Here is a 140,306-nt window from a genome sequence, read left to right as displayed (position 1 = left end):
TCACCTGGGACTTTCTCACGCTGCTTCCGCAGGTATAAAGTGATGGGGAATTAACACTCCTCCAACACATATGTAGATAGCAGCCCTCTATTAAATGGCAAACGGGAGTTGGTGTAAGAAGACGTCAGACCCCTCGGCTCGTGTTCTCCAGTGGCTCCCAGGATCCCCCCATTAGGAAGGAATGAACACGAGCTATCCACGGAGGTGGCTGGCTGCCTTCCTTTTTCTGTCTCACTTCCTCACCCCCTACACAGGTTTTCTGGGATCACCTCCCCAGTTTCACCATATTGGGGGTTTCACCATATCGGCCAGGCTGGTCTCAAACTTCTGACTCCAGTAAGCGACATATTCAGGTACACGAAGCCTTGTATCAGATCAGCTTTTGGGGACACCCTGGCTTAGGCAGTGCTCCCAAGCACTAGTTGTGATTATGGTCCTATGGGGGCCAGATGAGTCTCATGACCCCTGCTGGCCCATCCACATCTTGCTCCCAGTGTGTCCCACAAGCCTGGTCTTTCTATTCTCCACCCTGAGGAGGCGAGTATAAGGAATGACTTACCCTGAAGTAGCTGAGGCCTAGAGAAGGAAAGTCGGGGTCCCAAGGATTCCCGTGAGTCAGTGGAAGTGCCTACACTGAAGATAAGGGCTGGGTTGGCCGGGCGCGGTGGCTGATGCCTGTAATCCTAGCATTTTGGGAGGCTGGAAGCAGGCAGATTGCTTGAGCCCAGGAGTTTGAGACCAGCCTGGGCAACATAGCAAAACTCTATCTCTACAAAAAATACAATAATTAGCCTGGCATGGTAGCGTGAGCCTGTAGTCCCAGCCACTGGGGAGGCTGAGGTGGGAGGATCGCTTGAGTCCGGGAGGTCGAGGTTGTAGTGAGCCATGATCACACCACTGCACTCCAGCCTGGGAGACAGAGAAGGGTCTTTTCTCAATAAATAAATAAATAAAAGAGCTGGGTGAAGTAACGATTTACAATTGTCCTCTGTATCTGACAGGGCTGTGTTCCAAGACCCCCAGTGGAAACTGCAGATAGTACTAAACCCTATATATATTGTGTTTTTTTCTATACATGCATACCTATGATAAAGTTTAATTTATAAATTAGGCACAGTAAGATATTAACAACCATAAAAATAAAAGAGAACAATTATAACCATATCCTGTGATAAAAGTTACGTAAATGTGATCTTTCTCTTTCCCTCAACAACTCTTATTGTGCTGTACATATTCACCTGTGTTCAGGCCACTGTTGACCAGGGGTAACCAAAACTGCGGAAGGTGAAGCTGCAGGGAAGAGTGGATGACAGTGCTTTGTGCCTGGCTCTGTGTGCAAAGCACTTTCCGGTGCTTGTTCATCCTCATGGTCATTCCATAAGACAGGATGCTACCATTCCCATTTTACTGAGGCTCAGAGAGGTCAAGTGTCTTGCCCAAGGTTATACAGCTATTAAGTTGTGAGGTTCACATTTGAACCCAGGGCCCGAGCTCTAAGAAGGTGTTATACCTGGCCTTTCAGCCCTGCTTTGCAGCTGACCCCCCTCCTTTCCATTTAGACAGATGGGGACTCTGGTTTGACAGGGGAGGCTCGGCCTTGCTCTGCCTCCTGCTACCTTGGCCCCCAGCCCAGCTGGGAGGACACCATTCAGGCATATCTTTGGCTGGATTTTTGTTGTTGTTGTTTTTTTCTTTTAAACAGATTTATGTTTAGCGGGGAAGCCCACTCACAGGAGACTGGGGCTGGACCGGGAACAAGGATACTGCTGTGGCCTCCTCTGAGGTCCCACTGACTCAGGAACAAGGCAAGCCTCTTAGTCTGTTTCCTGGCTCGTAAACCAGCATTTATAGGGTACTGTTCTCCGATTTCCTTTCCTTCCTTCCTCTCTCTCTCTCTCTTTTTCTTTCTTTCCTTTCCTTTATTTATTTATTTATTTTTATTTTTTGAGATGGAGTCTTGCTCTGAAGCCCAGGTTGGAGTGCAGTGGCATGATCTTGGCTCACCGCCACCTCTGTCTTCTGGGTTCAAGCAATTCTCCTGCCTGAGCCTCCCGAGCAGCTGGGATTACAGGCACCCACTACCACCCCTGACTATTTGTGTGTGTGTGTGTGTGTGTAGTTTTAGTACGGCGGCGTTTCACCATATTGGCCAGGCTGGTCTCAAACTCCTGACCTCAAGTGATCCACCTGCCTCGACCTCCCAAAGTGCTAGGATTACAGACGTGAGCCATGGCGTCCGGCCTGTCCTCTGATTTTCAAGGGACTGGAAGGGACACTGCAGGGGCAGCTCCTGGCATGGCCCTGGGACCCCTGTGAGAAAGCAGACTTGTACTTGGGCAGACTAGTACAAGTTTGCTTGGACTCCGTTTGCTTGATTCAGCTGGGAGCAGGGGTAGGGTGGAGGTGAGGAGGAAAAAGATGGGAAGGAACTCACCTTTACTGAGTATCTAGCCGAGATCTGACACTGCATTAGGCACTGGGGAGTTGTCCCCTTAGGCAAGAGCCAGTCTCCAGTACCACAGAACCCCCGATCGATCAATTGCAGGGTGTGTGGGAGGGGGAAGAAACTGACAATTACAAATACAGTGCAGTATAACAGCAAAAATGTATCGAGCACTTATGTGCAGGGGTTTCACGTGTGTTATCTCATTCAATCCTAACACTGATCCCAGGCACAATCTACTGTCACTGCACCCATTTTACAGATGAAGCAGCTGAGGCAAGGAGAGGCTCAGTCACTTGTCTAAGAACACACAGTTAGAACTAGGAGGAGGCAGATTGGAACCCAAGCTGTTTGGTTCCAGAACTTGCAGTCTAAGTTGCCTGTTTTATGGCCTTATCAATAACAGGAGACATGGAGGCAGCACGGGGGACGGATCTTCTCTTTTAGGAGTGAGACTGGAGTGCACAGTGGTTTCCATACTGATGCCTAATTGAGGCTTTGAAGGATGAACAGAAGTTAGGCACAAAAGAGGCAGGGGAGGTTTTCAGCAGAAGGAACAGCCTGTGTAAAGGTGGAATCCTGAGCTAGCACAATAGGCTTGGGAAGTTGTAACTGGTAGTGGTATTACTTGGAGATGGGTTTGGGAGTTACAATTCAGGGTCGCTGGATCATCAAACATAAGCAAGGGAGAGGTGAGATGAGGCTGGAGACCAGGCTTAAGCCACACAGGGCCTCTCCTGTCCTGCTAAAGTGTGTGAAGTTTGTATAAGACACAGTTCCCTCCCCAGGGGCCTGTCCTGAGCTTGGGGAGATGAGCCACATTATTAGGAAATGATGAATCCACAGCTTCCTCCCATAGAGGGAGGGAGAAAGGGGAAGGGCTGCAGTCCCGGCTACTTGAGAGGATGAGGCGGGAGGATCTCTTGAGCCTAGGACTTCAAATCCAGCCTGGACAATATAACGAGATACCCATCTCTTAAAAAATAAAAATAAAAAAGAGAGAGAGAGTAGGAAGTGTTTGGGGGACATGCAGAATGCAGGAGGTGGAAATTGTGGAAAGCTCAGCAAAGCATATGTTATCTTTAGCCCTGTGTATCCCCCAATGCTTTCACAGCTGACTTGGGTTCAAATCCCTGCTTGCTGCTGACTAGCTGTGTGACCATGGGTAAGCCACTGAACCTCTCTGAGCTTTAGTTTCCTCCTGATCTATAAACTGGATGGAAATAAATGATGACAATCTCCCAGAGTTCCAGTGAGGAGTTCACTGGATCTTTGCCATATCACCAAGATCTTTGCCATATCAGCCAACCACCTCCACCAGGAGGTGGCAAACTCTTTCCATAAAGGATTAAATAATAAATAGTTTAGACTTTGCAGTCCATGGTCTGTTGCAACTACTCAACTGTGCCATTGTAGCAGGAAAGGAGCCTTACACAAGATGTAAATGAATGAACCTGGATGTGTGCCAATTAAACTTTATTGATGGATACTGAAATTTGAACTTCATATATTTGCCACTACCACAAAATATTATTATTTTTAGAGACAGGGTCTTGCAATGTCACCCAAGCTGAAGTGTGGTGGTGTGCTCATAACTCACTGTAACCTCAACCTCCTGGGCTCAAGCAATCCTCCCACCTCAGCCTCCCAAGTAGCTGGGACCACAGATGTACTCCACCATGCCCAACTAATTTTTTAATTGTTTGTAGCAATGGTGTCTTGCTACATTGCCAAGGCTGGTCTTGAACCCCAGGCCTCAAGCTATCCTCCTGCCTCAGCCTTCCAAAGTGCTGAGATTATAGGTTTGAGTCACCATGCCTGACTCCCACAAAATAGCATTCTTCCTTTGATCTTTGTTCCAGCCATTAAAAAATGTAAAATCCATTTTTTTTTTTTTTTTGAGGCGGAGTCTCACTCTGTCACCAGGCTGGAGTGCAGTGGCACGATCTTGGCTTACTGCAACCTCTACCTCCCGGGTTCAAGCAATTCTCCTGCCTCAGCCTCCCAAGTAGGTGGGACTACAGGCGACCACCACCACGCCAAGTAATTTTTGTATTTTTAGTAGAGACGGGGTTTCACCATGTTGGCCAGGATGGTCTTGATCTCTTGACCTTGTGATCCACCTGCCTTGGCCTCCCAAAGTGCTGAGATTACAGCCGTGAGCCACCGTGTCTGACCATAAAATTCATTCTTAGTTTGTGAATGGTGCAAAAACAGGTAGTCGGCCACATTTGACCCTTGGCTCATAGTTTGCTGACCCGTAACCTACACTATTATATATTTTTTTAGATTCACCTTTTACTTACTTAAATAATTCCTTTGAAAAGGAAATTTTTATCATACCAACATCACTTAACATAGATATAAGATGGCCATGTAACTATGATAGGCAGGCTGCGATGGCTCACGCCTGTAATCCCAGCACTCTGGGAGGCTGAAGCGGGCAGATCACCTGAGGTTGGGAGTTTGAGGTAAGCCTGGCCAACACAGTGAAACCCCGTCTCTACTAAAAATACAAAAATTAGCCGGGCATGGTGGCACACGCCTGTAATCCTAGCTACTCAGGAGGCCGAGGCAGAAGAATCACTTGAACCCGGGAGGCAGAGGTTTCAGGGAGCCGAGTTCGCACTACTGCACTCCAGCCTGGGCAACAGAGTGAGACTCCGACTCAAAAAAAAAAAAAAAAAAAGATAAATGCAAATTTACATTATTAAATTCTCGACAGGCCTCTCGTCTGAGCCTGGAGCCTGTTCTTTCTTTGTTGAAGAGGAATAGAGAGGTGTCAAGGACAGATGAAAACAAGACTGAGACTTTCTTCTTGTTGAAATCTGGGGAGAAAAATGGGAAAGGAATGAATGAGAGGTTATCTCTTTATGTACGCCAATGTTTATTCAATGCTTTGCCTTGTATGGCCTCAAATCATCCTGGGATCCACGGTGGTAGGCAGCACTGACGTGATGTCATCCAGTGCTTAGAGGTGAGCCTGGCTCTAATACTGGAGACCGCTGGTGGCTGCATGGCGCCCTGAGTTCTAATCAAGGTTGCTGAATATCTGGGGAGAAAATTGCTGTCTCTGATCAGCCTCTGGGGCATAAGTCAACCTCTGCTAAGGGTTTTGAGCTTCCGCACTGACAAGTTGATGGCCAGTGCAGAGAATTATTATTCTTAAGAAGACAGTAATCACAATTATGATGAATCCAGGTTGATGAGACATTAATGCCTGAAGGCCTTGGAGTGTTTTTGAAAAGCATCACTAAAATAATAATTGAAATCGCAACAAGGGAGAATCAAGAACATAAAAGCCGACTGAGATAGCCTCGCAACCCCGCCTGCCTTTTCTAGACACCAGCTTGCTGGGGGGCTTCACGAGGCTTGTGAAGAAGACGGGACAAAAGAGTCAGGCTGTTGGGAATTTTATGGTCCCAATGACAGGATGCCTTCTGGTGTTCCGGGCCTCAGTGGCCTCATCTGAGAAATGGGAATGATAATAGCATATGTGCATGGACCAGATGAGTTCTTCCGGTCCTGTTCCAATTCTGCCAGCTCTTACTCGATGAGATTCTTAACTCCTGGTACCCAGGTGATTGCAGCATGCCAGGTGCTCTCATTCTGGGAGGAAGTACCTAACTCAGGGGTAGTAAACGCACTGCCTGGGGCCCAGATCTGGTCCTTAGATATTTTTCATTTGACTTGTATAGTTAAATACTTATAAACAGCTTTTGGGATTTATTACATGTGATAACACAGACAGAAACAAGTACAGTACTTTATCAACTGGCTAAGTGAACTGTCACCTAGCAGACATTGGGGTAACCACCAACCAAGCACGGCTGGCCGCTCAGGATTCACCCCGGGCCTCCTTCAGTCACTTGACACTGTGCTGTTTTTCTTTTTCTTTTTCTTTTTTTTTTTTGAGACAGGGTCTTGCTCTATCGCCCAGGCTGGAGTGCAGTGGCATGATCATAGCTCACTTCAGCCTTCACCTCTCGGATTCAAGAGATCCTCCCACCTCAGCCTCCTGAGTAGCTAGAACTATGGGTGTACACCACCATGCCTGACTAATTTTTAAATTTGTTGTAGGGACAGGGTCTTGGCATGTTGCCCAGGCTGGTCAACTCCTGGACTCAAGCAATCATCCCACCTTGGCCTCCTGAAGTGCTGGGATTACAAGTACGAGCCACTGCACCCAGCCTGTACTTTCAAATATTATTATTATTTTTAGTTTGGCCATGTGCTGTCTTTTTAAGCTGACACTAAACTGTGGGTTTTGTTTTTTTTCACACCTATTCTACAATTCTCTGACACCAACTGAGTGTCCAGTAATTCAATTCAATTCTGACAGTAACTACTTGGAATGAGTGCAGACTGCACAAGTGAAGAGCTCAGTCCCACAAAACGGCCTGATTTCAGACACTGGTCCCAGGAGGTCACCCAGACTTCTGACCAATTGGCTGTAAATTGAGAGTTCTCATGACCCCTCCTCAGGCTCAATATTCCACTTGTATGACTTGCAGAATTTAGGAAAACACTTCATTTACGTTTGCTGGCTTGTTACAAAGGGTACAACTCCGGAACAGCCAGATGGAAGGTACTGGGGAAGGGATGCAGAGCTTCTATGTTCTTTCCAGGCCCCCTACCCTCCCACCCAGCACCTCCATGTGTTTACCAACCCAGATGCTCTCTGAACCCCATTGTTTAGGGGTTTTTATGGAGGTTCCATTATTTAGGCATGATTGATTAAAATCTATGGCCATGGGTGATTGAATTCCATCTCCAGCTCCTCTCCTCTTCCCAGAGATGGGTGGTGGTGCTGAAAGTTTCAACCCTCCAATCATGGCTTGGTCTTTTTGGTGACTAGCCCCCATCCTGAAGCTCTCTGGGAGTCCCCTCACTAGCAAACAAAGTACAGTAAATTCCAAGAAACTCAGAAACTCTGCTGAAAACTAGAAACCAAAGAAAAAGATCAAATATTTATTTTTTAATTCTATCACCGAGTGCCTTTAAGCAAAGGCATGCACACTCCAATTTGCCACAGACCCCACCATGCCCTATTATTGCCCACTGCCCTATTCATAGATTTGCGTTGTCTGCTCACCCTCTGTAGGCACTTGAAATTGTGATGCCTGCTTAATAGACACTATTTGCCTTAATAATAATTGAAACAGTCAGTATTAGTCCATTCTCACACTGCTGTAAAGAACTACCTGCTACCAGGTAATTTATAAAGAAAAGAGGTATAATTGACTCACAGTTCCACAGGCTGTACAGGAGGCATGGCTGGGGAGGCCTCAGGAAACTTACAATCAAGGCAGAAGGGCAAAGGGGAAGCAAGCACACCTTCACATGGCGGCAGGAGAGAGAGAGCAAAGCAGGGAGTGCTACACATTTTTAAACAAGCAGATCTCATGAGAACTCACAAGAACAGTGAGAACAGCAAGGTGGAAATCTGCCCCCATGATCTAATCACCTCCCACCACGTCCCTCCTGCAACACATGGGGATTACAATTTGACATGAGATTAAGGTGGGGACGCAGAGCCAAACTGTGTCGAATAACAAAGTAGCTATCAACTGTTGGGTATTTACAATATTCCAGGGGCTGTGCTGAGCACATCAGATATAGCATCTTGTTTAATCTTCACAGAAAGTCTTCTAAGCAAGGACTCTTACTTAAGGATTCCCTTGGTCCATTTGTCTATTTTTCAGATAAGGAAACCAAGGATCAGAGAATTGGGGTACATTTTCTAAGGGTAACACAGCAGGTAAGGCAGACAGCTGGATTGAGCCCAGGCTGTGAAGTGGGATGGGGTCATGTGGGGAGTGGGACCAGCTCTAACCTTTGCAGACCGGGTTTTTACTGTATGAGTGGCACAGGTTTGGTGGTCAGATGGGCCTGGCATCAACCTTCACGCCACCACCCTAGACACGTTACTTAGTCTTTTGAGACTCAGTTTCCCTATCTAAAACATGAGTACAGTGACAGCCACCTCACAGGGTCACAGTTAGGATTATATGTCTTAAGCACTGCGTAGAAGTTCCATAAATGATTCTTTGCTGTATCTGGTCTAAGCAGAGGGGTTGCTACAAAGTGTAGGGTCCCCAAGGGGTGTCCTAGCTCCACCAGCTGCAAGACCCAGTTCAAGGCTACCGCCTCCAGGAAGCCTCCCCAGGTTCTCAGAACCCATGCGGCCTGATTCTAGAACGCATACAGCTTCTATGTCACCAAACACTCCCCCTGAGCCAGGCATATTATCCAGGTGCTTTAAGCTCAGGATTATCTCTACTGCCTCTGGCCTGAAATAACTTGGATTTCTCCTTTAATCCTCACACCAACCCCATGAAGTAGGTATGAATGCCCCCAATTTAAAGGTGGGAAAACTGAGGCTTGGAGAGAGAATTGCCTCCTTTTTCCTCTCCTGCTGTTGAAACATGAAGCAAGGTTGGCCTTGAAAGCTGCTTTGTCCTCAACATATCCCCAGGGATTTTGGGAATGGTGAGGGCAGGAGAGACGGCATCAGCTTTGGAGACAGAAGTTTGAATCCCATCTCCACTACTACTAGTTTCATGGCTCTGGAAAAAGCCAGGAGCTTGCATTTCCTCCGGGGTACAAGGGTGGAAGTTACACTAACTTTGAAGGCTATCGTGAGCCCAAAATGAGATAAAGTTCTCAGAGCAGTAGGCACATAGTAGCTGCCTAATAAATATATGTTTCATTGCCCCCAAAGCCATGTCTTGTTCCTCCCTGGGTCCACTTACCAAATGTGAACAGGTATTCTTGTTATTTAGACACCTGGGGCTGGAAACTTCTTGAAGTCAAGGGCCACTCCCAAACATCTTTAGATTTCCCACTTGGTCTAGTACCTTTGATGCAGTCATATCCAACCAACGTGTTTTTTTTAAAAAGTGCAAATAGCTTTTCCATTTTTTTCTCCAATAAAAGTGTAAACTAGGGAAAGAATTTTACCTCCCTCCATCGTCTTGATGCGAGGATTACCTGTGAGAAAGCTGGTAAGGTGCCTATCATTGTGTCTGTCACAGAGCCTTCTAAGTATTGTCATCTTCATTAGTTCAAAAAACGCATAGGGCATTTCAAAAAGTAAAAAAAATCTGCTGACCTTGTAGGATGTCCTTACTGATTTTTTTCCACTATATAATTTTTTTTTTTTTTTTTTTTTTTTTTTGCGACGGGAGTCTCACTCTGTCGCCCAGGCTGGAGTGCAGTGGTGCGATCTCGCCTCACTGCAAGCTCCGCTTCCCGGGTTCACGTCATTCTCCTGCCTCAGCCTCCCGAGTAGCTGGAACTACAGGTGTCTGCCACCACGCCCGGCTGATTTTTTGTATTTTTGGTAGAAACGGGGTTTCACCGTGTTGGCCAGGATGGTCTTGATCTCCTGACCTCGTAATCTGCGCACCTCAGCCTCCCAAAGTGCTGGGATTACAGGCGTGAGCCCCCGCACCCAGCCTCCACTATATAAATTTAGACAACTCAGAGACATAAAACACACACACTTTTAAAAATGGTCGTTCTGTGTTTTACAGCATGCCTTCTTACTTTAAAGATAAGTGGAGGAGGAACTCTTTCTACACCAATAAATATAGATGTGTTTTATCCTGCTGGATGGCCCCAAGAATTAGATGGTATGGATGTGCCATGACTTATTTAGTTAATCTCCTGTTGATGGCACTTAGAGATTCCCATAATCTGTTCTGGGTAGGGCTGGAAAGTGCTGGACAGGTGTAGACCAAGGAAGCCTCCCACCGGCGGAAGCCTCTGCAGTTACAAATCAGCCGCCAGGGATGTCACAGTGACTTCTGACTGGCAAGTAATTTTGAAGTTGTGTTAAGGACAATGAGGGAGACATTCCTGTCGTGGGGCTGGGATGAGCTCAGCCGCATTCCTCCTTTTCATAGAGTTGGACGGGGCAGTCCTCCGGGAAGAAGGCCTTTTGAGTCAACCTTTCCTTTCAGTCACCTCCCAAGAGGTGTCTCCATTGCCGCGACATCTGTTTCAGCAGAAATAAGATGATGAAGCTTCAGGGGACCTGCCCTGCTTCCCTCAGAGGGTTTTCCTTGACACGTGAGAGAGTCATTTGTAAACCAGCAGTCAGAGATGAGGCAAGTGGGGATTTACCGGGCTCGCCTTCAGCAAGCCGATGGAGAAGACAGGACGGGGCCCCCGGGGCAAGGATGCCCTTGTCCTCCTTTACCCTGGGGTTTCTGGAACTCCCAGGGTCTCCCTGGCAACAACCCACTTATCCTGGTCCTGCACTCAGCTGTGGAGTCATCCGTTGCCCTGAGGCTGGTGTGGACATTGCAGTCTCTAGGCAGGACCTGGCTTACTATTTTGGACCTATGATGTTCAGGCCCTGGAATCTTCCCTTGGCCAGCGACCTTCTCCTCTCCAAGCCTCAGTGTCTCCACGTGTAAGATGGGAATGATGAGCCTTCCTGAAATTGACGAGGTTAGGATGGAATGAAATGATGCATGTGAAGTCTCCATCTGATGCCTTGCACTCGATCTGATGTCTAGGTGCTCCATAAACCACTGCCGTTAGAACTGATCTGAGCAAGGTGAGGTGAGGATGAATGAGACACGGTGTGTGGAGCAGTGAGAAGGTGCTCAGGGGTGTTGGTTCCTGAGGTCAGGGAGCCATCTCTTTGGGCAGAGATAGTAGATGCATCAATTCATACTGTTGGGCACTTTACAGTGCTTTTCCATGATGATAAGAATGAGGCAGGAGAGGCCGTCTCTGCTGAGAGAGGGCTGCAGGCTCTGGAGTGGCCTCAGAGAGCCACCCTGATGCAGCACTTGCCCTCTACCAGGCATCCTTCCAAGCACTTGGACAGCATTTCGTTTAGCCCTCACCAAAACCCTAAGGGGCAGAGGTGCCCTTCCTATTTTACAGATAGGGAAACTGAGGCTGGGAGAGGCCTCTGGAAGAAGCTGTCTTGTTAAGCATTTGGCTTTAAATTAATTAGGGGCCGGGCACTGTGGTTCACACCTGTAATCCCAGCACTTTGGGAGGCCAAGGCAGGTGGATCACTTGAGGTCAGGAGTACAAGACCAGCCTGGCCAACATGGCAAAATCCCATCTCTACTAAAAATACGAAATTTAGCTGGGCATAGTGGTGCACACCTGTAGTCCCAGCTACTTGGGAGGTGTGAGAATTGTTTGGACCAGGGAGGCGGAGGGTGCAGTGAGCCGAGATTATACCATTGCACTCCAGCCTGGGTGACAGAAAGAGTGAGACTGACTAAAAAAAAAAAAAACAACAAAAAATTAAATAATTAGGGTACATCAAAGACAGGGGTACTGTGTTCTCAGGGCAGGACTTCTGGCTGTAGGGAGAAGAGTCAGAAGGAGGGTGCTTGGGGCTGGGGCCACAGGGTCTGGTTTCTCCCTCTGGAAGGAACTGTGAGTTGGGCAGATAGTGTCCTTCCCTCCCTCAAGGAACCCTCCCTTCCTGAGATGGGGAAGACAGTAAACTGGTGGAAATGCTACAGAGAAATGAATGCTTACAATGGAGAAGAACAGGAGGCCCCGACCCTGGGTGATGGGATGTGAGGTAGCTTCTAGGAGGAAGTGCTGCCCTTACCCTCATCAGAAAGTCTAACATAAAAGGGACTGACTTTAATATTAAATGTTAGCTGGAAGATGGAGCAATCAAAACCCTCATGCGTTGCTAATGGGGAGGTAAAATTGTATGGCTACTTGAAAATCTGTTTGGCAGCATTTGCCAATGTTAAACACGCGCGTCCCCTGTGACACAGCAATCCTGCCCCTGGGGCGAGTCCCAAGAAGAACAAGTACTGTGTTCACCAAAAGACGTATGTGAGAAGGTTCCAGCTTGACTCCTAGTATCCCCAAACTAAGACACAGCCCAAATCTGCAGTAGAATGGATAAATAAATGGTGATGCTCACACCATCTACCTCTATGTAGCAAGGAAAAAGAGCAAAACAACACACAACTAAACGGATGAATCTCGTACACGTAGGGTTGAACAAAAGAGGCCAAAACTAGACCGTATGATTCCACTTAATGAAGTTCTAGAACAGCCTAGAAAGGAATCTGGGGAAAGAAAAGTCAGCACCTGATTACCTTTGGGAGGTATCAACTGAGAGGGAGCATGAGGGGACCTTCTGGTGTGTGGGAAATGACCCGGTGAGTTCATCAGGGGTACATATGTAGGAGTTCATAGAGCTCTACGATTAGTATTTGTGCACTTTACCTATATACGCATCTTTATGCAAAGTCAGAACAAGACAACAAAAGAGAAGCAGAAGGGGTCCCAAAGCTAAGACCTGGCCCATAAGTAAGGGCCGGCCAGTGATGAGGGGGATGGTGTCTTGGAGGAGAAGCCAGCAGGTGCAAAGACCCGGGGGCACGAGTGTGTGGTGTTGCTTCTCTGCCTGGCTCTGGGATTGCTGGTGGTGCTCCTGTCCCTCTCTTCTCTATGCTCCCTTCCACTCATTTTGAGGTTTCCACCGACACAGTGAACCAGGTTGGCAGACGTCATTTCAAGAACATGTTCCTCCAGTCCATGTTTAATGTTCTACCTTTGAGTTGTTGTGGGAGGAGCTACAGTCAGAGCAGGAGAGGGGCTGGCCTAGGAATTCAAAGCTGGATTCAAAGCTCAGCTATGCCATGAATGTGTGTTCTTGGAGAAGCCCTTTCTCCCCTGTGAGCCTCAGTTCCCCCATCAGTAAGCAGGTCTTCTTAACATATACAGTTTTAGTGAGAAAGTCGGCTGCAGGAGGTGTTCAACAGATGCCCATCATATGGGAATGAGGGAATAAGGTCTGAAGGCAAGTGACCCATGCCAGGCCCATGGCTTCCCCTAGAGTGATTAAGTGTGGCCCTGATAAGGCCTCTGCAAACCCCGGCATTGATCATCTGTCACAGAGAACTCAAACCACCACTCAAACAGTGCCTGGCACATACCAGGGATTCAAGGAGCATTGGGTTGGAATAGCTGGTGCCTAATACGTGCCAGGCATTGCTCCAAATGTGTCATACCTGTGGACTTCTTTTTTGATCCTCCCAGCAGACCTATGGATGTCTACCTTCCCATTCTACAGAGGGGAAACCAAGGCACAGAGCTTTTGAGTGACTTGCACAAAAGCACTCTGTTAATAATTGATGGAGCCTGGCCCTCGTCCCCTGCACCTAACCACACTACCACACGGCAAGAACAGATGGGGCCGCCCAAGCTGCCTCCACAGGGTGGCCTGGAGAAGGTGCCAAAGGCAACCAGGGCTCCCCCAGGGCTGCTGACCAGGATCAGTGCTGTCAGGGCAGCCAGGGGGACACTCCAATGCCCTGACTTTGGCAAAGTCCACACCCTTTTCGAGGAAGACAAACCCACTCATAATAATTGTTGAGGCAACAAGCAGCTTAAGCCGCTCATAAGCCCTGAGGTGCCTGTGAAGGCTGAGGCCCGGCAATGAGCCGCCACTGCCCAAACCAGCAAGAGTCACCCTTTTTGCCAACCTTTTTTTTTCTTAGCTGTTGTCATTGTTTTTTGGGAGGAGAGATGGGACATCTCAGGAATTTGCCTGTGCTGCTGAATTCTCGCCTGCAGCATCATGTGGACTCACAGCCACTCCCTATCCTCTGCACCGTCATGTTTTACTGTTCTCTTTAATTCCACCATGAAGAGACTTGATAGGAATGTTCTGGAAACTGCAGCCTGGGGGTGGGGACAGGGGATGCGGGGAGTGGGAAGCAGTTTATTCTCCATGGCAGCAGGACTGAACTTTGGTGCCAGAGGGCCACTGGGTGTGAGATGTTTGTTTTTTCCTGCCTCTTTATACATGTTATGGGCTTTCCACATTTGCTTAAGCAAAGTTAAAAAATGACAATGATAATAGTTCACATTTATTGAGCATTGCTGGCATTGATTGAACATTTATTGAACATACTGACTTTCCATGTATGAACTCACTTAACCTTACAATCACGGCTTTTTTTTTTTTTTTTTTTTTTGGAGACAGTCTCACTCTGTCATCCAGGCTGAAGTGCAGTGGCGAGATTACAGCTCACTGAAGGCTCTACCTCCCAGGCTCACATGAGCCTCCCACCTCAGCTTCCCAAGTAACTAGGACCACAGGCATGTGCCACCATGCTCAGCTTATTTTATTTTATTTTATTTTTTGAGAGGGAGTCTCGCTCTGTCGCCCAGACTGGAGTGCAGTGACCTGATCTCAGCTCACTGCAAGTTCTGCCTCCCGGGTTTATGCCATTCTCCTGCCTCAGCCTCCCAAGTAGCTGGGACTATAGGCGCCTGCCACCTCGCCCGGCTAGTTTTTTGTATTTTTAGTACAGACGGGGTTTCATCGTGTTAGCCAGGATAGTCTCGATCTCCTGACCTCGTGATCTGCCCGTCTCGGCCTCCCAAAGTGCTGGGATTACAGGCTTGAGCCACCGCACCTGGCCTCAGCTAATTTTTTTTAAAGTTTTTTTTTTTTTTTTTTTTTTTTTTAGAGATGGGGTCTCACTACGTTGCCCAGGCTAGACTCGAACTCCTGTGCTCAAGCGATCCTCCCACTTCAGCCTCCCAAAATCCTGGGATTACAGGTGTGAGTCACTGCACCAGGTCAGATATTATTATTATTATTATTATTATTATTATTATTTTGAGACGAGGTCTCACTCTCACCCAGGCTGGACTGGAGTATAGTGGTGCAATCTTGGCCTCTGGGGGTTCAAGTGATTCTCGTTCCTCAGCCTCCTGAGTAGCTGGGACTGCAGGCACATGCCACCATGCCCAGCTAATTTTTTTTTGCATTTTTAGTAGAGACGGTGTTAAGCCCTTGGCCAGGCTGGTCTCAAACTCCTGGTCTCAAGTGACCTGCTTGCTTTGGCCTCCCAAAGTGTTGGGATTACAGGTGTGAGCCACTGCACCTGGCCCCAGGTCAGATAGTCCTATAGTCTTATTTCCAGATGAAGAACTGAGTACAGAAAAGGAAAAATTAAAACTATTGAAATTTAAAAAGAGATCATTAATAAAGAGGAACAAACTATTGATACATGCTACCACATGGATGAACCTCAAAGACATGGTGCGCAATGAAAGTGGCTAGACACAAGAGATCACATCTTGTAGAATGTCATTTATCTGACATATGTAGAAAAGGCAACTCTATAGAGACAGATCCTAGATTAGGGGTTGTCTGGGGCAGGGGGTAGGAGTGGGGATGATGAAATATTCTAAAACTGGTTTATAGTGTTGTTTGCACAACTTGGTAAATTTACTAAAAACAATTGACATGTGTGAATTATATAATATGTAAAATAGTCCTCAATAAAGTTGTAAAATAAAGAAATGCAATTACATTCTGCAAATATAACATTTCCTAAGCAGCCATGATCCACTTTACAGGAATTTCTCCAGTAACTAACAGTTCATTCATTTGTTCACCTGAACTCATCTTCATTGAGCACCTATTATGTGCCAGGTTCCATGCCAGGATGTGGGTTCCAGGGTGAATCTGATCAACTGTTTCTGCTCTAATGGAGAATATGGGTTAGCAAGCGTTAGAAGGCTGGGCTAGAAGGGGTGGAGATGCAGACGAGAAATCCAGCAATGACAAGCGAGTATACTTGGGGCTGCCACAGGGTGGGCAGTGCTGGCAGAGCCTGGAGGAAGCACCTTCCACCCAGACCTGGCAGGTACTTGAAAAGGTTCTGAGAAGAGAAGGTTCCGAGAAGAGAAGTTTCTGAGAAGAGAAGGTTCCGTGCTTGAGGCTGGGACCTGAAGGATGAGGAGTCGTTAGCAGGTGAAATGGCTGGGGAGTGGGGCAGGAAGAATAAAAGTCATTTCTTCATTCATTTCTTAATTCTTTTATTCATTCATTCAGCAACCTTTCATTGAGAGCAGTTATGCCCATTTCCCTGATGAGGAAATAGAGCCTCAGAGAGGTAAAGTGACTTGCTAGAGCACAGATACAAACCTTAGCTAATCTCTTGTTTTAAAAGCCCACTTTTCCCCACTCTCTCCTCTTGCCTCCAAAAAGAATCTGGGCAGGTTAGACACACCGCTGTGACTTTGAGGGTCAGGGGGAGGTACCCTGCCAAAAAACGAAACCTAATTATCCTTGTTTAGTGAGAGGAGGTTGGCCTGACCCTCAGGGATGTTCCTTTGTCTGTGGGAACCCTCCCCCTGCTTTGAGGACCCATCTTTAGCCCCCTTTGGATCTTGAATCAGGGAGCCAGCCTGCCAGCATCCAGGGTTAAGGGGAGGAAACCACTGAATCCATTGTCTGGACCAGGGGGGACCTACCATTGGAAAGGGAATGGGACCAGAATTCTAGACCAGGCTTTGCTACCAATTATTCGGGTGACCTGGGTTAGTCCTTACCTCTCTGTGGTCCTCAGTTTTCTGGTCCCCAAAACAAGAGCATTGGGCTGGCTGCATCCTGAGCTACAAGACTTCTGGCCTCAGATGCCTCCAGATTGATATGGGCTGGAAGTAGGGTGACACATTCGTTCTGATTTGCTCATTCAGATTTACTTTCCAGGTTTTAGCATCAAGAGAAACCTTCTCAGTCCCTGATAAATTGGGATGGTTGGTCACCCTAGCTGGAGGACTGTTAGGTTAACCTCGCCTCGCATTTTACCCACCAAGTCAAGACACGCAGCATCTCGCCTTTACTCCTATGTGGCCACAGAACTATTTTCTAGCCATTTTGTTTGTACATATCGTGTTTCTAGGGCTCAGCTGAAAACCCTCTCAGGTCCAGCTACCACTTCCCTCAATTCCTTCAGATCCTCTGGGCTCTGCTTGACCATCTCCTTTCCCCCCTCCCTGCACCCCCTCCCATTCCTCAGGATGGTCTTTTTTGGTTGTCTCCATCAGCTCCCCTGGAACCCCTTTAGCTCCTTCCTCTGCATTTAATGCGGGATCTGTGCTGAAGCAGGTGCTCCACAAGTCATCATGGAAAGTCTGAATATCTCCAGGGCCCAGGGCAGGGCTGCCCCCACCCCCCAGGAGGGCTTCACACCCCAATTCCAGGGCAACTTTGTTGGCAGGACAGATCCTTCCTGGAAGAGGTTGCAGGGAGCCACTCCCCAGGTGTGACTTCTTAACCCTTTGTCTTCCATGGGACCACTCAGGCATTGGGTGGAGCCTGTGGACCCCTTCTCAGAATAATTTTTTACAAAGGCATTAGGATTACAACGAAAAATCATTTTACTAAAATAGATATCAAAGTATTAACAATTTGTCATATAGTGATATATGTTCTCCTTTACTAATACATTAAATAAGATTTAGTGGTGGATCTAATATGACTTTAATTTCACAGTTCTGGTAGCTTAGATGATATCTTGAGATGTTTACAGTAACTGTAGTGTGTTATGTAAATACCTGTGATTTCTACTAGTGACAAAATCACAGGGACATCTACTTGCTACCTACATTCATAATCAAAGGATATGTTAAAAACCATTGGACGGGCATGGTGGCTATAATCCCAGCACTTCAGGAGGTCGAGGTGGGTGGATCACCTGAGGACGGGAGTTCGAGACCAGCCTGACCACATGGAGAAACCCCCATCTCTACTAAAAATACAAAAAATTAGCCAGGCATGGTGGCACATGCCTGTAATTCCAGCTACTTGTGAGGCTGAGGCAGGAGAATCGCTTGAACCCCCGAGGTGGAGGTTGTGATGAGCCGAGATCACACCATTGCTCTCTAGCCTGGGCAACAAGAGCGAAACTCTGTCCCGAACAAACAAACAAACAAACAAAAAACCATTTAGAGATTAGTGAGGATAAAGATGAAACTTTTGTCCACCCCCGTGTCATGAATTCCCCAGAATTCTATCCTCAGTCTTCTTGGGGGTCCATGAACCTCTGCTTCAAGGCAAAGGGGTTTTGATTCTTTAGGTTAGATAAACAAGAACATCCTCAAGAGATGAGAGAATGAGGAGTAAAGGGCAGTGTCCAGATTGGGTTGGGTTAAGCAGAGAAAGGTTTCTAGATGGGTGAGTTTCAGAGCTGGGTGTTTAAGGTGAGTCCGTGTTGGCAGGAAGCAAGGAACTGCGGTTGAGGGAAGGAACTATGCGGAGGGTTTGCTTTTATGGCTAAATCAAAAACACAGCAGACTAACATCATAGCCACATCACTCCAGGGCAAGCCCGTGTCTCCTTTGTCACCAACAACACCAAGGCATTGTCCATGTAAGACAGTGTGCCTGTCCTCAAGCTTACATACAAAGAGACAAAACAAACACAAAAGTTAATAACAAGACAAAAATTAAATTGCAATTAAAAAAATTCAGTCGGAAGAATCTGAAACATGCCACATATCTGGTTAAGTGCATACAATACAAGCCACAGGCGTTCACAGGTGGGGGTCACCTCCCCTCTGAGGTTTTCGGTGAGGACCAAATGCGGGAATGGACACGAGGCCAGCTTTGTGGAAGGCCGGTTAGAGTATGCACTTTGGACCACTGCGGCTACTTAACGTCTCAGTGACCTTCTCTGTAAAATGGGGATAATAAATAAGTATGGTGCCTGACATATACTGATGTTTGCAACATGATTCAGGAGACACCAGAGACTGGAGAACTTGGCCTTTAACGTGGTAGGTGTGAAAACATTTGAATGAATGAATGAATGAATGAATGAATGGGTCCTCGGGTTGCCTTGGTCTGCCCCAGGCTGCCCGCTAAGCCCCATGTCTATGAAATGAATTCCCAGCTCTCGGGGTCAGCTTCATCTCAGCGTGTGGGTGTGGGTGGTGGGGAGGTGCTCAGCAGCTCAGCGGAGGCCAGGTCCAGGCCGAGTTTGTGGGTGTCATCCCGGGAGGGTCTTGCTCAGCCTCCCCAACCGCCATGCTGCTCGGCGCCTCAGTGGCGGGGGAACCGGCGGGCTTGGCGGTGCCCGGGTTGATCTCAGGAGGACGAGGCCGGCAGCTAGCGTCCGAGGAGCCCACCCCTGGGTCCGCAGCGTGGAGGACGTGCCGGCCTAGGCGCCGCCTTATCCCCGTAAGGTGGATCTAGGCCTCCCCAGGCTGGAGTGGGGGTGGGGTGCCAGTGCACCTTCGGATACTGTGATTCCCCCAGCCCTTCCAGCCGCGGTCGCCCACATCCGAAGGAATTTGGGGCCAGGGGCATTCGGGGCGGAGAGGACAGAGAAACGGAGCCCTCTCGGCAGGCGACGAGGGAGAGGAGCGCCCTAAAAAGCGGAAAGCGAGCGTTGCCGAGGCTGCTGGCCCCTTTAAGAGGCCCGGCTGGCTCTGCGGCGGTTCCAGCTAACTCGGTCCCCGGTGCAGCTCTGCGGTCCGGGTCCCCCAGCAGAGAATCGGCACCCGGCGGGGAGGCAGGACCAGACGCAGGAGAGGGCGTGGCCCCGCCGGGGAGCTGGGCGGAGTCGACGCTGCGGCGAAAGCGGGAGAACCCGGCGGTGGGCGGAGCCAAGTGTCTGTGGGTGGGGCCCGGCTCTGCGGGCCTCGTGGGGCGGAGCCTCTGGCTCGGGGAACGCCGCAGAGGGAGGAGGGGTGGGCGGGGCCGCGGTGAGGGCGGGGCCAGTGTCTGCAGTGGGCGGGGCCCGCCGCAGAGTGGGCAGTGCCGGCAGAGAGTCCTCTGCGTGCGGCTGCCGCGGCCCCTCCACAGCGTCTCTGACAGCCCGGGCGGTGCGACCCGCGACCCTTCTGGCCCCGCGCAGATACCGCGGCCTCTACCGCATCCAGAGGAGCGCCCGAGTGCCCTCTCTCGCCTCGGCGCCCGCATCCGGGGCCATCCGTCCCGCCGTCGCTGCGGAGGCCGCATCTGGCGCGCATCTGGAACCGCCCGGCCGGCCGCGCTGGAGCCCGCGCCCACCCTGGCCCGGCCGCGCCGGGAGCCCTGCCCGGAGCTGGAGCCGCACCTGGAGCCGCGGGCCCGGGGCCCTGAGCCGCGCAGCCGGCGCATGGTGAACTCGCTGCTGTTCGGGGAGATGGCCTTGGCCTTCGGCTGCCCGCCGGGCGGCGGCGGCGGGGGCTGCCCTGGCGGGGGCGGCGGCGGCGGCGGGGCCGGGCCGGGTCCGTCGCCGGTGACGGCGGCGCTGCGGGACGACCTGGGCTCCAACATCCACCTCCTGAAGGGGCTCAACGTGCGCTTCCGCTGCTTCCTGGCCAAGGTGCACGAGCTGGAGCGGCGCAACCGGCTGCTGGAGAAGCAGCTGGAGCAGCAGCAGAGCGAGCGCGAGCGGCGGCTGCGCTACAAGACCTTCTCCCGCGAGCAGGCCGTGCAGACCGGGCCCGAGCTGCTGCGGCCCCCAGCGCCCGGCGGCGGGCACGGCCTCGGCAGCGGCGCGGCGGCCGGCGTCAACGCCAATGCCGTGGCCCTGGGCGGCCTGCCCCCCGGCGGCGGCTCGCACCCGCAGCACTACGGCCGCCTGCCCGGGACCATCTGGAGCTACACGCAGGTGCGGCGCACGGGCGGCGGCGGCGTGGAGACCGTGCAGGGTCCCGGCGTGTCGTGGGTGCACCCCGACGGCGTGGGCGTGCAGATCGACACCATCACGCCGGAGATCCGCGCGCTCTACAACGTGCTGGCCAAGGTGAAGCGCGAGCGCGACGAGTACAAGCGGAGGTGAGTGGCCGCCCCTCCCCCGCCACCCTGGGAGGGGGCGCCCAGGTCCAGGCTGCCGCGGAATGCGTGTGCGGGACGGGGGCCGGGCGGGCAGCTGGTCCTGGCAGGTGGGCTGGAAGCTGTGTTTGCAGAGTGCCTTACACGTGCCAGGAAGGCCCAATTATCTAGATCCCAGGATGGGGGTGGGCGCTGGCTACCGTGGGGGCTACCTCGATGCCGTCACTGGTTAGGCACATTGTTTTCTAGGTGACATAATAACTATCTGTGTTTTATGTGATCTCATTTAATTCTCAGCACAATACAGCGTGTAAGGCAGACTTATCCTCATCTTATAGATGAGGAAACCGAGGTGCAGAAATGCTAAGTGACTTGCCTAAGGTGGCTTGGCGAAGGAGTTGTGAAACCAGGATTTCAACCAGAGATTTTAACCACTCCTGGCTAGTCTGTCTCCTAGCATAGATATTTTTCCCAAGGAAGTAGGAAGTAGGCTTCCCTCCCTCAACAGATGAAAAGAAAAACTCTAACCAACCCACTGCCTTTTTATTTCTTGAATTAAATGAGATCATGTGTTTGAAAATGGATGGATCTGCCCCTGCCCCCTGGGGCCAGTGTCTGCCGTCTTGCTCCAGCTCTGTAACGTCCAGCTTGCTGGGTTGGATAACCACAGCTATAGCAGACTGCTCACAAGCTTTTATAAAATGCCTCCTTTCATCCCTCTTCTCCCCACTCCCTGAGTTTCATGGTTTATTGAGCCCTAACAAACTCAGCCTTAAAAGCCCCCAGGAGAAGATAATGTTGGGTTGGAGACTGGACATTGAATGGACTGAGACCACCATCTCTGGCTAGAACTGGGGTCCAGACTCTGTAGGACTGGCCAGTGCATTCCTGCCCAGCTCAGATTCCCCAGCTGGGAAACTGTCATTGCTTCCTGCCTGCAGTCTGGCCAACAATACTGTCTGCTTGGCTTTCTGATGAGAGGAGAGGGGTCTCCTATCCTCCTCCTCTTCCCATAAGGGTAGAGGGGTCTGTCTTTGGCATCTCAGACCTGGCTGGGAGAGGGGCCCTCTGGCCCTGGCAGTCGCTGTTCCAGGCACGGGCAGCCTTCCACTCGGAGTTATTGGCTCTGAACTCCAGGGCTTGGAGGATGTACTGAGAAGGGCCCTTCCTTCCATCTCTAAAGGTCTGCCCAGGGAGCTGGGCATAGGTCTCCTTCCTTATTCTCCCGTTGGACAGGCTAGCAACTGGGTAGGATTCAAATGCCAGCCTTATACCTGCTGGTGAGATTATCAAACCACTTGAAATCCTGTTTGCTCATCCGAGAAATGGGAATAATAAAATCTGCCCACAGTTGCTCGAGGGGAGAGCAGGACGGTGATGCTCTTCGGAGGGTATAAAGTAATCAAGCTGATGTTATTAAAGATGATAGGCACTTTGTCAAGCCAGCGGAGAGCAGAAACGCTGAGAGTCCTCAAGCTCTCTCATGCAGCGCCTCGCTTCCTGGGGGTAGGTCTTACACTCCACTGGGAGATGGGCTTCTCTCCTGAGTTACCTCTTTCTCTGGAGGTACTTGAGAATGGCCCACCTGGTGCCCTCTCTCCTGCATTACCTCTTTCTCTGGAGGTACTTGAGAATGGCCCACCTGGCGCCTTGCCACATAGAGGCCACCTCTCCGCCCCTCATGGTCAATGTCACTGGGGCAGGCTAGGGAAACAGGCACTTGCTCTCGATGGTGAAACTGGGGAGGGATGGGCCGGGCCCTCCTGTCTGCCACTGTTGATCGTGTCGTCATGCCTCAGGCTTGTGTTGTGTTTGTTTTATTGTGTGTATGCTTTTTTGGACCTGGCTACTAAGGGGATGGAAAAACCGTGCCCAGTCTTGGAGGGAGATGGGTTGGCATTGAGCAATGCTCTATTCAAGTTGCACCCAGGGCGTGGGGTGTGATGTCAGCTTCTGGCGCTGGCCTGGAATGAGGCGGTGCTGCTGAGACAGGTGGAGTGCGGGCGTCTCTCTTCCCGCCCTTCTGGGATGCGCGCGCACCTCTTCTTCCATGTTGTTCCTGAAGTTGACTCAAGACTTATGTTGAATTTTTCCAAAGCAAGTATACTCCTTTCCTGGAGCCTCAGTTTCCCCATCTGTGAAGTGAGGTAGGTGGGCTAGAATTGTAGTCCTTGAAACCCCAGGCTTTCTTAGAGATGCTTTAGGGGTTCCTTGAATAGCTAATAAAAATGATCATTTAAAATAACATTAAGACATTAATACAGTGATAAAAATGTGCTCACTCACCTTTAAGTTCTTACTATGAACTCATTGGGTTCCACTAACACCGTAACTTGTTAATAGTATGTTTTGGGTACCTCCTAAGAATTTTCTTTGGGAAGGATGGCAGACATTTGATAAACATTTTTTAAAAACTTGAAAAACCACTGGGCTAGATGATCTCAAAGGGTCTTCCCAGCCTTGGCAATATAGAAATCTGAGTTTGAGCTCCCAGCCGGCTTCTGATCCCCTGGCCATAAGAGAAGTCACCATCTAAGGGATGAGACCCAGGTGTCTGCCTGTACTGCTGTGGCCACAAAGAGTTTTAAATCATCCCAGGATGTCTATCACAGAACTCCAAGCAGTGATGCCCAGAAGGAGCCTAACCCAGAAGGAAAAGGTTCCAGGGTTTCCCCTGGTCCACCTAGAGGAACCTGCAGCTCCAGAGACCCCCACTTGCTTCCCCAAAGGACAACTTGGGATGTGAAACTCAGCGATCTTCAAGCCGGAGGCTTGTTGAGTTCCACCTTCGTGGTTTCTGGCCACGTCCACGTACTGCCACCTGTGCTATTGCTTACATAAAATATTTTAACAACTTCATTGAGGTACAACTTACACATCACAAAAGCTGCCCATTTTAAGTGTACAAGTCAAATTCACAGAGTTGTGCAGTCATTACCACAATTCCGTTTTAGAGCATTGCATCACCCCCCAAAAAGATCCTTCATGTCCATTTACAGAAAATTCCCATTCCAAGACCAGCCCAGGTAATCACGGACCTGCTGTCTTTCTAGAAATTGGCCTTTTCCGGACATTTCATAGAAATAGAATCATACACTCTGTAGTCTTTGTGTTTGGCTTTTTTCAGTTAGAGAATGTTTTTTTGAAGTTCATCCATGTTGTAGCATGTATTCGTAGGCTGTTCCTTTTTATAGCAAAAAATATTCCTCTGTAGTGTAGCCCATATTTTGTTTATGAATCCACCCAGGCATTCAATATATTTTAAATTTAAAACGTCAACCATATACCACCTAGCATCATCTCATGTGCCATCAGTGGTCCACGAACCGTGATTTGGAAACACCAACCCAAACCAGAGACCCTGGCCTGGGGTGCCTGGGCCCTGGCCCCAGTCACCACTGCTTTGGTTTTCCCTTGGCCCAACCAGGTCTTTACCACGTGGGAAATGTGGTCGCTGAAGCCACAATGAGGACAAGGTTGTCAAGCGTTGATTTGGAAACCAAAACAAACATCTCTACTCTGTCACCACCCAGGGCCACTAAAATATCCTGTTCTGACTTTGCAAGCTGGGGGCTTTTCCCTGGAGATTCCCACTGAGTTTATCTGAACTCAACAGTGGAGAGTTCCCTGAGTTGGCATCCAGGAGACCTGGACTTTAGGTCCAGCTCTGCCACTAGGTGCTGTGTGACCTCTGGCCAACCGCTGCCCTCTCTGGGCCTCAGATCCTCCACCTTTACATGCAGGAGTTCCTGTAGGTGAGCTCTCTCAGCTCCCTACTTGAGGTCCGTGACTCCAGGAGGCCCGCGTCGTGGCTGATCTTTCTGCGTCTGGAGACCACAGCGTGTTCTCTGAAGCCTTTCTCTGTTCTGGGCTCCCCCTTCCCTCTCTTGTCTCTGCCCCAGATGACTAGGGTCCAGGCTCTAGGCATGGGCAGTACTGGTCATCCCATCCCCCAGCTTAACTGGTTCAACCGTGTCCCCTCTCTTCATTGGCTCCAAGGAAGGACGCGGGAAAGCTTTCAGGTTGTCAAGAAAAAGGTCCCTCCAGCCTGGCAGCTGCTGCAAAGTTGCTCTGGGCTGGTAGAGGAAGTTGCCCTGGGCTGGTGGAGGAAGTTGCCCGGCATGGTAGTGCTGGCCTAGCTGCCTGTCAGACAGGGCGACTCTTTTGGGGGCCTGGTGCCCCTGTCCAGAAGCCTGTCCAGCCATCCTGGCCCCCTCAGGCCCAGTGTGATTTGCAGCTGGCTGGCCTTGTTCCCTCCCGTGCGAGGGGCTGAGTGTATGCGCCCCCCAGTTGAAGTCAGCCTGGAGGCTAGGTTTCTTTTTTCCTGGTGCCTGGGGTGATTGGAGGGTGGTTTGGGAGCCTGGAGAGACCACTGTGATCATCCAGCCTGGTGGTTTTCAAGTGGGCTTTTTAGAGCCCTGGAGTCCATAGCAGGGCGCCTTGGGAGACTTCGGGGACAGTGGGAGGCTGAGCACCTGAGATTTGACCCATGTTGCCCACCGTAACTCCATGCTTCTCTGACTCCCAGATTGTCCAAAAAAGATTCCATTTTAAAAAGTGTTCTGCAGTTTTTGAAAAGAAAGAAACTGCTGATTCAGCTGAGTGCTTTCATTTTAAAGGTGGGGAAACCAAGGCCCAGAGGGGGCTGTCTGTCTGTGCCGAACTGGGCAGACCTTCCATCTGCTGTGCAGAGCTGGCCTCCCCACCTCGACGTGATGCCCGCATCATCTTCCTGCAGTCGAGGCTTTGTTAGGTTCTTTCCATCTTTTTGTGTGTCTGCTTTAAACATTTTTTTTAAAAAGCCACTTTCTGGGATGGGAGGGACTTTTGTCACAGCTATTTCTGACTGTGAGCCGGAAGGGGCTGGGCTGTCGGCCGGAATGAAGGACTCCAAAAAGGGATGGTGGGTGGGTCAGCTGGAGTGTCCCCTGCCCGTTCTCGTCACACCCCAGGGGGGCCCTCAAGCAGGTGGGTGCTGGCCCCTGAATGTCCCAAAGCTCGAATGCTGCCCTGGAATAGAAAGCTGAGGGCTTTGTTCCCTGCCACTCCCATTGACACTTTCGTTATTTCTGAAGCTGGCACCGATACGGATTCTTGATTTCTGATTTTCCAGTGAGGCAGCCTTTGATGGTGGAACAGGGTTTCACATCCTGGCTCTGCCACTGTCCGTGTGAACATGGGCAAGTGGCTTGGTCACTCCAAGCTGCCCGTGGAGCTCCCCGCTTTGTCCTCTGTAAAAGAGGGGTCATCTTGTTGCTCTCCCAGGGATTGAGAAGGAACAAATGAGGTCTGGTGTTAAGGTACCTGGGGCCTGGCAGGTTTTGGGCATGCCTACCCACTCCCCAGCCCAGCCCCCTTCCCCTGGCAAAGTCTGTTCCTTTAATTTACAAGGATTTCTCAGCATGGCCCTGACTGCCTAACAAGTCCATTTCAGGGCACGTTGCCGCTCTCTCTGTCCCACGGAGGCGCCAGAGGTGGTGTTGGGGGTGGAGGGAAAGGGCTGCTTCTTTGTCCAGCATCTAAGAAGCCTGTTTGACCTACTCTTAGCCGTTGATTTGTGCCTCCGGAAATCTCTCGCCATCCCCCAGCCCTTTCTCCCAACTTCCTTTAAGAGAAACACACAAACCCCTCCATCTAGCGCCTTGGGTCTCTTGAGAACTATATTACAGAATCCCTTGGCTGGGTTGGCATTCTCACTGGGGACAAATTTGGGAGCGATTCTCAGAGCCTCAAGCTAGAGGGAGGAGAATGAGGTCCCAGAAAAGAAAAGGAAGCAGGGAGACAGCTGACGCTGAAGATTCCTTCTCAGAGGAATGCGAGGCGGGGCTTTGCCTTGGCAAACGAGACCGGATGCGGGGCCCCTGGGTCCCCCTTCCCCCCACGTGTATGCACAGTCTCACACACATGCACACACACACACGCACACACACATGCAGATGCACACACCAGGCTCTCCGTTCAGTCCTGTAGCTCACGTCCCCACACATGACTATTTGAAGGACACAGAAGGGTAGACCTGGAATTTGAACACGCCCTTTGCTGCAACGAGATGCGTTGCCTTCCAGGAGAATTGATTTAAACTGTGCCATGTGTCAGTGACACCGGAGGCTGTGGGCTTTGCATTTGCAGTCCTGGCTTTTGATTGCATTGAGAGGTGAAAGCCGGCTGGCATTCCATTTATTTCCTATGTCGCGGATGGCTGAAGGCCTGGGACGGGAAGGAGGCAGCCCTGCCACGTCCCTGTACTCAGGATTAGGGATGTGTTGCTTTTTCCTGACTTTCTGCTGTCAGGCGGTCCTGAGCGCCCACTACCTTCCACATCACAGCCCTCCACACCCGGAGCTGTAACTACCTGGCATGTGTCTGCGCCTGCATCGACTGGAAGCTCTGTGGGGGCCGGCTCCAGCTCTGGCTTCGTCTCCCACTGGCAGAGCCCAGCCAGGACCTGGCCAAGGTCCATGCTGAGTAAATACTCATGCAGCAGGGAGGCCTCTGTGTCTGGCTGCTGTGAGCTAGTAGGCCTCCAGGAGGATGAGACAGAAGACAGACGACATAGACCACGTCCAGGGATTAGGCTGCTTGTGGAGGGGATGGCCTGCACTTGGAATCAGAAGGTCTGGGCCAAAGTTCAAAGTTTGAATGAACCCCCAAGCCTGGCAGTGCTGGGTGCTGGGGCCCCAGGGCAGCAGTTAAAAGCTGAGTGAGCTTGGGCTAGTCACTGCCTCTCGAGCCTCAGTTTCTTCATCTGTAAAACAGGGATGCTAAGCTCTGTGTCTGGAGGTTGTGGAAGAGGTAGATGGGCTCACCTAGCTACAGCACAGCACGTGTAAATGGTCAAGTTCGGAATGATTTCACAGGGCAGAGAGTGGGTGCCCTACAGAGGCTGAGCTGCGCTGGCCCTGTGGGGTGGGCAGAGGTTGAGAACCAAGCTGGAAACCGGGAGAGGGTGTCCCGTGCCCTTTGCTGGCAGCATCTGTGGGTTGCACAGCCCTTTGAGCATTGCCAGACTGTGAGGTGCTTAGAAAATTCCAGGCCAGATGGGAGGCTGCTAAAGGTTTGTGACGTTGCCGCCGCCTGCCCACCAGGGGAGTATCCTCCCACCCACACTGGGCACCGGGCGCTTGGCTTCCTGGGCAGGATGTGGTTTCTCATTCTAGATCTGGTACAAGAGAGGGTAGCTGTCACCCAACAGTAAACCTGGCAAATGGCAATGCCTGGTTCTCTCGAGGGTCCGTGGAGCCCAGGTTCTGCTCTGGGTTTGCCTGCAGTGTGGTCTGCTCTTCACTATGCCCACCTGGGAATGGGGACAGTGGGAAAGTGGGCTTGCCCAGCAACCCTGTGAAGACTGCATTCTCTCCATAACGTAGCACAATTCCGTGCATGCCATTTAATTGCTTGCCTCTCAGTTTGTTGCTCTCTAAAATGGGGGTGGGGTTTCTTACAAGTGCTGCTTCTCAGGGTGGAGGTAAAAATCAATTCAAACAGTGCAGTAGGAAAACATTTTGCAAAAGGGTTTGAAAATAAATCAATATGGCTTAATGCTCCTGTTTGTTGAGCACCTACTTTGTGCTAGGTGCAGTGATAATTATGAGAGCAGTCCCAAGAGGTGGGAAGTGATTATGCTCATTTTACAAGTAAGAGGTTCAGAGAGGTGAAGACATCTGTCCCAGATCTCGCCATGAGTCCATCTGCTTCTCTGGACCCCAAGGTCAGTGCTCCTCCCAGAAGGTGGCCTTGTCCCGTGTCCCTGGAGGTTGGCGAAGGCTGGCTCCGGGTGAGGAGGCAGGCAGGAGGCACGGGGTCTCCCCAGCACCTGTCACAATATTGCCACGGCGGGTGGCAGAACAGGAGGCGGCTGCTGCACTGGGAAGATTCCCTGCTGTCACTTTACAGTAATTATTTCTTGAGAAAGCAAATGAATCACTGGCAGTAGCAGGCAGATGAGGCTCCCGGGCCTGTCCAGGCCCCTGCTCTTTGGAGAAGGTCTCACTGGGGGCTGGCAGGGCTGGCAAGGGAAGAGTTGGGGAACAGGGAACACATATTATGACCCGTCTGGTGGTTTCCATGAGGTCTCATTTAAACCCGGTGGTGGCACTGCAGGATGGAAACCGAAGCTCAGAGAGGAGAAGTAACTTGAAAGTCAGGCTCAAGATCCAACCTTTATCCTGTGCTGTACCCAGAAAGGGCCATGCCCATTGCAAGCCACTTTCCTGCTGTGAGCCTCAGTTTTCACTTCTGTGAAATGTCGTCTAGCAAAGCTGGGGCAGGCTGTGGATCTCAGACTCTGAATTAATGCTCTATTTATCTTGCCCAGCCCCTGAGTGTCCTCAGGGCAGCACAGCCAGAGGTTCTCATCCACGGATCACCAGTAGCAGAGGGCCTTGGGCGCTCTGGTGGCTATTTGGGAGCTCACCTCCGCCCTGGGCTGGAGTCTCCCTAGCTTTTGCTTTCAGTCAGTGCTGTGAACTTTGCCAGGGAACAGGGAAGTTGTTACAATCATTTGGCGCCTCTTGTTGGGGAAGATGAGACTGCCGGGTGTGGATGTCTGAGGAGCCAAAGAGGTGGTGTTCTCAGAACAGTGGCTGAACACCCACCATGGGCTAGGCCCCTGCCCTCGATAACTCAGAATCTGGGGACATAGACAAATGTGTCATGCCATGTGGCAGCATCACGTGATAGCAGCATGTACCCAGTACCTTCTCCAACAGTGCTTGTGGATAGTAGGAGCACAATAAACATGTATTAGTTAATGAATTTCATTAAATATTTATACAGCATTTACTCTTTGCCAGGCTTCATTCAAAGCAGTTTGCAAACATTTAATTCATGGAAGCTCTAATAACCCTGTGAGTTGAGTACTGTCCTTAGCCCATTTTAGAGATGCTAAAACTGAGCCACAGAGACAGGGGAGGGAACTGGGCCAAGACACCTTGAAAGTGGCAAGCCCAGGCTGGGTGTGGTGGCTCACGCCTGTGATCCCGGCACTTTGGGAGGCTGAGGCAGGTGGATCATGAGGTCAGGAGTTCAAGACCAGCCTGGTCAAGATGGTGAAACCCCGTCTTTACAAAAAAATTTAAAAAATTAGCCAGGCGAGGTGGCAGGTGCCTGTAATCCCAGCTATTCAGGACCCTGAGGCGGGAGAATCACTGGAACTTGGAGGGTGGAGGTTGCAGTGAGCCAAGATCTCACCACTGCACTCCAGCCTGGGCGACAGAGTGAGACTCCACCTCAAAAAACGAAAAACAAAAAACAGAAAAACAACAACAAAAAAAGAAAGTGGCAAGCCCAGATCTGACCCCAGAAAGTCAGGCTCCAGTTCCAACCTTAAACCTGTGCAGTACCAGAAAGGCACGGCCCTTTCCTGCTTGAGCCTCAGTTTTCACTTCTATGAAATGGGAGTAATAAATCTGACCTCATGAGGCTGTTTGGAAGACCGTCTAAAATGGTACCTGTGAAGCACTTTGAAAACTGGCAAGTGGAGTGCCTGTAGGGACTAAATCCTTGGGAGTCCTGAGCTCTACCTGCTCTGCGGTTTCTTTTCCAACTTCCCGCGCAGCCTGAAGCTCTGTGAAGCTCCATGCAATGCCTTGTCCTCTCTTGCCTTTACATTCACACCTCCCCGGATCCTGGGATGGGATGTTGGACAGAAACCTGCTGTGTTAGACAGCTTAGGGGAGAAGGTTTATGTGGAACCCAAAAGCTGGGAAGAGAGGAACCTGCAGCATATATTTCTGCTGCCTGTCAGCTCTGAGACCGCGGGAGAGTCACTCTGCCTCTCTGAGCCTCTGTTTCTTATCTGGAAAGTGGGAATGGTCACGTTGCATGGAAGGCAAGGGCGATGATGGTGCTCTGATTCCGGCTGCCGTGGCAAAAATCACTAAATAAGGCTGGGGGTTCTGGGGAGAGGAGTTGGGCAGGAATCGAATGGCATTTGGGCCTTTGCCCTGGCAGGAGCCCCTCCACGTGGCCGTGCTGGGGGTGGGGCCTGTCTCTGAGATGCTTGCTCAGCGCTCTCTGGCCTGCGTGCTCCGACTCTGGGATGTGTGTTCACACAGACCCTGCTCATCTGCTGCTCGATGGAAAGAGGCCCCCGCAGTGGAGACAGCGCCTTCCGCCCTCTTAATTGGCCATCTTTATTACTTGGGTTATTTAAGACGGTTCTTGGCTCGCTGCCGCCTGTTTGCTGTCTTGGGGGAGGGGAAGAGCTACTGGTCTAAGTAGACCTTGTGAAATTCCCCGGCAGACAGACTCCTCTCTGTATAGGGTCAGCCCATCTTCCCAGGGCCCACTGGCACCCCCTTTTTGCTCCTGACCCACTGTGGTAATAGGCAGAAGGCCATCTTGGGGGGTGGTAGTGGAAGCTTTAGGAAAAGCTTGTTGCAAAGTCAGGACCAGAGAGTCTTGGAGGTCTGGGTGGGACACTGGTGAGACCCTGGGGTGCCCCAAACCCAGGGATTCTGGAAGGTACCCAAGCCAGTTTAGAGCCAGTCAAGGAAGGCTTCCTGGAGGTGACATCACCGAGGTTGTTTTTGGAAGGTTCAGTAAGAGTGGAAGAGAAGGAGAAAGGGTGCTCCAGATAGAGAGGACAGCTTGTACAAGAGCCTGGAGTTGAGCTGCTGTGCAGGACACAGTGTGGAGCTGCTCCTGGTTCCTGGGCTTGAGCCTGGCACTGCCAGAACTTGGCCTGTCCTATGCTTGCTTCTTCCCTGTCTTGTCCCCTCCTCCCTCCTCATGCTCTTCTTGGCTCTCATCTTCTGTCTTGCTCTCCTTTCCTCTCCCTCTTTCTTTCTTGTTTTGGGCACAAGCAATCCTCCTGCCTCGGCCTCCCAAGGAGCTAGGACTACAGGCACACACCACTACACCCAGCTAATTTTTTTTTTTTTTTTTTTTTTTTTTTTTTTTTGAGACGGAGTCTTGCTCTGTCTCCCGGGCTGGAGTTGCAGTGGCCGGATCTCAGCTCACTGCAAGCTCCGCCTCCCGGGTTCATGCCATTCTCCTGCCTCAGCCTCCCGAGTAGCTGGGACTACAGGCGCCGCCACCTCGCCCGGCTAGTTTTTTGTATTTTTTAGTAGAGACGGGGTTTCACCATGTTCACCAGGATGGTCTCGATCTCCTGACCTCGTGATCCACCCGTCTCAGCCTCCCAAAGTGCTGGGATTACAGGCTTGAGCCACCGCGCCCGGCCAGCTAATTTTTAAAAAAAAAAAAATTTTTGTTGAGATAAGGGTCTTGCTATGTTGCCAGGGCTGGTCTTGAACTCCTGGCCTCAAGTGATCCTTCTGCCTTGGCCTCCCAAAGTGCTGGGATTATAGATGTGAGCCACCATGCCTGGCCGAGTCTTGATATTACATTGCAGTTGGTTTCACACTTGCCTTTAAAGAAAATATTAGCATTTAAAACATTAGGACTTAAAATTTGCCGGGTGTGGTGGCACGCGCCTGTTATCCCAGCTACTTGGGAGGCAGAGGCAGGAGAATGTCTTGAACCTGCGAGGTGGAGGTTGCGGTGAGCCAAGATCTTGCCACTGCACTCCAGCCTGGGCGACACAATGAGACTCCATCTCAAAATAATAATAATAATATAAAATAAAACATCAGGACTCATCTGACTTGGAGACTGAAGGCTTGAACTCAGCAAGCTACTGCTGGCAGAGCCAGAATTAACCTGGTGCCAAGTTGAGGGACCTCCAACTTGTAAGTTATTCTTTTTCTGAGCCCTAAGGCATAATTCAGTTGTGGGGAATTAAAAAGAAATTGCTTCATTTGCTCTTGCTTCATGTTTCCTGTTGGCCCGTGATTTGGGCCTTCTCTTGGGTGGGAGCTCTGGCTCTGAGGTGACACTGCTTGGAGTTGTGTTACTGCTCTGAGCCTCAGTTCTCTCATCTGTAAAATGGGGATGACAGTCTTAGCTGATGAGGTTGCAAGGATTTGATGTTGCCTGCAGAGTGCTAAGTGTGCCGCTGGGCCCTCAGCTGTTACCGCTCCCTCCCTCCTGCCCTGGCCTGGCTCCCACCAGCCCCCAGGCCCCAATTTGTACATATAAAAACATGTGCAAATCCCAAAGTACTATTTGTCAGGCCACATCCCCAGACAAGGAGCTCTGGAAACATAATCTTTGCGGGGAATGAAGGATCAGCCTCTATGGTTCACCCAACTCCAACATTCTAGGCAAAGTTCTCAAGCCTTCCAGCTCCAGGGCTTACCCCGGAGATGAGGAGACAGGGCAGCCTTTCCTGGGCCAGGCTCACCAACACCCTGTGGGTCTCATCATTCCATCTCATCTCATACAAAAGGAAAACGGGCACAGTGAGAACTGCCTGCTCCCTCCCCCTTTGGCTGAAGACTGGCCTTTTGTGTTCTGAGCACTTCCTCTCCCCAGTAGAGCTGCCTGGGCAGTGAGGAGGAGGTCATGTCCCCTCTCTTCTCGAGCAGACTGTCAGCACAGGGTGACCGGGAAGGCAAGACCTGGCATTCAAGGCTGTGTCCAGCGCAGGGTGTCGCCTGGAGCCTGTGGCTCCTAGGAGGGCCTGATGGAATGTGGACATGAATGGGGAAGTCTTTCGCTGTCCCCACCTCCCTGGGGATCGTGGACTGTCTCAGCCTCCCCCTTGTGTGGATTTGGAAGCAACCTCAGGGGATCACATTGCTGGTCTGAGGTCTCACGATGAGGTAGGGCCAGGACCAAGATTCGAACCTGCCTCTTGCAGACTGTTACCGAAAGTACTCTCTGCCACACACGCGAGCTCATTCTGGCAGGCTGAGATACGGGAGTTGAAAGACAGGGGTTCAAACCCTGCCCTGCGCCCAGCAGCAGAACGGCAGCTGTTCCTCCTTCTGGGCCTCCGTAGGCGATGGGTGGATGGTTTCTGTGTTTTCATGGACTGCCTTGCGAGGCCTTGTGGGTGAAGGGCCCACTCTCAGACCTTGGCAGAGGAGTGACGTTGAAGGCTGGCTTGGCATTGTTTTTCCAGGGTTGACGTCAGGGCAGCTGGTTTAGGGTTTCATCTGTGAGACAAAGGCTGCTTTGTAGCTTCTGCCCGGTTTAAGCCCAAGCACATCACCGCCCAAGGTGGGAAACGAGGTGGAAGGGATTGCAGGGCCCAAACAGAGAAGCCTTGGAAGGCTTGGCTTATGCTCAGCCCCTCTAAGAAGGGAGCCAAGATCTCATAATTCTATAGCCATCTTGCTCACTTCCCAAGAGCACCCTGTCTACCCACTGCAGCGTTTGAAGCCTCACACATGTGTTCTCTGGAACATCGCACCACTCCAGCAAGGTGGCTGTGGGTATGTCCATTGTACAGATGAGAAAACTGAGTCGTGCCAGGTAAAATGACTTGTTCCTTGTCAAAGCTAGAAAGCGGCAGAGTGGGCACGTGACCTCAGGTCTCTGGCTTCCAAGATCACCACTGGGTTCCACCACTAGAGTCTCGTGTTGCACCCAGCTTTGGAAGGGGAATTCTAAAAGCCAAGATACCCTAGAATCAGACTGGAGCAGATAAACCTCATGGGTTTTGCGGGGGACCTGGAGCTTTCTCTTGTCAGGATTCAGAGTTGGGTCACTGCTTCGAGCACGTGTTGCGTATTTGTATCTGCATGTGTGGGTATTTGCACATGTACATACGAGTTAAAGAAGGGAATTGGATACTGGAGGGTCTGTATCACCGGCAGGTGATTCCAGGGAGGCCTTGTGGGCAGGTGTAAGGAGTCATCCCAGGGGACACCTAGGACCTTCTGCTCTTCTTTGCCAGGATTACCCTACTTGATCATTCATTCTTCCATCCATCTGTCCATCTGTCTGTCCATCCATCCAACCATCCATCCATCCATCCATCCATCCATCCATCCATCCATCCGTCTGTCCATCCATCTATCCTTTTCTGGGCCACTGTGCTCAGGTCCTACGCTTGGGCTTTGGGGATGATGCTGCCTGAACTAGGAGTTTGCGGAATCTGGGGAGCTTGCCAAGTGACTGTTAAATCAGGGCTGGAAGAGTCCTTAGAGATTGGTTAGATCTTTTCTCTCCCTTATGTCAGAGAGGGACAGTGACTTGCCCAAAGTTGCATGGCAGGTGGCGGAGCTAGGGCTCAAAGTCAGGTCTGTAGGTCCAGCCCCATGCTTCTGCTTCTCCGCTGTGTCAACAGACAGCTCTCACTCCTGGCCGGCAGCCGCCTTACCTAGCTCCTCCCTCCTCTGCTGTTCTGATGTGTTCTTGGCTTTTTGGGAGTTGCTGGCAGACTCTGTTCTGGGAGACTTCCAGAGGTGTCTACTGAACCAGCATGCAGGCCCTACACTGGGGCCAAGCTTGGCCATGCTCTGCCCTGAGATGACACCCTCCCGCGTCTGGAACAGCAGGTTGGCTGAGCCCCTGAGGGGAGAGACTTCAAGGCCCTGTTTACTTTACCCTACTGAACACTGGCTTGTTTTCCTCCAGGGGTCTCCAGAGGTCATCTGTTCCTTCCTCATCTTGGGGCTAGGACCATTGCAAATCCTGCCTGAAGATCCTACTGCCTAGGAAGCACATTCCAAAGCCCTTTCTGAGACAGGCCGTCCAGTGTCCTCATGGCCTTTTCCAGGGAAGTGCTTCCTGGTGTCTAACCATGATCCCTACTGCTGCCTTTCCCCCTTTGTTTAGCCTTTCACAGAGGAGGAAAGTGGTTGGACATCAATTCCCTGGTGGTTCTCAAGGCAACACCGTTATCTTGCTGTGTACCCTCTTCCCACCTACAATCTCCCTTTTCTCCATTTCCTGAGAGACTGTGCCTTGACTCAGATACAAGTTGAGACACAAACTTCATGCAGAAAAGATCTGGCGGTTCCCTGTAGGATCCCACAAGTTTCTGGGAGGGAGGCACATTCCTTTTTCAGGAGTCATGGAGCCCTCTGAGCCAGAAGTGGCCTGGATCCCAGGGATCACTCTGGTCCCATCTTTCCTGATGGGGAAACTGAGGCCCAGAGAGGTTGAGCAACACATCCACAGCCATTCAGCCAGCCTGTCTGCATTGGATGTCCTCCTTCATGCAATGCTGTTTCTGTGGTTTGGGCAGGGGGCTTGATAAAGGTGGCTGGTGGCCTCTTGGCCTGGTGGTCCCTGCCACAGACAGATGTCCTGGAAGCAGAACAGCCAGCCCCATGTGGCCCCAGAGGGCTCCCTGGCCTGGAATCAGTGCTCCTGCCTGCTGGTTCCCTGGGTTGGCAGATTCCTGGCGGTCCTGGGCTGCCCTCAGGGCCAAGCAGTGGCACCTCCTCCGCTCCCACCCACCTTGTGGCTTCCTTTCTCCCACAGTCTCCCAGACTCCCTTTTGGCCCTAGAGGTGCCAGGGAGGCCCCTCACCTCCAAGGGGAGAGGACAGAGGCCTGAGTGTCCAGCAGTGATTAAGTTGCCGGGGGGACACTGGCTCCTGTGGCTGGGGCAAGAAGGGGTTAAGCAGTGTTGTCTGCCAGGGCTGGACTCCCAGCTGGTGTCCCAGCCCCTGGGGCCAACCAGGCCATCTGGCCTGACAGATACCACACTGTGTCCCATCTGTCCCAAGGCAAAGTCACCAGGAGGAGACTGCCGACTGCCTTTGAGGGCCTGCAGGGGTGGGCGTGGACCCTGCTGTCTGTCCCTGGGGGGCCAGGCTAGTTGGGAAGGGGCTCCCCACTGGGCAGGCTGTCCTCTGGCCACGCTCCCTGCAGGGTCTCCCTAGCTGCGAGGTGGGGGAGTCTGAGTCCCTGATGTGGTCAGAGCTTCCTTGTGCAGAAGGTCTAGAGAGGTGCAGGGATGGACTCAAGGCCACACAGTAAGTCAGCACAGGCAGAGCTGGGCTTCCCCCAAGGCCCTGCTGGTGGCTATGCCCTGTGGCTCCAGCTCACAAGCTCATTCATCCAGTCAGTACTGGTTGAGGGCCTACTATGTGCTGGGCACTTGGTCACTCTGGATACCAGACAGTTCCCCAGTCCCAGCATGGGAGAGGGAACCCAGAGGCAAAGCTTCTAAGCGGAAGCATGGCGCAGCTTAGCCAAGCCCGGGGCCCTGGATGCTGTAGCAGCCCTCCCAGCAGCCTCCCTCCCAGCGTTCCCAGCAGCTAGAGGTGGGGCTTGCTCGCTAAGAGGAGCAAAATAATGTGAAGCACTGGTGTTTATGATCTTGTGGGGTCTTCACCATCCAGGGAGGTGTAGGTACTATTGTTATTCCCATTTTACAGATGAGGAAACTGAGGCTCAGAGAGGTAAAGTCGCTTTAGCAGATCACCAGTTGGGGAGTGGCTGAGTTGGACACCCATCCCAGCTCTGCCTGACATCAAAGCGTTTTGGGATAAGGGGCAGGGGGCGGCTGCAAATGGCCTCCCGCTTTGCCCCAGGCTGGCTCCTTCTTGCTGTGCTGGCCTGGACCATCTTCTTTTTGGCTTTTTGCTGAGTCCGGGCTGGGAATCCTGTGGCTGGAGGCCCAAATCTCAGGCAGAAGAGAGCCCCCCGCTGGGTTGGAGTTGAGAAGAGAGGCTGTGCTGGTGCCAGTTCTTTTGCATAGCTGGGGCTGCCTCCCCTGTGTGGGGTGCCCGGCAGTATCTGGGCAGCACTTGGGGGATTTCCCTTGGGGGACCCTCCATCCAACTGAGGGCTCCAAGGCTCTGGCCCCCCAGTGGGGGCTGGGCCAGGCCAATGGGAGCCTCCATAATGCTGTTATGATTATGTGACCCTGGATGAGTCACTGCGCCTCAGTTTCCCCATCAGCAGAATGGGGGTGAGAAGATGACAAGCTCCAATAAAGATGCCCTCCGAGGGGCTTGAGAGTCATGGAAGGGTCCCTGGGAGGCTTTGCTCCATTTCATTCCCCCTCCCATCTTAAGGGGACTGACTTCTCTCTCCAGCCCCATGGGTTGGTGGAACACTCATTCGTGTGTTGTGGGGTTGCCTGGTGCCCTGCCTCCGCACTCCCCACTGGTTCACATCAGGTGGAATGCCAGGGCCGGCCATGATGACAGGAGCCTGGGATTAAGTAATGAGTCCATCCCCCTGAGCTGTATTTAGTCACTAATTCTTTTGTGCGCGTGTTTGCAGTCTAATTACCTGTCTCAGCTACGCTGGAACCTGCCCCTTCCCGGCCAGTGAGGACGATGATGGCGCTGCACAGACAGGTGGCCGTTGCCCTGTCACCCATCCTTGGTTGCACAAGCCCAACGTGTCTTTTGTTGGCTGGGTCCTTGTCACTCTTCCCTCCTCCCTCCTGGAGATTGCTCTGGAATGTTCTCCTCCCCTTACCAGCCGCATGGCAGGCAGCTCCTAGTCTCTGGAGTTGCACTGAGCCAGTCACTGCCTGTGTGGGACCTTGGACATGTCACCTCCCACCTCTGAGCTTCAGACTTCTCATTTATGAATGACCTGGATGTCCCCGTCTGATGTCCTAGGATCCTGTGTTCTGTGCTTTTTTTTTTTTGGCCACATCTGGAGCCAGTTTGTGTTTGCCCATCCTCATTTAATCCAGGTGGGGTCATTCTCACCCATTTTACAGGTGAGGAGACTGAGCCCTAGGGAAATGACTTGGCTTAAGGCCGCAGAGCCTTGCTTTCAACCCAGGTGTGCTGACTCTCGCCTGGTGGGCTCTGCCTGGCTGCCAGCCCCTCATTTTTTTCAGGCTGCACATGATAAGGAAAATCTGGGCTCCCAGGCAGCTGGCTCCAGGGCGGCTGCGGGTGAGTAAGTATGCGGGAGATTACCCTGAGGTGCCCTACATTTACCTCCAGGGCAGCACAGTCACTTGGAATAAACAGTGGAGAGACCCAAAGTACATATTACGTTTCCAAAATAGCCTTGGGAGTTGCTGTTTTTCTCAAAGCTGTAAACATATCCCTGGGCCAGGGGGGCCTCTCACACTCTCCTGAGCACAGACCCCCTGGGCCTGCTGCTTCTTGACCTGAGTGCCCAGACCTGCTGCCCAGACCCCCTTCTGGCTTCCACTTAAGCAAGAGCTGGAGCCCTGGACACTGAGAGCCAGCAGACACTGGGGATGGGGATGGGGCGGAGGGTCCATGGGGGCTTGGCCAAGCCTAGGCAGAAAGACAATGTCCCGGGAATGGAGAGCCGTGGATACCAACTTTCCCATCATCTGCCCCATGCAAGGTAGGCCCAGGGTTCAAGGTGCAGAGAAGAGAGTAGCAGAGTTGGCCTGGACTGTGGAGGTTGTTTAGGGAAACTGAGGCTGGCAGGGAGGGGCTGGCAGGGAGGCCATGTCTAAGGCGACAGGGCTGCATTGGCCTAGATTGGATCTCCTAGAGAAGGCCCTGGAGATGACACTTACTGGGCCTTTTTAATCCGGTGAATATTTACGGGGCCTCCTTGTGCCAGGCTCTGTGCTGGGCACTGGAGTTGCATTTGTGACCCAGAGATGGGCCTGATCTTGAAAGAGATGAGGGCCGGCACAGTGGCTCACACCTGTAATGCCAGCACTTTGGGAGTCTGAGGCAAGAGGATCGCTTCAGCCCAGGAGTTTGAGAACAATCTGGGCAACATAGTGAGACCTTGTCTCTACAAAAAACCAGAAAAATTAGCCAGGTGTGGTGGCATGCACCTGTAATCCCAGCTACTTGGGAGGCTAAGGCAGGAGGATCCCTTGAGCCTAGGAGTTTGAGGCTGTGGAGAGCCTTTGTTGCGCCCCTGCACTCTAGTCTGGGCACACAGCGAGATCTTATCTTAAAAAAAAAAAAAAAAAAAAAAAAAAAAAGACAGAGGGAGAGAGAGAAAAGAAAGACAAGTTAGGTAGAGGAGACCAGCAGGGGATCAGATACCTCAGTACCAAGTGGCCCAGAGGCTTTGCAGTTCAGAAGAGTGGCACTTGACCCTGACCAAGGAGTCAGGGGTGGCCTCCTGGAGGGGGTTATAAGCTGGGTCATGAAGTCACATCAGGTAAGGGAGAGAGAGAGGAAAATGACAAAGGGGAAGGGGTGTAGAACCTGTTGGGCAGAGAATGCAGCACATGCCTTGGAGGTGTGATGGAGCTTGGCACAGAGGGGCTGGAGGTGTGGGGGGGATGCTCTTCAGCCTTACTCTACTGTAGCATGTGGCCTTGTTCTCCAGGACTTATCACCCACCAGGTGAGACCTCTGTCTACCCTTTTGGAGAAGAAGTGTCTGGCCCATTTCTCAGAGGAGCCTGATCTCCCAGCCCTCGCTCCTTGGGGAAGGTAGAGGGCCACTGGTAGACGAGGGCAATATTTTGACTAATGAGGAAACTAAGGCACAAAACATTGTTGCTGCAGGAGCTAGAGTAAGGACCCAGGACCCTGCCTTTCCTTGGCTCCCTGGGCAACTGGGACCCTGTGGTAGAGAATGCCGGAGAACGTTCTCTCCAGCTCGTCACACATGGCTCTTTAGAGGGGCACAAAAGCTCTTTCCACGTCTGCGCACTTGATCCGGAAACCCAATCTGGGTATCCCAGAGGGATACCTGGACATGTATGCAAATGTGAGGGTATGAAGGTGTTCACAGTCTTGTTTAGATTGCAAGGACTACTGCGGTGACAGCAGAGAACCCATCAAACCACTGGCCCTGCAGCCACCCGTTGTGTCACCTGCTCGGGAGGATGCTGCTGTATATTGTTAGGTGGAAAAAACACCTTTGAAAACCACATATGGTCGCATCCCATTGTCGTTAAAAAACAATCTCATAAGAAGAGAAAATCTCATAAGAAAAAGTTGGGAAGGATATACAGCCGATGTTAACCGTAATTGTCTCAGGGAGGGGGATTCGTTTGGGTGGGTTTTACATTGGTTTTATCTGTTTTTTTCTTTTCTATGTCTTGTGTAATCATTGTAAACACGCATGCAATTTAAAGCAAGGGTAACACGAGCGGGTATTTTTGTCTTTTAAAAATTTAAGTGGTTTTGATGTTTTGAGCAGGTATACATGACATCATTCAAACTTAAAAAGATACAGAAGGGGCCGGGCGCGGTGGCTCAAGCCTGTAATCCCAGCACTTTGGGAGGCCGAGACGGGCAGATCATGAGGTCAGGAGATCGAGACCATCCTGGCTAACACGGTGAAACCCCGTCTCTACTAAAAAAATACAAAAAATTAGCCGGGCGTGGCGGCAGGCGCCTGTAGTCCCAGCTACTCGGGAGGCTGAGGCAGGAGAATGGCGTAAACCCGGGAGGCGGAGTTTGCAGTGAGCTGAGAGCCGGTCACTGCACTTCAGCCTGGGCGACAGAGCGAGACTCCGTCTCAAAAAAAAAAAAAAAAAAAAGATACAGAAGGAGGGGAAATTCTGACACACACTACAACATGGATGAACTGATTTCATTATGCTAAATGAAATCAGCCGGGCCAGGCACGGTGGCTCATGCCTGTCATCCCAATACTTTGGGGGGGCCAAGGTGGAATTGCTTGAGCCCAGGAGTTTAAGACCCGCTAGACAGCATGGTGAAATCCCGTCTCTACAAAAAATAATTTTTTAAATGAATTGGGTGTGGTGGCTCATGCCTATAGTCCCAGCTACTCCAGAGGCTGAGGCAGGAGGATTGCTTGGGCCCAGGAGGTGGAGGTGCAGTGAGCTGTGATTATACCACTGCACTCCAGCCTGGGCAACAGAGTGAGACCCTGTCTCAAAAAAAAAAAAAAAAAAAGAAAAGAAAGAAAGAAAGAAGGAAAAAGAAAGAAGAGAAACAAACCATTCACAGAAGGACAAATACTATCTGATTCTATTTATACAAAGTACCCACAAGTCAAATCCACAGAGACAGAAAGTAGAAGGGTGGTTGCCAGGGGCTGTGGGGAGAGGGGTATGGGGTGCTACTGCTTAACAGGTACAGTTTCAGTTTTGCAAGATGGAAGAGTTCTGGAGATGGATGGAGGTGATGGTTGCACAGCAGTGTGAATGCACTTAATGCCACTTTAAAAATGGTTAAGATGGTGTGTTGTATGGTTTATTTATTTATTTATTTATTTTTGAGGCAGGGTCTTGCTCTGTCATTCAGGCTGGAGTGCAGTGGTGCAATCTTGGCTCGCTGCAGCCTTGAGGTCCTGGGCTCAAGCAATTCTCCCACCTCAGCCTCCTGAGTATCTGGGACTACAAGCGGTGCCACCACACCTGGCTACCTGGCTAAATTTTTTGTATTTTTTGTAGAGACGGGGTTTCACCATATTGCCCAGGCTGGTCTTGAACTCCTGGGCTCAAGTGATCCACCTGCCTCGGCCTCCCAAAGTGCTGGGATTACAGGCGTGAGCCACCGTGCCTGGCCTCTTATGTGTATTAAGAAAAGATACAGAGGGGACAGAGTGACAGTTCTACCCCATAATCCCCAGTCACCCACGTCCCCCATGAAGGGAACCGATGTTTTCAGTGTGATGGTGGATGCTTGGTTTCCTCCCTCCTGCCCCTGGGTACAAATGGGCAGTGGCAACTTGGATGGGGCCCTTCACTCATGGGTAGAGGAAGATGCCCCCTGGCCCAGGGCGAGCATTCCCTTCCATCCCCGCTTGCCTGGCACAGGGCAGCCAGTGCCCAGATCTTCCCACGCTTCTTGGGTTGAAGGGATTGAAGATCTGAGGCTGCAGGAGCCAGAGGTCCTGCCCCGGCGAGAGCTCCGGAACTCGCCTCCCCTCTCTCAGTGAGAAGAGAATTCTCTTAATCCACTTCTGTGTCCCCAGCACTTGGCTCCTGGGTGAGCACTTGGGAAATGTTTGTTGATTCTGTCCTGGGGGAAGAAGATGAAATGTAAGCTGGTAGCCAGCCTGAGTTGGGCTGTGGGAAATACTCCGGGCTGCCAGGCCTGGGTGTCTCCAGAAACACCCAATCCTTGCTCACGAAGGCTCTCTCAGTGCCAGATCTTGTGCCAGGCACTGGGATGTGGTGCCGAATTGGACACAAGGGAGACGGGACGTCCTCCTGTGTGTCTTGACAGCCCGTGTGTTGCCGGGCATTGGTAGCAGAGGAGGCTGGTTTGGCACCCAGGTACCCTTCCTCGTCCCTGGGGCCTTGGCCAGTCTACCCAGAGGAACTGCCCTCCAGCTGAGTTACCATTTTCCATGGCAGGGAGGGCAGCAGAAAGGCCGTGTTCCATGACTAATCATGGCCTCCATCTATGGAGCATTTACTGGGAGCAGGGCACTGTGCTAAGTGTGAAATGTGTGTTGACTCATCTACTACAACAACCTGGCAAGGCAGGTGCTCCCGTTAGCCCCTGCTCAAAGCTAGGGGACCTGGAGCACAGGCGGTTAAGTGCTTGGCCCAAAGGCACACAACTCAGAAGTGCAGACCCTCTTCCCCTCCTGGCATCCTAGTCTAGTGGGGTCAGGGGTGAGATCTCTGCATTCAGTGCCTGGGGGCCGGATGGCAAGCTGCAACCTCCCTGCAACCCCATGATTTCCATAGCGCAGTGGAGCCAGAAAGAAACGGAACATTTTCCAGACCACAGCAATAAGGGCGCTGCTCTCTCAGACCCTGGAGCTAGTGACAGGGAAGGCAGAGAAGGGACGAGAGCCTCCGTTTATTCGGAGCCTGTGTATACCCTCCTTTTCACAAACTGTAGCAGCCTCCAGAGGCGGCGGGATCTTTATGATGACCAAATGGGGAGGCTCAGGGATTGGAATCACTTGCCCAGGAGCGTGTGGCTGGTACCGTTGGGATTTGAACCTTGTTCCATCCAGCTCCAGAGCTTGGCACCTTTCTCGCTCACCACGTGCCGGCCGCAGCTCATCGCCTTGGCAGTGGAGGTGGTGGTGTGCCGAGGCCTTCCTGCACCTGGGTTCTCTGGCGCTGAGAAGTAAGTACATGGGCAAAGTGACTTTTTTTCTGGGTCAGTGACTGTGACCCCATGTGTACACATCTGTGCGTCTGACCCTGGCATTGTAATCCGGGGGCATTTTCGAAGTGATGTGCTAGGGGTGTGGGCAGGGAGTGGGGCTTATGGAGCCGACGAGACACTGTCAAACCATAGAGAGGCTTGGGAACCATATGGACCTGGATTTGACCTTGAACAAGTCATTTCACCTGAGTGTGTATAGTGGGAATGATAACATCCGACTCGCAGAACTGTGGTGAGAATTAGAGATTGTGGGAGTCAAATGATTAGCACCTAATCAGCATTTTACAATAAACGCAAGTTCTTCCCTTCTTGTAGAAGAGTGGAGTCTGATGAGAGAGACAGGGAAGTGAAAATTTACAGCCCCTGGGTGCCAGTACTGAAGGTGTGAGTTCAGGACTGGGAACATCAGAATGGGCATAGTGACTTATTCCGGGGAAGTCATGGAAAGCTCCCTGGAGGAGGTGATGAAGGGGTGCCCAAGCCTGGAAGAGGTTGGCAGTGGTGCTCCAGAAACTTCATGGTGGCCTGCAATTTACGATGCAGATTTTTCCTCCCTGTGAGATGCTGGTTGAGACAATTTCCTCCTTGGAGTGGCCTGGTTTTTTAGGGGTGGGGGGAGTGCCCACCTGGGTGTAGTTTCTGGACAGAAGCAGTGGGAGGAGGGCGCCGGCCAGCATGCTGCTTGGGATTGTGAGTGTCCACAGAGCTGCAGTGTCTCCAAAGGTGTTTTTTGTTTGTTTTTGAGACAGAGTCTCACTCTGTCACCCAGGATGGAGTGCAGTGGCCTGATCCTAGCTCACTGCAACCTCAAACTACTAGGCTCAAGGGATCCTCCAACCTCAGCCTCCCAAGTAGCTAGGGCTACAGGTGCGTGCCACCATGCCTGGCTAATTTTTAAAATTTTTTTGTAGGGATGGGATCTCAATATGTTGTTCAGGCTGGTGTTGAACTCCTGGCCTCAAATGATCCTCCTGCCTCGGCCTCCCAGAGTGTTGGGATTACAGCCATGAGCCCCCATGTTCAGCCTCTCCAAAGTTGTTTTTGATAAGCAATACCAAGTGGGAGTGATGCTGGGAATCTGAGCAAATATAGACGTAGGGGAATTGAACAGGCACCTCAGAAAACAACTGAAAGCTCAGATTGGCATTGGGGCAGGTGACCCGGGGGTTCCCTGGGCCCCATGTTGCCCAAAAAAGCCAACAGCTGGCCTGGGTGAACACCCTTAGATGCCTTGTGTGTGTTGGAAGGTGCCGTGAGACCAGCTGGGCTCTCCTGCCCTGGACCCACCTGCTGCCATCGTGGCCTTTGTTAGGACAGACCTCAAAGGGCTGGGCATGCCCGTTAGTTCCTGGGGTACGTCTGTGGGGTGTGGAGGGCAAAAACAGGGCTTTCAATGGGTTTTGCTGGCATGGGGATTCTGTGGCATTAGCATCTGGCTTCTTTCCTTCTGCCACGCCGTCCCCGTGTAGTGCCAGCCACCCAGCCAGGTGAAGGCAGCGTCTAGCACATTATTATGACCATCAACAACATGGCTGTGATGCAGACAGTGGCTCTGGGGTCAGATGGCCCTGGGTTCAAGTCTGACCCCTCACTTACAGTGTGGTCCTAGAGCATTCTCCCAGCCTCTCCCCACCTCTCTGAGCAGCTGTAATTGGGAGGTCACGAGGATGAGGATGATGACACCAATGGCATGCTCGTGGTGGACCAGGCACTGTTCTGGGCACTTTTCATATGCTATTCCATGGAATGTGGGCAAAACCCCTCGGAGCTGGGCGGTATTACCAAGGCCCAGAGAAAGTCATAGCTTGCTTAAGGTCACAGAGCTGCAAGATGGATAGCTGGGATTGGGTCCCAGGACCCTCTGTCTCCAGAGCCCCTGCTCCCCTCTCCACTACACACACTGGTTGGAACGCAAGGACTGGCATCCCAGCTGGCTTTTGAGCATTTGTGGTTTGTCAGGTGGCTTTGTGGTCAGTGTAGGGTGCTTGTCCAGGGATCATGGAAGTTGTTTTCTGGCTTGGATGGGTGGGCCCTTAGAATTCATCCAGCTTGACATCATTGCATTACTGACGGGAAACTGGTGCCAGAGGAGGGGAAGGGACTTGCCCCAGATCATGCAGCCAGCTGGGGCAGAGGCAGGACTAGCTTCAGGACTTCCTGCACAAGGCTGCTGCCTCGTTGCCTGAAGGGGTGTGTGACTGGGGGCTGGAGCCCAGTTAGGAGCTTGCCGTTCTCTCCCACTCACCTCTCTCAAGTCCTGATGGCTCACCGCAGACAGCCCAGAGGCCAGCTAACTTCCCTGCAAAGGGCCCCATTGGTCACCAGGAAACAAGTTGGGGGAATGTCAGGTGGGGGGAATGTGATGACCCCACGCAGCTCATTCCCTCTGCCTGGCGATGGGACTCACTTTCACCTCCTTGCTGGGAAAACTCCTTAGCAACTCGATTTCAGCGCCACCTCTCTCAGTTGCTCCTGGGTCCCCAGAGGGCCAGGACAGGATGGAGAAGTGTCCTTGCTTAGGGGGCCCAGACTTTCACCCACCCATTTGCCCCTCCCTCCCCCAGGCAGGTAGAGCCAAGGTGACACCGGTGAAGAGCATGGGCATCATCTCTCAAGGGCGCCTGTGTGCCTCACTTGAGCCTGCTCTCCTGATCTGTCCATGAGCCCTACGAGGTGGGATTGCTATCCCCATTTTACAGAGGTGGAGACTGAGGCTCCTAGCTTGAGGTAGGCAGGCCCTCAGGGGATCACACAGAGGCAGATGACTTTCTCAGCTCACCTGCCCTTCCTAGAGAGGTCTGCAGAAATGCCTACAACCTTGGACCCTCTAAGGCCTGCGGGGCTCGTGGCAAGCCCTCAGGAACTGTTTATGGAATGAATGAGTGAGGGGGCAAACAAATGATTGCATGCTCCCACACCACGCTGCTTCTTCTGGGAGAGGGCACCCAGCGGGTGCCTGCTGTTGAGTGCAGGCTGTCAGAGCCCTGATAGCACTCAGGATAACTCTGGATGGAGTTGGTGTCCCTGAGGCTGTCACCTCTTCTGGACTTCAAGGAAGGGCCCTATCCAGGGTGTGCAAATAGCACTGCAAATATCAAGTCCAGAGGGATTTTGGGAGATCCTATTACAGATGGGGAGACTGAGGCCCAGGACAGAGAAGGGACTTGCTCAGGGTCATGCAGCGAATTAGCAACACAGCCAGGACGTGAACCAGGACCTCCTGCTTCCCAGCCCAGTGCGCTCTCTTCCACAGGGAACTTCCCTGTGGATGTCAGACCCCTCTGCCTCTCCCCTGAGCAGCCTTGCACAGACCTGGCCTGCTGGGATCCCTGGAGGAGGCTGCTGTTTCTGGTCGAAAGCAGCTTTGTGTGTCTGTGTGGGTGGCAGTGTGCTGGGGCACACTTGATTAGCGGCTTCTCAAACCTGGCCCCCATCCCCAGCGTGCAGCCTGTGCTCCGTCCTGCCCGGGCCATTACTGCCCGCCTGTAATGGAATCGGCTGCCCTGGTTAAGTGTTCACATTAAATTAATACCTCCTCCGTGGAGACGATCAGTTGGCATTTAATTTGTCTTTCCTTCCGAGAGCAGCGGAGTACAGCTGGGCAGCCGGGCTCTGATGGGCACGTCTGCGAGGCAGCCTTTCCTGGGGATCAGGGGCTCCATGGAGATGGGAGCTGGGAGGCCACAAGAGGTGGTGACAGGTGTCGCGGGGGGGTGGGGCTTAGGGTAGGCAGGAGGGGGCCTCTTCCACACACAGGGGCTTGAGCTTATTGGCTATCCATTTTCGGGGGAGAAGACAGGCTTGCAGTGTGCCACGTGGGAGAGGAAGTCAGGAGGCGACGCGTCCACATGTGCATCAGTGCTGAGCTTCCCGGGAGGTGAGCCCTGTGTTAGCAGCAGTGGCGGGATTTCCACGTTGTATTCCCAGCGCTGCCCCACTCCCACTCCCTTATCGGATTTTTTTTCTGCCTTAAATATGAATTGTCTGTGGTTTTAGAGGGGGATGGTGTGCAAGGAGGAAGTTGACTCAGTTGTGGTTTTCAAGTTCTCTAGAAGGGCTCAGCAGAAGCAAGTGGGGGCTGTTGGGGGCGCGCAGCCCTGACCCCACCGGGGAGCCTGCTCTGGTCTTCCCAACCCATCCGCTTCTGCGAAACTGCATTTGAAGAAAGGGCTCCCGTGGTCTGCCACTGTGCCTGCAACCTCTTCCTCCAGCTCAGATATTATTTTAGAGAAGAACAGCCGGTTGGGGCCCCCAGGCTTGGCCCTGGCTTTGTTGTGAGGCCTGGGGCGAGGCACTGTCCATGCTGGGATGCCTCTGTGCATCTGCAGGTGGGCAAACACAGGAGCTGGGGCAGCTCAGAGCTGAGGGGCACTCAGCCAGGCAAAATCTCTCATGGTCTGAGCCGCCAGGCTCCAGCACGCCCCTGGCCACCTGCACCCAGCCCTGCTATAGTGGGGTGAGCTCCCTGAGGCCAGGGTGGAGCTGAGAGGGTGCCAGCCCTCCACCCCCTGGGAAGGAAGCTGCTCTCTGCCCCCACCTGCCCTCTGCCAGAGGCCAGGCCCACGCTTGGCCCAGAATGAAGTCTTCCACTGAGGGCTCCAGCCCAGCCTCACCTGAGTGAGTCGGCCGAGGTGTGCCGGCCACTCGCCTGCCCGCAAGGGGTGGGTTGTTTCTACACCTCCCTCCCAACTCTGGAGGTGGGAGGCGGCCACGCGCCGTGCGGTTCGCATGGAGCTGCTGAACACCCGTGGTCTGCTGGGTGCCAGGGGTGCTTTCACCCGCACCGTCCCCTTCCTGTAGTTCTCACAGCCACCTTCAAAAGCGGGTGGCTGGCTTCCCGACTCACACAGGGGACAACTGAGGCCCAGAGAAGGTAACTGACTTGCTCAAGATCACGCAACTGGGAAGCGATGGGGCAGAATTTGGACCCGTCTCTTGCTGCCCTGGAGTCTTGGGATGCTCACTCCAGGAGCCCCAGGTTCGTCCCTGGAGCCTTCATTGTGTTGCTGGACCCGCACCCACTTTCCTCCTGAGCGGGAGCCTCCAGCCTCTTTCCCTGACTGCACAGGAAGTGAAAAATCTGTGAGTCAGCCCCTCTGCTGGTGACTGCAGCTTGGGTTTCCGCCCCTCTGTAGGGCAGGCTTGTCGGTCCCTTTCCTGCAGGTCTGTGTGTCATCTTGAGCTGACAGGGGAGGGGGAGGCACTGGCCCTGAGTGGGGTGGGGGTGGGGACTGGCATCGAATCTGCCCACCCCCTTTTCCCAGTGGCCAGCGGAGACTTCTCGTCCCTCACGTGGTTCCAGTGGTGGCTCCTCAGGAATGCGAAGAGACCACATCTGGCTGGGGTGGTGCTGCCACCTCCCCCTCCTGGCCACCAGCCCCAGAGAGTGCTTGTTCTGCTAAGATGGTGGCCAAGGCCCCCGATCTCAGCTGCTGTGTGCTTTTGTGGAGTCATTTCCTCTCCCGGCACTCTTTGTCCTGACATCCCTGCCTCCCCTCCCTGGCCCAGGGCTGTGGGAAGTGGGAAAGGGAAGGTTTCTCCTTCTCCTGCCTGCTTCCTGCCCTGGCCATCCCTCCCCCTGGCCTGGCCTGGCCTCTCCCAGGAGAGGCTCTGGAGTCGAATGGATGAAGCTGAGTGCAGGGGCTGTGCTGGGAATTTGCCTCCCGTGAGCCCCCTGGGCTGGGATGGTTCAGGCTAAGGATGCTCTGGGGGAAAGGAGCTCTGGCTGGAGGCGAGGGCCATCAGGGCACTGAGGAGTAAGTGCAGCTTTGGATTCATTCAATCATCCATCCATCTATCCATGTATCCATCCATCCATCCATCCATCCATCCATCCATCCATCCATCCATCCATCCAACCAACCAATCCATTCGATAAATGTCTGACTCCTTAGCAAGTGCCCAGCCAGTTTTAGGTACAGGGATACAGCAGCAAGCACAGGAATGATCATAACCAGCTCTCTGGGCCTGCAGAAGGACTGGACCCCCACTTGAGACCTGGCTCCTGTGCCTGTTTTCCCACCTAGGCCAGGGACCTTGCCTCTTGCTTCCTCCTTGCCCCTATCTCTGTGCCTGAGACCTCCTGAGATGAGTACCAGCCCCCGGTGGTGGTGGGGAAGGTGGAAGTGGCGGTGACCGCACAGTGGAGCCATCACTGGCCCTGGCATTATAGGACTGGCTCCTTTGGGCGAGAGCTGTGTGCCGTGGGATCCCACGACCATGCCACTGGGGAAGAGGAGATCCTGGGGCCTCTGCTGCCTTCAGCTGTGGGGCAAACAGTGGACGTGGATGTGAGGCTTAGGGAAGAGGTGACATTTGAGACAAACCTGGGAGAATGGCTAGGGTTTTAGGAGGCTGCGGAGGAGAGAGGAAGAGGGGAAATGAGTTACCTGACCTCCGAGCCTCATCTGCAACATGGGGACGATCCCCAGGGGAGGGCTCAGCAGGATTTTATAGAGGGAGGTATGAGTACCTAACGTGGTGGACACCATCGAGAAGGTAGTCAATACACGTCTCTTCTCTCATCCAGCACTAGAAGAGAGAAGGATTTGGAAGTTTTATGCGCTGCCGGGTCAGGGTGGGCAGGGGCGGCTCTCAGTGATTCAAGCCATGTTGGCCATGGCTGGAGTTGTCCATAGGCCCTAGGTCTTCATTTTCCTACCTGTAAAGTGGGGACAGAGTAGCTTTCCAGCCCAGTGCATGTGCAGTATGATGGAGGGGATCTATGGAAAGGCCCTGCCCCTCAGAGAGCACTGGGATGTGTTTGTCACCTCATTGTCCTCCAGTGACAGGCCTGTCAATATCCTGGAGTCTTCAAAAGACCAGAAAGGACCCCTCCCCAGCCAACAGAACAGCTCCTGGACTGCTGAGGGAGGCTCGAGGAAACTGGTCCTTGTACCCTCAAAGTGATCTCTTTATGTTCACTCCAGCCTTCCTTCCCCTTTCAGCCTTAAAGGGCCTGGGCGTAGGATTCTGTCAGACCTGGATTCGAATCCAGGTGCTGCCATTTCCTAGGCAGTCTTTGGGCAAGTCGTTTGCTCAGCCGTGGGCTGGGGCTGAGAGTGGGGTTTGCACAGGCTAAAAGGAAATGATGTCCGCAAACCTCTGACTCAAAGTAGGTGCACCCGTCTCTTGGTGGCAGACAGCGCCTGGCCTGTCCCTTCCTGCTGCCCTCTTTGTTTCTGTTGGTTCCTCTGCCTGAAACACCCTCCCCACTGAAACCTTACTCTTGTGGGCAGACCCAGGGAAGAGGGAGGGTTGTGCTTGGGAAGCAGGTGTTGAAATCTCCGTGCCAGCAACTTGGTTGACCAGTTCTCAGTTACGCTGAGTGCTCCCTAGCTCTGGGTGGGTGGGGAGGGAACGCGGGTGTCTGGAGTGCCGTAAGAAGCACATCGCCCCCCTGGCCCTTCACGCCAGTCCTCAGAACGGTCCAAGGACAGAGCTTTTCTGCATTGTCAACACTGGAGCTGGCTGAGCCAGGTTTTCTCCACCACTGCCGGGAGGGATGTCAGGGCGGACGACAGGCTCTTCAGTCAAGCCAGCTGCTGTCCACATACGGGGTCTGTCCCCAACCTCCTGGGAGCAGGCCAGCCGGCTGCCAACCCAGTCTGGCTTTGGAAATAAAAAGCCCATGAAATCATTTGTGCAAGCTCATCCTGGGGGTGTGGTGTGTGCAGCTCAGGAAACATGATTGAGACGTGGTGGGGCGGAGGGGGTGGGGCAGAACTCGGGGCAGGAGGGGAGAGAAGAGGTGGAGGGGCTGGGTTGTGTGATCTTCAGAGCCTGGCCACTCAGTGCCATCTGTAGCCGAGCATCACTAGGGAGCTGTCTGCCCAAGCCCTTGCCTGCTGAACCAGGATCTGCATGGTAATAAGATGCCCGTGTGATTGGTGTGCACATTCTAGGCTGAGACTCGCTGCTTTAGAGACTGGACTAGCTTTGAGTCCCAGCTCCCTGCTTGCTAGCTGTGTGACCTTAGACAAGTTACTTTACCTCTTTGAACCTCAGCTCCATCATCTGCAAGATAGGCTTAGCTAGAAATTCTTTCCCCAGGAGGGTTAATAATTCACATTAAAGCCAGTGATGTGTGTCCAAGGCAGTGAGCCGGGTGTGTGGCACCCAGACCGTACCCCCCAGTTAATGGTTGCTGGTGCTGTTGCTGTTATTGTGTCTGGAGAGCCAAAGATCTGGGCTCCCACTGTCACCTTGGGTAGATTTGGGGCAAGTCTCATTCCCTCTCCGGTCCTCATTTTCTCCATCTGTACAAGGGGTCTATTGGCCCCTGCCTCGCCTTCCTCATGAGATGGTTGCTCAAAGGAGAATTGAGGGGTGCTGGGCTTCATTCCAAAGGGCCCCTCTGGGGAATGGGGAGTGTCAGGGAGGTGCCCCTGGGTGCCTGCATCCAAGGGAGGAGCCATGTCATTCTTTATTTTTTGTGCCCTTCTTTGCTACTCCTGTTCTTGCTGCAAGATGTGTTAGAGGGCTGGCTCTAGACGCCAGGCTGCAGCCAGAGCCACGCTGGGGCTCGCCTTTGCACCTGACATGCTCAGTGGCTTTGGAATTGAGTCGCCTTCCCCACTCTGAGCAGCGTGGCCAGGAGAGATGATTCAGCTCGGAACCTGTGCTCCAGCCTTCACCCCTGAGGGAGGCCCCAGATGTCCTGTGCTCCTGGGCAGGGGTGGAATGGCCTAGGAACTTTCCCCCCACTGTGATTCCTGTCCCCAAGGTGGGGCCTGCTCTTCTCGGTGAGAGATGGCCTGGGACTGGACTCCTAGCCTTGCTCCTGATATACTGGGTTATCTGGGCAAATGGCTTGACCATCTGGCCTCAGTTTCCCCATTTGTACAATGAGGGGAGGTTCAGTAAGATGGTCCCGGCTGGATTAGGCCCTTAGGTTCCCTTCCTGCCCCCTCTTAGCTTCATCTGTGCCCTCTAGCCCTGGCAGGAATCCCTTGCCCTCTAGGTCTGGACCCTGGAACCCACGCAGATCTCAGCCTAGCAGCTAACGCTAGGGCTGGGAAAGGCCGGAGGAAAGAGGGAGAGGGAGAGAGTGTGTGTCCTCCAGGAGCCCTGGCCGGGGCTGTCTCCTGTGGGAGAGAGGAGGAATTTTCCTCTGTGTGTGCAAACACTATCCGTTTTCTCTTGTTTCCAAAAGCCGGTGACGTAACCGGCTCTCCACCCCTCCCTCCCCTCTGGCCTATTTTTAGCTGGCCCCGACAGCATCCTAAAAGGGTTCCAGACTGCCCTGCTCCGAGGCCATGTAGGGAGGGTAGCAGTCGGGTGAGGAAGGAGAGAAGCTCCTCTGTCTGTCCCAGAATGGACAGACATCCCAATAGGGAAAGAACCTGCCCCCAACTGCCTCCAGGGAGGGAGGAACTCTGTTGGAGGAGCTGGGTTAGGGCCTTCAGGATTTGACAGTTCCTGGGTCTATGAGGAGCTCCGCAAGGGGATTCTGAGCAACCAGTCTGGAGCCTCCCCACCTGGGTTTCAGTCCTAGCTCCACACTATCTCACCCTGGCCTTGGGCTCAGCTTGTGCCTCTGGGCCTTGCTTTCTGCACCTGGGGATAATGATGGTACCTACGCCATGGGTGGTTATGAGGATTGAATTAACTTCATGTAGAACAGTGCCTGGTACAAAGTAAGTCTCAGGGAAGGTGGTTCTGGAATTGGTATTATCATCTAGCCCCAGGGAAGTGCTCCCACCCCTTCCTGCGGTTAAGGGCAGGGGGGTCCGCTGAACCCTCCTCTGCCTTCTCCCCTCCTGCTTTTCCTGATCAGCTTCGGGCAGTATGCATGTGAAAGTAGTGGTGTGTGGAAGCCCTTGGAACAACAGGGCCTGGCACATAGTAAACGCTAAATCAGTGGGAACTGTATTTATTGAGTTTTGTTTTAATGTAATAAAACAAACCTGGGTTTGAATTCCAGCCCCACCCACTGACTTGCTGTGTGTCTTTGGGCAAGACGTTTATTTAACCTCTCCGAGGCTCGGTTTCCACAACTGTAAAATGGAATGATAACACCGACATAGGAGCGTTCTGTGTTGGTTTAGGGAGGCTGTAGGGCATCGCAATGCTTAGCACAATGGGTGCAAAGAAGAGCCTGAGAGTGGAGCTGGCTGCAGCCTGGCTTCTAAGGACTGGTTTTGCTACTGCATCTTGCAGCAACAGCAGAAGCAGCAGCAAGCAGTGCTTGCACAGCACTTTACAGTTTGCATGCAGGCAGGTGGTGGTCCCTCCCACCTCTCTCTTCACGAAGTCCTGGGCTCATGCCTTAATGTGGCGCTTGTCACCACCAGCTGGCACTCTGGTTATACATCAGCCTGACTGTCCTCTCCCACCACCTCCCCGAGGCTGGGAGCTCCCAGAGGGCAGGGAGGGATGGATGCCCCAATGTACCTTCCTTGCCCAGCTCAAGATAGGCCCCGGGTGGGTGTTGGGGTTATGTCTGAGGGCTGGACTGGCACAGGGAGCTCACCTTCTGACCACCTGTTCCTCTTGGCTTTTGCAGATGGGAGGAGGAGCTCGCCAAGCGCATGAACCTTCAGACCATGGTGGACACGCTGCAGGAGGTAAGAGCCCTCAGACATCCCAACCAGGAGAGGCATGCCAGAGAGCCATGTGGCCAAGGGGCACAGAATTCATGCGGCAAAGCCAGGAAATTCTTGCACAGCCCCTACTCTGTTACCTCCTACTGCCTCAGTCTCTCCTTTATGGAGCCAAGAGATCTCTTCCACTTCCTCTGCTTGGAAGCTAGGAATGGACCGGCACAGTGTTGCACAAGAGCTCTGATGCAGGGGTTGAGAAGCCTGGGTCCCAGGGTGCAAGTCCCAGCTGCTGTATGAGCTGGGACCAGCGACCCTTCTCACCAGTCACTGTCTCCCCACCTGAGGCTTGGACTAGGTGGTCTGTAAGCCCCCAAGCAAGAAGGGTGCCCTCTGTTGGGGCTGAAGGCCTTGGAGAGGGCAGGTGGGCACGTCACAGGTGGGCTCCCAGCCTGAGCAGGCTCTCTGTGGTGGGCATTTGGAAACATTCCCCTTGCTGCTCTAGCTGGAATCTCTGCATTCTGGGCTCTGCAACTCCCCCGCCTGTGGTGTAACCTGAGCAGCAAACTTCATCTTCTCAGCCTCTATTTTCCTCTCTGTCAAATGGGAACAAAAGTAGCAACCCCATGAGAAGGCATGAAAAGTTCTTCCAAAAATGTCAAGAAATTGCGTTCTGATACCGAAAGCATTTATCGTCTAAGAAAGTTAGAGACAGATTAAGATGATTGCCAGTGGGTAGAAGGAAAAGTTTGAATGTCTCCCTTTCTTTTATAACGAAAGTGCTTTTTTCTTTATAAATTTAATGGGTTCATGGTCAAATATGTGGAAGCTATAGAAAAGCACAAAGAAAATACAAATGATCTCCAGTTCCACCCCTCCACAGTTGAAAAACTGGCGTGTGACCTTCCGATCTTGTCTGTGCAGACGCACACCCACGCTCTTTAGATGCATGTTAGGTCCACACACATGACATTGTCATTTTTGAAAGTAGAGATGGCCCAATATTGGCAATTTCACACGGATTGATCTCATATTTTTAATGTAATAGGATTGCTTGTTAATTAACCTGCTCTTTTAATACCTGCCATGGATTTTCCCACGTAATAGAGAATCCTTTGGAAAGTGTTTTAAGCAGTCAGCAGTGCTCAGTGGGAAGCCAGGCAGGATGAGGTCCTTGGTGCCCCTTCCCTGGCGTGCAGGTGCCCAGCTGGGGTGGACATCGGGTGCCTAGGGCTCTAGACTCAGGTGTCCAGACCCTCCTATCCCCAGAGGACCTGACCCCTCTGAAGCCTCCCCATCTCCATCCCCGCAGGCAGCACAGGAGGCTGATGCCATCCAGGAGGAGATGAACGAGAAGATCGAGCGGCTCAAGGCTGAGCTGGTGGTGTTTAAGGGGCTTATGAGTGACGTAAGTGCCGCCCGCCGCCCCGGGTGTCATGACCTCCCCCACACCCATCATGCAAAATGCTTCATTCCCTCCGAGGCTCTGGAGCTCGGCTTCTAGTTAGAATCCTGGCTGGCTGTGTTTGACCGTGAGGATGACGGATGCATTGGATGCATCGGAGACCAGGCACCCTCCTCCCGCCCCCTCCCCACTTCCGCTTCCCTTGGTCTGAGTAGAGATGCATTAATCTGCCGCTTAACCCATCCCGCCCTGCCCCGGGCTCCCCTGATGGTCTGTGTGTGTTTGCTCCCACTCCTTCCCAGCTCGCCTTGATGAGGGCAGGCCTTGGTGTCTGGGCGCAGCGGGGTGTCTGGCAGGTTGGGCCGGGTGCCGTCTGGTCTGTGCGGGCCTGAGAGACTCGCAGGCCCAGCGGCCTTCGGCAGGGTTGCTCCGTGAGGTCAGGAAAGGCCGGCGTGCGTGTCCTTTTGACAATCCGGGGCCCCTCTGGGTATCCGTGGGTAGGGGGGAGCTATTGGCCGCAAAGGGCTTCTTGCTGCTGGGGACCCAGGTCTCCTCCTTCCAACACTGGGCAGTACAGGGGGAGACCCCACCAGAAGGCAGAAGGGGCCAGAACGTGGGTGACTGAGCCTGGCGTGGCTCCTGCTGTGGAGGGGCGTGAAGCTGGGTGAGGTTGGTAGAAGCCTCCCAGGACCCTAGTTGGAGGCCACCGGGCTCCCTCTCACTTGTGTCCAAGGGGATCCACCCTGTGGTCCTCAGTGACTCCCACTGCTGGTCGTGGGAGGCATCCGAGAGAGAGAGCTGCCTGTGTCGGGGACAGGCGGGGTGTGCGGTTGGGAAAAGAAGGGCTCTCTTTCTCCAGCGGGAGTTTGGCTTTCTTTTTCCTTTGCGCTAACAAAGTAAACATGGATCCTGTGTCTGCTGGGAGGGTGCCTTCCAGCCCTTAGGGAGAGCAGCACACACGGTGTCACACTGGCCCCCGACTCCCAAGGCCCCGACCCCATCCCACCCTGAGCAGTGCCGCAGCCCTCCACTCCACGGAAAAGCCTAAGGCACCCTCGGACTCCAGAGGCCTCCCCGCACCACCCCTGCTGACACCTAGGGGTCTCCCCACCTCTGTGCCCAGCCCCCCAGGCTTGCTCCATCCCTCGCTCATGTAAACCCTGCTGTCCTCCCTGCAGCCCATGACAGACCTGGACACAAAGATCCAAGAAAAGGCCATGAAGGTGGACATGGACATCTGCCGCCGAATCGATATCACGGCCAAGCTGTGCGATGTCGCACAGCAGCGGAACTCGGAAGACGTGTCCAAGATCTTCCAGGTGACTAGGGCTGCCCTGCTCACCAGCCAACCCCCCGCTCTCCCGGAGCAGCCCTGGCCTCCAGCCCTGCCCAGCCAACCCCTGTTTCCCTCCACATCCCACTCACTCCCTCCCCTTCCCCGAGAGGTAGCACTACCGGACCCTGTGGCCTCCCCAGGTAAACGTAGAATCAGGCACCCATGGACTCATAGGCTCGTCTGACTGCTTCATCCTGTGGCTGGGGAGACTGAGGCCCGGAGGGTGATGTGCTGTGCTCAAGGAAGTGGCAGAAATCAGTCTCCTGCCCCTCCAGGGCTTGGTCCACCAGCCTACACTGTACCCACTGCCCCACTTCCTGCTCCTTCCTCTGGGTGCTCGGACTGGGCATCATCCCCACGGTTGGGGAACCCTGGCCAGGTTATGGGGAGAACTGGGGGAGCTGGCCTGAGCTCTGGTAGAGGGACCTCAGAGTTCAGAAGGGGAGCTGTTGGCCTTTGACTATGTTTCATTCCCCCCCAAAGAGGCTCTCGATACCCCCCCGACCTAACGTGCAAGTGTGGGTGCCCCCGAGAGACGGCGATCAGGTTAGCGCCAGTGAGGCTGTCTTCTGGAGAGGGCTTGGGGGGCCAGTCCAGCCGAATGAGGCACATGTCATTCTCCAAAGGCTGCTTCTTGAGTTTCGGGTTGTGGTTTGGCTTTTGCTTGAGCCCAGGGCAATACGGTGTGTTGTCGCTCTGTGTGTGTGACTCTGACGTCGCTGGGCCAGATCCGGGCCTCCCTGGGCCCTCTCTCCACCTCCATGCCTTCTTGCTGTCCCCCTGGCGGGAAGCAGGGGAGGCCAATGCAGCCTTTGTTTGCTTGTGGCTTGTCTGCTTGGAGTGGAAGCTTTTGGTGAACCTTGGGCCGCCTGTCCTTTGCCTTTGCATGTGAGCAGGAGGGCTCTGGGCAGCATGGGGCCGTATGGCCTTTGTCAGGGGTTCTCCGTCTCTCTGGCTGGCTCTGAGATATCCCAGGTGACTCTGTGTCCTGGTCTGGCCTGCTCCTCTCTCCAAACTGTGGGGTTGCTTCTGTGGTAAAAGGGCGAGCTGAGCCGGCGCACCCACCAGGCCGCCCAGGGCAGGGAAGAGTCCAGCCCGTCTGTGTCCCCCTGCATGTCTCCCACCTTACGCTTCCTGCTAACGCCGCCTGCTTCTTAGAGGACCTGCACCTTTCCTGGCACTGGCCGGCCCCAGTCACGCTCATCATCCTGTGAGATGCCGGCTCCCTTCCCAGTTCACCCCTCCCCTCCATCCTAGCCGAGCCCCTCAGTTACCTTGATTGCTTCCTTTCCGGTTCAGGTGGTCCCCAAAAAGAAAGAACGTAAGGTGGCTTCCGATGATGACATCTCCGAGCAGGACGGGGAGGTGAACCGGTTCTCGGACGACGAGGTCGGCTCCATGAACATCACCGATGAGATGAAGCGCATGTTTAACCAGCTGTGAGTATCCCCATGGCCCACACACTCTCCGTTTCCCCAGATTGCTTGGGCAGGGGCGGTGAACGGGGAGGCTTGGGCTGAGAGTAGCCTGCAGCACTGGAAGAATTTGGATTCATTTCCTTTTTTTTTTGAGACAGGGTCTCACTTTGTCACCCAGGCTGGAGGCTGGAGGGCGGCGGCATGATCACAGCTCACTGCAGCCTCAACCTCTTGGGTTTAGGGATCCTTTCATCTCAGCCTCCCTAATAGTTGGGACCACAGGCATGTGCCACCATGCCCAGCTAATTTTAAAATTTTTTTGTAGAGATAGGGTCTTACCGTGTTGCCCAGGCTGATCTCAAATTCCTGAGCTCAAGCGATGCTCCCGCCTCGGCCTCCCAAAGTGCTGGGCTTACAGGGGTAAACCACTGCACCCAGCCAAGATTCATTTCAACATTTGTAATATGGGAAATTTCATATGTTCAGCCTCTCTTGGAAGCTTGAAGAGGTCAGGCAGTGCTGAACCTGGGGCACAGTTTAACAGGGCTGGATGGCAGCTGCTGAATCTGGACAGGGGTATACTCTTCCATTCACCAGCATCCTTTATGTTCCCTGTCTGCCATTCTCCTGCCTTGCCTTTGAAAGCTTCCTCCAAAAAAGCGGTGGGAGAAGGGGTGTTCTTGCCCATGAGATACAGGGGCTAGGCTGTCCCCTCCCTGGTCATGTGTAAACATGTCTGTGTCTAAGGATATCATGAACCCAGAAGGGGCAATGGCAGATGTGGTCTTATTTGTAGGCTATTTTTCTTTTCTTTTCTTTCTTTCTTTCCTTTTTTTTTTTTTTTTTTTGAGACAGAGTCTCATTGTGTCACCCAGCAGACTGGAGTATAGTGGCGAGATCTTGGCTCACTGCAGCTTCTGCCTCCTGGGTTCCAGTATTTCTCTTGCCTCAACCTCCCAAGTAGCTGGGATCACAGGCATGCACCATGATGCCTGGCTAATTTTTGCATTTTTAGTAGAGGCAGGGTTTCACCATGTTGGCCAGGCTGGTCTCGAACTCCTGACCCCAAGTGATCTGCCTACTTCAGCCTCCCGAAGTGCTGGGATTACAGGCAAGAGCTACCTCACCTAGCGTGTGGGCCATTCTTGAGCAGACCTTAGCCAGACCCACCTGCACTAGTTTGCCCTTGGTGGGGTGGCTGTGTTGACCACACGGCTTGCAGAAATGGCTCCTGACGTTCACTTGGAGGGGGCCCCACAAATGTCACTTTGCTGACTCCAGACGCCCAACCTAGGAGATGGGGTATCCCTCCCCTTTTGTAGACAGGGAAACTGAGACTCTGAGAGGAGAAGGGATTTGGGCAACACTGCTCAGCTAGTATGTGGCTGAGCTGGGATTCAGAGCCAGGCCGCCTCCCACACTAGTGCACTCTCAGTAGGAAATGCTGCTGGGGTGGTGGCAGGGTCTGGGCTGGATATGGTCAGTGGTGGGCAAACCTGCTGGTGCCAGCTCTTAGAAGCTGCTATACCCACTCCAGGCTCAGTGATGTCACGTTAGTACCTTAAAATTTGCCATTGCAGGAAATCGGCAAATGCTACCAATCAGAGCTCTGGGAGGCTGTGCCGCCTCCCGAACCCCCCCAGAGAGGGCATGTTCCTTCTAGCAGATGCCTTTGACATCACTTGTTTCAAAAGCCAGGGTCATGGGCTCTCCTAACCTTCCTGCAGAACTCTGAGGCTGGCTCAGAATTCCATAGTCCGGAGCTCACTCTGCCCAGCCCCTCAGAGGGGCACACGTGGAGTTAGGACAGAGCCAGGCCCCCAACTCTTGGTCCAGTGCTTTGTCCCCCATGCCATGCTCGGAAGAGAATTCTCTCTTCTGTCCCTATTCTAGGCTGACTTTTAAGGTAGACAGGAGGCAGGGGCAGGGTTGGAACTGGGTGGGGACAGGAACTCTTTTGCCTGATACTTCCTGGACCTGCCATTCCTTTGAAACAGAACTGAGATGGGAGCTGTATTTTGGGGGTTTGCTATTTAAGGGTGATAAGGAGACCCCTAGATTCTTGATTCCTCTTTTGATACCCCCCATCTCATTTCTCATCTTTTGCTGCCTGCCAAGAGGGGCTTTTTTTTTTTTTTTTTTGAAACAGAGCCTTGCTGTGTCACCTAGGCTGGAGTGTGGTGGTGCGATCTCAGCTCACTGCAGCTTCCCCCTCCTGGGTTCAAGCAATTCTCCTGCCTCAGTCTCCGAAGTAGCTGAGACTATAGGCACACACCAACACACTCAGCTAATTTTTTTTTTTTTTTTTGTACTTTTTTAGTAGAGATGGGGGTTTTACCATGTTGCCCAGGCTAGTCTCAAACTCCTGGCCTCAAGTGATCCGCCCACCTTGACCTCCCAAAGTCCTGGAATTACAGGCATGAGCCATTGCACCCGGCCAATAGGGGCTTTTGGAAAGAACCAGTGGTTGGATCTAGGTTTTTTGAAACATTGCCCTGGGCATTTCTGAGCCTAAGACAGGATTGTATGCCCCAGAGACCCCAGGCTGGGTCTATGTGGTTAAATTAAAGGGCTTCTCTGAAGAAATTATTGTCCCTGCTTTTATAAAGTCCCCAGGGCATTGTTAAGCTGACCAGGAATGGGGTGAGCTACAAAAGGAGATAGATCAGAGTGGAAGCCAGGAGGCCCCATGGGCAAAGGCTCCGGTGTGTGGAAACAGCATTCAGATCCAAGTCAGGCGAGACTGGCTGCAGGAACGGGCGCCTCAGTGTTGATAGAGCTGAATTGGGTTCACTATGGAATTAGATTTAGCTGGTTGTGAAGTAACCTAAGTTAAAACAAACAATGAACCCTCTGATCACTTTGATCACCCCCCACCCCCGTTCTGCAGTTCTGTGTAGGTCACCCTGACCCCACCGCAGGCGGGGCCCTGGGCCTTTCCCGTGGACATCTCCACCAGCTGTGGGCAGGACCTAGCCAGGCTGCCCCTGGCCAGATCTGATGAAGTGTTTGAGTAATGCAGCCGTGTTTTGTTTTGATCCAAGTCGGTTGTTTGGGCTTCAGACCAAGAAGAAGAGGGGGAACGTGCAGCTGTCCCCCGGCAGGGCCAAGGCTCCTCCTCAGCCCCACCTTGCAGATTTGTGAAGTGGGGGTCTCTTCCGAGTTCCTTCTCTTGCCCGTCTTTCTGTCCTTTCCAGCTTCCTGTCCCTCGGCTGGGGTTTCCTTCAGATCCCAGACGCTGGAAAGGAAGTGAAGTCAGGAATCGAGTATGTGATGCAGTGAGGGCTGGACCCTGGCGGCTCCCGGCCATACGGCCCTCTCCAGCACCCGCCCCCCAGCTCAGGACCCTGGACTCGGGGAGCCACCTATGGACTCCTGTGGGAATGGCTTTTGGAGGGGAGCCAGTCCTGCCTGACTCCAGGGGGCGCTCGAGGCAGCTTTTTACCAGACAGCCTTCTTGGGACCTGCCCAGTCTCCAACCCAGTCCATTGGGAACACTCATTGCCCCGGAGGATCCAGGAAGGAGTTGAGGGAGGGCGGGCAATGGGGAGAGCCCTGGGAGGGCAGCCTGGAGACAGGGTCCACACTGTCATGTGCTACCGATGCACTGGGTCAAGTGATTTCACTCCTGCAGACTCAGCCTTCCCCTTGGAAAGAGGGGTATGTTGGATGAGCTGATCTTTAGGTCTCCTCCAGTTGGGGTAACCAATGCATTTTGGGAACCCCTTAGTCCCAGTCAAACCTGCATGGTTAGTCAACCTACTTCTGGTTCTGGCCAATAGGGAGGTCTTGACATCTCCCAGGCTTTGAATTCAAATCTCGTTTCCAGCATGTATTGTTCTAGAAGGCCACTCAATCCCTCTGAGCCTCTGTTTTCTCACCTGTGAAATGGGAATGATAGTTATGCTTACCTCATGGGATTGTTTTGAGGTGGAATTGTTTTGAGGGCGTTGCATTTTACTGCATGCTTAGTGGCTGGTCCAGTGCCCAGCACCTAACGGGTGCTTGGGGAGTGTCTTGATGGGGAGGAAAAAGCTATAGGAAACATTTGGCATTCTAGCCTGTTTCTGCTACATGCTAGCTGTGTGACTTTAGACAGTTGAGTTATCCTTTCTGAGCCACCATTTCTTCATCTGTAAAATAGGAATAATACCAACCTTCCCAAATTGCGGAGAAGATGGTATTATATTGAGCATCTCACTCAAACTAGGGGCTCAAGAAATAGCTGTTAAATGAATGAGGAAAATTGCAAGATTGGACTTGGAGGAAAATATCTTTAGTCCCAATTCATTAAAGCCTGACATTAAAAAAAAATACACATTTTTAATTATACAAACGATACATAAATACATTCTGCATTTTAAAAGAGTTAAACTCCTTTTGGATATGGCGAATGTCGCCTTTGGCTACTACCCCTGTCTTTTCTGAGGACAGCCTTGAAGGTGTGTACCTATTGGGCAGCTGCCCCTTTCTGTCCCCTGTGTGGGTCCCTGGAGCCTGGCTTCTGTTCAGTCATGCCCTCTGGTGTCACCCCCACAGGCGGGAGACCTTTGACTTTGACGATGACTGTGACAGCCTGACGTGGGAAGAGAATGAAGACACGCTGCTGCTCTGGGAAGATTTCACCAACTGCAATCCGACCATCGACCTGCAGGGCGAGGTGAGCCCGGCGCCTGGCTTCCCAAAGGCCAGGACTAGGGACCTGGGGGGCACCTCCTTTCAATGGTCCCTCATCCCTGTTATTTTCCTACAGCCCCCACCACCCAGCTAAACTATCCCCTTTGGGCCGGGCGCAGTGGCTCACGCCTGTAATCCCAGCACTTTGGGAGGCCGAGGCGGGCGGATCACCTGAGGTCGGGAGTTCGAGACCAGCCTGGCCAACGTGGCGACACCCCACCTCTACTAAAAATATAAAAATTAGCCAGGCCTGGTGGTGTGCACCTGTAATCCCAGCTACTCGGGAGGCTGAGGAAGGAGAATCACTTGAATTCAGGAAGCAGAGGTTGTAGTGAGCCGAGATTGTACTCTGCACTCCAGCCTGGGTGACAGAGCGAGACTCCGTCTCAAAAATAAATCAATAAATAAAATAAACTGTCCCCTTTGTTCTATTTCCCCAGCAAGAGGAAAACTTGGGCAACTTGATCCACGAGACCGAATCCTTCTTCAAGACGAGAGACAAGGAGTACCAGGAAACGATAGGTCAGATCGAGGTGAGGGCTCGGGACGTGGAGCCCACTTGTGAGGCTCTCCTGAGGTCCACGTGGTTGAGATCCTGGAGACCAAATGCCCATGTGTCATGAGCAGGGGCTGGTAGAGTGGGACAGGCATAGGATTGGGAGTCAGGAGGCCTCAGGGGCAACTAACATATTTCTTAGGGCCTCAGTTTCTTAATCTGTCAAATGGGGATGGTGATCCTTACCTGCCTCAGAGAATTAAAAAGAATATATGTAGCTGAGAAGACGATCCCATAATAACCACAGAGCTGACATTGGAGTGATAGTGAGTGACGCAAGGTGCTGAGTACACCCGGTATCCTTACCTCTACCCTATGCAGTAGGCACCATGCACTCCTTTTACAGAGGAGGAGATGAGGTTGGAAGAGACCAAGTGACTTGCCCAAGGCCTTGCAGCCAGGAAGCAGCATTGAAGTGCAATTCTCTCTGGCTCCAGAGGCTGTGCACATGATCACTTCTATAAATGACAGTCATTGCTATTGTGCAGGAGAAAGGGAAGCCCAGCTCCTTCCCTAGAGGAAGTATCACTTGATAGAGGACAAGAGTCAGAAACATGAAAAAGCCTTCAGGATTTTTGTAATCAGGTCTGGATAAAGGAACCCAGAGATGCCGAGTTCTCAGAACCGGGTGGGGCACATCAGAGCCGGGCTGCTGCTGGGGTTGCTAAGCAACCATTCCCCTTTGGCCAGAAGGAGTTCTAGAGGACGTGGAACCATGTGCAGAGAGCAGAGGGTGGGGGAGGTTGATGTCCAGAGGCCGAGTCCTGATGGTGTGGTGTCCAGTGGTGGACTCGATGGCACCATCCCTGAGGAATCCAGGAGGGGAGGTTGCTGAGGCTTCTGCCACGAGGATGACTTGCCCTCACCCTTCTTCCTCATTGGTTCCTCCCAGCTGGAGCTGGCCACAGCCAAGAGTGACATGAACCGACACCTGCATGAGTACATGGAGATGTGCAGCATGAAGCGAGGACTGGACGTGCAGATGGAGACCTGCCGCCGGCTCATCAAAGGCTCCGCAGACAGGTATCCGCCTGTCCTCCCAGGGGATTCAGCTATGGCATCCTTGGAGGGAAATTCCCAAGGCTGCAACTTGGCCATGTTTCATACTGCCAACCTATCTCTCTGTCTGTCTGTCCGTCCGTCCATCCATCCATCCATACATCCAGTGACTACTAGCATACCTATGTGCCAGATGCCTTACATATCTAACCTCGTGCAAGTCCCGCCACCACCCTGCCCCTTGTTGATTCAATAGATACTTGTCAAAGGCCTGCTCTGTGCAAGACGGTGGGGCCGGTGAGTACAGCCCTTGCCCTCGAGGAGCCGAAGCCCCATTTTCTGCTGAGCTGGGAGCAGAGGAGGTGGACGGGGCATTCTCCCGTTTGCTCACAGGAAGTGATTTCCCTTCCTTTGCCATCTGTTAGTCTGTTCTCATGGTGCTATAAAGAACTGCCTGAGGCTCAGCGTGGTGGCTCACACCTGTAATCCCAGCACTTTGGGAGGCTGAGGTGGGAGGATCACTTGAGCCTAGGAGTTCAAGGCTAGCTTGGGCAACATAGCAAGACCCCATCTCAAAAAAAAAAAAAAAAAAAAAGCCTGAGACTGGGTAATTTATAAAGGAAAAAGGTTTAATTGACTCAGTGTTCCACATGGCTGGGGAGGCCTCAGGAAACTTATAATCATGGCGGAAGGCGCCTCTTCACAGGGCAGCAGGGGAGAGAATGAGTGCCTAGCAAAGGGGAAACTCCCTTATAAAACCGTCAGATCTCATGAGAACTAACTCACTATCACGAGAACAGGATGGGGGAAACCGCCCCCATGATTCAATTATCTCTAACTGGTCCCTCTCATGACACGTGGGGATTATGGGAAGTACAATTCCAGATGAGATCTGGGTGGGAACACAGCCAAACCATATCATCTTCTTCCAACCCAGGTCCTGTCCCCAGGAGACTGACATGTGTCAGGCATGGCACACAAAGCAGAGCCTCTGCCTTCAAGGACACACAGCCTTGTTGGGGGACAGCCATGCTGAGAATAAGCTAATATGCAGAGAATGCCTGCCACACAGCACAAATACATTGTCGTTGTTTTCCTCGTTTTGCTGCATTACTGTATGAGAGGGAGGGACAGCCCTGTGGGGAGCAGATCTGTGTGCAGGGCCGTGGCCTTGCCTTTCAGACCTTTAACTCCTTAAACCCGCAGAACCCACTGTGGTTATCTCCATTATTCAGACAGAAGAGCAGACACTTAGGCAGGTTAAACAGTTTGCCTAAGCTCCCCCACCCCCAGCTCATCTGAGATAGAATCAGAACTGCAGCCCAGTGATGTTAACCGTATCCTGCATGGCCTCCTTTTGAGCGCTGAGTCATCCAGGGTTTACTGAGCACCTACTATGTGCCCAGACCTGGGTTAAGTGCTTGGAGGGCAACAGTCAAACTTGATCCATGGTCCAGCTCCCAAGGGGTTTTCTTCCTAGAGAAGCCAACACAGCCAGACCAAGTAGGGGGCGGTGCAGGGGGTTACCTCGTGAGCTTAAAGGATCTTAAGGATAGCTGAGTGAGGCAGGAGCTCAGGGCGAGGCTCCTCTAAGGGTAGATCTTATAGAAGTGGCAGTTCAGCCTTCCTACTCCTTGACCCTTGAGAGGCCCAGGGCTGCTCTCTGAATTTCCCCACTCTCTTGTGCTTCTCAGGAATTCACCGTCCCCCAGCTCCGTGGCCAGCAGCGACTCAGGAAGTACAGATGAGATCCAGGATGAGTTCGAGCGGGAGGCAGATGTGGAGCCCATGGTCAGCTGATGACTGACGCCCTGTCAGCCTGGTGGTCTTGGTGATGGGGCCCTGCCACCTCTCCTCATGGGGCCAGGAAGGCCCCTTGGAGTGGGGTTCGAAGCCGTACCACACAGACTTTCTCTGCCCTCCCTTCTCTGGAGGCCCCGAGGGACTGCTGCTTCCTTCCTTCCTTCCACACCGCCAACGGGTGCCCCGTTTCCATCCCCCACCCACCCAAGGAATGGTGCTGTCAATTTCTATTGTTCTCCACATTACAAATGCAGACTTCTGTGCGGACTTTGCAGTGTTAACTGTGCCTTCTCCCTTAAGCTGAGCCACTTTGAGCTCCAAAGAATTATTCCTAGCAGGTGTTTTTATACAGAACTTTAAGGTGAGGGCCGGGCCGGCTGGCCGTGGCGTAATGTGGTTTCTGCCGTCCGTCCCACCTGCTCCTCTGATTGGCCATGGGCTACGCCCTCCCTTCCTCCTGAGCCAGCCCAGACCAGCCTGGGGCTTGGGGTGCTCTGCCAACCCCCAGGAAGGAGCCGCTGGCCTCTGTGAGCTTTCTAGGCCTGGGTAGGGACCACACCAATTTTCTCACTCCCTGAAGGAGAGAAAGGTGGAAGGAAGGGAAGGAAGACACATTTTAATTTTTTGGGGGGATCGAGTGGCAAAGTTGAAGGGACAAGGCACTGTGAGGGGAAGGCGGAGCCTCACTGTGTTTAAACTACTATGCAAAAAACAAAACAAACAACAAAAGCAGCTTGCCTTATATCATTGTGGAAGGCAGGACCTCTCCTGGGCTCCTGGCTTCCCCCTGGAGCTGGGAGGGAGGCCGGGGTTAGGGTGATGTGTGTCGCAGCACTGACTGGGTAGCATGGGTTTGGCTGAGGTTGGTCAGGAGGCCGGGGTTGCCGCAAGGCACTGGCCTGCCTGACCGCTTGCTGTCTTCCGGGCCTCTGCGGGTTCAGGGCAGGGGCCAAGGGGGTCTTTTTGCCCTGATAACTTGATTTTCTTCCCTCCGTCGCCAGTCAACAATAGAGGGTTAGAGATCTGTAATTTCTCTGTGAGAAAGTCTGAAGGGGCCAGGCCCGGTCTCTGCTCCCTTCCACCCACCTTGGGTTAGGACTGTCCGGCAGTTGCCCGCTTTTGGCCACTGGCAGGAGAGAGGCCTGGTGGGCTGCTGGCAGGGCAGGAGCTGGAGTGAGGGCCATCCTCTTTCTGCTCCTGGACACACGCAAGCCTCTCTCAGCAATTCCCTTGACTGGCCAGTCAGGGTGTTGATCTGAGCCAGTATCCCCCAAGACTTGAATGGCTTGAGTGGGCCTGCATTGAAGGGCACTGTGTGGCGACCCTCCCCCTTCCAAATCTCAGCTTGGAGCCAGCTGAGCAGGCTTTGCTTTATTATTATTTTTTAACAGTTTTTAACCTACTGCAGTGGGTCTGTTGCCAATTTTAATTTTTTGTTGTCCCAGGAGCTCCCTCTAGTGGTCAAAGTAGCAAAAATGTGCCCAAGGACTAGAACTTGGGTCCCTCTGCCTTGTCTGGAGGCAGAGGAGGGGGCTCTGGGTTTGACTGGGATTGTGGTCCCCAGAGGTCCATGGCCTTTAAGGGTCTTCTCTGTTTTCTGTTTCCCCCACCTGTGTTACAATCTTGAAAATACTGTACATAATAGATACACGTAGAGAGAGAGAGCGTGAGAATGTGTTAGTGACTACGTGTGATGTAATTTATCACGATTTGGTGGCCTTTGTCATGAGTTTTTTCCTTTGTTTTATTTTGCTGGGGGCACCTCCCACAGGTCCCCTGCGGCAGTCTGGCTGTGACTCTTCCATAGTCAGCATCTCTTGTTAGCCAAACAGTTCCCTTTGGCAGGTACTTGGAGGGACAATGGTTTTGGAAGAGAGACGGCCCTTCTCTCTCCTCCTCACTGACCCTTGTTCTAAAGGTTACAGGGTTCAAACATACCTGATTCTTGTTGTTATTGTTGTTGCATTTTTATTTTAACCAAAGGTTATCAGAGCCAGTTGGGCTTGAACCTCAGCTGCTAAAAAGATTTTCCGTTTCCACGAGGGCAGGAAAACATCCACCCTCGTGGGTCTCCTCCGTCCAGGGCTGAGGGAGGCGTTGGACAATGTGGTGTGGGAGTTTCGTGGGCAGCGTGGAAGCCAGCCCTGGGTTGTTCCCCAAGGTGGTGGGAGGGTGACAGACGTATCTTTAGAGTTAAGACTGTAAGGCAGCAGTGTTAGCGCTGGAGGGTAACAAGTTACTGTGGTGATCGGTGTCCGGCGGTATTATTTTTACTTTCCTCCTTGTATACATAGGTCATTTGTCTTTGAGAACTAGGGTACTCTAGGGTGTTTGAAAATGGCAGGAGCCAGAAAGAGATCCTGGCCTGAAAGTCCCTTCCTGCTGGCTTTTAATATCTGCTCTCCTCTTGGGAGTGAGGACTTGGGGCAGGTGGGTGGGAGAGGGTAAGCCAGAGTGTGATGGGCCTGCCTCCTGGGCTGGTTCCGGGGTCCGGCCTGCCTGACTGCCTGCCTCTCCACCACATGCTCTTTTCAGTTAATGCCAGTGGGCTATGCTTGTCCCCTCACCATGAGCCCACAGCTTGCCAAGAAAGACCCCAAAGCTCGCTGGGGCAGCACCAGTCCTAGCTGGGATGAATTGGTCCATCCTTTGTAAAGCTGTAAATACTTAGTGTTGACTTTCTATTTCTAAGCCCGGTGTCATATTGACACTGGTATTTTAGAATTGTTCTCAGATGGGCTCTCCTGCGCTGCCCTCTGTCTCCTATTTTTGGGGGTTTTATACAAACAGAGGATTGGGGAGGGATAGGAAGACTAGCATCCATTTGGCTCCCTGGTTGGTTGTGAAATACACACACACATACACACACACACACTCCTCTGAGACTCCAAACAGAGAAAAAAATTATTGGCAAGCCAACATTTTCTTTCTTATCTTGAGAAAATGTCTTGAGGTCCCTGAAGGACCAAATCCATCGTGGACTAACTCTGTGGGTAGAACTCAGATGACCTAGGGAGAATTCAACCACTTACGCTTGGAATGGGAGGAGAGGGGGTGGGGTGGGGGAAGATTATAAGATGTAACTTAAGCTAAATGTAATCTATTTATAAAGCAAGAGACTCTCATCTATTTTTATGAAAGGAAGGGTTTTTTAATCTAGGGTAGGCAGTTGTGGTAGCCCAGCGTTCTCCTGTGGATGAGAAATGGTGCATGTTGTTGCCGGATTGAATAGAACCCATTCCCCTCCCCATGCCTCGTCTTCTGTCCTCACTTTTGGTCATTAACACCCATGAGCAGCTTCAGCAGACTGTAGGTCCCACTTCACCCCATTCTCCTCTCCTCTGACCCCTCAGTTTCTTGGAAGTCTTGGGGTAGGTTGCAGGAAATTCAGAAGTGTGGTGGGTGGGGGAAGGGCCAAGGCACACTAGGGAGGGGACAAGCTGGGCTCTGGGGGTAGGCTCTGATTAGTTATTCTGACTCTGGTCTGCCGAGATCCATTTCCAACTCAGCTGCGCTGGGAGAGGGTTGGGAGGCAGCAGAGCATGGGTGACAGTGGGAGTACATGACTTCCTTGGAGCCTGGGCCTTCGTGGGTCCCAGCTGGAGTAGGAGTGGAAATGGCATAAGATGCTCATAGCCCAGCCCTGGCTGTGCCTACTCCAGGCCAAGCCTGGGCTGCAGTCCTTGCTGTGTTCCCCCCAGGGTCCTGGGGGAGGGATCAGGGTGCTGGAGGTTTCCTAGGACAGGGGTCTTCCCCCTTGAGACACCAAGCTCTGGCTCTGGAAGAGCTCTCTCCTGAAGTGGGGTGTCTGGAGGGGGCTGGGTGGGTGCAGGTAAAGCCAGATTCTCTCTGGGAGGGAATTTTCTATGAATGGATGATTTCCAGGCTCAGGGTGGGCTGTGTGTTAGTTCTGGCCAAATCCCTCACCAAGACCCCTCCCTCCCAAGCCCTCAAAGAAACGAGGCAAAGCCCTTCCCTGCAAGACCCCTTGTGGACGTTTCTGCATCTACCTGATTTTTAGCCCCATCCAGGGAGACTTTATACCCCATGATTCCATCCTGCCCCACCGTTGCTGTTGTCTGCCAGCTGGGTCTAGCATCACAGGGAAGGGGGGTTTATACTCACGGAAAGACTACTGATCCTACCGGAAACCAACCTGTTTACTGTACTGTTGTAAATATCATGCCCTTTATATCCTGTATATTGGCTTCTTTTAAATAAAGTGAAGTGTCTTAGAACTGATGGTGCTTTTTTTTTGTTTTTGTTTTTAAATAGAAGATGAATCTGCTGTTGGGGGAGGGGTAAGAGGACTGAGGGTCACAGAAACACTCAAACTCATTAGCTAATTAGCCATAAAATAGGGGATGTCATATCACCTGTTACATTTGTAGCTCACAATAAAAGCTTTGGAAGATGATAAAGCAGGAATCATTACACACATTTTACTGAAGGGGAAGAGAGGACCCGAGACATCACAGGCTCAGTAACTGGCTTGGCCTGGTTTGGAACTGATGGCCTTTTAACCACAAAGTCCCCATTTCTCCAGGCTCTCCAACGTGCCCACACGAGGTCACCTCCCCAGGCTCTGCATTTGACACTATCCAGCGTTCTAGTTTTTCTTGTTAATGGGCACGTTCAGGGCAACATTGCCCTAATGTGAACTGAGCCCACCTGTCTAGGGTCTTCTCCAAAGATGAAGACAAATAGCCGCCACCAATTCCAAGTTGCTTTTTGCCATTCCTAATACTTGGCACTTTTCCCTCCCCAACTCTTCATTTAAATGTTTAAATTCTCCCAAAGTATCTTAAATGGTGTAATCCGGAGAAAAAGAAGTGGCCTAAGATCATGGGGGCATTGTGAGTTGGGTATTATTACCTCCGTTTTACAGATGAGGAAACTGAGGCCCAGAAAGGATCTGTAGTCTGCCTAGTGCCCTACTGAGGAACCAGAATCAGCATCGGAACTGACTCATAAGCAGGTACCCGGTTCATGCTGCTGGAAGAAATATAAACAAATTAGAAGAGAGAGTAAGGAAACGTAGATTACTTTAGGAATAGATTGGGTCCCTGAGACCTCGTCATCAGAGAAGACTTCAGAATCCAAGTTTTAAATAGCATTCGAGTGTTTACCAAGCACACAACATTTTGCAAAGCTGACATTTTTACTTGGGGGTAAAGGCTCAGGAACAACTGGTTTTGCGGCCAAAGGCTTTAAAATGAAAAGCTAAGCGTTGGCCAGCTCAGGTTTTATCTTGCATTGATCGTAATCTGCAAGAAAGCTAAGAAGCTGGCCAGCGCCGGGCCTGACGGGTAGGTGGAGGGCGGCTGGGTCCTGGCCAATGAGGCTGGAAGGCAGGCTCATTCCACGGGCAGTGCCCGGGAAGCAGCAGGGGGCTGGCCGCGCTGTGGCCCTGCGGGGTCGAGGAGTCTGGTAACGGACAGGTTTCCGGCCTCGCACAAACCACTGGCGGCCTGAAAGAAGCCAGTCTGACGCCCACCGGACTCCGGGCGCACACCAGAGGGCCGGGCGCAGCGAGTCCTTCCGCCCCGCTTCAGCACGTGTCCCATTCCGGTTATCTCATTGGCTCTATTCAGCCCCTCTCTGCTCCACTTTGGAAGGCTGCAACAGGACCGCACCGTTGATTGGTTCAGAAGCTTTGGTGTGTCACTCTGATTGGTCGGAGGGGTTCACGCCCTCTCGGGTCATACCATAACGAGAGGAGGGGAAAACGCATGCATTTCAGGACTTCGCTTTCGGGTTCCCTTGCCCTGTGTTGTGTTATGCCCCTATTATGGCATGAACAGATGCTTTTTATTAGCCGAAGCTAAATATAGTGGAACTTCGGCTGATCCCGAGCTCGGAGGACAGCCGGCGTGATCCGTTTCCCCCCGCGGATCGAGGTGGTGCGCTCGGGACGGGCTGTGCATTCTAGCCGCGCCTGGGCGGACCAGCCAGCGAACAACCCCACTGCGACCCAGAGATGCTGCTGCCGGCGTCCGCGCTCCGCCGCGCCCTCCTGTCGCGTCCCTGGACCGGGGCCGGGTGAGTGAGCACGGGGCCCGGGGCGGCCCGAGCGCGCGCCTGGGGCCCGGGAGCCTGGGAGTCACTAGGCGTCCCCCGCGCCGCACTCCCTCCATGCCGGATCCCCAAGCTGCTTCGGTCACCGCCGGATTCCTCAGGGGCTCCCCTCCGACCCCCACACAGGCCTTTCTCCCACTGAGATCCCTTAGCCTCCTCCCTCAGGTAGTCACCTTGCTTTAGCGAGGGGACCCCTCTTCCCGAATCCTGCGACCGAGTAGGGTGCCTCGGGGCCCTGCCGGTTCCCACGCTCGGAAAGTAACCTCTGTAGTCACTCGTCTCACTCCTAATACTGTATCTTCGCAATTTGCGAGCTTCCCCCGAGGGGCACGTGTGTTTTTTAGCACACCACACATCTCACTTCCCCACCCTCGTCCCACGTTCAGTGCCCCCATCCCGCCCCGGATTCCCCGAGTCCTCCTCTCCTTCTACCAGGATTTCTGCCTCTCTCTTTTCCGCTCCCCTCCGCACTCCGCCGCCCGCTTTTTTTTTCAAGTTAAATGTTGGATAGAAAAGAGGGACTCCTTTTTTCTTGTAGGACTCCTTTTTTCTTGTAATCATATTTATGGAGTGCTTATAATGAACCAAATGCTGGCCAGGCACTTGGCAGGTGTCTTACCATGAGGATTAAGTGGTTATTACACGGGGAGTACCCTGAACAGTGCCCGGCCCAAAGGCAGCGCCCGGTTGTGATTATCATTATCACCTCTTTTTAAACTTCTCACTCCTGTGAGGCAGGTATTATTCCAAATAATGAAGAAAACCAGGAGCAGTTCAGGGGTGGAGCTGCCCTTCAAATCCAGATTTGCAAACCCTGCCATTGTGGAGCCGGGTGGCTGGATCCTTGCCCACTCAGTGACAAATATTCTCAGAGAGCCCCTCCAGCTCGGGGCTAGGTTTGGAGAGGTGGGTGGGACACAGACCCTGCCCCGGAGGGGATCCTAGTCTGGCGGGGCTGCGCACCTGTGGGTCAGCTCCTCCTTCCATTTGAGTTTTGTTTGCTTGACCTCTCTTGCTGTCTCTCTCCTGATGAGCTGTGCCCTTTCTGAGTTAATCAGTGGCCCTCTCCCTTCCCCCAAGGGATGGCATGGTGGTGCCCTGAACACAAGTGAGTTTCAACCCTGCTGCGTGTCCTCTGTGGGTGAGGAGGGGATAGGAAAGGGTGCAGGAAGAGGACATGGGACAGAAGAGTTCCTCTTCTAGGCTGAGACTGGGGCCACACTTGCCATACTCCCTGTGCGATGCCATTTGCAGGCCTTGCCTGCACTCTGAGGCCCAGGAAGATGGGGCTGATAGAGTCTGGTGTTATACCGAGTGCCTACTGTGAGCTGATGCTCTACCAAACACCCTAGAGGTGAGGAGTACCCAGGGAATTTACATGGGGTGGGGCCTTTGAGGAGTTTTCAGCTTAATAGGGGAGAAATGCATAGAAAAAACCTCCGATATCTAGTAGAAAGCAATCCATATTCTAAAAGATAAGCCCATGATAACAATAATAATTATCAAGCAATCAAGCACCACGGGCTTAACACCGAACCGATAAGTACCGTCTCATTCCTGTATTATCATGGGACATGATCTGCCATTCAGAGATATATGACTGAAATTACAGTTGGTCTAAATCCAGATTTATGCTCTGAATTATGAGGCCTCCTGAATTGAGAGGGGAAAGAGAAAGAGCGTTTCGCAACCGGTTCCCTGGGCTCAGGTTACTCCTTTGATGCAGCAGCTGGCCGCATGCCCTAGACAGGATTTCTCAACCTCACCACTATTCACATTTGGGGCTACATTTTTGTTGTTGTGGAGTCTGTCCTGTGCACTGTAGAATGTTTAGCAGTGTCCTTGGCCTTTACCCACTCCATGTCAGGGGCACCCCCGGCCCTGACAGTTACAAAAGAAGTCCTGGCCCTAACAGGAAACACAAGTTCCCAGACATTGCCAGATGTTCCCTGGGGGACAAAAATCACCTCTGGTTGAGAGCCACTGCTCTAGAGGAACAGCTTTGGTATTCGATCCCTTGTTCATGTACTCAACGAACATTTAGGGCACACCTGTGGCGTGCTGTGTCTGCATTTATGGGGAAACAGTTGCAGGGCGTTTTCAGTGACATCCCTCAGTGTCCTATGTGTAAAACTCTAGTCCTGAGAAAAACCACTGCTTTTGAGGAACGGGTGTGGGAGATGTTTCTTAGTGTTTTCTTTTTTTTTGCCTTGAATGCCAGGAATCTCTGCCAGTTTTTAAAAATACCCTTGATACATGTTTTCTTTTAGTTTAATACATGTCAATTGTGAAAACTACAGATAGGGCAAAAAAAAAAAAAAAAGAAAAATCACCTGGAATTGTACCACACAGAGGTACCCACTGTTAACATTTTGATTCATGTCCTTTAACTTTCCATGAATATATATGCTTTAAAAAAAAAAAACCTCATAGAAACAAGTTCATCTGCCAGTAATTTATTGTAGCTTGTTTTTTCCCTTTATACACTTGTCTGCCTTACAGTATATTCCCAGGCCCTGGAACTGTGTCTGGCACCTGGTAAGCCCTTGGCAAACATTTAGGGAATGAATGAACTTGTCATGTGAGCCCTTGCTTGTCAACCAATATTTATCACAGCCAGCCTCAGGACAATCACCATAAACGTGTGGCCTTTATAGGTGGGCCCAGGGATGGCGGCTGATGACAATGACTGCCATTTACTATTCATGTGGATTATTTTACTCAGCCTCTCAGCAGCCTGTGATGTAGGGGTTACCACCCCCATTTCACAGCTTAAACAACTGAGGCCCATGGAAATTAAGAAAAACTTGTCCAAGGCCTTGAGCTGGTGAACACCAGGCCTCCCAACTGACTGCCTCTTTTCTCCTTTAACCCTGACTTCCTGTTCTTTTCTCAATCAGCTTTACCATTGGTGTCCTCAGTTCTCTTTGGAAACAGGCAGGATGCAGATTAATAGCCAGCCCAGGCATGTAGTAGGCTTATAAGAGTTCATTTCTGTTCCTTACTTCTTGTGCCAAGCCCAGACATGACTCTTGCTCACCCCATCTGACATCAGGGGGCTTATGGGCCAGAATTGGCTACTACCATGTCCCCTGCAGTGATCCTGGGTGATTTTGGACTCTTCTCAGGCTACCTGATGGTTTAATTTTCAAAATATCAAAAGCACCCAATGCTTTTCCCAGTCTGCCCAGCCCTTGGATGGGCACAGCTTGCCCTGGGTCGGTGGCTGGCATTTCCCACCATTCGTTAGACATTCTCTGCTCTTGAACTCCTCCAACCAGTGGCTGGGGCAGTGCCTTTGGCCTGGAATGTGCCGCTGGCCACCTCGGTGAGCCCATCCAGTGCTTTGTGGCCTTGGCAAGGCAGCTTCTGTCCCTTCAATATCCTCATTTGCAAAATGGGGATGTATTAACAGCCACATAGCAGGTGGCTGCAAGGATTAGCAGTGATGTGACCAGTGGTTTCCTGGGTGCCTGGTACCGAATGTGTGCTCTGTGAGTATTTGAGTGGAAGAATAATTAAAACATGTGATTATCTTCACACTTCTAAAGTAGTGAAAACGCCATTGAGGCAGTGCTTGGCAGTGGCACCCCTGGGAGCAGCCTGCCTCCTGTGCCCCGAATCTGGCCCAGCACACAGTAGGCATTGAACAGTTGCTGTTGCGATGGCCGAGAACACAACATGGCTTGGATCCTGGCTCCAACTCTTGGCAGCTCTGTGGCCCCAGGTAGATTACTCACCCTCTCTGGGCTCCTTTATGTTCTCATATGGAAAATAAAGATGACAGTAGTAGTCACCTCATAGGATTGTCCTGTGGGTTAAATGATCTCATACATGAAAAGCACTTTGGAGTGCCCAGCACCTGGAATACTCAGTGCTGCTGCGGTTATGATGATCCCCTCTCCTACCAATGGGCTTCCTGGAGTGATCATCTTCAATCAGGAATATCAAGACGGCAGGGTCCCAGCAGTGAAGGATGGTGGCAGGAGGGAGGGTATGGAACTCAGATGTCCTCGGTCTCTTCCCTTTATTCCAGTTAAGTACCCCAGATGCCAAACCCCTTCTGTTATTATTATTGTTGTTGTTTTGGAGACAGGGTCTCACTCTGTTGCCCAGACTGGAGTACAGTGTCACTATCTCAGCTCACGGCAGCCTCAACCTCCTGGGCTTGGTCATCCTCCCACCTCAGCCTCCCAAGTAGCTGGAACTACAGGCGCACATCACCATGCCCAGCTACTTTTTGTATTTTTTTGTAGAGAGGGGGTTTCACCATGTTGGCCAGGATGGTCTCAACCTCCTGGGCTGAAGTGATCCTCCTGCCTCGGCCTCCCAGAGTGCTGGGATTATAGGCATGAGCCACTGCGCCTGACCTTCTATTAGGGTTTTGACCCTGCTCACCTCAGGGGATGGAAGGGCTTGCCTCCTTCTTTTTTTTTTTTTTTTTTTTTGAGACAGAGTCTCTCGCCAGCCAGGCTGGAGTGCAGTGGCGGGATCTCAGCTCACAGCTCCGCCTCCCGAGGTTCACAGCCATTCTCCTGCCTCAGCCTCGGTAGCTGGGACTACGAGCCCGCCACCTCGCCCGGCTAGTTTTTTATATTTTTTAGTAGAGACGGGGTTTCACCGTGTTAGCCAGGATGGTCTCGATCTCCTGACCTCGTGATCCACCCGTCTCGGCCTCCCAAAGTGCTGGGATTACAAGCTTGAGCCACCGCGCCCGGCCCTTCTCCGCTTCTTGCAGGCTCCTTAATCCCCAAACCTTCCCTCTCCTGACAGAGGTCATGGCGTGGAGTGAAGAGGCCCTGGGCTGAGCTGCAGTGCCAATGGACAACTGAGTGACCTTGGGCAAGTCACTGACCACCTTGGGGCGGCCACTTTCCTCAGGTGGAAATGAGGTTCTAGCTGTATGGTGAGGAGGATGAACGTGTCCCATCACCCCACCTGACCATGGACCTCTGAGATGTTGCAGGTGCTTCAGCCATACTGTAAGTCTCTTGAGTAAGGAAGACCTGGGTTCAAATCCTGCTGTGTCACTCATGAGCTGTGACCTGAGCCGGGAGTGAGTAACTCGGAACCTCATCTGTAAACAGATCATTCTACGGTTGAATATCCCTCATCTGAAATGCTTGAGAACAGAGTGTTTTCGTTTTTTGGGTTTTTTTTTTTTTGAGACGGAGTCTCGAGCTATCGCCCAGGCTGGAGTATAATGGCAAGATCTTGGCTCACTGCAGCCTTCTCCTCCTGGGCTCAAGCCATCTTCCTACCTCAGCCTCCTAAGTAGCTGAGACTACAGGCACACGCCACCACGTCCAGCTAATTTTTGTATTTTTAGTAGAGGTGGAGTTTTGCCACGTTGGCCAGGCTGGTCTCGAATTCCTGACCTCAAGTGATCCGCCCTCCTTGGCCTGAGAGGATCCGATAGGAGCCCCATTCCAGCTGTGTGAGGTTGGACCAGTGGAGGGCATCTCAAGCAGAGGGGACCCCAGGGGATCCCAAAGTGCTGGGATTACAGGCATGAGCCACTGCGCCCGGCCGAAAGTATTTTGTATGTTGGACTTTCTTGGATTTTGGAGAATTTGCTGAACCAGTTGAGCATCCCTACTCCCAAGTTCCAAAGTCCAAAATGCTCCAATGAACATTTCCTTTGAGCATCATGTTGGCACTCAGAAAAGTTTCAGATTTTGGAGTATTTCAGATTTTGGATTTTTGGATCAGCGATGTCATGCCTTCCTCATGCATTTGTGTGGTGGATTCAGTGAGATGATCCTGTCTCACTTAGGTTAGTGCTTGGCATGTGGTGGCAAGTGCTTGACAAACGTTGCCTGATGTTTGCTGGGCAGTGGCTGAAGCAGTTCATCCCTGGCGTCTGGTGTCGGGTCTTTCCTTTTTTTTTTTTTTTTTTTTGAGACAGTGTCTCACTCTGTTGCCCAGGCTGGAGTGCAGTGACGTGATTTTGGCTCACTCCAACCTCTGCTTCCCGAGTTCAAGCAATTCTTCTTCCTCAGCCTCCCAGGTAGATGGGATTACAGGCACGTGCCACCACGCCCAGCTAATTTTTGTATTTTTAGTAGAGACAAGGTTTCACCATGTTGGCCAGGCTGGTTTCCAACTCCTGACCTCAAGTGATCCACCCGCCTCGGCCTCCCAAAGTTTTGGGATTACAGGCGTGAGCCACTGTGCCCGGCTGGGCCTTTCTTTCCCTCCCGGCCCTGCTCTGGGCACTGCAGTTTCTCTGCTCACCTGGTGTTGCCTTTATCTCAGTGATACGGAGGATTAGCCTTATCAGGCTCCAGATAACAGCTGGACAATCCAGGAGGCTAAATGAAGCAAAGATAATTTCCTTTCAATTTCTCCTCTCCTTGTCCTTGGCAACCCCTCACCCTAGCCATCCGGGAACCCAAGGGGCCTGTGTGCAGCCCCAGGTGATAGCAGAAGAGCACTGGCCTTGGAGTCCAGTCCTGGGGGCCTGGCGTCAGCTCTGACACTCATGCATTGATTGTGTTTCTCAGGTGCTTACTGTGGCCGGTCCGTGTGTTAAGCTTGGGGTGCCTGGTGGTGAATGGAATGGGTACGGGCTGGCTGTGTGGAGCCTGTGGCCTGGCGGGCACACAGATGGTCAGTCAGAGCTCTATAATAGGCTTGTCACTAGTGCTTCCAGAAAAGTCTAGAGCTATGAGAGGATCCGATAGGAGCCCCATTCCAGCTGTGTGAGGTTGGACCAGTGGAGGCCATCTCAAGCAGAGGGGACCCCAGAAAAGACCGGGGTGGCTGGGTTGCAGCAAATGGGGCAGAGTGACGGGGAATACATTTGGAGGCCTTGGTAAGGATTCTGATATCTTTATTTTAGAAGAAATGAGAAGCCACTGAGTAATTTCTCACTGAGCTCCCCACTGCGCCATCTCTCTAATGATCAGATTTCCATGTTAACTTTGGTTACGGTGTGGACTTGAAGGACTTGGAGACTGGAGCAGGACTGGCATGGGATGAGTCCAGGTGAAAGTGAATAGTGCCTCGGACCAGGTGTCTTGGACAAGGTGGAGGCCGGGCCCTGTGTGTCTTTTCAGTTTTTCCCTCTGTGGATTTCTGAAGCTGCATTGGCTGGCCTACAGCTCCTTGCAACCCTGACATCTGGTGCAGGAGGTGAAACGGTGCATGGCCTTTGTAGATCATATCTCAGTACTTGTAACCCTGACATCTCCTGCCACAGGAGGTGAAACGGTGCGTAGCCTTCATGGACTGGATCCCAGTGCTTGCAGCCCTGACGTCTCCCACTGCAGGAGGTGAAATGGTGCATGGCCTTCGTGGATCAGATCCCAGCACTTGTAGCCCTGACATCTTCCAGTGCAGGAGGTGAAATGGTGCATGGCCTTCGCAGATCAGATCCCACTTGTAGTGAGGGGGACCAACTTGAGGTCTCAGGCCCAGGGCACGAGCAGAAAGGGCACTGCAGATTTTCAGGGAAACCTGAGTCAGATTCAGACTCTGTCTTGTGCCACTTTCCCTAAGTGGGAGGACTGAGGGCTGCGCTGAGAAAGGTTGGGTTGGATCCATATCTGCCCCCCAGAGCCAGGCACTTCCTGGGTGCTTGGAAAACGCATGCTGAATTATTGAGGGAGCTGTTATTGACCTGATCCGATTTATCTCTCCATCCTTGCCATGTGGAATAAATGTGTACTGACTGCATAAATGCATGAATGGATGAGGAATGCCAAGATGGTCCTCATGGATCCTCATTGAGGCCCCAAGTCCTGTGACTGATTCATCTCTGCCTTCACCCTAGCAGCCAGTGAATGGGTACTCCCGTTAGTCCAAAATGGTTCATGAATGAAGACATAAAAATAAAAAAGAAAACATTGATGGGAGTCCCTAGGTTATTTTTAGCTGCAGTTGACTCAGGCTGAACTTTGAACTAGTGTCTGTTCTCCAGGCCACACTCAGACTGATGGATGGACAGCTGGGCCGGTGCTTGGAGACTTCCAGGCACAGAGAAAGCCATGGGGGCATGTGATCCTGAGGTCACAGTGGGCATCTGGGTCTCTGCCCTGTGGAAGGGGGAGAGAGGCCTACAGGATCTCTATCTCTGACGTTTCCTGAGAGGGAATGGAGAAAGGAGGACTGGCTGCTACTACATTCATTCATTCATTCATTCATTCATTCATTCATTCATTCATTTTGAGACGGAGTCTTGCTCTGTTGCCCAGGCTGGAGTGCAGTGGCATGATCGGGCTCACTGCTACCTCTACCTCCCAGATTCTAGTGATTCTCCTGCCTCAGCCTCCTGAGTAGCTGGGTGTATAGGTGTGCGCCACCACATCTGGCTAATTTTTTTTGTGTGTGTGTGTTTTTAGTGCAGATGGGGTTTCACCACGTTGGCTAGACTGGTCTCGAGCTCCTGACCTCAAGCGATCTGCCCACCTCGGCCTCCCAAAGTGCTGGGATTACAGGCATGAACCACTGCAACCTGCCTACTAAGTTTTAACCTGGGGATGGAATATGGTGCTGTGTATTCCTCCAGTAGTTGCTGAGTACCTGGGCCAGCCCCTGAGGCTGTGATTTTTGGGGGCATCTGGGAGCCCATGTGACATAGCATTCTGAGACCTTTAGAATTTTCTTTGGAAAGCAAGAGCGGGAGGGGTAAGGAAAGGCCAACACTTTTAATCCTCCTGATGACCCTGCAAGGTGCATTGCATCAACCTTAAATAGTGAGATTCAGAAAGTAGGATTAAGTAGAGTTTATTTAGGCTCTGAAGTTGAGGATGGCCACCGGGGAGCATAGATTCAAGTTACCCTGAATATACACTCCGATTAACTGTAGTAACAAGTGGGCTTTTTAAGGTGCAGGGGAAAGAGGCAGTTTCTAAGTCATTTACCAAAAATTTATATTAAAACAATATAAGCTACTGGCCAAGTTCACGCCTGTAATCCCAGCACTTTGGGAGGCCAAAGCGGGTGGATCACTTGAGGTCAGGAGCTTGAGACCAGCCTGGCTAACCTGGTGAAACTCAATCTCTACTAAAAATACCAAAAATGAGCTGGGTGTGGTGGTGGGCACCTGTAATCCCAGCTACTTGGGAGGCTGGGGGAGGAGAATTGCTTGAACCCGGGAGGCGGAGGTTGCAGTGAGCTGAGATGGCACCATTGCACTCCATCCTGGGCTGCAGAATGAGACTCTGAATCAAAAAAAAAAAGCTACTGATTGGCTGTGTGTTGTTCTTTGTATGATGCTTTCCAGGATCATAAAATTAATAGATGAGGCAGCTAGTCAGAAACAAAATGCCTTGAAATAATTGCCACCGGCCGTGGATGCAAAGGGCATGACTCAGGCCTGTGTTTGTGTCTCCCCGGGCCTCATACATTTTGCATACTTCACATAGCTCACACTGCTCTGAGCTATTTTTCTCTTTTCAGTAGTATTGTCCCCATTTTCCAGGTGAGGAAACTGAGGCTCGCAGACTTTCTAAGAATGCACTGAGGTCATGGAGCAGGTGTGAGCTTTGCTTCCAGATTTGTCTGCTTCTGGGGCCTGCGCTTTTCCCGTCCACCAGGACCTGGGCTCCAAAGGGAGACTGGGACAGAGTTCCACTTCTCGGCTGAAAGAGTTGATGGTGATATCTGGCTCACCGTCTTTGGTGGGTGTGGTGCTGTTGAGGCCTGGAGCGCTGCTGGAATGCATGGTCAGGAGCTTAGCTGAGGTCCCTGTCAGAAGCTTCCAGATGGTCCCAGGGGATTGACACTCCCTTGCCCCTTCCCGAGGGACTGTGGAGACTCGCAGACTCGTGGCTGCCTCTCCATTCTTCCCATGACAGTAGGCGGGAGAGGGTAATGCAGGTTTTAATGTATTTATCGTTATCAGATTTCCATAGTAACCCCATGAGGGGGTGTCAGTGTTTTACAGAGGGAAACTGGCTTCAAGACAAGTGACTTGCCCAAGGTCACACAGCTAGTGGGAGGCAGAGTGGGGGTGGGGAGGTGCAGAGCTACGCTCAGGGTGGAGGTTGATGGGGAGGGGAGGGGAGTGGAGAGAAGGTCTTATGTGCTCACTTTGCTGGAGGAAAATACCTGCCAGGTTCTTGGGTGGACTGGCCCCTGCCCCTGCCTCTCCCTCTGCCTCAACCATGCAGGCCCCTCAGCCCCTCCCTCTGCCTCCTTCTACCTGGGATGCTCTTCCCAGCTCCTCTCAAGCCTCCTTTAAGTCTCGCTCAGGGTCACCTCCTCAGAGAGGCCTTCCCTGACCACCGTGGCTGAAGCAGCCCTATTCTCCCCGTTGTTTACTCATTGCCATGCTCACCATCTGTGGTTACTGTCATGTGTGTCCATGTGAAGAGACCACCAAACAGGCTTTGTGTGAGCAACATGGCTGTTTATTTCACCTGGGTGCGGGCGGGCTGAGTCCGGAAAAGAGTCAGCGAAGGGAGATAAGGGTGGGGCCGTTTTATAGGATTTGGGTAGGTAAAGGAAAATTACAGTCAAAGGGGGGTTGTTCTCTGGTGGGCAGGAGTAGGGGGTCACACGGTGCTCAGTGGGGGAGCTTTTGGAGTCAGGATGAGCCAGGAAAAGGACTTTCACAAGGTAATGTCACCACTTAAGGCAAGGACCGGCCATTTTCACTTCTTTTGTGGTGGAATGGCATCGGTTAAGGCGGGACAGGGCATTTTCACTTCTGTGATTCTTCAGTTACTTCGGGCCATCTGGGCGTATACCTGCAAGTCACAGGGGATGCGATGGCTTGACTTGGCCTCAGAGGCCTGACAGTTACCTTGCTTATTTCCTGACCAGGCCTCACACTGAAGGTCACCTGTGTGCAGCCAGAGGCCTTGCTGTCTCTGTCACTGCTTTACCTCCAGGGTCTGAGATGACACCAGAGACCCGGCAGGTCATCAGTTAACCTTGCGGAATGAACACAGGGTCTGGCCACACTCCCTTGGTTTTGTGTCCTTCCTTCAGACCTCCCTGGCTGGGTCATTGAGCCCCAGACTCCTGGCCTCTGACACTCATAGCCAGGCCATTCTGTCTCCTATAGGGCATAAACAATCTCAGAACACTAGCCTCAGGCCATGTCCCTCTGAGACTATGATCAGATGAGACACAATAAGCCCTCTTCCTGATTTTTTTTTTTTTTCCTTGAGACGGAATCTCGCTCTGTCATCCAGGCTGGAGTGCAGTGGCATGATCTCAGCTCACTGCAACCTCTGCCTCCCAGGTTCAAGCGATTCTTCTGCCTCAGCCTCCCAAGTAGCTGGGAGTACAGGAACAGGCCACTATGCCCAGCTGATTTTTGTATTTTTAGTAGAGATGGGGTTTTACCATATTGGCCAGGCTGGTCTCAAACTCCTGACCTCAAGTGATCCGCTCACCTTGGCCTCCCAAACTGCTTTGATTACAGGTGTGAGCCACCGTGCCCGGCCTCCTCTTCATGATTTTTGTCTAAGCACAGACAAAATAAGATCTCTGTGCCACCCACAAAGCACCAAACATCTTGGTAAATGTTCCTTTTTTCCCAGTCAGCCTCACCCCCACTTTCTGACAGCAGCCAATCCAGAGCTCACCCTGGCTTCCTTAAACCCTCCTCAAGTCACCCTGCCAAACCCCATGGGTTTCCTAACAGCATCTTACTGAGATGCCCTGTGGTTCCCCATGCTGTGTGTTCTCCCTCATTGCGCCGACCAGTGAGCCCACCTGTGCACCCCCAGCTGTTCTGGGTTGTCTGGGGTCATTGACACCCGAGAGGGATGATATCTGGGCCTTCTGGACTCAAGTGCAGGTTTCTCCTACTCTCGATCTTGAACTAGTCATTTTCCTTTTAGGACCGAAATGACCTTATTTCTGTAGAGAGGTGGCTGGTGGGACCCATGCGATGCCACGGTAGATGGGAAGTTTGTCAATTTCAAGTGCCCTTTGGGCGTTAGCTGACTTTGTCATCATGATTCTTCTCATTTACAGAGGGGGAAACAGGCCTGAAGGGGAAGTCCCACAGCTGGGAGGTGGCAGAGCTGAGGCTCCAGCTCTGGAATGACTGACCCCAGCGTCCTAGCTTTGAGCCACCTGACCTCCCACCTTGTGACCCTCAGATGTGGTCAGGGGTGGTGGAAAGAGGTCAGAGGATTTGAGCAAGGAGTTCTTGAGACTCAGTGCCCTGGAATCAAGCACCTCACCCCCAGGGCCAGCCCTCCCGGGTCGTGAGCTGAGCTCGGGGCAGCCCTCCAAGTTCATGGTCCACATCTTGGACATTCCTGCCCACCCGGAGCGCTCAGCCCTTTGTGCCAAGAGGATCTCAGCTGGTTCACATTCTGAGGAGACTGTGTTCTGGAATGTGCTGCCCTTTCAGCTCAGAAAGAGAAGGAATTTGGGTCTTTTCGGGATAAAGCCTGCCTTGTGGGAGAAGAAAGGGAGAGTAACGCTTTGCATGTGCAAAATACTTTAAACATGGTTTTGCATCTATGTGTTTAAACTTCAAACAACCACATGAGTTCAGTGTGATTATTTTTACTTGATAGAGGTAGAACCACGCTCAGAGGAGGCAAGTCACAGGCTCAAGGACACACAACCGTGGGACTGGGACTTGAACCTTGGGTTGTGGACCCCCAAGGTGGGTTTTTGTTTTGAGACGGAGTTTTTCGCTCTCTCACCCAGGCTGGAGTGCAGTGGCATGATCTTGGCTCACTGCAACCTCTGCCTCCTGGGTTCAAGCGATTCTCCTGCCTCAGCCTCCCGAGTAGTTGGGACTACAGGCACATACGCCACCACACCTTGCTAATGTTTTAAGTATTTTTAGTAGAGACAGAATTTCACCATGTTGGCCAGGCTGGTCTTGAACTCCTGACCTCAAGTGATTTGCCCACCTCAGTCTCCCAAAGTGTTGGGATTACAGGTGTGAGCCACCGTGCCCAGCCCAAGGTGGGTTTTTGACCCCCTACTTTCTAGTTGCATTGGATTTCAGGCCCTGGGTGCCCACCTAGGACCCCTTGTTAGAGGTAGAGGGGCTGGGGTCTGGTAATGGGGCCACTGCTGACCTCTCTGCCTCTGTCCCCTGCCCTTGTGTCCCAGGCTGCAGTGGAAGCACACCTCCTCCCTGAAGGTGGCCAACGAGCCCATCTTAGCCTTCACGCAGGGCAGCCCTGAGCGAGAGGCCCTGCAAAAGGTAACGGGAGGGTGGGGGGGCACCCGAGAGGTGCAGGGCACGGAGCAGAGGCAGCGCCCAGCAGCCCTGAGCTAGTGCTCCGTGCCTGCAGCCATCACCCACTTCTACCCTTGCTCCCCGCCTTGGGAGGAAGCCTGGGAGGGCTGTGGGTCTGGAGTGTGGGAACAGCTGTGAGGACCAGGGTGGCAGCCTAGAGCTACTTTGGGGCTTCTCAGGCCAGGTCAGATGTCATAAGCCCAGTTGTTTTATACTTAAACATGTTTTCCAGTTAATTGCCAGCATTTTAAAGATCATGAGATTTCACATAAGTTTCAGGTGCAGTTTTTTTATCTCTGTGTCATGGGTAGACCTCACCTTCCTGCAGGGTGACAATGGCTGGAGCAGAGTCTAGCTGCCCCCGAGAGGAGCACACATTCTCTGATGGCCACCGACCCGGCCTGGCCCCCTTCTGATTTCTGTGTCAGCCTGGGCATCTCTGTCTGTGGACTCTGCATTGGGGTTTTAGATGGGAGGAAGCGAGGAAGGCAGTGACCATACCCGCTCTCGTCCCTCTCCCCAGGCCTTGAAGGACCTGAAGGGCCGGACGGAAGCCATCCCATGCGTGGTGGGGGATGAGGAGGTGTGGACATCGGACGTGCAGTACCAGGTGTCGGTATGTCCAGCGGGTGGGCAGCGCTCAGCCCCTCCCCTGAATATGTGACCGCTTTCTCTGACAGCTCGTAAGCTTATAATGTGTGGGCTCTGACTTCAAGGCCTTTATAGTGCCCCTCCCCACCCCAGATTTTGAATTCTGTGGACCAGTAAAACTTCCCAAAGCAAAGGACGGCACCCTGTGTCTGGGCAAGAACGGCCATGAGGGGTCCGCACAGCATCTTCTGTTATTCCGCATAGATTTCTTGCCAAAGGGATTTGGGAGCTAATGGCAAAAAGTTGGGCCCCAGGCCCCGAGCTCCTCAGATGGCATTGGCCTAAGAAGCCCCCATGCTTGGAGTTTATCCTTCCAGAAACTGGCAGGCACTTTACATGGGCCAGGAAACTCATAGGTCTGTGATTTGGAGGAGAGTAAAAGGTCGGGCCTTTTGCAAACAGGGCAAGCACATTCTGGCTCTGTCCGGCTGAAACCCTGGGCAGATGTGTGCAGGGGGAGGGGTGACTGAGCGGGAGGACCCAGGTCCCCCAGTCTGAAGGTTCCCAGGACAGCCTGGGGCAGGAGTTGACCAGAGAGGTGTCCTGGAGCTCTTGTCGCTGGGTCAGGACTACCTGGAGCTGTCTAAGCGTGGCCTGGGGTCTGCAGGCATTGGCCAGGTCACTCTGTCTGCACTGGGTGTGTGTGCAGGTGCCAACTGACAGCAGCACCCACCGCCCAGCTCCCTGGTTGTCTCTGTAACTGCCCAGAGCCTGCCCTTACCTGCAGCTCCCCGGGCGTCCGAGGCCGCATGGCAGCTGGGATTTTTCCAGGCAGCGAGGCTCCGGCATTCTGATAAGGCCCTGGGTGGATACTGCTGATTTTCATTTCCCACATTGCCTCGCCGACCTGGCTGGAGGTTCTGGCCATGTGCTGATCACTGTGGCACCAGACATTTGGGGTACTGGGGCGTGTGAGGGCAGGATCTATGTTTGCTGGGACATAGCGCTGACGGGGCTCTGCAGTCCACTGGGGCCCAGGTTGCAGCCACCTTCTCAGCCCCTAAGCATCACAGGCCAATCTCAGGTAGGGTCAGAATACACAGTGACTGTGCCAAGGTTTAACGTGAAGGAGATTGGTCACTTTCTACTCAAGCCTAGACCAGCGCTGGCCAGTAGAATTTCCTCCAGTGATGGCAGAAATGTGCCAGATCTGCATTGTCCGTTCCAGCGGCCACGAGCCACGTGTGGTTGTCCAGCATGTGAAATGTGGCTCGTGGCTACTGTTTTAGACAGGAAAGCTCCAGTAACTCACCAGAAGACGGATAGGTAGCAAAAGTGTTAGCTGTTGTGATATAAACTCTCTTGCCAGCCCTGGGAAGGAAAGAAGCGAAATTTCTCTCTACTCTGTTGGTCGTGCTGGCATTCACCACTGCCAGGCATTAGGTTTTGAAGGGAAGACGAGGGTTAAAGAAAGACACACACACAGAGAGAGGACGGCTGAGACAGCAACACTGTATATTGCAGAAACCTGAGGAAGTGGGGGACCAGCTTAATGCCAGGACCCACCGCTGCTTCCAGGCTGGGGTACTCATCGGTATGCGTGGACGGGTCTGAGCAGTATGGCTTGCTGCCTGGCAGGATATTGATAAGATGTTGTTATGATCAGGCGGTTTGGCCCCCTCCAGTGGGATGTCATCGTGGTGTTCCTTATACCTTTACCCAGCAAGATATGATAGGGATGTTTCTTTTTTCTTCATTTTTTTTGAGACAGAGTCTTGCTCTGTCGCCTAGGCTGGAGTGCAGTGGCGAGATCTCGGCTCACTGTAAGCTCTGCCTCCCGGGTTCACGCCGTTCTCCTGCCTCAGCCTCCCAAGTAGCTGGGACTACAGGCGCCCACCACCACCCCTGGCTAATTTTTTGTATTTTTAGTAGAGATGGAGTTTCACCGTGTTAGCCAGGATGGTCTCAATCTCCTGACCTTGTGATCCGCCCGCCTCGGCCTCCCAAAATACTGGGATTGCAGGCGTAAGCCACCGTGCCTGGCCGATAGGGAAGTTTCTTTAGGTGGGCCTTTGTCTGCCTTGCGGTCACAAGTGGCTGAGCCAGATGTTTCTCATGACCTGAGCTCCCATGAAATGTTTTACTTGGACCAAGGTCTGCAAAATAGTGGGGAGCTTACAAAATGGTGCGGTTTGAACCAACACCAGGTTCTGTTTATAAATGTTTGTTGAGGATCTTCCTATTTAGATTAGTAAATCTGGGGCTTAGGAAGCAATTGCTCTGTCCATAATGGCTTCGGGGCAGGGCGGAAGTCCCAAGCATTTCACAACACTGGTGCATTCTTTTTGACCTCACCTGGTCATGTTGCCCATGGTCACAGCCTCATGCTGGACCAAAGAATTTTCATCCATGATCCCCTTTGGTTCTCCTGTCCATGCTAAGAGACAGGGAGGGCAGTCCGCATTTCCTAGATGAGGAGACTTAGGGGAGGAAGCGAGCTTACCTGGGGCCTCACAGCTAGTAGGTGGCAGAGCCAGGATTCGAACCGATATCTCCCTGACCACAAAGGTCTGTGCTTTCCTGGAAAGACCTGTGGTGTATGCCTTTCTCCTGGACGGTGAGCCTTCCGGAGAAGGAGCCACTCTTACTCATCATATAGTGGGTACACCAGCACTCTTAACAGGGAGCAACCTGTGGGCCGGGCACTGGGGAGGGCTTCATGGGAGCAGGCCGGGGACAGCAGGCGTGTCCAGGACTTTCCTGGAAAACCAGCTCTGAGCCCGGCCCTCTCCATCCTTACCTGGCACCTCCCTCCTGGACAGGGACCTCACTTCTCTCTCCTTTCAGCCTTTTAACCATGGACACAAGGTGGCCAAGTTCTGTTATGCAGACAAGGTGAGTGAGCCCTTGCTGCTGGTGACTGGGAGGTTAGGGTTGCTGCCCCTGCCCTGCCCTGCCAGCTGTTGATATGGGGGTGGGCATCAGTTGCTGTGTCCTTCTTTGGCCATGGTGGGTAGGTGGCAGGGGGTAGCTGGCACTGAGGGAGTCCCTGGGTGATGTCTTTGACTGGGCCAGGCATGCAAAGGTTAACTTGAGCCAAATGCAAGCTGCCTCAGCCAGGGCCGAGACATTCCCAGACATGCCCGTGGTGGGGCAGATCTTGGACTGGGGAGGAGGTGGATTCTGGAAGGCTGAGTCAGGGCAATTGGAGACACCATCGATGGAAAGCCAGGCCGAGAATTGGCACGGGAAAGGGCCAGCAGGAGGGGCTGGGGTGACTGGGGGTCCAGGAGCTGGCATTGTGTGGCGATGAGGGCAGTTGGGGTCTGGAGGCCAGCGGCAGAGCCATGTCTCAGGCTCCAGTTGACCTCAAGTTTCTGAATGGTGGGTTCAGGGGCACCAGGTCCCAAGAATAAGGTGAGGTTTTGATTAGACCAGAGAGAAAGTGGAGCCAGTTTAACAGCTGTGGGACTCAGCGCCAAGGCCTTAGAGAGCTGACCAACCTGGCCGGGCCCTTCAGGCTTCAGACTGCCAACCGCTACAGGCTCTGACGGGACGCTGTTGGCAGTTGTGATGGCAGGGGGCTGAGGGACCAGGAGACAGGCACTGTCCCTGGATGGAAGAGAGTGGCCTTCCAGCTCTCTCCTCCCTCGCTCACTCCCCAGGGCCCTTCCCGCTGCAGGTGGCAGTCCCCAACCTCTCCCTCTCCCTTTAGAGCCTGCTCAACAAAGCCATCGAGGCTGCCCTGGCTGCCCGGAAGGAGTGGGACCTGAAGCCTATTGCAGACCGGGCCCAGATCTTCCTGAAGGCGGCAGACATGCTGAGTGGGCCGCACAGGGCTGAGATCCTCGCCAAGACCATGGTGGGACAGGTGAGGTGCTGGTGGGTCCGGGTGGGTGGAACGGGGTGGGCTGGGAGTCAGCCGTGCCCCACCCATGGCAGCAGACATCAGCTGAAGCGCTTCTGGGTCCCAAGCCCTTTTGGGGACCCAGAGATGTCCTCAAGGGACAAGGCCTAGGAGCTGGGATGGATGATCACAAATTATTGTGCAGAGCCCGTGTGTCCTGCCTCGGAAATGTCCCCTGTCCTCCATCCCTCTGCCCTCGCTCCTAGGCTTCGTCATGCTTTGCCTGGACTGGTGGTGGCCTGCACTGTCTCCCTGCCTCCCAGCTTGCTCAGCCCCTCGCCGCCCTCAGAATGGTCTTTCCAACACCTCCAGGATGTCACTCCTGGCTTACGACCCACCCAGACCTCTCCACCGCTGAGAGGCAAGTCCCAAGACCTGAGCCCCATATCCAGGGCCCTTCTGCCCACCTCTGTCCAGCTCGCCCGCTATCCTGCCCTTCCCTGCCAAGCTGTCCCACCCATGGTGTAGCCATCTGGGACTTAGCAGGACTCCCTGGTCACGGCAGACATCCTCTCTGCCTCTGCCCACTGTGTCCTCCTGCCTGGAATGCTTGCTGTCTGTTCCGTGCTCGTGAACTCTTACCTCCTGGTCCAGCCCTGATGTTACCCTCTGCGTGAGGCTTCCTGAGTCTTCTCCAGCCGAAAGGACTATTCCTGCCTCTGTTTCCCCAGAACATGTTGTTCCTGCATCAGTTACAGCTCAGATTGCACTGGAGTAGATTGAGTTCCTAGGTACTGCCCCGTTACAAGCTTTTTGGACATAGTAAACATGTCTTGACATTCTCAGTCTTTTTCTGGGCTTTGCACGATACCTTTCAGGAGGCATAGCAAGCCCCTGATCAATGGTTTTCTCTGCACAGAGCTGGCACGACAGCTTCTCGCCCTGCTAAATGCAAGTTGAGGGAGGAGTGTCTCTAGCAGGCAGAGTGTGCGGGGGACAGGAGCCGAGGGAGAAAGGGTTATTTCACCACCTCCAGGACCTGAGCCCTACACTGCCAACTAACCTGGGTTCCTGAAGGGTAAATTGCAGGAGCCAGAACCCAGGCTGCTCTCTGGATCAGGCATTTGCCACCGCCTGCTCCCCGGGCCTCATGGTGAGCACCCCCTCTGCTGCACAGAGCTGGTATGGCAGCCCCTCATCCTGCTGAATGCCTCCTTAGATTGGCTCAGCAGCCCTCTGGGGTGGGTGTCCGGCTCTGCGTGTTCCCGGTGAGCCGCACATTGCTGGGAAGACAGTCTAGGATCAGTTTAGGCTCTCTCCGTATTTGGCCTAAGACTCAGGAACTTCTAGGAAGCCAGGTACACATCTTAGCTCAGCTTCCTGGGCTGTGTGTCTCTAATAGGTCATGCACCTGCCAGTGACCTTGGGTGCCAAGAGGGGGCCACGTCAATCTGGAAAAGCCCTGTTCTTGGCTGTACACAATTTTTTTCCCTGCAGCTCACATTCACTGTTAGTAACAATGGACGGTTTAAGGGACTCACAGTCACTCTCCTCTTGGTTTTTGGCCCAAACTAACCAGCAAGGCCGAACATCATTCCTGGAGAAGGAACCATCCACCTACCACACACCGAGTCTCTGCCCTGGTTTTCCAGTGACCAGTCTCCGGCTCATGCTAGTCTGCCCTTCTGTCTGGAAGGCTCTGATCCTGAATTTGGTCTGAGGCTTGACCATAGATCCTTTGCCATCCTCCACCATTCAGAGTTACTATGAAACGAAGACAGTGCATGGGAAGTACCTGGCCTGCTGCAGAGGATCAGTCAATTCTGCTGATCCCCGTCCAGCCCAGAGGGCCGGCTGCAGGAGGTGCTGGCTCAAGGGCTTGAGAATCCTTTCCCCGTCAGCCCCTGGGACGGGACCTGGTCAGCCCTCCAAATGTTTCCTGGTCCCTGCTGGGGCCTGGCTCAGTGCTCGCGTTGGGCACAGGGTCAGATGTGAGAAGAGGATGGACAGGAGGCTGTTAGCTGTTCCTGACCCCTGGCCCTCTGCCTTGCAGGGTAAGACCGTGATCCAAGCAGAGATTGATGCTGCAGCGGAACTCATCGACTTCTTCCGGTTCAACGCCAAGTATGCGGTGGAGCTGGAGGGGCAGCAGCCCATCAGCGTGCCCCCGAGCACCAACAGCACGGTGTACCGGGGTCTGGAGGTACCTGCAGGAGGCAGTGGGCGGACACGCGGGGCAGCCCAACGCCGTGGGCTTGGCCTCACTGCTGCCTCCTTCCCCAGGGCTTCGTGGCGGCCATCTCGCCCTTTAACTTCACTGCAATAGGCGGCAACCTGGCAGGGGCACCGGCCCTGATGGTGAGATGTGGGCACAGGTGGGACAGCGGCAGCTGGTTGTCCTCCTGGTCCCAACAGACAGACAGAGGCCACCCTGAGCCCCTTGGGTCTCAGCCTAGTCATGGGGAGAGGCATAGAAGGTGGAGGCCGCTTGGGGCTGTGGGTAGCCTTTGGGACCAGAGATCCAGTTTGAATCCCAGCATCGTCCCTCTCTACCTGGGAGACCCTGGCAGTCCCCGAATTTCTCTGAGGCACAGTTTCCTCATCTGCAAAGTGGAAATAATAGGAAAGCCTCCATGACTGGGTTGTGAGACTCAAATGAGACACATCCAGCAGCAGGCAGGGCTGGCCCGGAGCTGGCTGAGTGTTGGCGGCTCTGTTGATGACAATTACCGCTGACCTTCGGTGCTCAGCACGTGCCTCTGCTGTCAAGCACGGCATGGAGATGATCTCATTTCATCCTCTCAGCAGCTCCGAGAGGGAGTTGTGACTCTGCCTCTTTGCCAGATGACAAAACTGAGACACGCAGCCGTGACTGACTTGGCAAGACCGAGTGACTAGTAAATAAATGATGGAGCAGAGAAGGATTTGGATGTAGAGTCTGTCTCGGGGTTGATGGTATTCAAGTCACTCCTCTGCTGTTATCGGAGTGAGGGTGGCTGTTACTGGATGAAGTCCCTGGCCTGTGGGGGAGACTCAGCCCAGCTCCCAGACAGCCTGGGCGGGAGAGGTCCACATAGTCATCGGGAACCCCGAGCCCCAGACAGGGGCGCTGGATGCTGATGCCGGGGTGTGTACTAGGGACATGCGTGGGGACATCCTCATGCATCTGTGCACAGACAAACACGGTGCATGGCCAGGCACCCACGTGCCTGGCTGCTGCACATGCCTGGCCCAGGATGTGTGCTGAGAGAGCCCGTGTACACTTGCCCCGCCACGCCCAGTGAGCACTCAGTGACTAGCACAAAGAACAGACCTGCCCAGGTGATGGCAGGACTGGTTGGTGCAGGCTGCTGGGGAAAGGGAGCCTTGGCCGGAGCATGGGGTAGATCGGGCCGTGCCGTGGTCTCCTTGGCAGGGACTTTTGGAGACGGGGCCAGACGCCTTGGAGGAGTGGGGTCCGGTAGGGGATGTCCTGGTTGACACAGGGTCTGGTGGTTCCAGGTGAGGGACGACCATGCTGTAGGGTGGGGGTGGGGGTGGGGGTTGGGGGCTGGTGGCGCCATCCTCATGCATCACCAGAACACCTCCCGTGCAGGGCAACGTGGTCCTGTGGAAGCCCAGTGACACCGCCATGCTGGCCAGCTATGCCGTCTACCGCGTCCTCCGGGAGGCCGGCCTGCCCCCCAACATCATCCAGTTTGTGCCAGCGGATGGGCCTCTATTTGGGGACACTGTCACCAGCTCAGAGCACCTCTGTGGCATCAACTTCACAGGCAGTGTGCCGTAAGTCCCTGGGGATGGTGTAGGCTGGGGTGGCTAGGGGACGTTCACAGGCAACTCCGGTCACCTGCTGTCTGTGAACCCAGGGTCATACACTGACCCTACTCCTTTACTTGCTGTGTGGCTGTGAGTGAGCCACTTCACCTCTCTGAGCTTCCATTTCTTCATCTGTACACGGAGTGATTATCCTTAATTTGCAGAGTCATTGCAAGGATTAAACGTGTTAATGAACAGGAAAGAGCTTCGCAGGCTGGAAGCGCACCCTACGGCTGTGGGTGATACTGGTTTCAGTGCTACCTCTGCTACTGGGGAGGACACAGGGGAGCATAGAATGAATTGGAGGAGTCAGGAAGGCTTCTTGAGGAGGTGGCATCTAAGCAGAGGAGTTGGCCAGGCAGAGGGGAAGAGGCAGGAGAAGAATATATATGCTGGGAGAGGGAACAGCACATACGATGTCGTCAAGGCAAAAACATGTGTTCTGGGGCATGGCCGGATCCTATGTGGCTGGAGTGTGGAGTCTGGGGGCGACAGGGCAAGAGAGTGAGGGCGGGGCATGGTTCGAGTTGAGGTAGGGGAGGCAGGCCACTACCTGATCTCGACCGTGCATGCACTCACTGGCTGAGCAGGTAATTTGGAGCTCACACTAAGGCCCAGTGGTGAGCACACACCAGGGACAAGGTCCCAGCTCTCAGGCTGGAGGTGGCAGTTGGGGGTGGTTAGTCTGGTGACCGTAAGATACTTCGGAGTCTGCAAAGGTGTCTGGCCTTTATCCTGAAGGTGATGGGAGCCATGGAAGGTATCAAGCAGGGAGAGTGGCTGAGTCAGAGTTCTGTGTCAGCAGAGATTGCAAATCATGGCCCCCAAATTGTTTCTGGCAAGAGGCTCTACTTTTTTTGACTCCTAACAGTGATGGCCCGAGTTTGTATAATTGGGACAATTTCACAGATAAATCCATATCTTGGCCTGTCTTGGTCCCCTGGATCTGGATGCTCTGATCTTGCATTTCCTGGTGGTACCACTGGCTGGAGGAGTGGGTGGGTACGCTGTGGCTCTCTGCATACCTGATCCACCCTGTTTCCTTTCCCTGCTGACTCCTCTGGGTCCCTGTGTTTGCACCCTCATCCTCAATGATCTCTCTGTGGCCTGACGCAGGAGACTAGCCAGGAGCTGTCGACCTCCAGGGAGGGGTGGTGGGGGCTTGAACCAGGGGAGAGACGGGGGATGTGGAGAAGGGGGCAGGTTCAGGTGAGTAGGATGCAGGGAAGCACAGGGGCCATCGCCTGTCCTGGAGTTGGGGTTGGGGTGGGTGTGGGTGTGGGGATGAGGGGGGTAATCAGCGAGAATGTTCAAGATGGGCACCTGGGAGGGCGAGCGGGCTCGGGGGGGAAGATGAATCTCGTGTTGGTCACTTCAGGTGTTATCTGAGTGGACATGCCTGGAGGCAGCCAGAGACCTGGGTCTGCAGCTCGGGGTCCTTCTTACCTCCTCTTCCAGGCCCCAAGCTCTGCCACCCCCTTCCCTGCAGCTTTGCCGGGGGTGGGGGTGGGTGGTGGCAGCGTTAGAACTGCTGAGAAGGACCGTTTTCCAAAAGGCCTGCTCCGCCAGCCGCGGGCCCCTGGGCTCCCCGCCTATCAGCGGGTGGAGCGGGCCTGGGCCCCATTCTCCACGCTCTGATGAGCAGCGGGCTTAAAGGTGGGAAGGCCATAAATTAGTATTAGCTACTGTGTCGCTGGCTCCCGGGTGATTAGCATTTTTATTGTTTTGTGGTGCTGAGGTTGGTCACACTTGGAGCCTGGGGAGGAGGCGAGGCCCTCCAGGGTGGCAGCTTCGGGTGGGGCCTGAGTTCCCTCTCCCAGGACTCTGCTTGGTTTGGCCTTTCAGGCCTGGGCGCTGGGCTTGGCGGGGATCCTTCACAGACCACAGCGGGATCTGTCCCCTTCGAGGTACCTGCAGTGTGCCCAGCATGTCTTAAGCACTTGCCTCACACTTGAACTCTCTGCCAGGTCAGGATTGTTCTCCCTGCTTCCCAGATGAGGTGCAGAATTCAAGGCTCAGAGAGGTTAAGTAATGAACCCAGGATCACACAGCGCTGAGTGTCCTCCTGGCTGCAGAGCGTGGACCTCCTCTGCACCATCTTGCTGCCTAGCCCCCTGTTGCCCCCTCCCTGTAGTCTTGGAATGCAGCCTGTTCCCAGCTGCCATCCCTGACTTGGCTCCCACCTCCTGCTGGGCTGCTCCCCACAATGTTCCTCCCTGGGCTTTTCTGCCCCCTTCCTCTGGCCTGGCTCCCTGATCCCCACCCTTTCTCCTGTGGTTCCAGCACCTTCAAACACCTGTGGAAGCAGGTAGCCCAGAACCTGGACCGGTTCCGCACCTTCCCACGCCTGGCTGGAGGTAAGGCCTGCCTCACCTCCTCCTACCCTGTGGCCCCAAGGACCCCTCCCCTGGCCATTATGAAAGAGGAGGGAGGTAGAGGGGATCCAGTCACAGTCAGGTGGATGAACCATTTCAGGCACCAGCACTGCCCAGTGGAACTTTTTGTGATGAGGGATGCGTCCAGGACCTTCACTCTCCAATATGCAGCCACCAGCCACACGAGGCCATGGAGCCCTTGAAGGGTGGCCTGTGTGACTGAGGAACTGCATATCTAGTTTTCTTTCATTTTAATTAAGTTAAATCTTAGTAGCCACTCGTGGCTGGTGGCTGCTGTGTCGGGCAGTGCAGCTCTAAGCTGAGGCAAGTGCAAATGCAGATACCAGAAGTGGGAATGAACTTGTATTTGAAGAAACAAAGCAAGGCCCGTGAGTAGGGAGGTAGGAAGGCTGGTAGGAGAATATGGGCTGAGAGGCAGTCATGGCTGGACCTTGTTGGCATATTAAAATTTTCCCACAAAGAAACCGTTTCATGGTCAAGGAAATTTGGCATGTGTGGTATTAAAGCAAAATGGACTCCTCTCGTGCAGAACTTCTCAGAGCCTTGATTACTCTAATATGCATGGCACATCTTCAAGGGCAAGGTCTGCCATGCAGTATTTCCCACACTCACTGGGCCATGGAACCCCGTTTCTGCAAAGACCCCATGGACCAAGTGTTTTGTGGAGCACATTTTGGGAATGTGCTGAGACATAGAGGGAGGAAGAGCTGCAGCAGAGCTGGGACTGGTGGTTCAGCATGTTTCTCTGGGGTGAAGTAGGGCCCACCAGGGAGTCTGGACCCTGTTCCTGGACTGGTGGGAGCTCAGATGGGGGTGTCAGGGACGGTGAACGCTCCTCAGGGTCAGCTGTGTGGCTTTCTGCTCTCAGAGCCTCCTTCCCTGCCTCCCTGAGGGAGAGAGGCGGCTGGCTACCACTTTCCAACTTGGAGCAGGTGACGTCATCTCTCTGTGCCTCAGTTTTCTTGGCTTGAAATTGGGGATAGTGATGGGAGGTTGTTGTGAGGCTTCAGTCGGATAAAGCGTAGAGTTCTTCGTCCAGAGTTGGGCAGCTGTTAAGTGCTTCCAGCTGCTATTAGCTGCTGCTTCCCACGTGGGGAGGAAACTGAGGCCAGGAGGGTGAAGTGACCTGCCTGAAGCTCCCTCCCACTGGGGAAACGGGGGAGTGGTTTCCAGCATGGGTGAGGAGGAGGGGCCCAGCCCTGGCAGCCGACATGGGGTGGGCTCCCCTGTCCCTCGTGGACAAGGGCTCAGGAAAACCTCACAAAAAGCTGTGCCCACTTCTGGGAATGGACTGGCTTTCGGGGGCCTTGGGTTCTCATCTGTCGTCTGCCGTTGTGTTGGGTAGTTTCAGTCTTCCCATTGGTGTAATGGGGCTGTTGGACCTGATCACCTCTGATGCCCTTCACCCCTCCCTGGGCCTCAGTTTCCTCGTCTGTGGAGTGGGAGAATAGGCCTGGCCCGTGGGTCTCTGGGATGTTGGCCAGCGCTCGCTCTGAGCCTGCTCCTGCTCTGGTCTGCTCTGTGCTCGTGTTGGTCCCGGGGCCATGGATGGCATAGGCGGTGCTTTGGGTCCCTAGGCAGCTGGGGGAGCCGGCTCCCCTGGTCATTTCCCCATCTCCGGCCCCTGTAGAGTGCGGCGGAAAGAACTTCCACTTTGTGCACTGCTCGGCGGATGTGGACAGTGTGGTGAGCGGGACCCTGCGCTCAGCCTTCGAGTACGGCGGCCAGAAGTGTTCCGCCTGCTCGCGTCTCTACGTGCCGCACTCGCTGTGGCCGCAGATCAAAGGGCGGCTGCTGGAGGAGCACGGTCGGATCAAAGTGGGCGACGTGAGTGGCACCGTCACCCCCGCCGCGGCCCAGCGGGGGGCTGATGGGATTGGGTCCCCGGGAGGCTCCTCTGCAGCCAGGGCTGGGGTGTGTGGGGAGGGGGCTCCCTTTGTCTCGGCCTGCAGCGGCTCATCTCTTCTGGCGTCTCCCATGCCTCCAGCCTGCAGAGGATTTTGGGACCTTCTTCTCTGCAGTGATTGATGCCAAGGTACGGGGTGGGAAGTGGGCATTCCTGGGGCGGGGGGGGGGGGGGCAAGCCCTGGAGTGGGTGGGAGAGGGAGGAAGAGATATGGGGAACCCTGACCCGGGGCATGACCCAGCCCCACTGCTTTGATCAAGGTAGCTCAGCAGCCGCACATACACCTCCAGTTTCAGAAAGGGTAGAGTCAGCCGTAGCCAAGAAGAGCTCATCTCGTGGCCACCCTGGAAGCAGGCTCAGCGAGCTCCTAATAGCATTTGCATGTGTGCATGTACACATGTGCTCATGAATGTGTTCATATAGGGCTCTGTGTGGCTACACATGTAGGTCTTTCCATATAAACACATATCCATTTGCACATAAGCACACACGTGGATATGTCAGTAAGTCCAGCCACACGCATGTACATGTAGAAGGCATACAGATCCCTATATGCTTCAAGAGACATGTGACCATGCATATGCCTATATATGCATTGATTGATGTGTGTCTGTTTATATGGGAGTGCCCCTGTAGTACTAACACATGTACACATGCGTGTGTACACACACACAGTGTGCGTGTCCGTCCTTGTCTCTGCTGTGGCTCAGCCAGACCCTGGCTTTTGCCCTTGGTGTCCCCCGCCCCTGCCCCTATTTCAGGAGTTGGGCCCTTCAGGTGCAGGTTTTTCGGGGTGAGTGTGTTGTGGGGGCTGCCGCAGGGATGCCTTCCCAGCCTCTTTGACCTCCCTCCCTGCCCACCCCAGTCCTTTGCCCGTATCAAGAAGTGGCTGGAGCACGCGCGCTCCTCGCCCAGCCTCACCATCCTGGCCGGGGGCAAGTGTGATGACTCCGTGGGCTATTTTGTGGAACCCTGCATCGTGGAAAGCAAGGACCCTCAGGAGCCCATCATGAAGGAGGTGACTGGGGCGGGCAGCCTGGGGTCCAGAGGAGGACAGTCCCACCGGAGCACAGCACACACACAGTTCTCCTGGAGACATTCTCCTGTTTCACAGATGAGGCCCTAAAGGGAGACCCTAAAAGGGAATGCCTCCTACCAGGAGAGGGTGGAACCAGGTTTTGAGCTCAGGCTGCCTGACTCCAAATCCAGGGCTGTGTCCTTGGCTCTGGCTGGGTCTGAGCACTGCCACGGCCCACAGCAGCCACGGCCACCGCAGTCATAATGGCTGACATTGATAGACTTACTGTGGGGCCAGCCGTGGCTGAGCACTTGGCTGAGATGAGGTGGTTGTTACTGTTCCCATTTTACAGATGAGAAACTGAGGTCAAGGCACTTGTCCAAGTTGGCAGTGCAGGGCTGGAGTCTGCCTGTGAAGATCTTCCCCCAGCCCCTTGGTAGCAGAGGGAACCATGAACCCTTCTGGAGGGAATGGTATCTCTGGGCAACTCTCATGCCAGCTGCTGCTGGAAGCCTCTGGAACCTGGACCCTTTGTTCTCCGGGTGTGGGTTTGGCAGGGAGAGCCAGGAAATGTTTGCATCTTTTGCCGGCTTGCAGTGGGATGGACAGGGCAGGGAGCTGGGCACGTTGCTGTTGTGGAGGGCCCCCAGGAGGCGGCGGCACCCGACCCTTCTTGCAGACACTGAAGTGTAGACTGAGGCCCAGAGACTGGGGAGAGGGGATTCAGAGCAGGGGCACTGGGAGGGCTCAGGGCCCTGGCCCCGTGGAGGGCCTGATGCTGGGGCATCTCTCCTAGGAGATCTTCGGGCCTGTACTGACTGTGTACGTCTACCCGGATGACAAGTACAAGGAGACACTGCAGCTGGTTGACAGCACCACCAGTTATGGCCTCACGGGGGCAGTGTTCTCCCAGGATAAGTGAGTGGCCAGGCCGCAGCCCTGGTGCTGTGCTCTGGGTGTCCTGTCCCTGTCGGCCCTCGCCCCATCCCCACCTCCTGGACGTGGCTCCCAGTAATAATGCCGCCACTACCTTCTCTCTGTCCCCTCCCCTCAGCCCAGGCAGGCAGCCAGGGCTCCCCACATGGGCCCACAGCAGCAGGCTCTTTGTTGCCAGTACTGGTGGTGCCAGTGCCAGGGTGCCACTGGGGACCAGTGAATCTGAACCTCTAGGGGCAGGGCCAGGAATTGGTGCCTTTAACCGGCTCTGCAGGATCTGGTGGGGCCACACTGAGCAAGGCGATTGTCCCATGCTGCAGAGCAGGGCAGGCCAGGGGCTGCAGAGGCAGGATTCGAACCTGGGTCCCATAAGGCTAAACTTGAAGCTTCGCCTCTTCTTTCCTCCACGTCACTGGTTGCCCCCGTGTCTGCCTCTGTGAGCGAGTGGAGGTGAACTTGGAGAGGGAGGAAGGGTGGGGGCCTGGGAGCTAGAGGGCCCCCTGCTCCTGAGGGACAGGAACATTGGACCAGGACAGGCCACTCCCTTGAACTTCACAGTAGCCCTGCGATGAGACGTGCCAAGCCCCTCCCCAGAGGAGGAAGCTGGGCTCAGAGACTGGGTAACCTGACTGAAGGCCCACAGCCAACAGCTGGCCAGCATCCCTCATCCCCGACTCGGCCTCGTGCTGAACCTGGAAAGCCAGTGTGGGCTGGAACAGGGGTGTTGAGGCTGGAGCTGGGGCTGGAGGGCAGATGAGCTGGTTGCTCTGTCACCACTGCCCTGCTTTGTAGGGACGTCGTGCAGGAGGCCACAAAGGTGCTAAGGAATGCTGCCGGCAACTTCTACATCAACGACAAGTCCACCGGCTCGGTGGTGGGCCAGCAGCCCTTCGGGGGGGCCCGAGCCTCTGGTGAGTGGGTCCCCCTTCCCACAGGGGAGCTGAGTTCCTGGTGGGAGACCCTCAGTGCTGCGTCTCGAGGGGCTTCAGAGTAACAGGAAGGATACCATTTACTGAGCGCTGATTGTGGGCCAAGCAAGTGCGCTAGCTCAGGGTCCTTTCAGCGCACTTGTGAGCAAAGGGACTATTCTTCCCATTTTACAGAGGAGGAAACTGAGGCTCAAGGCCACATGGCCCTGGTGGGGTTGTAACTTTGGTTCCAGCAACCGTGTTTCCTGCACCATAGCCAGTGTCCCTTAAGTCCAACCAGCTCTACTTCACAGTGGGAAACTGAGGCTCAGAAGGAGCAACGGCTTGCCAAAGGTGACTGCTCCTGAGTGGCAGAGCCAGGGCTGAACCCTGGCGTGCTGGGGTTTCCCACACCAACCAGTTCTCCAGTTCTTGGTGGACACTGGCTGGGCGTCCTAGAGTTTAACTTGATGCTAACTGCCTGGGGTTAGTGCAGACCCCACAGGTTAAGAACTCAGTCCCATAAGACTGATCCCCCAACTTCAGATGCCAATCGCAAGTACTGGGACCCCAGGTTAGCCACACCTTGTCTGACTTGGCGACACATCAGAAGTTCCCACTTCAGTGTCGATACTTTGTTAGAACGGCTCACGGAACCCACGGGAAGCATACTTACTATTACCCGTGTATTGCAGAGGGGATTTTAAAGGATACAGATGACCAGCCAGACACGCAGACACATAGGGCAAAGACTGGAAGGGTCCCCAGCATGGGTACCTCCGTTACTCTGGAGTTTGGGGCTGTGCCACCCCCTTGGCACGTGGATGTGTTCACCAATCTGGAAGCTTTCCTGACCCTCTCCTTTTAGGTTTTTATGGAGGCTTCATTACACAGGCATGATTGATTCAATCATTGGCCATCGGGGTCGACTCAACCTCCAACCTCTCTGCCCTTCCTGGGCTGAAGGTTCCAAGCCTCTAATCACCGGGTTGGTTCCTTTGCCAATCAGCACCATCCTGCAAGAGCCCTCATTAGCATAAACTCATGTGTGATTAGAAGGGGCTTGTTATGAATAACCCCCATCACTCAGGAAATTCCAAGAGCTCTGGCTAGGAACCAGGGATGAAGGCTAGACGTGTACTTCTTATGGCACCCCAGGACCGTGCCAGGTCCCTGCCTCTCAGTCCAATACCCTCTCCATGCCGCACCCTGCCTCTTAGACATCCTAGCATCCCAGCAAGGATGCAAGGCTGGGTGCGATGTGGAGAGAACAATGGAGGCTTCCCAGCAGACTGGAGACTGGAGACAGGGGCTCCTGTCCATCCCTCTGGCTCTTCTGCATGCCCCAAGCTTGGCAGCAGGCCCGCTGCTATCTGCCCGCGCCGCTGGCCCGTTGATTCCATCATCTCCTCCCTTCCCCTTCTGCCCAGGCTGTTGTGTCTTTTCAGAGAAAAACAGAAGTGTCTTTTCTGCAGGAACCAATGACAAGCCAGGGGGCCCACACTACATCCTCCGCTGGACGTCGCCCCAGGTCATCAAGGAGACACATAAGCCCCTGGGGGACTGGAGCTACGCGTACATGCAGTGAGCCCTGCTCGGACTCCACCATCCTGCTGTCTGTCTGTCCAGGCAGCCGACCTCACTGCACAGACCCCGCTCCAGCCCCTCCACCCCTTCTTCATGCACAGCTGCCTTTCTAGAATCCAGGCTTGATCTCCTTCCTACCACTGTATTCTGGCCTCTCCCATGCCTCAGGCTCTGGTTTGAGACCATGCTGGGGAGGAACAGGGCCACTACCCCTTATCCCACTGGCCATGTGGGAGGTATGACTGTGGTGCCTGGCAGGTTCTCCCTCTCCCCTCCACTGGGCCCAGTGGCTCAGGGACCTGGGGAAGGGAGATGGAGCGGCTCTCGGGATCCTTTGGGGAAATGGAGGCCATTCTCGGCCCCTTGGCAAATCTCACCACTCACAGAGGCTCCTGGCCTTGATCCCTGCCCCTCCAGGTGTCCAGGGTAAAGTGTAACTCAGGTTGACCTGTGGGGCACAGGGGGCACCAGCTGGCCTTACCCTCTCTGGTCTGGGCTGTCTACCTTCCTCACTGTATCTTTGCCCAGACTCACCTGGGCCAGTAAGCCCCTGTACCCAGCCATACACCTTAGATGCCGGCATGCCTTTCTCCAGGTGCCTGTGTTCGGCAGAGGCCCATGTGATTCCTGGTCTGCGCCACATGGCGGGGCTGGGGGGCCGCTGGAGGCCACCTGCCAAGGCGTGGGATGGGCCGTGATGCTGGAAAACCTTGGATGGGCCTTCGTCCTACGTCAGCCTTCCCTCGGATCCTCAGGCCCTACCTCTAGAGACCTCCACTCCTAGAGCCAGTCTCAGGGTCTGGGATTTCCCTGCAGAAGCTCAGCCACCACCATGCCATGGTGACACAGGCCGAGGCAGACATTGCCCCTCCCTTCTCCCACCCCCCAGAGGCCTGGCCTTGGGTTCCTCAGCCTGGGCTTAGGACGTTGCCTGTAGAATCCTCCTCCTCTGCGTGGGAGTGGCTCTGTGTGGACCAGTCCCTCACTGGCCCATTCTTTTTTTGACACAGCCAATCTGTGACCACGATTCCTTCTACAGATGCCTCCTGCTTGGATTCTGAGTGGTCAGGGATCCATAAAGCATGACTTTCAAGGACGGTTTTTAGGGCACTGTGAAAGTGTTGGGACTTCCTCCAGGATGCCTGCATGGGACCCCCCCTGGAGCTGGTGTGGCCGTTCCCCAAGTGCCACCGGCTCATGGATGGGGGTGGGTACCGGTGCCACCTGGGCTGGCTGTGGGTTCTGTGTCCTTCCAGGATCTGTGTCATTTCCCATGAGGGGCCAGGGCAGGTGGCTGGGGGGACACAGGCTGGAGTGTTCTCCATTCTACTGGTTCTACACTGTGAGGTGGCAATGGGATTTGCTCTGATGCCACCCAATAAAATACCTGTTACTTAATCAAAGAGGTTGATGGTCTTTCTGGAGGGGATGGTGGTGGCAGCCAACATCTTTTAAATCTGGTGGCATTGCCAGTGTGTCAGCCGGTCACGGGCACAGTGCTCTCTGACCTTCTCTCTGACCTTCTATCCCTTCATCCATAAGATGGGGTAAGCGCCCCCTCCCCCTGCCATGGGTCATCATGAGAATTGAATGAGTTAATATATACACATGCTTAGAATAGTGCCAGACACATAATGATTCAAAAATATTACCCATAAGGCTGGGTGCGGTGGCTGATGCCTGTAATCCCAGCACTATGGGAGGCTGAGATGGGCGGATCACTTGAGGCCTGGAGTTTGAGACCAGCCTGGCCAACATGGTGAAACCCTATCTCTACTAAAAATAAAAAAAAAAACAGGCATGGCGGTATGCACCTGTAATCCCAGCTACTTGGGGAGGCTGAGGCAGGAGAGTCACTTGAACCTGGGAAGCAGAGGTTGTGGTGAGCTGAGATCACGCCACTGCACTCCAGCCTGGGTGACAAAGCAAGGCTCTGCCTCAAAAAAAAAAAAAAAAAAAAAGTTACCCTCTACCCATTTTCATTGTAAGAACCACTATCCTGTGTTGTGATGGTTAATTTTATGTGTCAATTTGGCTGGGCATGGTGCCCAGGTATTCGGTCAAACATTCTGGGTGTTTCTGTGAAGGTGTATTTGGATGAGATTAACATTTACATCAGTGGAGTTTTAAAAGTAAAAAGCAAGGCAGATGACCCTTCATCCTGTGGGTGGGCGTGGTCTCATCAGCTGAAGGTCTTAATAGAGTGAAGCAGGAGCTCTCCACGCAGGAAGGAATTCTGCCAGCAGATGACCCTCGCACTGAATTGCTGCAGCTCTTCCCCGGGCCTCCAGCCTGCTGGGCTGCCGTGCAGATTTTGGACTTAGTAAGCCTCCATAATCGCATGAGCCAATTCTTAAAACCTCTGTCTTGCTCCTGTTCTGTGTCTCTGGAGGACCCTGACGAATATGTGTGCCGAAGTCCCAGGGTATGTCTCCTTACAACAGCCTTTGGAAGGAAATTCTGCCACATTCCCATTTGGAGAGAAGGAAATTTAGGTACAGAGGTCAGGGGACTTCCTGGGGGTATGGTAGTGCTGAGACATAAACCCTGCTCTGTCTGATTCCACAGTCTGTTCTCTCTCCTTCACCCAGATGTCCACGGCTCGTGCTGAGCTGTCTTGGAAAGACACTCAGCTGGCCAAACGATGACTGAGAGGAGCCACTGTGGCCAGTTAGCTTGAGCCCAGGGCTGTGGGCCACCAGGCAGGCCAGGTGACTTGTGGAGGGGCGGAAACGTGTGACCTGGCCTGTCCCCACCTGCCCATGATGTAAAAGGGGCTGTTTTGTAAACCACAGTGACACCTCCAGGGACAATAGGCAATACCCAGAGTGCCCTAGGCTGGAATACAGAAGGGAAGGGTGGCAACTGCATTTATAGTCATGGGACTGGCAGGCTGTGAATGGGTTTGAACTGCTGGTGTGACTTGCTCAAGATCACACTGAGACAGACTTGGCTAATTACTAAATGCTTTACCTACCTGGTTGCTTAGAGCCTTGGCGGTGACCTTACCAGGTAACTGTGGCAGGACCCATGGAGGTCGGAGGCGGGATAATTAGTGCAAGCTCATGCAGCTGGTTAGGATGAAGGCTGGGGCTTGCACTCGGGTCTGTGGGTGCCCGTAGCCCATGCTCCTCGCCACCTGCTCCACTGGGCCCCTGACTTCCAAGCTCCTCCTCTCCCACTGTTATTTTATCCAACCCTCCCCAACCTGCCGCCTTTGCCTCCTTTTGAACTAGGGGTGACTCAAAGCTATTGCTTACCCTGTTCTTTCTCCTCTCCCTCGTCCCCTAGACTTGGGGCTGGTGGCTCTTGAGGGCCCAGTGACTGCTCGGGGAACTGAGGCCTCTTTGCATGGTCACCACAGTAAGTCCCTATGTCTGCGGTGGCCCAAGAAACCCCTTCATTTCCCTGCTGTGGCCAGGGCCAGGGCCTGGAGCATGAACCATTTGACTGAGGCCGGATGTCCCTGCCACCACTGTCCCACGGGCCGCCAGTGGAGCATGCCCTCTAAGGAAATGAGGGGCCACCTGTGCTGGCTGCAGGCCACCAGGCTGACCCGGAGCTCCCGGGGGGGTCAGGGGAAGCAGCAGGAGGCAGACCCACCCTCTGCAGAGAGTTTTCATTTTCACTAGTTCATCTCCCCGAATGCATCGTCTTATTTCCTGGGTGTTCTGTTTAGGGGCCGGATTAGTGAATAACAAAAGCCACCGTTGTTTGAACACAGGCTGTGTGCCAGGCATTGGGCTAAATGCTTCGGACATCATGGCCTCGGATCCTCACGGCAATCTCATAAAGTAGGTGCTGTTGCTTCCATTTTACAGAGGAGGAAACTGTGGCACCGATGGGTTAAGTAACTAACATGCCTGTAGGAAATGAGCAGACTGGGTTTCAGTCCCACACCTCTGACTCCTAAGCCCCTGGCCATAACCACCACCGCACGGTGCCCTGGAGCTGGACAGGCGCTGGGCTCAAATCCCACCCTTAGCCCCTGGTTCCTGTGCCTTGACCTCCCAGCTTCAGACTCCTCCAGGAGCTGAGGACCAAATGAAATACTTAAAAACAAAACGCTGCATCCCATGGCCTGCCGGGGCGAGGTGCCCAATCAATGTGAACTTTTAATTTTCAACCTCAACACTTCTTCATCCTAGATAGGTATGTTTCCAGGAAAGAGGAGAAGCCAGATTTAAATGAGCACCTATTCATAGGTCAATTGTTCCTATGAATTCCCTTGGACCACCTGGCCTGTGAGATAGTATTTTAGCCCCATTTCACGGGTGAGGACTGAGGCTGACAGAGGTGAAGAGAGACCTGCTTAGTAAGGGACAGAGAAGAACAGAACTTGTTTCTGATGACCATACCATCAACCCCTTGTCCTCATCCCCCACAGGAATCCATCCTTCTGGGTGGTCTGTGCATGGGTGGGAGGCGGCATTGCTGCTGTCATGGCTCTGAACACAACCAGCCAGCCTTGTCCTTCTGTGTCCGGGGGGCTGCCAGCCCCCTTGGATGATGGAGCAGGTACCACACGCCCCTCAGGCACCCAAGGTAGAGCAAAAAGCTGTTTCAGGCCTCTGCCATGCTTTCCCTCAGCCCTATGTGCCCAGGCAGCTGCCCTCTTTCCCTGAGCGTCTGGTCCATAGAGGTTGGACGGAGCTGACGTTCTGTTGGGCACCTGCTCCGGGATGTGCATCGGGGCAGGCATCGCTGGAGGGAGAGTGAGGCTTAGCGAGGGAAATGCCCAGAAGAGGCCACGCAGCAAGTGGCAGAGACAGAACTGGAACCCCAGTGAGTCAGATTAGAGTCTTAGTTGACAGTCACAGAGAGTCATAGACCCTAGCCTTTCACTAGGGCTGAAATTGAGGGCACGCCTGTAACCCCAGCACTTTGGGAAGCTGAGGCAGAGGATCACTTGAGGTCGAGAGTTCGAGACCAGCCTGGCCAACGCGGTGAAACCCCGTGTCTACTAAAAATACAAAAATTAACCGGGCGTGGTGATGGGCACCTGTAATCCCAGCTACAGAGGAGGCTGAGGCAGGAGAATCGCTTGAATCTGGGAGACGGAGGTTGCAGTGAGCTGAGATCATGCCGTTGCACTCCAGCCTGGGTGACAGAGTGAGACTCCATCTCAAAAATAAAAATTAAAAAAAATTGAGGGTCCCTTGCCAGTACTATGCCAGGCATGAAGCCATCGGCACTGGAGTGCATCATTTATTGGTGAGCACTTACTGAGCAGGTGCTTGATGTATTACCTCATTTAATCACCATTTGAGGGTGCCTGTGGCCGTTTTACAGGTGGGGAAGCTTCGAGGAGTCAAAGCCTGCTTGTTGTCCCCTGTCCCTTGGGCCAGGCTGGGGCCTCAGGAGCCCCACAGAATAGGACCACTCCCTCATCCTCATCCCAGCCCTTTACTTTCCATCAAGATCTCCCTGAGCCTCTTCCTTCCCAGGCTGAACATCTTTTATTCCTTCAGCTACTCTCTGTGCGATATCGTTTCTGGATCTTCGTCTACCTAGTGACCTGCTCTGGTGATGCCAGGGAGTACATTCTGGAATCACCCTGAACTGGGATCCAGGCTGTGTGACCTTGGCTGAATCACATCCCCTCTCTGGGCCTCAGTCTACCCTGCTGTCAAATGGGGACGTAATGTTGATAGTACTCATCCCTTACAGTTGTTAGGAGGATTGAATGATCTGAAACATGAAAACAGATTTATTGCTGGGCCTGGTGGCCAGGAACAGGTCAGTCAACATTAGGCAGTACTGTTAAGGTCATACACCCATGTGAGGTCTGATCACCACATCACACGGCAGGATGATCACCTCTCTTATTCTGGACAATCTGCTCTTTTGGCTATAATCTTAAATTTCACTTGGCTTACACTAATGCAATGGAAAGATTAAGAGCTCTGGAGTTCCATGAAAGTGAATTCAGGCCAGGCGCGGTGGTTCTTGCCTGTAATCCCAGCACATTGGGAGGCCGAGGAGGGAGATCACTTGAGGGCAGGAGTTTCAGACTAGACTGGACAATGTAGTGAGACCCCACTTCTACAAAAAGAAATGTTTAAAAATTAGCCAGGCATGCTGGTGTGTGATTGTGCTCTCAGCTACTTGAGAGGCTGAGGCAAGAGATCTCTTGAGCCCAGGAGGTTGAAGCTAAGTGAGCCATGATCATGCCACTGCACTCCAGCTTGGGCAACAGAGCAAGAGAGCAAGATCCTTTCTCTTAAAAAAGAAAAAAAGAGTCAATTCCCAGTGACTTTGGACAAGCCATGTAACTCCCTGAGTTTTGGTTTCTTCATCTGTACAATGGGAATAAAAAATCCTTCACAGAATTCTGGAGAGCAGATGTGGTGATGTTTGAAAGCATTGCAGAGGCTCCATAAAAGCTGCTTCCTTTCCTTTAGACTTTAGTTACTATTACCCTGTTGGTTCTTATTGAGCTTGTGGTCATTTGAGACCTCCAGCTCTTTTTCTGGTTGAGAGGAACCTGCTCACCATCACTCAGCAAAGTTTGGTGAGGAGGCTTGAGTGGATCCCTGAGTGCAAAAGAGTACCCCAACCACAGCAGAGTCCCTTCCTCAGGTCTTAGGAGCCCACACCACTCCACTCCTTGGACTTCTTGTCTCAGAGGAGTCGGGTGAGGAGTGCCGATGAGGCTCGGCCCTCTGAGAACTGGCTTTGAGGCCTTCCCAGCAACCCTCCTCCGAGGTGCTTCTGAACCAAGTGGATTGGCTTAGGGACTGCTCATCCCCCAGACCTTTCCTGGGGTGGCCCTGCATGCTTACCCTCTCCCCATCATAAGCCAGACTGGAGGTGGGTTTCTAGCAGCCCAGGTTTGTCCTGGAGTATGGAGTGCTGGTGAGAAACAGAGAGAGAGAATGGTGGGTGGGGAAGGAGGAGACAGGAGCGAATGGAGAGCTATGCAAGCAGAGAGACAGAGGCAGATCAGAGGGTGGGGCAGGAGCAGCAGCTGATGTATCCCCCAGTCCCTAGCGTCAGGACCCTCTTGGGGGCTCCCCCTGTGCCCCAGCCCCCATCCAACCACAGGGCAGGGGGAGGAAGGATGTTCAGGGCAGCCCCTTCCAGCTGACATGCCCATTTCCTTTCCGTGCACCTCAGGGGAAGCAGACGCCAAGGCAAATGGGCAGCTCCTGGCTTGCTGTTTCCATGGCTCACCCCTCTCTCCCTCCCCCGTGGACTTTGCATAAGTCTGTCATGGCTGTTGGTCACCTTGGCAGCCACACAGGTATGAGCATGGGGATGGCAGGCCCTGGACCAGACGGTGAGGGTGATGGCTGGGGCTGGCCTGCACTGTGTCCAGCCATGTGGGGGCACGTGCTGTGTGTGCGGCACTGAAGGATAATCCCAGTGACATTCCCAGGCATTCCCAGGCATCTGTCCTCAGGGAAGCCACTGCTCTGGACGGCATCTGCTTGCCCCTCCTAGATAATGTCAGGGCCCGAGGGGACCTTGCCGATCATCTCAGCTCAGAGTTCTCGGATGAGTCTCAAGGGCTGGCAATACCCTGGATGTGGGTGCATGGCTGCATTTGTTGGCGTTGTGTTGGCGTGCAGGGCTTTCGTCAGAATCTCAAAAGGATGCTCATCCCAAAACCATTAAGAAGCACTGAATCCATTTTACAGCTGGGAGGATGAGGCCCAGAGAATGGAATTGACTTGCTCAAGGGCAGCATCGCAAGTTGGGGCAGAGCCGGACCAGGATTTTGACTCTCTGTCCAGTGCGCCTTCAGATTTTGGTCTTCAGAGACATCATCTATCCATACTGGCAGCCCACACTAAAAAGTTTTTCCTGTCAATGGAACCCCTCATTATTTCTTCCTTGTTGGAGCCCCTGAGTCTCCACCACTCCCATTAGCCCCCATTAGGGTGTTGGGTTGTTCCAATCCACATACTTGCTATGTGCTTTTGAATAAGTTACTGCTCCTCTCTGAACCTCAATCTCCTCTTCTGCAAAATGAAGAGATAGTAGCACCTTAAAAGTTAGAGTAGGCCAGGTGCAGTGGCTCATGCCTGTGTGTCTTCCAGTGTGCACTGGCCTCACCAGGGCTCTGGTTTCTGTCTCCCGTTGCCACACAGTCGGCTCAGCTGGTGCCCACTGGATTAACAGCTTGCTTAGCCATTCTTGTTCTCTACCACTCTCCCGTCCTAAACCCTGAGACTGGGGCATTGGGCCGACTGACATGGAGGCAGATAAAGATAGTGCAAAGAGGGCAAAGAGAGCCTCCCCACTCTATAGATGCGGAAACGGAGACCCAGAGAGGGGAGAGTCAGGCCCAGAGCCCACACTTCCCAACACCCCACGCAGGGCGCTTCCTTTTGTTTTATGAGTCCCCACCTCCCATCCCCTGGTTTACCCAAAGAGGGACAGGGACAGGCCCCGATCACACAGCCAATTCTGCCTCTTCCTGCAGCACCAGGAGGCCTCCCCCTGTTGATTTAAAGGCCCACAGGATGACCCTGCCCCAGGAGTGGTCAGGGGCAGGGGAGGGGGTGCCCTGAGATCAGGGCTATATCCTGTGGTTCCCAGTTAACTTAGATACTCTCTCTCTCTCTCTCTCTGGCATACCCTCACCCCTAAGCTTTGCCAAATAATGTGGCTTTTCTAGAAGTCTCCAGAACATTCCAGGGCCTCCTGGCCTCTTTATTCCCCAATTCAGAACTGACATGTGCAGTCATAGGTGACTTCTTGTGGCTGTACCAGGAATGAATCCTTCCCCAACACCTGGGGTGCGACCTGCGTTGAGGGAGGGCAGGGCCATCCTGGAGGTGCAGTGGCAGCTTCTGTAGGCAGAACACACTTAGCACTGGGGCTAAGAGCTTGGGCAGCCTGGATGTACATTCTGGCTTTACCACCTAGTAGCTTTGTGACTTCTGGAAAGCTGCTTAGCCTGTCTGAGCTTCAGTTTCCTCATCTTCAAAATGGTAGTAAAAATGACTACCTTGAAGGGGAGTTGTGAGAATTAAATGATAATGTATATAGAATGCTTCACACAGTGCCTGGCATTTAACAGACTCTGGGTGGATTTAATACACACTTGGCGTGGTGATTTACACCTGTCATCCCAGCACTTTAGCAGGCAGAGGAGGGAGGACCGTTTAAGGCCAGGAGTTCAGACCATTCTGGGCAACATAAAGAGACCCCTATCTCTACAAAAAATTAAAAAACTTAGCTGGGTGTGGCGGCACATGCCTGTAGTCCTAGCTACTCAGGAGGCTGAGGTGGGAGGATCAGCTGAGCCCAGAAGGTCGAGGCTGCAGTGAGTTTTGATCACGCCACTGCACTCCAGCCTGGGTGGCAGAGACCCTGTCTCTAAAAAACAGAAACAATAAATCACACTCTGGGAAAGGCGCTATTCATTGTCATGACCCACTCATAAACCCCTAGGTATTTAGCAGGGCAGGCATCTGTGGCCTTGGAGGCCCCTAGAATGCTATCCCCGGAAGATCCTCCAGGGACCCAGACCCAAGGAGGCCAGTGTGGCTATGGTTTGTGGCACGTGGTGCAGGAGAGACCAGGCTGGAAAGACTGGGAAAGGGAGGATAAGTGAGCTGGGGCCAGGCTGGAGAGACCGGGAAAGGGAGGATGAGTGAGCTGGGGCCAGGCTGGAGAGACCGGGAAAGGGAGGATGAGTGAGCTGGGGCCAGGCTGGAGACCGGAAAGGAGGATAGGTGAGCTGGGGCCAGGCTGGAGAGGCCTCAAATGCCAGAACAAGGAGCTCAGACTTGATCCAGCTGGTGACAGGGAGCCCCCGGCGGGTATTAGAGCAGAGGAGTGATGAACTGAGAGCTGTGGTATGGGGTTTTCAACAGTCAGTGTGGGGCAGATGGAGAGGTGCAGAAAGGGGGTGATGAGGGTCTGCAGGGGGTGTGGTGTGGAAAGTGGGAGGGTGTAGAGAGAATCCATGAGGCAGCGGCGGGTCAGCGCTGGGGTTTGGGCCAGCAGACATGGAGGCAGACATGGGCAGTGCAAAAAAGGGCTCTCCACTATACAGATGAGGAAACTGAGATCCAGAGAGAGGAGAGTCAGGCCCAGAACCCACACCTCCAAACACCCCTTGCAGGGCGCTTCCTTTTATTGTATGAGTCCCCACCTCCCATCCACTGGTTTACACAGGCCCAGAGAGGGGCAGGGACAGGCCCCGATCACACAGCCAATTCTGCCTCTTCCTGCAGCACCAGGAGACCTCCCCCTGTCTGCTTACAGGCCCACGGGATGAGCCTGCCCCAGGAGAGGTCAGGGGCAGGGGAGTGGGTGCCACTTCGGCTCTGCAGTGGCTAAAGACATCCAACATCCTTCAGGGTAACTTGGAGAGGCTTTGGGACACAAAGGGGCACTTTCAGCTGATCACGGAGCCCACGGTGCCCCCTGCGGCTGCTGATTTCGTTGTAAAAAGAAACAACCTCGCACTTTGGCAAACTCCCCTTTCTCCAAGCCTGCTCCGCACCCCCCAGTTTTATTTAACTTAATTCCTACACCAAATCCAGGAGGCTGGAATTGTTATCCTTGTTTCAGTGGGGAAGAAACAGAGCCTCAGAGAGGTTAAGGAACCTGCACATGCTCATCCAGCAAACAGCCGATGTCAAATCCAGGTGGGTCCAAGTCACGTGGTTTCAAGGTTCCCCAAGTAGAGTGGACACGCGCAGCAGGATCTGGTTAACAATGTAAGGCTGGTAGCCAGTGCCCAGTGACGACGCAGACAGGAGGCTTGTTGCTGCTCAGAGCGGGGGAGTTTCCCTTGAACTGGCGGGCAGGAATGGTTCCTAGGAGGAGGAGAAGCTCAGACTGGGCCCTGAAGGAGGAGCAGGGCTTGGCTGGGCAGGGGCAGGGAAGAGCATGTTTTTATTTTTATTTTTATTTTTTGAGATGGAGTCTCACTCTGTAGCCCAAGCTGGAGTGCAGTGGCACGATCTCGGCTCACTGCAACCTCTGCTTCCTAGGCTCAAGCGATTCTCACGCCTCAGCCTCTCAAGTAGCTGGGATTACAGGCGCGTTTGCCACCACACCCAGGTAATTTTTTTGTATTTTTAGTAGAGACGGGGTTTCACCACATTGCCCAGGGTGGTCTCGAACTCTTGAGCTCAGGCGATCTGCCTGTCTCGGCCTCCCAAAGTGCTGGGATTACAGGCGTAACACACCGTGCCCAGCCGAGCACGGGGTTTTCAATCACCTTTTTGTACCTTGAAGCCTCTACCCATCAGAACCCCGGAGCCCAGCAGCCCGGTATGTGCCTGTGACAGACCCATTCGAGGCACATGGTGTGTGGCAGGTTCCCTAAGCCTCGGCCACATGTTGTTAGGGCTGGAAAGGAACAAAATAGCACTAATTGGACGAGGGTCTCTGATTCCAGTGGGTCCCTAATTCACTGGAGCCACCTCCCCGCCTCTGACTCCCTGAGAGTATTCACCTATGAATTTAGGAATTTTCAACTTTCTGTTCTGCCCACAACCCTGCCCTTTGGTGTGGGGCCCAAGGGATGGGGGACCCAGAGCGGGTGTTGCTAGGCTGACTGATGGCAGCCTTCAGAGGGAGTGAGACCACCCCTCCCTCACTCCTTCCCCGAACCTCTTCGCCACTGTTATTTTTTTTCTTTTTTTCTTTTTCAGACAATGTCTTGCTCCATTGCCCAGGCTGGAGTGCAGTGGAGCAATCTCGGCTCATTGCAAGCTCATCCTCCGGGGTACATGCCATTCTCCCGCCTCAGCCTCCCGAGTAGCTGGGACTACAGGCACCTGTCATCACTCCTGGCTAATTTTGTTTGTATTTTTAGTAGAGACAGGGTTTCACCGTGTTAGTCAGGATGGTCTCGGGCTCCTGACCTTGTGATCTGCCTGCCTTAGCCTCCCAAAGTGCTGGGATTACAGATGTGAGCCACTGCACCTGGCCACCATTACTGTTTTTTTTCTATCAAAAGCATTAACTTTGTGATGTCATGTGGTGTGGCGATGAAGGACCAGCCCCGGAGTCAGGCCATGTGGTTTGAATCTCAGCTCTGCTAGTCAGGTAGCCCAGGCTGGATTTCTTAATTTCTCAGTGCCTCCATTTCTTCATCTTTGAAATGGGGTTAGTAATAGTCCCCTTATATGAGATGCAACCATTATATGAGATGATGAACCGCAAACACTGGCATGATGCCTGGTTCTTACTGACAATGGCGACCACTTGCTGAACACCTATACATCACTACATGCCTGGCCTGACTTGGCTGGGCTCTAGAGCTTGGGCTCTTTTGGCCACAGTACTCTGTCTCCTGAGAGCACCTATGTCCTTTACTCCTGAAATATTTGAAATGTCAGGAACACAAGACTTGTCCTTGGACAAGTGACAGAAGGCCAGGGCATGGCCAAGTTATCAGGATGCTCTCTCTCCTTCCAAATAGGGTTCCCCTAGACCACTTAGCCCCACTATGCTCTAAGAAAGAATCATTGTAATTCCAGCCTCCTTTCCTCCCCCTGGGCCCCTAACATCTCCACCTGCTCCAGGTGCCCCACAGTCCGTGGCATGACCATCGCTATGTAAATGTCTGTGCAAATACCCTGGTGTCAAGCCACCAATTCTCCAGTGAGGCAGGACTACCTCCTGAGACCATCACTTCCCAGCCATGCGGCCCAGGGCAACGACCATCTGCTCCCTGTTCTTCCTGCTACGGGTCCTGGCTGAGCCGGCTAAAAACTCGGACTTCTACCTGCCTGGGGATTACCTCCTGGGTGGCCTCTTCACCCTCCATGCCAACATGAAGGGCATTGTTCACCTTGACTACCTGCAGGTGCCCATGTGCAAGGAGTGAGTCTCCAGTGTGGGGCTGGAAGTGGCAATGGGGATGGGGTGGGAGGCCAGGTCTGGTCCTGTGGGTCCTTGGGAGCTAGGCCAGGACCAAGGGCCTAGAGCACTCCTCCCCATTCACTGCCAACCCCCTTATTCTAGATCCATGCTCCTAGCCCTCAGGGAGGCCTCATACAACACGGGTTACCAAAATCTTTGACGACTGTGCTCTGAAACAGTGAGACTTGGGTCATCTCAGTGTCATTTTTTTTTTTTTAAATAGAGTTACAGAATGTTCAAATCTAGAGGGCTCTTAGAGGCGATCAAGACTGTTCCCACCCACTTTGGCAACTGGGGGACTCCCAATGGGTCCATGTAAAAGCCCATTCGAAATCCTTTGGGAGGCAGAATGTGATTTTTCTGTATCAAGTTCTCAGACTGCATCTTCCAAGGGCTGTGGCTGGGTGGGCAGGGGTGCTTTGGGGCCTAAAGGGGAGTTCCTCTTCCCCCACCTTCTCCATGAGCCCCTTGGGATGACGGCATCACTTGGAGATTGTGGCGGCGGGGTGCATCTGCATGCAAGCACGAAGGCTGGGACATAGAACCAGCCTGGGACTATAAAACAGTGACCTCTTGCAGAGAGGGTGAAGGTATTGTGGGAGACAAGGAGAAAGGTAGGACAGTGCAAAAGATGATTAAGGGTTGACTATAAGAAATGCATTATTTATGAAATTGGGAAAGATTATATGCTGGCTTGAGAATGGTGAAGGTGATGGCACCAGGCACAATGCTGGATTTTCTAATGCTTGTGACCATGGTGGGGAGTATAAAGAAGGTGATGGTGATGAAAGTAGTGGTGATGATGCTGATAATGTTGATAACAGTAATACTGGTGATGATGACAATGAGAAAAAGTATGATGGTGATGGTGATGATGATGCATGATGGTGGTAACGGTGGTGATGATGGTGACAGTAGTGATGACGGCAGTGGTGGTAATAGTGTTGGTAATGATGGTACTGGTAGTGATAATGGTAATGATGATGATGGTTTTAATGATAGTGTTGGTGATGATGGTGATGGTAGTGATGATGGCGTTGGTGGTATTGATAATAGTGATGCTGATGATGGTGATGGTGGTGTTGATAATAGTGATGCTGATGATGGTGCTGATGGTGGTGATGGTGTTAGTGATGGTGTTGGTGATTATGGCAGTGGTAGTGATGATGGTGATGGTGGTGTTGATGGTGGTGTTGCTGATGATGGTGCTGCTGGTGGTGATGGTGTTAGTGATGGTGTTGGTGATTATGGCAGTGGTAGTGATGATGGTGATGGTGGTGTTGATGATAGTGTTGCTGATGATGGTGTTGATGGTGTTAGTGATGGTGTTGGTGATGACGTGTCGTAAATATCTAAATGTCGTGTAAATAAGTAATAAATGTCATGTCATAAAAATGTCGTAAAGTAATCAATAATAATCTAAAATATTAATAATAAAATTAAATGTCATGCGTAATGTCGTAATAAAGAGTAAAATATGTCGTAATGCTATCATAAATTACCTAATAATAATGTCTAAAACAATATCACAAATGTTAAAATGAAATGCGTAAAAAATAATGAAGTAAAATGCGCCGTAATGTTAAGTAGTAATGTCGTATCGTAAATGCATGTCGCAATAATAATGTATCTTTCATCGTAATATCGTAAAGCTCATCATCATTTTAATAAATAATAGTGATGGTGTTGATGGTGATGATGGTGGTGATGATTGTCACAAGGTTGGTGACAGTGATGGCCCTGGTGGTGATATTGGTAATTCGGATAGTGGGTGATGATGGTGATAGTGGTCATGGTGTTGATGATGGTGCTGGTGATGATAGCGATGATAGTGATGCTGGTGATGGTGTTAGTGATGGTGTTGGTTGATGATGGTGATGGTGGTGATTGTAGGGATGCTGATGATGGTGCTGATGGTGGTGATGGTGTTAGTGATGGTGTTGGTGGTGATGATGGTGATGGGGGTGGTGGTGAGGGTGATGCTGATAATGATGGTGCTGTGATGGTGACGGTGGTGAGGGTGTTACTGATGGTGCTGGTGATGGTAGTGGTGATGGTGATGTGAAAATGGTGGTGATGATGGTGGTGATGATGATGATGGTGGTGATAGTGATGGTGCTGATAGTGATGGTGGTCGTGGTGATGGGTGATGATGGTCACAAGGTTGTGGTGACAGTGATGGCCCTGGTGGTGATATTGGTATCTGAATACGGGTAGTGGGTGATGATGGTGATAGTGGTGATGGTGATGATGGGACACACACTGGCGGAAGTGGATAATGGTGGTCACATTAGTGGACATCAGCAGAGTGGCAATGGAGGTTATAGGGATGGTGGTATTCATTATGGCCACATGGATAATAGTGTCAGTGGTGGCCATACTAGACATCGGTGACCCTGGGATGTGGTATGGTGACAATGACATGGTGAAAATGCTGGAGTCTTCTGGAGTGGTTCCTTGTCAGTCAGTGCCTTGGCTTTCCTGTGGCAGGGAGGAGGAGCAGACTGGTTCTCTTATCCCTCCCTTCTTCACTCTGAATCTGTTTCCATCTCATACTGCTGTGGCCCCTCCAGGTATGAAACGAAGGTGATAGGCTACAACCTCATGCAGGCCATGCGCTTTGCAGTGGAGGAGATCAACAATGACAGCAGCCTGCTGCCTGATGTGCTGCTAGGCTACGAGATGGTGGATGTGTGCTACGTCTCCAACAACGTCCAGCCGGTGCTCTACTTCCTGGCACAGGAAGACGACCTCCTTCCCATCCAAGAGAACTACAGTAACTACGTGCCCCGTGTGGTGGCTGTCATTGGCCCTGACAACTCCGACGCTGTCATGACTGTGGCCAACTTCCTCTCCCTCTTTCTCCTTCCACAGGTGAGGCTCCTGGGCCCTGGGGAGTGGGGCAGAGGAGTGGCCGTCTATAGGCCTCAGAGGCCACTTCTTCCAACAATCATGGGAGGTGATGATAGGACCAGAAGCAGGGTCAGGGCATCAGCCCAAATCTTGAGAAGACAGCCCAGCTTATGGAGTAAGGGCTCAGGCTTTGGAAGTGGGCAGATCTGGTTGTGCAACTTGGCACCGAGTCTTGGCCACAGTGAAGCCTTTGGCAAATCTCTTAACTCTTCTAGGCCTCAATTTCCTCACCTGTAAAGTGGGATGATAAGTGTTCCATCCCAGGGCTATCTGAAGATTAGTGGTTCAACCTGTGTAAATTTCTAGCACACAGTAGGTGGTAAATAATGTTGTTTTATAAAGCATCTTACACAGGAATAACAACTTGAAGTGCTTAGTATTATTCTGTACAGCTGCCTAGCACAAGGTCTGCCTCACAATAGGTCCTCACGAAAGAGTGATTTGTATTACGACTATTATTATAACTATTATCATAATCATGATTGAAAGTGCCAAGTGCAGTACTGGTACGGGCTACATGTTCATTAAAGATCAGCTAGCAAAAATCTTGGCACACAGTTAGGTAGTCACGAGTATTGTGATTGTTACTGTTTAATGTTAGTACTTTTACATGAAGCATCTAGCTGAGGACTGAATTCATTCTTTCATTCATGTAACAGATATTTATTGAGCACCTACTATGTGCCAGGTACTGTTGTAGGTGCTGGGGTACAGCTGGCAACAACATAGAAATAATTGCCTTCATGGAGCTTCTCTTCTAGTGGGGAGAGACAGAAAATAAGTGTAAACAATAGGTGATGCAGGATGTTAGAGGTGAGAAGTGCAATGAATAAAATAAAAATGTGGGGGCTCTGGCACGTCAGTGGAAAGGAGGGGTTGGTAGAGGGAGATTGCAATTTTCAACAGGGTGGTCAGGTGGGTCTCACTGACAATTGGGCAAAGACTTGAGGGAGGTGAAGGAATGAGGGAGCCATGAGGGACCTAGGATAGGAAGAGGGGTTAGCAAGTGCCAAGGCTAGGAGGTGCCTGGTGTGTTCGTGGAACTAGATGAGCACAACTGGAGCCAGAGGGAGAGGAGAAGGAGATGAAATCAGACAGGTGTGCAGATAAATGATTGAGCGCTTAGGGGCTATTCAAGGACTCTGGCTTTTCCTGGGTGACGTTAGGAGCTATTGAGGAGTTCTGAGAAGAGGAGTAAAGTGACCTGACGTGTGTGTGAGCAGGGTCACCGGGCTGCCATGTTAAGCTTAGACTGCAGGGGAAAGGTGGGTGGGTAATGTTGCAGTGCAGGCCGGGGATGATGGTGGCTGGACAGGAGGGAGCGGGGAGCTGGTAGGCACTGGATGGATATATTTTAAAGGTAGAGCCAAGAGGATTTGCTGATGGATCCAGTGTGACCTGTGTGCGAAAGAAGAGTCAAGGACAACTCCAGAGTTTTTGGCCTGAGTCACTGGAACGATGGATTCATCATCAATCAAGATGGGGGAGGGTGTGGATGGAACGGGCTCAGAGAAGAACAAAGGTTCAGTTTCGATTTGTGAAGTTTGAGATGTCAGACAGGCAGTTGTGGTATGCATCTGAAGTTCAGGAGAGAAGTCCAGGCCAGGGCTATCCGCTGGGAGTTGTTGGCGTGGAAATGGGATATAAAGCCATGAGGCTGGATGGTACCACCAAGGGAGGGGGAGAGCAGCTGGAGAAGAGGCAGGGACTGAAGCCTGAGCCCAGAGTCCTTTAAGATTAAGAGGTCATAGAGAAGAGAAGGAACCAGGAAAGGAGATGGAACACCCTGTGAGTTGGGAAGAAAACCATGGAGCCCTGGAGGCAGAAGGAAGAAACGTGGCTAGTTGCTGAGCCTGATGGTGATGAGGGGGAGGAGGAAAGTGCTGTGCCCAGTAAGAGTTTCTAGGTGATGGGGATGATGGCTATGTCATCTACCTAGCCCGGGATGTGGTTCTCACTAAAAGCCAGTGTGCTGATGATTATGAGGATGATGGTGTATGGGGCTTGGCCCAGAGCGTGGTACACAGTAGGTGCTCAATAATCATGATGAGGCTGAGCTAAGGCACCTGGCCTAGGGCCTGGCACACAGTAGGTTCTTATTGCATGGGGCTACCTGGTTACCATGATGCTTGACGATGGTATAAACCACCTACCCCTGGGGTGGCTTGCACTAGGTGCTTCTCAAATGATGATGGTGGATACAGCCCTGGGGTGGGGGCAGAGCACCCAGTGGGGCACTCGCTCATGCCACGGCCACTCCCCTCGCAGATCACCTATAGTGCCATCAGCGATGAGCTGCGAGACAAGGTGCGCTTCCCGGCCTTGCTGCGCACCGCACCCAGCGCCGACCACCACATCGAGGCCATGGTGCAGCTGATGCTGCACTTCCGCTGGAACTGGATCATCGTGCTGGTGAGCGGCGACACCTATGGCCGTGACAATGGCCAGCTGCTTGGCGATCGCCTGGCCCGGGGCGACATCTGCATCGCCTTCCAGGAGACGCTGCCCACAGTGCAGCCCAACCAGAACATGACGTCAGAGGAGCGCCAGCGCCTGGTGACCATCGTGGACAAGCTGCAGCAGAGCACGGCACGCGTCGTGGTCGTGTTCTCACCCGACCTGACCCTGTACAACTTCTTCAATGAGGTGCTGCGCCAGAACTTCACGGGTGCCGTGTGGATTGCCTCCGAGTCCTGGGCCATCGACCCGGTCCTGCACAACCTCACAGAGCTGCGCCACATGGGCACCTTCCTGGGCATCACCATCCAGAGCGTGCCCATCCCTGGCTTCAGTGAGTTCCGCGTGCGAGACCCACAGGCTGGGCCGCCACCCCTCAGCAGGACCAGCCAGAGGTCCACCTGCAACCAGGAGTGTGACAGCTGCCTGAATGGCACCTTGTCCTTCAACAACGTTCTCAGGCTCTCTGGGGAGCGTGTCGTCTACAGCGTGTACTCTGCGGTCTACGCTGTGGCCCACGCCCTGCACAGCCTCCTAGGCTGTGACCACGGCACCTGCACCAAGACGGAGGTCTATCCCTGGCAGGTGAGGGGGTGGCTGCCATAGAGACTGCAGGGCACCTCCATCCTCCTCTCTTGGGGTTCTGGGCAAATGGGTGTGAAAGGGCACGGGTATCCCATTCTTCCAGACACATAGCACTAGTCCTTCCTGATGCCAAAACAAAATTGCTTTTTAAATTAATTTAATGCTCACCATTCAAGATAGTAGTCTGTTCTTGGAGATTCAGGTGGAATTCACCAGAAGGAAATCCCACAGGCAGTGGGAACCACAGCCCCGCCCCCCCACCTCCCCCCACCTCCCCTCACCTTCCCCCGACCCAGTCTCTCCAGGGTTGAGAGCCTGGGACGAGGTTGTGTTTTCCTGTGGACCTCTAAGGCCTTGCATTGCTTTTATGGATCTTCTCATTACCCTAGTTCTCTATCACCATGGTTCAGACATAGACTTTAAATCTGTTCTTCTGGCTTAACACACACATCCACATCCACAGGCACACACAGAAACCCCCCCACCACGAAGCCTTCTGGGATATAGAAGGTTTCACTGAGGATCAGAGGAGCAGAGGGGATTTACATTAGAGATGCACACTTTATACTTTGCTATTGGAGATCTCTGTTCTTAAATGGTTCCTTGGCTTTTTCATAGTTTGGGGCCAGCCTCCCACCCTGTTGCTTAGACACTTCCCTAAACCCTGCCCATCCCCCCTCTTCGTTCTCCCCTTTCGCCCACTTGCTAGATCCCTCTCCCATCTTCAAATAACTGTTCACTTCTTTAACAGAACAAATTAGTTTGCTCTGAAGAAATTCTCATTCTCATTCTATTTAATTGTACCTCTCTATCCCATAATCTCAGATCCTAACCTTGCAACCATAAACACTTTTCTTTTAAAAGATTGCAGTTATTCTTTAAAAGGAATTCTGGTGCCAGCTGGTAAAAATACTGCCTACTGCTATATGTCCTGTTACATTAATAATATACATAATTATCATGGGTGCTTTACTGCTCTTTGAGTGCCTACTAGGCGCTGAATGCCTAGTATACATCACATCTAATTCATGACCCTCCTGTGAGGATAATCTACAGGTAGAAAAACTGAGGGACAGGAAGTCAAAGTGACTTTGATCGCTCAGCCCATGATCGCTCAGTGGTAAGTGGTGGACCCTGGTTTTGAACCCAGGTCTGGCCTATTCTGCTGTGGTTTTCCCACTTCACCTTGAGGGCATCCTCCCAGCTGCAACTAGCAGGAGCTATGATGAAAGACAGTTGACAGCAGAGACCAAAGGGCACCAATCATAGCAACCAGGATGTCCCATCCCTTTTGTTGAGCACCTACTATGTGCCAGGCCTGGGAGACCACCAACCCAGGAGGAGATGAGGACAGTTAAGAAGATCTGTCTGCCAAGTGCAGCAGGAAGTCAAAATTGCAGCTGTGCACGGGGCAGGGGCATCATCATGGTGGGAGAGGGTCAGGGAAGGCAGGACTGAAGTAGGGAGTGAACAGACACTGGACCTTCCAGGAGGACAGTGGGAGAGTGGTGGCCTGGCCACGTGGTCAGGCTTGAGTGGCAAAGACTGAGAGGTGACCCGAACTGCAGGTGATACTGGAGGACATCCAGTGCCAGGTGAAGGAGAGGGGGCTTTGTCCAGAGGCAGCAGGAGTTCATAGAACATTCCAAGCACCGAGATGACGTTCTTGAGACAGCCCAACAAGCCAATTTAGAGCTGGGGTGGGGGATGATGCAGTCAAGTAGCAGGGAGCCCAGCTCACCCTATGTAGGCTTCACCCAGGGTCTCCACTGGCATAAACAGAGTCCTTGTGTGAATTAGAAAATGATGCCCTTTTGTGCAGACAAGTTAGACCACGATGCTCTTTGGCTTCGGATGGATGCAGACCTGTGGCAAGCGCATGACTTGGTGACCTGAGTTGGCTGGACTCCAGCTGTTCCTCCCAGTTGTCCTAACTGGACCCATTCTTGCAGGGCACAGCCTGCAAAATGGTATGTGGTGTCCTTACTACCTCCCACCCTCCTTGCCAGGTCACACCACGACACTCTGTTTATTTTTGTTGTAACAGGTATCCCAAGTTGTGATTGTGTTGATATGCTTTGTTTGTTTATCGGCTATTCCCCACACCTCCCAAACAGAGGCCAGTGAGAGCAGGGACCCTGTCAATCCTTTCCAATGCCATATCCCAAGTTGCTGGCACTGGTCTGGCTTGGCGTTGCTTCTCAGTGAATATTGAATGGATGAATGAATGAATGAATGAATGGGTACTTATGTGCTGGACACTGTGTTCACCTCTTTATGTGAATTCTCAGTCATGCCCAGACAGACACTGGTGAGCAGATACTGTGACTACGTGGGTGCTCTCCCATACACAGGTGAATCTGAGGTTTAAAGAGGTGACAGGCACCCAGCTAGGGAGTGGCCAGGGGTGGTGATGAAATAGTGCTGGAGTAGTGGGGATGGGCACCGCTGTGAGAGGCGAGGCAGAGAGAGAGGCCTCAGGGGCGATGAGAAGAGTTGGAGATGACACTGGGTGGATATGCTGCCCGTGGTGATGGTGGTGGTGGGGTCAGATCAGTGGGAGTCTGGGTAAATCCAGGCTGGCGAATTTGTGGCCATCCCAGCAAAAATGCTCAGTAGACTAGCAGGGTGTGGTGGCTCACACCTGTAATCCCAGCACTTTGGGAGGCCAAGGCAAATGAATCATGAGGTCAGGAGTTTGAGACCAGCCTGGCCAACTTGGTGAAACCCCATCTCTACTAAAAATACAAAAAATTAGCTGGGCATAGTGGAGGGCACCTGTAATTCCAACTGCTCAGGAGGCTGAGGCAGGAGAATTGCTTGAACCCAGAAGACGGACATTGTAGTGAGCTGAGATAGCACCTGTGCACTCCAGCCTGGGTGAGAGAGTGAGACTCCGTCTTAAAAAAAAAAAAAAAATCAGCCAGTCATTGAATCATAGAGGGTCAGGGTTGCGAGGTCTTCTCAGGTTCTGGTCCAATCCTTTTATTTCACAAATGGGGCCCTTGGTAGTGGTCTGGCTCTTCCCCACACACCTCTCTCCACCCCTCTCCACCCCTCAGGCATCTCGGATATGGCCCACCTGTTCGTACGTTGTGAGGCAGGTGGCAGCGAGCTGGGCAGAGCTTAGCAATCAAACCTGGAATGGAATCCCAGTGCTGCCACTACTAGCTGTGCAAACCTGGGCACATTTAATATCTCTGAGCCTTGGTTTTCTCATCTGTTAAATGGAAGGAATCATATGTACCCTGTTGAGTTACTGAGGGCATTTGCAATCATGATGCAAATTACCTGGGGCAGCTAAGAGGCTGAATGTACTCCTCTTCTTCTTCTCTGACACCAAGTGCTGGCATCAGGAGAGAGTGCGGGGCTGGAGAGGTGGACTTGAGTCTGCCTTAAATGTACAGCTTATGCTGGGGTAGGGGTGGGGCTAGATGGGGAAGGGGAAACAGGGTTCAGCCTGATGAGGGAACCCCAAGGTGCCCAAGTCCCTGCCAATAATAGTCTAGGCTCCCACCCACTCAGGACAATTACAAGGCCAGTGCTTTCTGACCCCTTGGGGGTGATATCTTGGATCCCTCCAGTCCCAGGTGCTCAACCCTGCTTGGGTAGGTCACTACAGAGGTGCAAGATGGGCACCCAGGACGTGACTCCCAGGGGCCTCCGCCATTCTGATCCTCATCCTCAGGCCGACCACCTGGTTGGAGCCTCTTTCTTCTTGGCTCAAAGGACTATTGCCCTTGGTCCTAGCAACCTGTGCACATTCCAAAGAGTCTTTCTGAGTCAGGACCTCACCTGCTGGGCAGGGAAGGGAGAAGGCCAGGACCGGACTCCCTTGGCTGCCTGTCTGTCTGTGTGTCTGTCAGTCCCTGAGGCAGGTGAGCCCTAAAGGTGTTGCCCAATGGACACTCCCATTTATGGAGGGGAAATCTAGGAGCCAGGTCCATGGGATATTTGAACTGGAAGTCCTTTCAGAGTTAGCCCAGCAAGGTTCAGAAACTTGCTCAGAGTCACACAGCAAATTGTGGACAGAGCTGGGACTGGACTTTAGGTTGGAGGATGCCCACTTCAAAGTGTGCTCTAGTTTGTCCCACCTGCTGCCTACTGAGAGTGATGGGGGGGCTGGGGAGAGACTGGAATGAGAGCTGATGCTAAGGTCTGGGGAGGCAGGAAGGACCCAGGGATCAGGGGAGATCCCAACTGACCTTTGCAGGTGACAGAGACAGTGGACTCTGTACCTCATCTCATGTATTGGGTTCCAGAGGGATGACTGAGGTGACTTCCAGGGAAAAGGAATTCTATTAGCACCTTAGTAGAAGTGATTCCTGTCTCAGGCTCTGCTCTAAGTCCCTAACATAGATGAACTCATTTTTTGCTTCCAAGCCCAGAAAATAGAGTTTTTATTGCTCCTACTTTGCAGAAGAGGAAACAGGTTCAGAGAGGTTAAGCAACAGGCCCAAGGTCTCACAGCAAGAGGCAGAGATGAGGCCTGAACCCAGATATATCTGATTCCAGAGCAGAGCTCTCAGCCACTGGCTCCTAAACTGCCACCTTTTTGGAGATTTAGTGCCTCCATATTACAGAGTTGGAAATCAAGGCTAGTGGAATGGTAGAATCTTTCCCAGGCCCAGGAAAAATTCTGGCTCGGTTCTGATGCTAGCCCCACTTCCCTTCCCCCTGACCCTGCCAGCTGCTTAAGGAGATCTGGAAGGTCAACTTCACTCTCCTGGACCACCAAATCGCCTTCGACCCGCAAGGGGACATGGCTCTGCACTTGGAGATTGTCCAGTGGCAATGGGACCTGAGCCAGAATCCCTTCCAGAGTGTCGCCTCCTACTACCCCCTGCAGCGACAGCTGAAGACAATCCAAGACATCTCCTGGCACACCATCAACAACACGGTCAGCCAGGGGTCCTCGTGGGTGGGCAGGCCGGGGGTGGGGCCTGGCGGGTGGGCGGGGCCGGGGGCGGGGCCTGGTGGGTGGGCAAGCCTGGAGCGGGGTCTGGGGCTCATGCTGGAGTTGCTAGGGCTGTTTTCATTATGGACAGAGCCTAGAGATTCTTTATCAATTGCTGGGAGATTCTTTATCGATTGCTGTGGGGGATGTCTGTTTGTGGGTGTATAGTCTGGGGTCCTTTCATTCCCCCATTCATTGGGAACTGTGTCTGTTCAGGGCTTTCTAATTTCCCAGGAAGAGGGACTCAGGGGCCTCTGCAAAGTAAACATTCACTGAACATGTGTGTGCCTGGCTTGGTGCTAAGGATTTCAATTCTCACATCAACCCTGGGGCAGTGGTCCCCAACCTTTTTGGCATCAGGGACCGGTTTTGTGGAAGACAATTTTTCCATAGACTGGGAGGAGGATAGTTTCTGGATGATTCAAATGCATTACGCTGTGTGCTTTGTCTCTATTATTATTGTTATATATAATTGTAATATATAATGAAATAATTGTACAACTCAACATAATGTAGTATTAATGGGAGCCCTGAGCTTGTTTTCCTGCAACTAGACGATCCCATCTAGGGGTGATGGGAGACAGTGACAGATTATCAGGCATTAGATTTTCATAAGGAGCACACAACCTGGATCCCTCACATGCACAGTTCACAATAGGATTTGTGCTCCTGTGAGAATCTAATGCAGAGGTTGATCTGACAGGAGGTGGAGCTCAGGCAGTAATGCGAGTGATGGGGAGCGGTTGTAAATACAGATGAAGCTCTGCTCTTGCTCACCTACTGCTCACCTCCTACTGCATGGCCAGGTTCCTAACAGGCCACAGACTGGTACTGGCCTGTGTCCCGGGGATTAGGGACTTCTGCTTTATCAATAACTGCTAGGATCTCTATTCGTGAGTATACAATCTGGGGTCCTGTCCTTCCCCCATTGATTGGGAACTATGCATGTTCAGGGCTTTCCAGCTCCCCAGAAAGAGGGGTTCAGAGACCTCTGCAAATTAAGCACTTACTGGACATGTGTGTGCCAGGCCTGGTGCTAAGGACTTCAATTCTCATATCAACCCTAGGGCATAAATGCTACCATTCTCTCCATTTTATAGGTTAGGAAACTGAAGGCACCGAGAGGTTGTGTGACCTGTCTGAGACCACACAGTTAGTCCGTGGTGGAGGTTCTCTGTATACAGCATACAACTAGTCTGTGGTGGAGGTTCTCTATATACAGCATTCAGGCTAAAGCCTGTGATATGGCTTGGCTCTGTGTCCCCACCCAAATCTCATCTTGTAGTTCCCATAATCCCCACATGTTGTGAGAGGGACCCAGTGGGAGATAATTGAATCATGGGGGTGAGTCTTTCCTGTGCTGTTCTCCTGATAGCAGATAAGTCTTACAAGATCTGATGGTTTTAAAAATGGGAGTTTCCCTGCACAAGCTCTCTCTGACTGCTGCCATCCATGTAAGACATGACTTACTTCTCCTTGCTTTCCACCACGATTGTGAGGCCTCCCCAGCCCTATGGAACTGTAAGTCCATTAAACCTCTTTCTTTTGTAAATTGTCAGGTCTTGGGTATGTCCTTATAAGCAGCTTGAAAGTGGATTAATACAGCCTATCATTGGATACTCTTGTTTTAGTATGGTAGCTATGCCTTCAACTGAGTCTGACATCTGTCAATCTAAAGATCCATTATTTTACCCTCTTTAGAGAATAGACCATCAGAATTCTGCTGGAGTAGGAAGGGATAGAGACCTACCTTGTGGAGTTGGGGAGGGGATCTAGGGATCGAAAAGCTTCTGGAAGAGCCTTCATCACTCTCCTTTGCTAATACCCTGCACCCTCTTCCCCCCAATCTCCGACAGCACACTCTATCCCCAGTTGCAGAGGTACCTGAGGCTGTGCATTTCTGAGTGCCTTGAGGATTTTTGTGGAGTATATTAGGGTGGTGTCTGTGTTAGTTTCCTGGGGCTGCCATAACAAAGTATCACAGACTGGAGTGGGTGGGGAGCTTAAATAGATGAAATTTATTGTCTCACAGTTCTGGAGGCTGGAAGTCCAAGATCAAGGTGTCAGCAGGGTTGGCTCCTTCTGAGAGCTGTGTGGTAGAATATGTTCCAGGCCTCTCCCCCAGCTCCTAGTGGTTTGCTGGCACTTGTTGATGTTCCTTGACTGTAGATGCACCACCTGTATTAGTCCGCTCTTGGATTGTTACAAAGAAATGCTAGAAACTGGGTAATTAGAAAAGAGGTTGAATGGGTATACGGTTCTTCAGGCTATACAGGAAGCATGATGCTGGCATCTGCTCAGCTTGTGGGGAGGCCTTAGGAAACTTACAGTCATGGTGGGAGGCAAAGGGGGAGCCAGCTTTTCACATGGCTGGAGCAGCAAGAGAGAGTGAAGGAGGAGGTATCACACACATTTAAACGACCACATCTCACAAGAACTTACTCACAGTCAGGAGGAGAGTGCCAAGAGGATAGTACTAAACCATTCTTGAGAACTCTATCCCCATGATCCAATCACCTCCCAATCACCTCCCACCAGGACTCACCTCCAACATTAGGGATTACAACTGGACATGAGATTTGGGTGCGGACACAGATCCAGACCATATCACCACCCCATCTCTGCTTTCACCTTCAGGTAGTGTTCTCCATGTGTCTGTCTCCAAATTCGTCCCTTTTATGAGAACACCACTCATATGAGATTAGGGACCCACCCTCCTCCAGGATGACTTCATCTTAACTAATTATATGACTGTGTTCCTGCAATGACCCTATTTCTGAATAAGGTCACATTCTGGGGTCCTGGGGACTAGGTCTTCAAGCAGGATATAGTTTAGCCCATAACACTGTCTTAACTTGGGTTTCTCCCAGAAAGCAGAGCCTGAGATAAGGGCTTATGTGCAGAAGATTTATTCCAGGACATGATACATGGACAGGAACAGGAGTGGGAGACTGGGAAGAGTTCCACAGGGAAGAGGGAAAGTTGGTGCAAGAGAACAACCTCAAGCCAGACACTACTCTGAGCAACTGGAGGTCAATCTTGCTGGGACCTCCCGAAGAGCTACCTTAACATTGTCTCCCAGAGATGGGTGGTAGTAATCCACTAGCTCCCATCGCCTGGTGGTCGAGGGTTGCTCTGTGGGGTGTTAGCTCCAGAGGTCTCCCATGGGCATTTCATACGGCAGCCTTAGGGCAGAACACAAGACAGAGCTGTGTAGCCGAGGCCAGGTGCTGACAAATGGCATTTGCTTGAAATTGGTGACTGCAGCAATGGCTGGAGTAAACAGTGGGTAGAGAAAATATGAGGCAGGCCACAGAGAGGTCCATTTCTTGTTCCACTCAGTGGCTTTCCATGAGCCTGGGGAGTCACAGACTTTTTAGACTTTTTAGAGCAGCAGCCAGCTCAGTCTCTAACAGACAGCTGTTTGGTGGACTTAGCCACAGCCCAAGGTTGTCACTGATATTCATCTCTCTCTTCCACCGACCATTCTGGATTTCTTCACTCCCAGCCAGCATTTGGCTGCTCTCAGTCACTTGCCTGGGTGGTGATCCAGACCTACCTCCCCAAGGTGTCTGGGCCCTTAGTTGCCTTGCCTTTCTGTGCTGTGCCTGCTGCAGATCCGCACCAGCAGGTGCACTGGAATTGAAGCACCCAGGGTTGCCAGACCTACTCCTTGGGTGCTGGACCTACTCCTTCCTACTCCACTCGTGTAGCAACCACCTCAGCTCTACCCACAAATCCAGGTCAGTTACCTCTTCCTTTCTTGACCTTCTCATTCACTGGCATGAGGACCCCAAAATGACCACCTGGTAATCATAGAGCCCTATAGTGTCTGCTGGTGGAAGTATTCCCCCTTTGGGGACCAGAATCTCTATTCCAGCAAAGTCTAAGATTGTAGAAAGGAGAAGCACCAATGCTGCAATGGGCCCATGAGAATAATGGTGCATGTAACCAAACTTTCTGGTTGCTGGATACACATATTCTAGCTGTTGGGGCCACAACATTATACACAAGCCATTCATTCAAAACTTCATCTTAAAGGGCAGTGTCCCCACCTTGCAGGGCATCCTGAAGATGGTACCTTAGCTGAGCTTTTAGTATGCCATCTCATCCCCTGGTTAGATAGGATACTTCTGGGTAATGTGGTATATGTTAGGGTCAGTGGAGCCTGTGATCATGTGCCCATGTCACACCCCTTTACCATGAAGTTGACTCCTGATCTGAGGTGATATGGTATCCTGCATCAGTAAATCATTTGCTCTGGAAGCCCTCAGAAGGTGATGTTGCACTGAAATCAGGGAAGGAAAATTCTTATGAGGTTGAAACATTGCTTCTTCCAGAGAGAAAAGGATCTGATGTAATAGATCGTTCAGCAGTTGGTTGGCTGGTCTCTTTGAAGAATTGTGCCAAGTCAAGGGCTCAACATGGGTCTCTGATGCTGGAATGTTAGGTGTTCTGCAATGGCAGTAACTAGGTCAGCCATGATGAGAGGAAGCTCAAGTGAGAGGAAGCTCAAGCTGTTGGGTTCATACCTGTAGCCTCCATCCCTGACATCATGGCTACTCTGTGCAGGCCTTGGGGTGGCTGAGGACAGAAGCCAGCTGACCTCCGTTGGACAAGTCCTCCTCTTCCTCCTCCTCCTTGTCCTTCTCCCTCTCCCTCTCCCCCTCCTCTTTCTCCTCCTCCTCCTCCTTCTGCTGCTTCTTCTTTTTTTTTTTTCTGAGACAGTCTCGTTCTGTTGCCCAGGCTGGAATGCAGTGGCGCAATCTTGGCTCACTGCAACCTCCACCCCCAGGGATCAAGTGATTATCCTGCCTCAGCCTCCCAAGTAGCTGGGATTATAGAAGTGCACCACCACACCTGACTAATTTTTGCATTTTTAGTTGAGACACGGTTTCGCCATGTTGGCCAGGTTGGTCTGGAACTCCTGACGTCAATTGATCTTCTGACCTTGGCCTCCCAAATTGCTGAGATTACAAACATGAGCCATGGTGCCTGGCTGGGACAAGTCAACCTTTCAATCTGGTTTCTATTACTCTGTGTTTGCTCTCTGGTTTGCATTAACATGAGACACAGAGATCTTCATGCTTTGTGCTCACTCTCATGGATCCATTCATATACCTTTCCCCAAGCAACCTTGTCTCCATTCTTCCAGTCTTGCTCCTTCCAGGCCCCTGAACAACCAGCCAAGCTATTCCATATGTCCAGGATCTCAGGAATATCCATCCTTCCGGACATCTCTTCATCCACACAAAGCAAACAACCAAGTGTTCTGCTTGCACATCTCTACATACAAGCAGTATCTCCCATCATTACTGTCCTTCAGGATTCACCCTGAAGAAAGCTTTGTATCCCTGAAAACAGCTTAGTATGGCAGCAGTCCACTGTCAGCTCACATTAACATATCAAACCAACCTACTTGTGAATCATTCCTGAATGTTCTCCTCTATTTATTTGTCATAAAGAATCTCTCCATAAGGTCTTACGTGTGATTTGAGGGAGAGGCATTTGTTATAAGAGAAATAGATACAGGAGTCACAATAATTGATTTAAGAAATTTACTTGGACCCACTGGCGCTTCTTGGATACCATTTCCCTTATATGAAGACTTACTTTTAGTCCTGCCTCTCTATAAGACTCTGTGAATCTGATAGTCGCTTGATGTCCTGGGGTCAGGTACTCAATTTCCATAATGGCCCAGCAGGACTCCAAGAGTTGATTTTCAAGTAGTGAGTAGCATGTTGTGTAGAAGGCATGGCATTGTTGCATCTCTCTCTTAGGGCTTGCCAATTCTTATAAGCATAGATAACTCAAACATCATCACATCTCCTCGATCGTGTGGCCCCAGTGGCAGGATCGCTTACACAGAAGCCAGGGCCTTCTTCAGAGTCATTCTCTGGATCTGTTACCTTCTGCCTTGAAACCGAAACCCTTCTGAATCACCTGATAAATGGGTTGGAGCAGTATTTTCAGGAGCAATTTATGTTGTCCCCCAAATCTAAAGAGGTTCACAAAGTGCCATACTTTCATGGTAGCAGGAGTAGGGTGGATGACTTATCTATTATCTTAGAATGGAAGTCCTGGCATTCTCTGTACCGTTAGCCTCCTAAAAACATCACCAATGTGACAGCACCCCCAACCCCAAGTTTTGAATCTTGGTAAGGTTTATCTCCAACCCTCTGGCATTCATAGGTCTTACTTGGATATAAAAGTCCTTTCTACTTTGTACTAACCAGGTCCAATTACCATGGTGTCATGAATATCATAGACCTGCATGATATTCTGCAGAATGTCAAGATGAACAACTTTCCTGTGGACTACGTTGAGATCGAGAGTGAAAGAGTAAACTCTGTGATAAGATAGTGAATGCTAGTGATTTGATAAGATAGTGAGTGTTAATGATGTAACATCTTTCTTCTTTTTAAACACAGATGTTTATAATAATACATTTCCCTCAAGTATTGTTTTCACTTTTATTATTCACAATTTTTTAAATTAATTACCCCATTAATTTTGGTACATTTTTAAAATTTTTTATTTTTATGATAAAAGACACATAACATTTACCAATTTATTTTTAAGCATACATTTCAGTAATGTTAAGTATATTCACGTTTTTGTGCAACAGATCTCTAGAACTTTTTCATTTTGCAAATTTCTAACTATTCCCATTGAGCAACTCTGCATTTCTCCCTTCCTCCAGCCTCTGGCAACCATCCTTCTACTTTCTGTTTCTATGAGTTTGACTACCTTAGATACCTCCTATAAGTAGAATCATATAGTATTTGTCTTTTTGTGGGGTTATGTTGCGTTCTTATTTTCATTAATTTCAAGGCATTTTCTAATTTCCCTTGTGAATACTACTTTGACCTATTGTTATTTAAGGGTATGTTGTTTAATTTCCACATATCTATGAATTCCCCAAATTTTCTTCTGTTATTGATTTCTATTTCATTAGATTGTTGTTGGAGAACATACCTGTTATTATTGCAGTCCTTTCAAGTTTATTAAAACTATGTTTACTATTTGCTATAAATAAATAGCAATCGTGTCAGAGGCCAAAATTTTCTCCAGTGTCTCCCATTTTATCTTTGGTTTTCCCTAGATAGTCCTTCTTTTTTTTTTTTTCTTTTTCTTTTTTCTTTTTGAGACGGAGTCTCGCTCTGTCGCCCAGGCTGGAGTACAGTGGCGCGATCTCGGCTCACTGCAAGCTCTGCCTCCTGGGTTTACGCCATTCTCCTGCCTCAGCCTCCCGCGTAGCTGGGACTACAGGCGCCCGCCACGTTTTTTTTTTTTTGTATTTTTTAGTAGAAATGGGGTGTCACCGTGTTAGCCAGGATGGTCTCGATCTCCTGACCTTGTGATCCGCCCGTCTCGGCCTCCCAAAGTGCTGGGATTACAGGCTCGAGCCACCGCGCCCGGCCGATATTCCTTCTTAAATGCAGCCTCAGCCTTGCAGTTATTTCAGCTGTATCCCTTGATTGACGTAGTGATGAGATAGAGGGGAAGTGTTCTGTAATCCTGTGATTAGGTCTCAATCTTTCAATAAGCCTGTGCCCCAGAACTGTGACCTTCATAAGTGCTTCTCACCCCACCCCCTTAGGTAAGACAAGAAGGTTAGAGAGGGCTGGAGTTGGGATTTTCTCTTTTCCCATGTCAGTTAAGTTCTGGTAAAATTCACATCAGTTGGGTTCTGGTAAAATAGTTTCCCTTGAGGAAAGGCATTTGTTAAGCAGAACAGAATGCTCTGAGCATATTTCAAAATGGCTCCTTTCCTGCTAGAAGCATGAGGGTTTTTTTTTTTCCCCCCTACAGTTTCTACCCCAAAAACATAGGGGGCTCCTAGACTTCCTCCCCTGAACATCCTGCTGGTTGGAGAGGGGAGGAGGCCCCCAGAATGTGGGAAAAGAGGACTCAGGGTCTCTTGCCCTCCCCTCTCCAGATCCCTGTGTCCATGTGTTCCAAGAGGTGCCAGTCGGGGCAAAAGAAGAAGCCCGTGGGCATCCACATCTGCTGCTTCGAGTGCATCGACTGCCTTCCCGGCACCTTCCTCAACCAGACTGAAGGTATGATTCGCAGGCCGAGCACTCCTGCCCTGCCCCTGCCCCGCCCGTGGAGTCTCTAGGGCTTATCTCCTTTGGCAGGGTCTCTGGAGTCTCCCCCAGGGGGTGTGAATGTCCAAAGCCCAGGGACCTGATCTGATTCCTCTTGTATCCCCCCAATACCTAGTGTAGAGCAAAATCCTCCGTACAGGCTGCTTCAGAGAGGGAGGGAGAAGGGAAGGGCCAACACTCCCCCAAGCCGGACTGCAGCTCATCCCACTCCACACACACATAGCCCGGGGCCCAGGGAGCCAGGCTGGGGAATACCCACTGGATGAATGAATGAATGAATGAATAGTGTTTGCAATAGGAGGAAAGTTTCTGGAAGACAGGGAAGACACTCTCTCATTTACCCCTCTGGCTTCCCAAGTGCCTAGCATAGCTCAAAGCATAGCCTGGTTGCTCAGTGGGTGCTTGTGGAATGACTTCCTTGATGAGAAGAATGATCGTTTCTCCCCATAGAACATAAAATCTAGGAATGTGCAGACAACGTCACTTCTGTCCACATTAGTGTTTAGCACAGTTCAGAGTTGGAGCTCAATTTTTTTTCGTGACTTCATGTAAATTAAATGGATGAAGACATTTACCAATACAAGTATTTAATATGTACCTAGCAGACCACAGGACACAGAGGAGGTGGTGAACGAGTTTGTGGAATGATTTCATTGGCCTTCCTCCCACAGTCAGTCAAAAGCAGGGAGGTGAGGGCTGGGTTTTATCCATCTCTCTGTGGCCTTCCACCCCAGGTCCCTATCACAATGGATGCTGCTCAAAAACACATGTACTGAATGCATTCTTTGAGTAAGTAGTTGAATGCCTCTCACACCAGAGGGTGAGGTCTTGGAAGGGAGGAACTATAGTTGGTAGGCTCTGGGTCAAGGAGACCTGGGTTCAAATCCTGCCTCTCTAACTTGCTGACTTTGGGCAAGTTACTTAACCTGGCTGAGCCTTGGTTTCCTCATCTGTGAAATGCAGTTGCTGTGAGGATTTGATGAGCCAATGCACATAAGAGACTTGAGGAGTATTGGCTGTGAATGCAAGGGTTGTCCTTGCTGCTCTCTCTCCATCCCTGGGGCCTGGCCCTGTGCAGGGCTGGGAGGATGCAGGTGCTTGGGAGACGGGCTTGGCTAATGGGAGTCGCTGTGGGCTTTTGCAGATGAATATGAATGCCAGGCCTGCCCGAGTAACGAGTGGTCCCACCAGAGTGAGGCTTCCTGCTTCAAGCGGCGGCTGGCCTTCCTGGAATGGCATGAGGCACCCACCATCGTTGTGGCCCTGCTGGCCGCCCTGGGCTTCCTCAGCACCCTGGCCATCCTGGTGATATTCTGGAGGCACTTCCAGACTCCCATGGTTCGCTCAGCTGGGGGCCCCATGTGCTTCCTGATGCTGACGCTGCTGCTGGTAGCGTACATGGTGGTCCCGGTGTACGTGGGGCCGCCCAAGGTCTCCACCTGCTTCTGCCGCCAGGCCCTCTTTCCCCTCTGCTTCACCATCTGCATCTCTTGTATCGCCGTGCGCTCTTTCCAGATCGTCTGTGTCTTCAAGATGGCCAGCCGCTTCCCGCGCGCCTACAGCTACTGGGTCCGCTACCAAGGGCCCTACGTCTCCATGGCGTTTATCACGGTACTCAAAATGGTCACTGTGGTGATTGGCATGCTGGCCACAGGCCTCAATCCCACCACCCGTATTGACCCCGATGACCCCAAGATCATGATCGTCTCCTGCAACCCCAACTACCGCAACAGCCTGTTCTTCAACACCGGCCTGGACCTGCTGCTCTCAGTGGTGGGTTTCAGTTTCGCCTACATGGGCAAGGAACTGCCCACCAACTACAACGAGGCCAAGTTCATCACCCTCAGCATGACCTTCTATTTCACCTCATCTGTCTCCCTCTGCACCTTCATGTCTGCCTACAACGGGGTGCTGGTCACCATCATGGACCTCTTGGTCACTGTGCTCAACCTCCTGGCCATCAGCCTGGGCTACTTTGGCCCCAAGTGCTACATGATCCTCTTCTACCCGGAGCGCAACACGCCCGCCTACTTCAACAGCATGATCCAGGGCTACACCATGAGGAGGGACTAGTGCCACCCAGTGGCGTCTGGGAGGGAGGGAGGGCCACGGCGTTGGGAGGCAGAAGCCAGAGGTCTTCCCTGGCTGGTTCAACTCCAGATAGAAGCAGGGAAGGCATCCCCGACTACTCCCACCTTGCCCTGGTTAATAATTTAGCATTCCTTGGAGGTCCTTTGCATCTGGGCCATTTTTACCCACTTAGTGATGGGTGTCTTAAAACATCCACACTTCATTGCTTTCCCTTGACCTATTTTACACGCCAGGCACAGCCATCTTCTAGGAAAAAAAACCACCCAAGGTGACCTATTGGTCTCCAAGGACAAAGTCTCATTTAGTAGCCTACAGCTGCCATCTGGCGGTCGCAGTGGGCACCTGCGGGTTGCAGCTCATTCCCTCACTCATGTTCAAGGCAAAGGGAGGCCTTGGGTGCGCTGGGCTGGGTGCCCTGGGCTGGGTGCACTGGGCTGGGCCAGGTTGGTGTGGGCGGGTGGGGCCTGCCGGTCAGCACGTGAGCTCGGATAGTGCAGCCATGGCTCCATTTGGTAGCCGTCTCACATGTCCATTTCCTTTCCTTATTCCCGAAGCGCTTGGGCCCAGGTCCCTGGGTTATCTCTAAGGGATGGCCAGGCATAGCGTGCTTCCCAAATGCTTGTGAATAAACCTCACTTGGGTGAAATGAATGCACTTCCTTTCTGTTTTCTGACGTCCCCTGAGAAAGAACATATGGAATCAGGAGACCTCAGTCTCAATCCCAGTAGTGCCACTTCCAAACTGTGTGACGTTGGGCCATTGTGTTGACTATGAGAGGACAACAGTTAACATTTATTGCCAAGTCCCTGGTTAAGAACTTTACTACTTTACCCATGTATTCCTCACAAAACTCTATTGGTTGTGTGCAATTATGCTCCTTATTTTACAGATGGTGGGGTGAGGGCAGGGGCAGGAAGAACTCAAAGAGGTTATGGAGCTTACCCAGAGTCATAAAGCTTGTCTGAGCACCCCCCTTCCCCTCCCCAGAGCCCATTCCTGGAGCCACTGTCCTCTACAGAGTAACATCCAGGCAGCCCTGCCTGGGAGGCTCTCCCCACCACAGTGCACAGGGGGAAGGCTCAGGCTTCCCGGACAAGGACCTTGCTATGGCAGGGGCTTCAGATTTTAAGCAGGTGGCTGGTGGGTGCAGTGACCAGGAAAGCCTTTGAGAGAAGCTGGCATTTGGAAAGAGCCTTGAAGGACACAGAAATGTTGGAAGGCGGGATGTTTGGGTGTGGGGGGGAGGGGCAGGTGGGGACAGCAGGAGGAAAGGCGGGATGGAAGGAAGCCCAGGCAGTTTCAGGGGGAGCGTGTGGCTGAGAGTGGCCGGGCTGTGAGAACCCAGCTTCGAAGGACAGCTAGGGCCAGATGTGGGGTGCCTGGCCCCGGGTGTCTGGATCTTGTCTTCTCTGGGTGGCTACTGTCAGAATCCTGTGCACATGCTGGTTTACCCCTCTCCTGGATCACCTGGGATGCCATCTTGGCCCTTTCTGGCCACTGTGACCAGCCTCCTCTGCGGCTGGGTCCTCTTCCCACAGTCTCCAGGGCTGGCCTGGCCTAGTGGGCTGGAGGCTGTTGGGCGCAGACCCCAAGGATAGACGGTCAGGGTCTTTCCAAAATGTCCCTTCTCTGTCCCGTCCACTCACTTCCCAGGGGAGCCCAGAGGCTGGGCCGAGGCCCACCCCAGCCCCGAGCTTTCGGGGAGCCACTCTGCATGATCCATCCCTGGGTGCAGCTGTGTCCCGTCCCCCTTGCCCTGGGGACCAGATTGTCACAGGCTCAGGGAGTTTTAAGCTGTTAATTCTCTTTTCTTGCATGCTTCTGATGCCTTGGTTTAATTTCTTTTTTTTAAGAGATAATCACTGAATTTCTTGGTTCTGCCTCGCGGACCACCATGAGAGAAGAGAATGCTGGAATCCCACTGACCTCAGAGGGCCTCTGCTCCACACCTCCTAAAGCAGCCCAGAGGCTGGGATCTTGAGCCTTTAATGTTCCCCATCCAGTGATGGGAGCCTCACCAGGACAACTGTAGTTATCAAAAAATTATTCTTCGATTGAATCAAAACCCTACTCCCCGGGATTCCAGTTTATGGACACTAGTTTTATCCTTTGGGACCATGAATTAAATCTAATTCCTAGCCTAAGCATGGTAGCTCACGCCTGTAATCTCAGCACTTTGGGAGGCCAACGTGGGAAGATTGCTTGAGGCCAGGAGTTGGAGATCAACCTGGGCAATGTAGCAAGACCCCTTCTCTACAAAAGTAAAAATTAGCTGGGCATGGTAGTGAATGCCTGTAGTCCCAGCTACTCAAGAAGCTGAGGTAGGAGGATCTCTTGAGTGCACAAGTTCAAGGCTACAGTGAGCAGTGATTGTGCCACTGCATTGCAGCCTGGGAGACAGAGCAAGATCTTGTCTCTGCCTTCCCCCCCACAAAATCGAATTCCTCTTTCTCACGATGCATTTTACACACAATAACAAAAAGAATTGCCTTTCAAGGAGCACCTGCTGTGTGCCAGGTACTTTTTACACATTATCTCCAGTCCCCACAATGACCATGCCCCATGGGTACCAGTGATGTTGGTGGACACAGGCTGATGCCTCCCACACCCCTTCCCTCCGCCCTACCCAGCAGCCCCTATATGGTTCCAGGGAAGATAAGGCTATCTCCTGGCTCCAAGGGGTGCAGCCGGTGACCTAGGCCAAGCCAATCAGCACTGTTCTTCCCAGTCTGTAGTGATTGGCTCAGAGGTGGGCACATGACTTTGGTTGGTCCAATCAGAGAGACTCTCAGAACTTTTGCTAGAACCAAGCTTGTTTGTAAAGGAACTTGCAAGGCTCCAGACCGAAGACCTGGGGGCAGTTCTTGTGGGATCACGAGGCGAGTCAGCCTCAGGGGAAAGCTGAACCTTACAGAAGGCAAAGAAGAAGGATAGAAAAACTCAGCCCTTGAAACTCTTTGTGAGCTATTGGATCTCACCTGACCGCAGCCCTGCCTCTGAAATCTTCCATTTCATGAGTCAGTTAATATCCCTTATTGCTTAAGTTAGCTTGAGTTGGATTTTCTGTCCTCTGCAACCCAAAGCATCCCTGTACTACTGTAAAGGAAACTGAAGCTCAGAGACGCTGATTAACTTGCCCAGGGTCACCCAGCTGTTAAGTGAGCGAGCTAGGATTTGTGCTCAAGGGGGGATTTGGGAGGGGTTACAACAATTGGGTTTTCCTCACGTCATCTCTTCTTTGGTCTGAAGGTCCCCAGGTGCTCTTAGGACCTGATTTAGGCCATCATCCTGGTCCTCTCCTTTAGACACACTCTGATTTGCAAGCTTCTCTCTTTGACCACTGTTCGAGCTTTCCTCTCTTTGATCCCTATCATCCTTCCCAGATCCACAGTCTCTGGCCATCTGAGTCATGTCCCCTAAACCAGTCACAGTCAGGAGCCCTCCTGCCTCAGGAACCTCCTGTGGCTCCCCAGCACCTGGACTGTCAGTCCTCATTAACGTTTTTGGTACATTATTAGAAACTGTGACTTTCGACAAAAAGACAAGGCATATAGTGAACCAATATTTT

General features: G+C 52.6%; 3 protein-coding genes across 10 annotated transcripts; all 3 read left to right on the top strand.

Annotated features, from left to right (window-relative positions):
• Positions 1-20,003: 20,003 nt before the first annotated feature.
• IFFO2 (intermediate filament family orphan 2) lies at positions 20,004-70,769 on the top strand. Of its 5 annotated transcripts, XM_031664886.1 has the most exons (10): positions 20,004-21,022; positions 54,300-54,360; positions 55,646-55,741; positions 56,917-57,057; positions 57,558-57,620; positions 58,374-58,513; positions 63,032-63,152; positions 63,610-63,702; positions 64,618-64,748; positions 66,419-70,769. In XM_031664886.1, exons 1-10 carry the CDS (start codon positions 20,358-20,360, stop codon positions 66,522-66,524), a joined length of 1,617 nt encoding a protein of 538 aa, XP_031520746.1. In that variant the 5' UTR covers positions 20,004-20,357; the 3' UTR covers positions 66,525-70,769. The 5 variants fall into 5 exon arrangements, with proteins under 5 accessions (XP_031520746.1, XP_031520741.1, XP_031520743.1 ...); XM_031664881.1 differs by lacking the exon at positions 66,419-70,769 and having other exon boundaries at positions 64,618-65,243; XM_003891220.4 differs by lacking the exon at positions 57,558-57,620 and having other exon boundaries at positions 20,020-21,022; positions 66,419-70,762.
• Positions 70,770-72,233: 1,464 nt separating this feature from the next.
• On the top strand, positions 72,234-104,184 carry ALDH4A1 (aldehyde dehydrogenase 4 family member A1). Of its 4 annotated transcripts, XM_009200530.4 has the most exons (16): positions 72,635-76,332; positions 77,379-77,587; positions 85,647-85,740; positions 86,300-86,392; positions 89,190-89,262; positions 90,083-90,238; positions 92,268-92,417; positions 92,498-92,572; positions 93,810-93,997; positions 96,314-96,387; positions 98,057-98,253; positions 98,414-98,461; positions 99,198-99,350; positions 100,147-100,268; positions 101,079-101,197; positions 102,670-104,184. In XM_009200530.4, the coding sequence occupies exons 4-16, from the start codon at positions 86,352-86,354 to the stop codon at positions 102,780-102,782; spliced, it is 1,509 nt and encodes a 502-aa protein (XP_009198794.1). In that variant the 5' UTR covers positions 72,635-76,332; positions 77,379-77,587; positions 85,647-85,740; positions 86,300-86,351; the 3' UTR covers positions 102,783-104,184. The 4 variants fall into 4 exon arrangements, with proteins under 4 accessions (XP_003891267.1, XP_009198791.1, XP_009198794.1 ...); XM_003891218.3 differs by lacking the exons at positions 72,635-76,332; positions 77,379-77,587 and adding an exon at positions 72,234-72,569 and having other exon boundaries at positions 89,215-89,262; XM_009200527.3 differs by lacking the exons at positions 72,635-76,332; positions 77,379-77,587 and adding an exon at positions 72,234-72,569.
• A 10,439-nt stretch (positions 104,185-114,623) lies between these two features.
• TAS1R2 (taste 1 receptor member 2) lies at positions 114,624-136,720 on the top strand. Its single transcript, XM_031664880.1, has 6 exons — positions 114,624-115,582; positions 118,195-118,495; positions 120,803-121,576; positions 126,267-126,476; positions 134,476-134,599; positions 135,792-136,720. The coding sequence occupies exons 1-6, from the start codon at positions 115,401-115,403 to the stop codon at positions 136,718-136,720; spliced, it is 2,520 nt and encodes an 839-aa protein (XP_031520740.1). The 5' UTR covers positions 114,624-115,400.
• Positions 136,721-140,306: the final 3,586 nt, after the last annotated feature.

The sequence above is a fragment of the Papio anubis genome, chromosome 1 (genome assembly GCF_008728515.1).
Source record: "Papio anubis isolate 15944 chromosome 1, Panubis1.0, whole genome shotgun sequence".
NCBI classification, from domain to species: Eukaryota; Metazoa; Chordata; class Mammalia; order Primates; family Cercopithecidae; genus Papio; species Papio anubis.
Note: the sequence above shows the minus strand (reverse complement) of the source record. Positions and strands in the feature narration are given on the sequence as shown.

Bases quoted from the DNA above. Each gene is read 5' to 3' on its own strand.
- IFFO2 (XM_031664881.1), top strand. From the start codon at position 20,358: ATGGTGAACTCGCTGCTGTTCGGGGAGATGGCCTTGGCCTTCGGCTGC. The intron at 57,621-58,373 runs GTTAGCGCCAGT...TTTCCGGTTCAG, and splicing joins CCCCGAGAGACGGCGATCAG to GTGGTCCCCAAAAAGAAAGA. The intron at 63,703-64,617 runs GTGAGGGCTCGG...GGTTCCTCCCAG, and splicing joins AAACGATAGGTCAGATCGAG to CTGGAGCTGGCCACAGCCAA.
- ALDH4A1 (XM_003891218.3), top strand. From the start codon at position 72,508: ATGCTGCTGCCGGCGTCCGCGCTCCGCCGCGCCCTCCTGTCGCGTCCC. The intron at 92,418-92,497 runs GTACCTGCAGGA...CTCCTTCCCCAG, and splicing joins CGGTGTACCGGGGTCTGGAG to GGCTTCGTGGCGGCCATCTC. The intron at 92,573-93,809 runs GTGAGATGTGGG...CCTCCCGTGCAG, and splicing joins CAGGGGCACCGGCCCTGATG to GGCAACGTGGTCCTGTGGAA.
- TAS1R2 (XM_031664880.1), top strand. From the start codon at position 115,401: ATGCGGCCCAGGGCAACGACCATCTGCTCCCTGTTCTTCCTGCTACGG. The intron at 118,496-120,802 runs GTGAGGCTCCTG...CTCCCCTCGCAG, and splicing joins CCCTCTTTCTCCTTCCACAG to ATCACCTATAGTGCCATCAG. The intron at 121,577-126,266 runs GTGAGGGGGTGG...TGACCCTGCCAG, and splicing joins CGGAGGTCTATCCCTGGCAG to CTGCTTAAGGAGATCTGGAA.